General features: G+C 33.5%; 3 protein-coding genes and 1 pseudogene across 14 annotated transcripts; 2 read left to right on the forward strand and 2 right to left on the reverse strand.

Moving 5' to 3' along the window:
- Positions 1-481: 481 nt before the first annotated feature.
- On the forward strand, positions 482-20,286 carry LOC141459308 (beta-1,4-glucuronyltransferase 1). 5 transcript variants are annotated; one of them, XR_012461437.1, is made up of 9 exons: positions 482-763; positions 8,179-8,417; positions 10,105-10,298; positions 11,939-12,267; positions 13,234-13,406; positions 14,641-14,791; positions 16,223-16,458; positions 17,417-17,630; positions 18,363-20,286. XR_012461437.1 is itself a non-coding variant. In XM_074138218.1 (8 exons), the coding sequence occupies exons 1-8, from the start codon at positions 695-697 to the stop codon at positions 17,427-17,429; spliced, it is 1,404 nt and encodes a 467-aa protein (XP_073994319.1). In that variant the 5' UTR covers positions 482-694; the 3' UTR covers positions 17,430-20,286. The 5 variants fall into 5 exon arrangements, 3 of the variants coding, with proteins under 3 accessions (XP_073994319.1, XP_073994320.1, XP_073994321.1); XR_012461438.1 differs by having other exon boundaries at positions 17,417-17,537; XM_074138218.1 differs by having other exon boundaries at positions 17,417-20,286.
- Positions 6,305-6,423, reverse strand: LOC141459593 (5S ribosomal RNA; annotated as a pseudogene).
- A 6,012-nt stretch (positions 20,287-26,298) lies between the features above and the next one.
- On the reverse strand, positions 26,299-97,918 carry pnut (septin 7-like protein pnut). Of its 7 annotated transcripts, XR_012461435.1 has the most exons (12): positions 97,608-97,917; positions 67,477-67,609; positions 67,227-67,397; positions 63,031-63,271; positions 62,395-62,617; positions 62,035-62,230; positions 59,703-59,865; positions 57,592-57,633; positions 49,629-49,764; positions 48,782-48,936; positions 42,448-42,592; positions 26,299-33,706 (listed from the first exon to the last, which is right to left on the reverse strand). XR_012461435.1 is itself a non-coding variant. In XM_074138212.1 (11 exons), exons 1-11 carry the CDS (start codon positions 97,701-97,703, stop codon positions 33,658-33,660), a joined length of 1,605 nt encoding a protein of 534 aa, XP_073994313.1. In that variant the 5' UTR covers positions 97,704-97,827; the 3' UTR covers positions 26,299-33,657. The 7 variants fall into 7 exon arrangements, 5 of the variants coding, with proteins under 5 accessions (XP_073994313.1, XP_073994318.1, XP_073994312.1 ...); XR_012461436.1 differs by lacking the exon at positions 57,592-57,633 and having other exon boundaries at positions 97,608-97,911; XM_074138212.1 differs by lacking the exon at positions 42,448-42,592 and having other exon boundaries at positions 97,608-97,827.
- An 11,356-nt stretch (positions 97,919-109,274) lies between these two features.
- Positions 109,275-118,753, forward strand: LOC141459309 (uncharacterized). 2 transcript variants are annotated; one of them, XM_074138221.1, is made up of 8 exons: positions 109,275-110,710; positions 112,313-112,575; positions 112,960-113,133; positions 113,382-113,458; positions 114,388-114,811; positions 115,196-115,339; positions 116,625-116,932; positions 117,418-118,753. In XM_074138221.1, exons 2-8 carry the CDS (start codon positions 112,366-112,368, stop codon positions 117,644-117,646), a joined length of 1,566 nt encoding a protein of 521 aa, XP_073994322.1. In that variant the 5' UTR covers positions 109,275-110,710; positions 112,313-112,365; the 3' UTR covers positions 117,647-118,753. The 2 variants fall into 2 exon arrangements, with proteins under 2 accessions (XP_073994322.1, XP_073994323.1); XM_074138222.1 differs by lacking the exon at positions 115,196-115,339.
- Positions 118,754-144,179: the final 25,426 nt, after the last annotated feature.

Here is a 144,179-nt window from a genome sequence, read left to right on the forward strand (position 1 = left end):
TGGCGCATGCATAGTTTTTCTGTAGCAGCATCAGTCTCGTTATTTAATAGCCACACCTCCGTATCTCTATCTAAAAACATATTTCGAGAGAAAACTCAATAAATCGAAATTTTCTGTGTATGAAAAGACTTTTTACAACGGATAGCAGAAAGTAAAATATGTTGACTAGAGTGCTGTTTTCATTGTTCGAGATAAGGGCTAAAGGAAGGGAGAGATCGCGTTCAGAATAGGTTGGTCCAATAATTGTGTTGAACTACTTGCTATTGTTTTTTTTATATATTTATTGGTGGACATTTTTAATGCCGGAAGTATTAAGAAATTGTCGGAATCGGAATTAATTTCAACAAGAGGAAGTTGAATTCTATTTCTCTCTGTAGATGACTTATTTATTTATGTAGTTTTGGTGTTGTTGGGCAGGCGCGCTGACAGATCAATACGGATCAGCTGATGAACTGTGGATGGGGTGACCCCGCGCACAGCATAACACGATCTTACCATGCAGTTGTTAACCTGACACCAAAAGCAGCACGGTATTCTGTTTTATGCTGTAAATAACATACTTTTTTTTTTTCTTTACTTGGAAGAGTATGTAATACATGTGGGCTACATTCACCTAAAAAATAATAATATTAATAAAATAAACTAATCCATTTGTCGTCCAAGAATGTGCGAGTTCGGTCAGGCCGGCTGAGACATGGCCAGTCGACGGCCTAACAAGAAACGGTCGCCCCGTCATTCAATGCCGTTCGCAGCTATACTTCAGGTAAATATCAAATTCTATTGTGAAAAATCTCATGTTTAATTGTTTATAGAAGTCAAAGATTTTCTTTTTTTAAGACTTGGAATTTTTACTAATTTTTGAGCTTGCTTTGATAATTTACATTTGCTACACAACAAAGCAAACTGTGCTTGAGGGAGGATGGCCGGTAATTAAGTGAAAGAGATAAAAGTATTAAATTTGGTAGTCAATAATAAGACAATAAGCTTATCACTTTTTATTTAAAGTTCCCTAAACAATCAATTTACTAAAACGTAACAGTCAAGGGAAAATATTACAAATTTCAGTCCTATTCATCTTTTTGTCGAGCTTTCAACCCAGGAGGTCTTCAATACTTATAACAAATTACCTTTATTCTTACATGGTAGTTATTATGAAACCCTTGCTAACCACAAAGAATAACTCGAAATGTTTTTGCGGTTGAGTCTGGTTGGGTAATAAAAATACCTTTTAAATTCTCAAAAAAGTCACAACAAAGACAATAAGAAAACCTTTGAGATAAACATAAGTTTTATACTGACTAAACCATATGTTTAATTATTGTTTAAATAAAATGGGAGCAACGGATGAAGTAATAGAGAGGTACAATCACCAGTTTTAATTGAAAAGTTAGCATACTCTGATTTGAGTATAGATTATGAAAAGAATCTGAGAAAGATCACCGAACTGTTGTTACAAACTTAGGCTAAATGTAATGATTGCAGTACTGTGCTTATTTAAAAGCTACAAAACTATTCATGCTAACGCAATTATAACCAAAATTTAGTACCTTACTTTCGAGACTTCCTTGACATTGTTTAACATGCTAATCAAGCCTGTCTCTAAGTTAAAAGAACTAGCTGAGTTTGCACTATGGCATACCGAACATCTGTTTGAGTAAAACAAAAAAAAAGCTGTAATTTCTCAACTTGCTGGAACTGCCTTCCCCGTTTGAGCACAGAATGTGGAAATTGAATTGAACAGCCGAACCTTCGAATCATAACCACATTATTCCTGTCATATAACAACAATATTTAAAGCAAATTGATACTTAATTTATGTAAAAATTTTTTTTTTAAGATTTAAATTTAAATTAAATTTTATACCCAAATATTCATATTTTGCCCTCGAGAAAACTACTTTTCTATTCCAGAAATTTTACTAGCAATTGATTTAAATATCTTTTGAGCTACATTTTGTGAACATTATTTATTAAAAGTATACATTGTAAACTAACTAAAATTTTACTAATTAATCAATAAAAGAATTTCAACACTAGCATACGCTAACAGGTTCAGATTTTCACCTTAATACCAAATAATTCTAAAATAGGTCAAACAATAGCGGACTTTTATGTCATTCTTGCTTCATTTCTAACTCCCACACATCAGACCCACAGGGTTAGCCCACTATGGGTCAACAAAATCAAAAATGCAGGACGTGAAGACCACAAAGAAGGGCATACTCCTAATTCTTTAGCTCTGGACTGTGCTCCATTACAAGATGTGATTTTTATAGTGGAGTAACCATTCCGGGAAACTGCCTTAAACTCTTCCGGAGAATGTGCTCGAAGTTTCCGAACTAGTCTGCTTACCCGTGTATTATTTAGACATGGTGTTAATTAAAGAAATCCCCTAATAGTGCTATAGCCGAAACTGTAGGTTTCGTTTTTTATGTAGAGGAATTATTTAATGATTGGGTAAAACACATTGAAACAATCACGACTGGAAAAATTTGTTTACAAAATATTCTCCAATTTTATTTTATTGATTTTTTTCTTTAATATTATATATTTTAATTCATCCAGCCTTCGTAATTTATCCAGTTTAGAATTGCTCAAATATTCACCTTTTTTAACGGCTTCCTAACATTTTGATTTAATTTTCCCAGCTTGTAACCTATATTAGATTAGTCGCCTCTTTAGTAGCCAGTAAGTAACAAAGGTCTAACGTTTCATCATTATGACATCTGGTTTGCTTTTAAAAAACTTCTTTTTCTTTAATATACTCGTATAAGGCACGTCAACATCTGAGGTTATTGGCGCCCAGAGCTTTTTTTCAGTGCACTCTCGTTAAAGACAACACTGTCCATCACCGTACAGTGAGCTGTAAGAAGCTCCTAGGAAGAAAAAAAATCTAAGGGCCAGCAGCTGGATTCGAACCCGGGACTTCCGCGTGGGAATCAAATACGCTAACCCAGGGGTCGGCAACCCGCGGCTCGCGAGCCGCATGCGGCTCTTATATCCAAATTGAGTGGCTCTTCAGCCTGTCCAAAATAAATTGTATATTTCAATTTTATTGAAACAAATGAAAATTTCATTTATTAAAGTAAAGATATTTTTTCAAAAAGAATTTTAAATGTGATAGGTTTGAAATTGAATAGAATTATATTAAAATAAAGCACGTAATTATATAAGACTACCGCCATTTTCATTCAAACACTGGTTTAGTTATTATTTATTTGTTTATTTTCTTTGCAATATGCGAAAATAAATATGTAAAATAGTCAAAGTTGGGTGTTTTTCAACGTTACGCCTTTTTCGTGCAGTTTTTGACGATCAACCCTTTTACCACTGTCCTACCGGACAGTTTTAAAGCATTTAAATGTTATTGAATATCATAAAATAATAATTTGTGAATACAAATGATCTACAGAGTTTGTTTACACTATCATCCTTGCGGCTCTTGGTAAGATTTATTAAAATTATTTAAGGAGAAATGGCTCTCTACTTAAAATAGGTTGCCGACCCCTGCGCTAACCGCATAGCTAATCCTTTCACTCCCTTCCCTTATTGTTTTTGTTATTATTTTAGCTAGCAAAAAGCTTTTTTTTTCGCTGTGTGTTTATTATTGAATGTATTATTAATATATAACTGCGAAAGATAGCTCTCGAAGCAAAAATATTCATATACAAATTCTATTATAATTAAAAATAATATTACAATATAATTTTTACATAATTATAATAACATTATCCCCTCCCAACTTTTCTTATTATTCGCGAACAATAATTTAGTTAATTAGTTAGCGTGTAACTCACATTAACATGCTCACTTTATGATTTTTTTTGAACTTTAAACTTAATTCAAGAGGAATATGATCTGAATATAATTCTAAAACTGTTGACATAACCAGATAATCGGTTAGTAAACAGTAATAATCTATGTCTGAGTTGCCCTGCCAACAGACATACATGTACTGCCAACAGACATACATGTACTGGCCATAACAATCACGAAATACTGATCATCCATTCGATTTACATAATTCCGTTATCTTTGCATAACTTAAATTGTTTTTATTCTTCTTAATTCAAAACCCTGTCTTTAGAATTGAAATTTTTAACTGTAATTTCATTAGGTAATATTTTGTTATGGTTGTCCATTATAACCGGGCTAGACAATCTGGTTATTTTAAAGTACTTAAAGATTGTGTGTTGGGCGCCATTATCACTGGCTTAGAGAAATCACTAAGGGAGCCAAGTGTTTGTACAGAAAAATAGAATAAAAAAAGGGAGCCACATCTTTTGATAAGTTTAACTTCTTAAAGGAAATGAAGTAAAAGAAACATAGTGCCCCATTATATACTAAAAAAAAGCAGTACATATATAAAACTACAGAACGGACTAGGTAGTGCCTAACGTGCATTAAAGTATTCCATAACAGTTATATTCGCCAAAGAGCAAGAGTTACTGCCATCAACTCACAACTAAATAGAAACAGGAAAAATCTGCTTAAAACTTTTTTTGTGTTTAAGCCTGTTAGCGCTCTCTCGTAGCAGGGAGCTCAGTCTACTCCTCTCGTACCCTTCACCGTATAGGGCAGTGGTGGGCAAACTTTTTTAATGGGGGGGGGCCACAAAGTTTAAGAAATTCTAGAGGAGGGCCAGAATTATAGAAAAAATGCATTTTGTGTTAAAGCTTTTAATCATAATATTATAAAAACATTACAGCATTATACACTTGTGTAACTACGCGGCTAGTTTAGCTTCACCTATAGGTTATGCATCTATTATTCTACTAAGTAGAATCTACTTTATACTTCTCGACCGTCAAAACGTAATTATAGCGGGCCGTATACTATCCTTTTCGATGGACCCTCGGCGGGCCGGAGTTGGCCCGCGGGCCGTACTTTGCCCGTCACTGGTATAGGGGGACAGGTCTCATTCATTCACACCCACTTAGGCTCACTAGAGCCATCTAGCGGCTTTGGCGCATAGCTTAGTTACATTACATTTGCTTTAAATAAAACTTGATTACCAACTTTTTTAAACATAATTATTTCAGACAAATTTCTTCTATAACCTATAAAATTCTATCTGACTTACTCAATTCTTACTCCTCTTCAATACAGTTCTAAATAAAATTATTAAAGACACGTTCGAGTTTAGTTTTTTTTTGTTTTTTAATGTTTTAAAGCGCGTCAACATCTAAGGTTATTGGCGCCCGGTGCTTTTTTTCAGTGCACTGACAGCCTCCGGACAGTGTTCTCTTGTAACAGACAACTGTCCATCACCGGACATCAAGCTGTAAGAAGCTACTAGGAAGAGAAAATCTAAGGGCCAACAGCCGGGATCTCCGCGTGTGAATTCAATACGCTAACTACATAGCTAATCCCTTCCCTTTCAAACTTTGTTATATCTTTTTTTTCAAAACAAAATGTTCATTTGACAAAAATGGATACAAAAATGATAATAAATAAATAAGCCATTGATTGAGCGAAATGCAAACAATTAACAGTAAGCAACAAACTCAATAAAAAAAATCTCTATTATATCATTTGTAATTTAAACCCTTAATATTTTATGGTAAGTATTAATAAATAAGAACCTACTAATAATTGATTCATTAATTACGGAAGCCATTGCCCGTTGCCACGTTAGAGATGACCTTGTTAATGAGCAGTGTTCACTACTGGTGAATACTGACTTCACTCAGGATTTTCACTGCCATAAACACGACCTCCTTGGTTAGCAAGCTTTGAAAAAGTGTCCTGTGTGTCTCAAAATCATCTTTTCCTTCTTCTGGTATTAAGCCAACTTCATCATCCCGTTTGAACCTAAAAAGTTTGATAAAATTAACGGATAATATTAAATTATCAGTGCAAAATCTGATCTACAATCAGTTTTCAACTTGCGAAATTTTTATTCTCACCAATATAGTAGCTTAGTTCTGATTCTCGTCAATGCTGGCAAATCTTGATCTATCAATAAATCGGTACTTTTAGTTTTACAGATATTAGGCCATTATATCCTTGTAATTAGCAAATTCAATCACTACTATTCTTTTTCCCGATGTGTTTCGTCCTGCAAGAAAGGCTTGAAGTAAAATTAAAGTAATTCCCTATTTTTTCAGGCGAGCTTTACGTACAACTACCAATTAGGTGTCGTGGACGGAGGCGACTAGCAAACATACTTTACTGTAAATTTCTTTTATTAACCATTAAATAAAATCCAAGGCCTAAGACCGGGAATCGAACCCCGTACTACAACACATATTAGCTTTACAGATCTCACCTGTAACCGCTCGGCTATCTTTGGCGCCTTTAAATGCCAACTGCACGAGGTGTTCCCAGGCGGTCACCCATCCAGATACTAACCACGCACGATATTGCTTCACTTCGGTGATCGGACGAGAATCTCTGTATTCAACATGGTATGGCCGTTGGCTTGAAGTATATTTATTTTACCTCGGATGATCCAAAAATCTTCTACACCGCTTTTTAAAAAACATTATTTTTTAGGCTTAACTAAATTGACTTAGTGATTCTATTGACAGTAGTAGTTTTTCTAAATCTAAACAACATCCTTCGAAGGGGTTTGGGAGACTCAACCAACAGTACAATGTCGTCCACAGTTAATACAATTTTAATTTTTAAGCCACCCATCCAGATACGACTCCAAGAGAAGCAATTTTCATTTCATACTGCTGAAGCTCTTTAAATATGATTATCTTTTTTCTTTTTTTTTTTTACAAACCCAGAAAACTGAGCTTATGGAAAAGTGCATCTCTATTTATGAAATAGAGCCCGAAAATCCACAACCACATAAAAGCGTATAGTTTTATTTTTTTGTAGCACCATTTAAGTCGACAAGCCTTTGAAGTTTTTTCATCTATTGTGGACATAGTCTTCCTAAAGCCAGTCTGGCAATCAGAATTTTACTGCCCTTCACCCATTTGTCCAATATCAGCAAAAGAAATGAATAATTTAGTTAATGCATCATAAAATGAAATCTAGAACTAAATTCATTTCACCCATTTTATGGAGAGAATAAATAATCGAGTATTTTAAAGCTTTTGGAATAGTGCTAGTGTTATATATTTTGTTAAAGTATAATAAAATGTAATCCCACAAAATATTCGGAGCATTTTTATAAAATTCATAAGGAATTCTATCTTCCGGGCCGGATTTAGATGAAAAGAGGCCCTAGGCTATTCCACTTATGAGGCCCTTTCACCTCCCATTTTTAAGTTTGTAAAATACATGCAAGGTAATAAAATACATCACTACTGTGATATGTATCAATATGTTAGATGTTAAAATATAATATGTTATATTTTTAGAATATTCTAACTTTAATTTTGCTAACAATTTGAATGTAGGCTCCTTTTGATCTTGAGGCCCCAGGCTTAAGCTTAGTTAGCCTATAGGAAAATCCGGCCCTGACTGTGGTACTAGCTCAACAGGTTGTACAATAGTATAGTACAATAACTAAGGAAACTAAACAGTGAACTTGATGAATTCTTAAAGTAATCTTTAAAAGTACCACATCTTTAACTACATTATAGAACAAAATTACTTCTTCTTAACGTACCCCTAAAATCAGTAGATCTGTTTTTGCCTTATTTACACGGAATGTAATCATTTGTACAAACTTCAATTATTTTTCAATACAGATGTTTTAATAGTGAGTATTGGCTTCAAGCTAGTTCTTTGTCATTAGACCGGAATTCGTATTTTTAAATAAATTCCACAATTTAAATGATTCCTGACATTTAATAAGCTCATTGCCAAACCAACTGCTTATCATTCGATAGTAAAAATTATCATTAACCGTAAATATATACATAATTTGAGGCTGGTTCCCTCGTTACAGACAACACTGGCCAGCAGCTGGATTCGAACCCGGGATCTCCGCGTGAGAGTCCAATACGCTAACCCTGTAGCTAATCCTTTCCCTTTCTCGACATTATTAATAATTCTTCAATTTTCTCATTTTTTGATTAATGCACTTCATATTCCGTCTTGAGGTCAAAATTTACGGCTTGAAAACACTTTGAAAAATATTTTTTAATAAAAACCAAAAAATACGCGACAATAAAGATATACGTAGCAGTTCACTCAGCAAGAGTTTAAAGGTAACATCCATCCTATATACATGTTTGTGCTAGTAATTAACAGTTAATGAATTGTGCTGTGTTAGCTAGGAAGCCGGTTATGGAATGTAAGCGCCGTAAGTATCTTGGTGCTGACATCATGCAACGTGGTGCTGATGCTGCGACTGTTGCAAACCGAATGTTCTGGAGATCTGCCATCACGGCCACAACCACCTCCAATGCCACCGGCTATTCTTGACCTAGAACTTCGCCATACACTCACTGTGACCAACACGACACCCATCTTCAGTGCGGACCTTCAACTGGGCCGCTGGGACACCACAAGGTTCTACCATATATACTAAATATTGTTCTATAACTTTATATTTAAGGCGCATGAATGTCTATATTATTATTCTCGTCATAGTTTCAATATTTAACCCAGACCCATGGATCATCATGCTGGAATGGTATTTGCCTTGCTCCCTTCACCCAAGATTATTATCTTTAGGTAGAAGGAAAATAGAAACATTATTTTAGGTACCAAACACGCTTGCGCGGCGCGCAGTGCTGTAACTAATAATTTCTTAATAAAACATCTCAGTTCTTAGCAAATCATTCGTGGCCTAATAGTATAATGGCAAGCGACATGACAAGCACGGTCTAACTATAATGATCCTGCGCGAGCACGGCAAGTGCCATTCCTGCACAAATAGGATCCGTTCGTTCAATCGAATCGCAAAAGCTTACGACAGCCTAGATTAACCAGACCCGTCATAATGAATCTGTTTATTAGATTAGGAAACATGTGAGTCGGCCAGATCTGGCAATTCGCCATTGATTGGTTTCGTTAGGTCAGCAAATCGATGAATTCCAGTTTAAAGTGTAGCGCAACGTGCAGACCGGCAAGGGATCTTTCCCGAAATCAACTTTATTACTTTTTTTTTATTTCATTTCATTTATTCTTTCCAATCTGATAATCGCAGGAATTTTAGCATGTAACCTGCCTTAGTGAAGGTTATTGATGGTGTTCTTAAGGCTGTTGATTGGTGTATTCAGCTCTTTAATGTGGTTTTAATAATATTACTGAAGGTCGTCAGCACAAGTTGCAGACAGTTAGTTCTAGCTCAGTGCTGGTGCTAGAGTCTAATTAAAGTAAACTATTAAATAAATATCTAAAATATGATATACGTTTTATTAGGCGCCACGTTAGCCGAGCGGGTTAAGAGGCAAGACCTGCAAAGCTAATATGTATTGTGGTACTGGATTCGATTCCCGGTCTTGGCCTTGGATTTTATTTAATGGTTAAATGAGAAATAGTGCAGTACGCTTGCTAGTCGCCTCCGTCTACGACACCTAGTAAATGGTAGTTGGACGTTAAGCCCCGCCTGAAAAAAATAGGCGATTACTTTACTTTACTTTTTTTTTTTTGATATATTATTTTTGTGCAAGACCTGATAAATTTGATAAATGTCATCAATCCATCATTCTTATCTGGTTATTAGGATTTTTTTTTTTTTTTCGTAAAGGGGAAAATAACTAAGCGAAAGGTTGAGAAAGTGGTGCTCTCTTTGCTTATATACTAGTGAGATTAGTAAATGTAATCTACGGCTATTTTTGCTGGTTAAATTTACTAATATATAAATATGTTAATTTTAAACTGCATGTAAATAAAATTAATTACTCAGATCCAAGTGGCCTCCAAAAAAAAATACAGTATTAAATCCTAACAAATATAAGTTTAACCCAGATAAAAATTGTATAATTTGTAAATCATATGGTTATAATCTTGAAGATTTTTATCTGAACTGCATCCACTAGCATCTTGAAGTGAAAAGTGATTGTCTAAATATTTCACACATTCTCACAGATTTGAAAATATTTAATAAGTAAGCTACAGAGAATCAAATTCGTATATCTTAAGAGGCTGGTAGTTTCCTAATAGATAGGATCATTAGCATATATTTTTTATACTCTCATAATAGGTTTGTATCTAAACTATCTTTACTGTAAGTGCTTATTCACTTTTTTAGAACGATAAAGATGGTAGACCATGTTGTAGTGGGTGACGATTTCAGAACGCTATCGTCTAGGTATTCGGTCTGCCTGGCCACTCAGAGTTCCGTAGAGAGGCTACATTCCTTAGTTGAAGTAGCCCACCACTGGACCGGCCCAATCTCTGCAGCACTCTTTGCGGCCGGAGATGACGAATTCAGCATTTTGCAAGGTAAACCTTACACTGTGTTGTATTGAAAAAAAAATCTGAAATAAAAAATTCAACAACTTTCATTAGTGTACGTTTTTTAAATTTTAAATTTTTACAATCTCTCTAATATATCAATATTTGATATAAGGTGATAATTATTGAGAACTTTCAATATCCTTCATATTTCGAATGGCTGTATCTCCTATCCTGTTGGTGTAATCTACGCGCAAACATAGGCAATTATAATACTCCTCTATCTCCACAATTGTGCACAATTCAAGCTTTCTAGTTGTATGTCATTATTATATTACCTATGTTATTATTTATGAATAATAATAAAAACAACAATAATAATTAATTCTGCTTTGAATTTTTACTGCAAAAAGTTTTGTTGTGGATCCAATCTACATATAATTTTATAAGCGGCCCACAGGCTTATAATGAATTTTCCAATTGAACCCACAAGATCATTTTGGTGGTCCACCCTTCAACTAGAGCATTCTTTCTACCAAGCATTCGCTAAATAATCACTAGAAAACTCCTATTATGGTCTGCCTAGATGGTGCGAAAAAGTAAGATTTTAATGTTGAATAACCATTTACTAGACCAGGTCTGAATGTTGCAGACTGGGGCGCCCTTTCTGCATGATATTTGCTTAATAATCACTGGAAAAGTCCTAATTCCGGCTCAGATTGTCCCAAAAAGTAAGATTTTAATGTTGAATAACCATTTACTAGACCAGGTCTGAATGTTGCAGACTGGGGCGCCCTTTCTGCATGATATTTGCTTAATAATCACTGGAAAAGTCCTAATTCCGGCTCAGATTGTCCCAAAAAGTAAGATTTTAATGTTGAATAACCATTTACTAGACCAGGTCTGAATGTTGCAGACTGGGGCGCCCTTTCTGCATGATATTTGCTTAATAATCACTGGAAAAGTCCTAATTCCGGCCTAGATTGTCCCAAAAAGTAAGATTTTAATGTTGAATAACCATTTACTAGACCAGGTCTGAATGTTGCAGACTGGGGCGCCCTTTCTGCATGATATTTGCTTAATAATCACTGGAAAAGTCCTAATTCCGGCTCAGATTGTCCCAAAAAGTAAGATTTTAATGTTGAATAACCATTTACTAGACCAGGTCTGAATGTTGCAGACTGGGGCGCCCTTTCTGCATGATATTTGCTTAATAATCACTGGAAAAGTCCTAATTCCGGCTCAGATTGTCACCAAAAGTAAGATTTTAATCTTGAATATCCATTTGCTAGAGCAGGTCTGAATGTTACAGACTGGGGCGCCCTTTCTGCATGATATTTGCTTAATAATCACTGGAAAAGTCCTAATTCCGGCTCAGATTGTCCCAAAAAGTAAGATTTTAATCTTGAATAACCATTTACTAGAGCAGGTCTGAATGTTACAGACTGGGGCGCCCTTTCTGCATGATATTTGCTTAATAATCACTGGAAAAGTCCTAATTCCGGCTCAGATTGTCCCAAAAAGTAAGATTTTAATATTGAATAACCATTTTCTAAAGCAGGTCTGAATGTTACAGACTGGAGCGCCCTTTCTCCATAATATTAGCTTCTTAATTAAGCAGATAATTAGGAAGCGATCCATTCTAACTATTTGTAGAAAGATCCCTCACCAAATGTTTTGTTCTATAGGCTATGTTGAATTCTTAAGAAGATGTTACGCGCCAGTACGTGAGAGAGTTAGCTTTCATGTTGCTTTCCCGAAAGAAAGACTACCAACACAGTCATTTATGACAGAGAAGATAAGTGGATTTGATTGTGCACATCCAGAAGCGTCTTTACAGGAGTTACTGCACTTACGAACACCAGAGACTGTAAGATGGAGACTGAGGAATCCATATCCGCAAAATCACTTGCGCAATCTGGCCAGAAAGAATTGCCAAACTTCGCATGTATTTCTGACTGATGTCGATATTGTGCCTTCACTAGATCTCGCTCAAGGAGTGGATATATTTTTGAAGGTTTGTAAATTCAGTTTATTTTATTGTAGTGCTTATTGTACACAATCAAAACTTTCTCAAATATTTCATTGATCTAATCAGGGATGTCTTCCGGCACAGTTTTGGACCAAATTCAAAAACGCGACTTAATGGATGCTTAAATATCTTGTGCAGATAGCGTAGAGCATCATATCAGAGTTTTTTTGACGGCTGAAAGCAAGCGAAAACAGTAGGATTGTATGCAATATCAAGCGACCTTGTAGGAATTCAATGGAGACTGCCAAAGAAGCCTATGGCACCGCGATCCAGAGGTCTATTGTATTCTCAGTATGGTACGGCTCCAAGACATAAGTAGCTGTGTTACATAGGGCTAATCGAAGGTTTTATAACTCGAGAAGGCAACTAAATTAGTCACAGTTATCGAAAAAATCTGTGCTGCCATATCACAAAACGGTGAATAATCAGTTTCTAAGTTGTCCTTTGCTTGAAATGCCAGACCATTTTCTGCGGGCTGTTAAGTCTTACAAAGTTACCTTAGGAATTAAGCAACCTGGCGGGAATTGGTCGCAAAAAGATAATTGTATGGTCTGAGCGTGGGTCTTCCATGATTTAGGAGTAATGATTAATTAAGTTTACAATGGAAATATTCCTAAGTTCTTGTAGCCACTTAGATGGCGCCTTGGTGCCTACAGATTGGGAAAGCATATGTATTGCTCGGAATGGTGACTGATTGTTATAATTGTTTTCCCAAGAAGAGGAAGAAATAGCACTGCACTGCTATTAGTATGTCGGGCTTACTTGGCTTAGAAGGTAAACTAATGCCTTCAACCTTTGGGTCAGGTGGTATTGTGGCGCTATCTCTTGAGTGTCACAATGATAGTACCACATGACGCCTAACATTCCCGGTGAAAATTTCCAGTGGATAGATTTATGTGTTACAGCGTTGTTCATGATATTTTAAAATAATGTTCTTTGTTGGTTGAACAGGCTGAAACTTGCAAGAGATTGTGCGCTTACGTGGTGCCTACATATGAATTAGACCCTAGGGTCACCTTTCCTCCAAACAAGTCTGAGCTGGTGCGACTAACCACGAGAGGCCTGGCTCGTCCATTTCATCATAAAGTATTCATCTACAATCAGTTTGCTACAAACTTTTCAAGGTAATTCTTATGTTTTAGTTATTAATGCACTCAAGTTCATCCGAAATACTTTCTCTTATTACTTGCAAGAACTGCAACTGACGCATCTAATGTAAACATTCTGAGAACGTTGCAAGCTAATGAATGTATACCTACACAGTAATTCAATTGTGGTTCCCTTACTGAAGTTTTAGCTGACATTCAACTCTTTTTTTTTTTAATGCAATATTTTTGTGATTTTCTCAAAAATGGCAGCTATGATTTTCTTAACGTTTTGTGCAGTAGGTGCTGTCTTATTGGCCTACCATTTTTGTTGGAGGAAAGAACAGTTTTTCTGGCAATCTTAACCCTCCCTCTAATCTTCTTATCTTTATCTTTATCTTCCTTCAATGCACTCTAATCATTCCTTTAGCGTACCCTTCTTTTGAACTAATAATAATAATAATAATTATAATAATATTTATTCTTCATATGAAATATTTACAAATTACAAAATGAACATATTGTACGGCTTGGAAAATCCGTCAGCCGGAGCTTTTGAACAAACTAAACATGGTATTAGCGAAACGGTCTTAGGTAGCAATACATCATCATAAGTCCGGCACTCAGGCATCATACTTTGACCGTAAAAACTTTTAATTGTACTTAGTGATAACCTCCGTGTATCAGTAATTCTTTTACTCTCTGATTTTTGTTGTCTGCCACACGATTACTTCATAGATTTTTGAATTACTAATTGCATGTATCATAAATTATCTTTAGAAGAGAGGCTTTTTATAGCAATGACAAAAGAAATTACTTTTAAAAATAATTTCAGATTCCTCAGAAAATTATTAGGAGTAGTTTATATCACCAAACCGAATTAATGACATTCGTAGAAATTATGACAGATTCTCATCACTTCAGTAAATAGGGAGGGGATTAGCGGGTACTGGATTCTAGCGCAAAGATTTTCTCTTTTTATAAGCTTCTTATAGCTCACTGTCCGGTGATGGACAGTATTGTTTTTAAAGCGAGAACACTGTCCGGAAACCGATAGTGCACTGAAAAAACTTTGGGCGCCAATGATCTATGACGTTGACGCGCCTTAAATAATAAAAATTAATTAATTTGAAAAAAATCAGTAAATTTCAAGTATTGAATTTATCAATGAAAATCATTCAATAAGTAAGAGAAAGTCGTGCTATTGTTCTCTATTATTCTCTAATTCTTGAACGAATGGACTAATTTACTTAAAGAGAACTATGAGTTTCAGATGGGAACAAGATCTACACAATGCAGCTGTACATATTAGCCACAGTGTAACTAACTTTGAATTTCTGTACGAACCATTCTACATAGCACCGGACACTGTGCCTCCACATGATGAGAGGTTTATCGGCTATGGGTTCACTCGCAATACACAGGTATTTCTAACTCTTTCGCTCTGTCATACCTTTGCTACCGTAAGAACTGTTTTTATTTATTTATTTATTAAATCAACATCGCGTCAACATCTGAGGTCATTGGCGTCTGGAACTTTTTTCAGAGCACTACCGGCCTCCGGATAGCACTCTCTCGTTATAGAAAACACTGTCCATCCTAGGAAAAGTAAATCTAAGTGCCAGCAGTTGGATTCGAACCAAAGTAAGCGCTGACCACTGCACTATAAAACTATAATTCTATTTAGCAGCCAACAGTGACATACACACTTACGTGTTTGCTCCAAATATCCATTTCTAACTTTAAAGAAAGAATGCTTGTTTCCTCCTTGCCCAATCATCCAAGAAATAAAGCAGAAATTAAAGTTGAAAATTAGGAGCTACTTGCACTAGACTATTAGGTGTAGTTCAGTCTGGAATGACGCAGAAACAAGCAATACATTCAAGAATGTGACTGTAATCTGAAGAGCTTGAAATTTGGACTTCCTAAAAGCCGATCTGCAGTAGCAATAAGTCACCCGTATTGAACTTACCTATGTTCTAATTTTAACTGCTATTTTACAATCATATATTCCAATAACAAACTATTTAGTTTCTGAACCAAGACTATTTTGCAAAATATTACGATAGTCTTTTTGCTCTTAAATGAAAACCTTTGTATGATTTGATCTTAATATCTTAGTTTGTTTTTTATTTTAATTTTTTTGAAAGATATGTCTGTCATTTTTTAAACATTAATGATGAGTTCAACCCCTAAGAATGTTCCGAATCGGTACTGGTGATGTTATTGGAAGAAGACAGAACTTACCGATACATTGTGCAATATACGATAGTGCTAAGGATTGTGTGATGCAAAGAGAGACTCAGGGTCAGGCTAAAGAAAAATATAAAAAAAAGTTCAAGATCGTTTAGTAGTGCTGGCAGAGGCTTCGAGACCAAGCTTCTGTAAGATCCGTACCAACTCCTTCAGACAGATTCATGGTTTTTTGAAAGCAAATGGACCGTTAGAAGGTTGAGGACCAAAACTTGTTTGATCTCACGGAGATCTGGCAGTAACTGAACTTTATTCAGTACCGAACATCGTGATTTTAATTTGCTTTGGACAGGGCAACTGACTTTATTTTTTTCTCAGATGGCTTTTTTCTTTATTTTTTTGTACTGAGTAAGTGCATGGCAATGCTTCATGACCTTTTATGTCAGCACTTTTGGCAACACAGTTATTTTATCTTAGACTTTCATTCATTATCAGAGGTGATTAATAAGTTTGGTGTAGAGAATTCGAAACTATGTTTCCGTCTCACACTACACTTTGAGACACCAAGAGTTTAGTGTGAAATGGAAACCTAGTTGCAAATCGAATAAACATGAGTGCTATTACTGATAAACTTGTAATTTCTATCTTGTTTTGTTTTACAGGTATACGAAATGTTCGTGGTTGGCTATGAATTCCTAGTTCTCTCACCAGTGTTTACAATCCACTGGGGTCTGCAGAACAGGAAAGGTCGGCCTTCTTGGAGAGAACGACAGAATACAAATAATCGAAAGAATTTCGATCAATTCAAAAGAGAAGTATTTGCACGTTACAACAAGGATCCATTAAACATGGTAGTTGGTAGGACTAAAGAGCAAAATACAAACATTCGTAAAGCCATGTGAGTTTTTTCTTTCCTTTTCTTTAGGAACTAAACAGTAAATTAATAGAATAAATTCCGCGGATTAGATAGTTCTCCGTGTGCATTCGAAGAGACTTAAGAACCCTAGGTGTGGTGCTGTACCTCTCTATTGGTCAGACTGGAAGACATCACGATTTTAAACCTAGACTTCACCGATGGCATCAAACTCTTCAGTCTAATCTTCAGCAGCTGAACAATTGTCTTGCAACAAACGTAAACCTTATAGAAAATAGTTTAAATACCTTAAATATATATATATATATATTATAATAATAATAATAATAGATCTAGACCTAGTACTCATTAAGTATAAGAAAAGTGTAACCACAAAAAGTGCGTTTAGATAGGAAGTCCCTTAGAGCCGACGGATCTTAGAAGTTCAAAGGGATCATAAAAAGTGAGTTAGCTCTGTAAAGTGGCCTTTAGCATTGCCAACTATACTGATGTGTAGTTGAAAAATTAGTTGGCCTGAGGTAGCATCGGCAACATGTGATAACTGTAACTGCAATGATAAAGCGAGTATTATTTTTTTAGTGCTTAATTTTGAATTAGATTTTCAAAAAGCCGCAAAACTACGCTAGCAGCTGCACCAATAATTTGATACTACTTGTACATACTGCCTTACGGCTCTTTGCAGCTCTCAAGGTCTGGCTGAAACTTTGCTGCTCCATATTTTCCTTGGAGTATAAAAAGCTAATGCCTTAATTAAATAAAGGAATGTCTTTACGAACGTATGCTGAACAGACTTTACACAATATTAATTATAAAAAAACTCAAATGAGCAACATCATCAAAACTCATTTAAAAATACATTTTAACACATTCTCTTTAACGTCAGCTGAATATAACCACTAAACGTACACACAACCTTCACACCCTTGCTGAGGACTAAGTTCATTCTCCACTATTCTAAGTCTCATTTACTTTTTCTGTACAGAGATGGCGGCTAACGGCGTATCTTAAGACACTGCCAGTTCTGCAGCAAGTCCATTAATACTTGTGGATTTGATTCGACTGCTTCACATGATGGCTGCCCCTATTCTGTCTTTCTCACTAAGGTCATATCACTAGTATTAAGTTTTTGAAAGCAACACCGTATAGTACTTTGACATCCTTCTTTGATTTCACATTGAGCACGCATAGCTACAGTGGTACTACACTTTTTTTTTAGTGACATAAATTTACTAAAATATGTAGGACTGTGTCTTAGTTCAAAGCACACAGTTGAACCAGGCAACATAACTTTAACTGAATCATCGACAGAATTGCTTAATATAATGTCATTTTTTTAAATATCTGACTCATACAACTTAATTTTAAAAGTCAAAAAACATCTTTAGTAAAAATAACGATCATTTATTCGTTTTTACCCCATTAAAAAAGAACATTTTTTATAAAATACAACATAATTTAAATTATTCAAAGAATATTTATAAATAGCGAACAAGATGCTCAGAAGCAGTTAGAGATAATAAACTTTTTAGTTTAAAATGGTTGTATAGAATTAAATAAATTTATGAACCTAGAGATAGATAAATTGGGTTGTTTATAGCAAATAGTGCTCATATAAAATTATATTATACTGTGACTGAAAAAAACGGATTTTTGTTCATTTTAATTGTTTGTTATTATTTATTAAGACAAAAATTTCATAGAACAGATAAAAAATGAATTCTTATTCTTATTGTTTATATTAAATTGTTAATTTTTAAGGAAAAATGTGTTGTGAACACTCACATGACTTTCTCTTACTGCAATCATAATAACCAAGTCTCATTCATTCTGATTTTGTTCTAACTTTGAATTTTACTGAACGTGATAGTAATTCCTTATCTAAATATATTAGCCATTACATTGGTACAATAGTTTTTATGTCGTTTCAGATAAACTGGATGTGGCTGGTAACATTGCCCACCACGTGCAAGGCATTCATCAAACCTTGGAAGTAAAGTTACAATTTCGGAGCAAAAGCCCTTCAGAACCCACCTAAAATAAATGTTTCCTAAAGTGTAAAGCGATAGATCTGTATTAACTCAGTAGTCGTACATGAGCAGAATACCTATCTATGCTATCTTATCTGGGCCGATACAATTACTCCAAAGAAGTACAACAGCAATCTAAATCGAATCATGGACCAAAATCCATATCGTAATTTGAGACAACAAAGATTTACAGCCGTTCGAACAATAAATAAGTATTTAAGAATTACCAAGATTCTATTTTAATATGGGGTGGGTCCTGTTCCTAAGGCAAAGCAGCCAAAAGTGTACATTGTGCCAACTTTTTTTTGTAAATCTTGTAAGAGAAACCTCCCCTGTTCACACCTTTTGCTCTATCATCTACTCTAGGATTATATCGCATCTAACCATTATGACGAGATCTGACAGGATGTCAAGAGAGTGTTTCTACTCTTCTTGCCACAATCTTCGCAGGGATTATTAATCCCATCCAGTGGGGATGTTTTCTAGAGCCATTTAAAAAACGTAAAGCTAGATTGAGTCAGCTAGGACAGCCTGGTCCGAGTAGAGACCTGCATACAGTTATCTGCAGGATCACGCAGTGGTATGCTTTTTGCCTTGTCTAGCATAAAAAAGTGGGACTTTTATGACCTCTTGCTGGCCCTAAATAAGTATTCTGCTGCCTAAAATCAACAAAAGAAGATAGATGATTGCAGTATCTTTTGGACCAGCCTCCGGCCCTTCGCCACTGGTTCAGCTACCAGGAATTGCTAAGGTCATGTCAAACGGCTGCCAGAAAAGCCTCCACGGGGATAACTAGTAGACTAGAAACAAGTATCTACAACTTCTTGTGGCTTTACTATTTTCACGAACATAAAGGTGAGGTTTGAGCGTAGCCACAGCAGTTTCTTCTGCCAAAAATGAACTAAAACCAAGTAAATAAAAACTACGAGCTGTAATCGAAAGTAAGTAATAATCTTGCGAAGACACATTATATAATTTTAATGGGGACTTTGGCACATAATTGGCATGAATGGGAATCCCACATCTGTCAGCGGCATTTGTCTCCTTCTCTTACTAGAACTTGTATTGCCCAATTGAAGTGAATGTGAATTCTGAGAGTGAATGTGCTGTAAAAAAAAAAAAAAACACAGGATTGCAAAAGAACTTCCCCCACAATAAATCTTTTTCCCCGAAAAATATTTTAAATACAAACGGCATGCCTACATATAAAAAGTGAAATAAAAAATGACTATTTCTAAAATGATAGTATCAAAATGAAAACAAAAATACTAAAATTAGTAACTGTAATTTTGGTTAATGGATTTTATATCTGTTAAAATTCTATTTACAACCGTAATATTTCATCTTACTGTTTTAAGAGAAAGTAAGTTATGGGGATACCAGCTCTCCAGGATTATATTATTCACTAATTGTGGAGCAAATCAGTTGTCACAACACTAGGAATGATAAATAAAAATCAGGGTATGTCATTAAAATTAAGAATATTAACTTTAAAATATTAATTATGTTTGTAATTATTGTATGTTATCAAGAGTTAGACAAATCAAATCGTAAGAATAATTTTAACTTAGGCAAATATGTTAACTCTCTGTGACAGAGTTGGCAGAGTGGTTACGAGCGCGGAATAATTACTAGGAAGTACCTATTTCAAATTATTATTTAATGGAAAAATACACTCAGGTGCAAAAAAAAAAATGTAATAACATTATGATTAAAAGAGAAAAATATCTCTAAATTCATTCCCTTGTTAGAACGGTTTACTTAGACATGAGAAATGTGTACTGGGCATTTTATCTCTTTGTTTGTTTTCTCTTTAGACTAAAAGTCATTAGCTTAAACATTATCCTAAACTGAATACCCAAATCGTGTGTCAAACGAGAGGGGGACAACTACGCCATATTTTTACTTGCATAATCAGCGTACTTTAACAGTGTTGTTCTGACTAGTAGATTGAAGGCAGTATTGATGAGTGCTTTACAAGAATTCAAAGCAGGATTACAAGAAAATTGAAAGTAACCAACAAGAAAGCCAAAGCCAAGCTTATGATCAGTGCCAGATAAGCTTTAGGACAAGATCTGTGAATTTTACCAAATTTTCAAAGATTTAGTCCTTCAAATACGATTATTTAGGAGCAGTCATGATCGAGAAAACTAAATGAGGCGAAATTAATAACAGAATAATGGCAGCAACTAGTTGTTTTTGAGCGTCCTAATGTTCCGTACACCAGAGAGAATTGGTGTTCTAAAAAGAAGAACTTTACTTATTTTCTTCTTCTTTTTTTTTTTTTTTTGCACCTGAGTGTGAATGCAGTGAAGTATGTGCTTTTCAGCCCTGTCTGGGATACCTAATTTGGCAATGGACGTTAAACCCGCCTTCAAAAATAGGCATTATTATAATTGATTTAGTTTTCTAAATAATCATATTCAAGATAGTTATGCTTCAAATTCTTGAATTCACAAAGATTCCTTTTTAATACTTTGTTCTTTAAAGTAAAGAGGCCTAATTTATTATATATTTTTTTCTTATTGTTATATATATAAAAAAATCAGAATTAATTAAATGAAATATAGAGTAAATGTAAAAAAATAAATTAAAATACTAGGAAAAATCTGGTGTGAAACTCACGACTTTCTTTTGTTACATTTATCAAGATTCTAACACAATTTTATTCAATCTTAGAATCTAAAATTTAAGAATATAAACAATTTAAAAAACCAGAATATTTGTAGGAATATTTCCCAAAATTATTAAAACAATTTGAAATTCTTTCAAGAATGTTCACTACCACAAAACACTAATCTTTTTTTTCCAGAATTGTTCTCTTTTTAGGTATTAATAAAACGTTATAATACTATTAGTTGAAAAAGGCCTCCAAGAACCTCTGCGTACTATTTACATTCATGGTTTCCAAAGTAGGGTGCACACTCAATAGAGGAAAGTTTCATTCTTAAGGTTTCATTCTTCATTGAGGTTGAATTATCAATTACAAGAAATCTTTCTTGATACAAAGTGGAGTATTGGCTTTGGTTCTTTTTTTTTTTACTGTGGCCCCCGATTAGTGTCCTCTCGTTGTAGATAACACTGTCCATCACCGGACAGTGAGCTGAAAGAAGCTTCTAGTAAGAGGAAATCTAAGGGCCAGCAGCTGGATTCGAACCAGGAATCTCCACGTTGGAATCCAGTATTCGCTAACCACTCAGTTAATCCTTTCCCTCTCAATTGCATTTATTTTTATAGATTACAGACAAACATTTTTACCTTTCATTTCTAAAAATGAGGGCTGAATTTTCATTGTGGATCATCTAAAAATATTGGCCTCTGATTTGAAAACAATATTTTCTAGTTTAAAATAAATTGATTTTAAATGCAGCCAGTGCTAGTGGATTTTTAAAAGCAGTATCTGGATGAACACTGGGAAGAATTGAGTCAGTCAAAATTTCATCTAATATAAAAAGAGAGCAAAGGCAAGGTTTGTGACGATACATAATCTAAGTGCCCAAATTCAGTTGTTATAAAAATCCTTTCCATTTTCATATTTTTTGAGATTGAGGGCGACTAACTGGTGCCTAATATACAAACTCACTGAATCAGTCGAGAAGTACTAGGATGTCTTTAACTTTAGAATACTTGTCTTGAGACTGAAATTGTTTATTTTTTATATTTTTAGAGACTTCATTTTGATGTGAAATACCTGAAAGAATAAAAAGTATACTAGGAAGGATGAGCTTCCACTAAAATTAGCAAACAATTCTTTGGCAATATCTCCTTCAGCACTTCATCTGTCATTTCACTCGCATGGAAGAAAATTTTCTTTGAGGTTTTTTTATCCCCAAGTTAATGACCTTAGACTTTCTCCTCGTGAAAACGAGTCCAACATTCTGAATTATATATTATAGAGGGGCATCAAGATTTCACACATGCTTAGCTTGGCCAAAAAAAGGACTGTAGCTTTAATTTATTAATGAATTTTCATATATTATTTTCCATTTAGGATATCCTTGTTGAGACTATTTCCAAATTTCTGTCCCGAAGGTGTCATCTTGTAGAATTCTTAATGGATTTTCCAAGAATGAATGGTTAATTGAGCGTCAAAGTTGAGACCTTTTTTAAAAATAATAATAATAATAATAATAATGCGAGAGTGAAGTTTTGAACTGACACTGAATGTAACTGGCGTCTAGGAGGAAATTTGTCTGGTATCAATGAGGTTCTTGTTGGGTTCTACCTTACATAAATTAACACTAACATTAACAGCGTTAACTGCTGTGTGCTGTGTAAAATTAAAAATTTATAATTTTTTGCAACACATTTAATTTCAGATCATTTAATCAGATAATAATAAGATTTTTACACATATGGATATTACGTACTAAATATATATGTATAAAGTGCAATGCCATCTAATTAAAGCCCCTAAAAGTTATCATTTCAACTTCATGAAGACTAAGAAAGTGCATATTATTATTGTCTTATCAGAAATTGAATAATCAGAGATATTTTTGTATTTTAAGAAATTTTATTGACACATACTACTTAATCACATATGTTTAAACCTTTTTCTTCATCTTCGGTGGTCTCCATGAGAAAAGCTTCTCTTTTTTTTTGTACAGTTGTGATACTTGTAGTTACAGAAATTGCTGTGAGTGTTTTCACGCCAGAAAATTTCTTTTAATTTCAGTGTTACCAAATGAAATGCTCTTTATAGCCTATACTATAAGAAGCAAAGTCAGGCACTAGCCTGCATGCTAATAAAGTCTTCCTGATCAAATAGAACTTACTGAAATCATTGTGATGCATACGAGTATTTTACCTCTTTTGTAGTATTTTCTCATTTATATATTTTACCACCTTACATTTCATAGATTGTGTAATGTAAAAAAAAAAAAAAATGTGCTAAACTGTTGAAATTTTCTTTAAAGTTACTTACTACCTTTCTTACTTTTACTACTGTATTTATTTATTTTTGTTTTTTCTTTCTACGGCATTTGATGTAGAAAAGAACAGATTAAGGAATATGCTAGCGGACTGCAATGTACTGCGTAAGCTCCCTCGATATCCAGTGTCAGAGAATTCCTGTTCTTTGTTATCTTAAATTTTAGATTTAGTGGCGTGCAGACAGCTGGGTTAGAAGATGGGAAAATAAAAAAACTAGAAAAGAGAAGGGAGTAAGACATTAAAAGTGAAAGAGAGAGAACTGGCGCTTATAAGAATATAATAAAATAATTTAAACATGAAAACTGTGGTAGGCTGTGGTGCTATCTTTGGCGAATGTAAGAACTAATTATCCAACTTTTTCTGTCGAAAATCACTCATATTGATAATAAAATGTATTAAATTAGAAAACTAATCATAAAATACAAAAATGAAAATCAAAACAAAAAATATTCTTCTTTCCTAGCAACGAATCTTAAGTCAAAAACATAAAAAGACGAAAGCTAATAACTTAACTTTAATCAATTTTTCTTTAATATAGAAGAGTAAATCAGCTCAGTAACTATTTTAGAAATTAGAAAATATCCGCCAATTCAAGGTAAATAAATAATTTAAGAATATATACATAAAATAAAATAAAACTCGAAATCAATGAGTTCCCCTCTTCATATCACCACAAATTAAAATATTTTTATTTCTTCTACCTGATAATGAGAAAACACAAAGTTTTTCTCCTACCTACCTTCTATAGCCTGAGGCAGGCCCAGACTCCCACTCAAAGTTGGGGGGGGGGCGGAAAGCTATTTTAGTATTCCCACTTTTTCTCTCACTGTCTTAATCCATACCGCTAAATTCAGGAACACCATTTTTATGGTGAGAGAAACAGTACAGTAACAATGCTAATGTAACAGTATGCTAATGAAATAAAAAAACAACATTTATTTACAATCTCCATGCCTTGCCAGGCGACAACAGTGATAACTAACGGCCAGATTTAGCAGACTCTTATGTTTCCTAAGCCAAATCAAATGGTGCCAGCTCAGCAGACCGAGGACTTTAAGAGCACTGTTTAAAAAAGTCTGCCATTATGTAAGTGTCTCCTTGTGAATGCCTGAAGGCCTCAGAATAACTTCGAAATCAGAACTTGAAGACAGATTCGTCAAAGTTCTTGGTACTGTGCCGGAATAGTTCCGGATTCCTTTCTTATTAATTTGAATACCCTGGTACCCGAATGGGTAATGTGAACATGATGAACCTGCTCGAGCGTTCCATGTCACCAACAAGGCTACCAGAAGTCTTCGAATTCGACTTAACAGTCAATAGACTAGGTACAACGCAGTCAAGAAAAGAGGGCTCCTAATAAAGAGGGACACCGAAAATCCTGTGGGTGGGTTACCTGACCCATCTAAACGGAATCTAATCTAAGACAAAATAATCATTGCTTTTTTTAGAATTGTATATTTATCAATCGTTAGTACCGCCAACCTTTAAAATTTCAGCGTTTTTGCTGCTCAGTTCATAAAAATATTAACAAAAAACTTATTGTCTTTTCTTAATGGCCGCGTTGTAACAACATGGCCAGCGGATAGCGATTAAAAACTAACTGCTTCAATATAACATATATGTTAATGGCCGTTTTCACTGTAACAATAATTCTTTTTGAATTTAGAGAGTTTAGAGATAAGAATTACACTCGTTAAAACATGAACTTTATTTGATTTTTAAATTTATTTTCTATCCTTGCAGATTCATTGGTTTCACTATTCTACAAAATTTGAACGCTTATCTGCAATATTAATAAAGTTAAAGTCGCCTAAATATAGTGGCTACCTTATTTTTAGATCTTTTAAAATGTTTTCTTTAAAAACTTTGTGCCGTCGATTTGCTGAGCGTTTCAGCCTAACTTGACATTAAGTTAGGGTAGCCACTTTTTTTTTTACTTAATGACTTTCTTAATTTTGCAGCACAAAGAAAATTCCAGATTGACGCATTCATTTTCCCAAAGAATGTCATATCAAAAATTAGACATTTACTTTCATTAGAATGAGAGCGGTTTTTGGCTCAAATCCATATCAGGAGCAGGTGACCAAACAAAATCCGGAAAAACTGTTAAGGTGAGTAAGAATGAGAAATAATAAAGAATAATTACCAAACAGAATATTATTCATTATTGTTTACTAATTTATTTGTTACTATCTGTTGTAATTTGTGCTTCCGTTTCTTCTGTAAGACGAATTGAAGAGTCAAATTTTCTTTGGATTCCGAGATAGACATTTCAACAGTAAATGTTGAACACATTTTAATGTGCATGAGTATGAGATTACTACAGGATTAATGAAGGGCATCATAAAGATAAATCCGAAGAATAATTTGGAATAGAGTTAAAAATAAAGTGCCTTTTTATTTATGAAGATGTAATGTATATATTATCATTAGTATATCAAAAAAGTTATTTTGAATAAACTGGCCAGCATAAGGGACTATGACCTGTAAACTCTGTAAAACTTATTCCGATTTAGACAAAATTTGGCAGGATGATAGGGTTAGGGTTTTCCTACGTAACAGCCAAGTGACGTCCTCTTCTTACAACTACTAAAGGGAGTTATGGCAATCGTATCAAACTGTCAACGCCTGAACCTACTTTCATAAATGAAGTGCGCATCTTTAAGAGGGGAGTTCGCCCCACGTGAGTAAGGCCCCCTCTAAAACTATTAATACTAATAATTCTGTAAATCTTTGCCCAATTTTAGTCCAAGAGACAATGAAGTTCAATCAAGTTCGTTATACCACACTCGTCAACATTGCTTGAGCCCTTAAAGGACCGTCTGAGACTTATTTTTTTCAGTCAAAGATAGAGTTGTTGTTTGTAAGGAAAAGAGATAAATAAAAGGAATTAGAACACATATTAAATTAAATATTGATATATTCTTTATTATTGTAATAGACAGCTTTAGGTACTTCAGTAGTTGCTTTGTATTCTTTATTTAAGATCGTACACATCTGAACACATAGTACAGAGGGTGAATTTAAATGCTTTTTTTTTATTTCTCTAATTTACTGTTTTGTATATAAATTATAATCAAAAGAAAATCTCCGAAATATAAATTAATACATTTAGTAAATACAATATGCTTGTTTAAAAAGAATAGCTATAAAAGTTTTCAAAAATTATTGCAGAAAAATAAAACGTTTTGTTCTTAATGCAACGTTTTTTGATCAATTATTATAATATAGCTGGGAAGTCAATTAATCAAGGAAATTTTGTCAGGTTTTTAATTCACACTGAAAACTGCTTCAGTATCTTACATACGTTTCTGATTAAATTAAACCTACGTACAATATTGTAAAAAAGAAAAGAAAAAAAAAAAAAGTGAAACTCTTTCAAAATTTCGAATGTTTACTAAGTACATGATGGCTTCAAGTATAAGACGTAGGTTCATTACGTGAAACGAAAATGTTTTCACTTCCCCTCCCCCCAGAACCCTCTTTAAATCAAGAGCAAATCTAAATTTAATCCTCCACTAAGCTTTTTTCCGAAAAATGATTCACAGCTAAAGATCACAGATCTCCTTGTATTTAGGGTTTCACAAAGCTTAAAGAAAATCGTTTGGAACTGTTTCTGAAGCAAATTTGAGAATCCTGTAAAATCTATTCAGTGAACAAGCAATTTTCTGTTGCCAATTTTAACGAAAACCTTTTGCTTGTTGCATTCTCTGATGTCATTTAGAGGTATTAACAAATTTGAATTTTCTGCAATGTACCTTCTTTGAGTTGTGCTCAAATCAAACACATATATACACACAAAAGACAAATTTACAGGAATTACTTTTCCAGAATCAGGGATCACTGGCTTTACTGAATTTTTTTACTTTTTCCCGAATCACCTTTATCTTTATTTAAAATTTTCTTGTAAGCTTTGCTTCTTTCTATTTTGAAGTGTAGAGGTTCTTGTTTAGAATTTCTTTTGAAAGCTTTCAAATAACATTTCTAGAAGGCAAATTTGAGAAAATTCACCAGAAACTCTTATTTTACAACTTTTTTTTTTTAATTGTCCCTGAGCATAAATTTTCTCGTAACTACAACCATTTTCTAGCAAAAATTTCCAAGGAAAAGTATTTCAAAATCTTTGTTAAAAAATAACTTCTGCAAGAAACTGAAGTGTTCATTCAATTAAAACACTGACCAATATTCCTAAAATATACTCTCTGCAAAACAGAAAATAGATATAATATTCATACAATTTTCTTTTCGTAAATACCATCTTAATTTCTTTATTAAATAAAGCTAAGTGTACCAAAAAAATGTACAAAATTATAAAAGAATATAAACTAATGCGCCCTGAAAACAAATTCTAGAATCGAAATATTTTTTTGGAAATTTTACAAAAACAAATCAATTTGAGTAGGATTAAAAAATTATGACTTGAATTCGTTTGCTTACGGAACGCATTTATACAACTTTTTTTTTTAAACACAAAGTAAAAATTCATTAAAAAAAGACAGACTTTTGGGGAGACTTTTTGCGAAACCTTATTTGATACTGCCCCAAAAATCTGTCTGAAGGGCGCTGTAAACTGTTCAAGTCAGTCTGTAAAGGAATGTATTGTTTAATGATACAAGTCTCAGGTATTTCAATAAATTATATTATTGATTTTTGTTCAGTGTTGCCTAGCCTCATCCAATTTTCATTATTTAATAAGAAGATTGGATCCGTAATGGTGAATATATTTTGAGATTTTATTCCGTCACAAGTACATGCTTCTTTTCTTGAAATTGTAACAGATTTAAAATTTCTCTTAAGTACCCGTAAAGATGAAGTTTGTGCAATCTTGAACATTTTCTGGTTTGAGTTTTCACCGAAAACCTTTTTCTATTTTGACGTTTCATAATTATATTTAAAAAAAATGTTGTTTGGAATTGAGTCAGATGCCAGCAGGAAGAGTCAGATTCCTGACTAGCCACTTAGTTACTCATTTAATCCGTTTCCATTTCATCTCGGTTAATCACTTCATTTAATTATTTCTTGTAATTAGTCACGGCCTCAGAAGTAAAAAAAAAAAAAAAAAAAAAACTGCGTCCAAAGTAACCTCAAAACTGATACGCAGGCACTTGGGGAGTAGCAACCCCTCTCTCCATGCACTAACCAGAACAATGCGTAGCACATTCAAGCAGCAAACGCTTTTTAACATAAACGAAGGTTCTATCGAAGCACCCTAAGGATGCCTTACCTTTAAGACCACCCCAAACAGGAAGTTGTAATGTCAAGTTTGAGGTGACTTTGGAAGCAGATTTATTTTACTGCTTAGGCCGAGACTAATTACAAGAAATAATGAAATGATGAGCTGGGTCTAAGGTCTAAGACTTAATACAAACGGATTAAACGGCTTATCAGGAATAAATGGATAAAAAGAGGTTGCGACGAAGCAGGCCAGAACTCGTAGAGTTAACTTGAAAAGCGGAAGGCATGAGGAACTTTCGGAACAGGATGTACATCACAGTTTCCAAAAGAAAGTATGGGATTGAGAAAAGACATCTCAGGCTAGGCACAATTGGAGAAAAAGATACTAGTTATCTGTAGTTCAGTAATTCTCGAAAACAGAAAATGACAGAAAATTCAAATTTGATATTTTGATTCAGGAGCCACCTGATATTATAACTGAACTAAATATTAAATTTAAACTTTCTGCTATTCTCAGTTTTTTATTTATGCTGCTGTCCACCCTCATACACGCACATGACAATTTGTACTCCATTTTGTTTGTAATCACGGGCCATCATGACGAGAATTTTCAGGTGAATACTCAAAATAAAAAATCATCACGGTTTAAAAATTAGTTTTTCAAAACAGTAAAAGATGTAAAAATCTCTAATTAGCCCTTACATTATTTAACCCTCCAGACCACAATTTATCACTCGAAATTATGAATAACTTCATTATGAATTCTGTATTAATGAAGAGATAATAGGTATCATTGATAGATATATTATAGAAATCTCGTCTTATATTTTTAATTACATTGTTGAATTGGCAGGCTGCAATTAAAATCTGTTATTTTTCGTAACTGAATATCACAATTCCACCCTACATTCTTCATTGCGGTATGTTTTGATCTTCGATAGTGACAGAAATATTTCTTTTTCTCAGGGCTCATCCTGATGCCAAACAGTGCCCTTAAGACCTCCATACGGAGGTATACCTACACACCAATTGAATTAAAAGTTACAATTGAATCTTGAAAGGTTAACTATTAATCCCTTTATTTCCCATTATTAAGTAACATAATAATAAGAGAATTACAAAATTTTGCATCATTTTCAACTTGAAGCCTTATAAGACTAAAGCAAACATTGTAATAAATTACAAAAAGGAATTTACAGCTTGCAAAATATTAATAATAACAGAAGCCACCTTAAAAGTTTCTTAATAAAAAATTCAAAATTATTTTGTGGGCATACATGTAACATATGCTTTCCAAAAGGTTGACCAGTATTAATAAATCTCCTTTGGTAATTTAAATATTTTAGAGAATGGAATTAGTTTAAAATAACGAAGTATTTACAATATTCCTAAATTAATAGAAGATAAGGCTAAATCCTGGAGTTCTCTGTTTCTTAAACGGCACCTAAAAGAAACCTGGAATGAGGGTCCCGAACCTCTAGTTTAATTAAGGATTAAGTTTTTTTTTTTTTACACTTTTTCGAAATAACATTTTAATCTATTATATTGTTATTTGTTAAGTAGAAGTTGCAACAGTTCGTTCTAACTACAACTAACATTAAGTACTACTAAGATTATATTAGAATTGTTTCGTTTATTTATCCTCCTTCTTTTAAAATGAAAAAATACGCAAACAAGATGATCAACCTCTTGAAATTTCTCCTTCATTGTGTTGTACATATGGCAACAAAAAAGTACATTGAGTTATTAATAAAAAGTAGTCACACTTTCCTTCAACATCTCCTAGAATGTTTAAATAAGCAAAAAGTTAAAATTTTGCTAATGTATTTTTTTTCACTTAAGAGCTAGTAATTCTTGTTTAAAACATGTGAGATATAGTAAAACTGAAATCGCCACAAATTGCTTTAAGAAAGTAGTGAGTGCCTGCTTTGGCGTTGAAAAATAAAATAAAACAAATAAATAACAAAGTTTCGGGTCACTAAGCATTAATTTCGCACTAGCTGCCCATCGCCCATCTTCTGCGTAAAAATTTCATAAAATTATCCTAAATAAAAGATTACTAAAACTTATTTAAACGAATCTGCACCAACTTGTATAATGCAGTTTTTAATTTTTTTTTTTTTGTTCTAGTTTTTAAATCACGGAAGTGGCGGCCTTTATGGAGATACACACGAGTCCCTAACGGAGATTTCGCATGACCCTGCGGTTATTTATGGCGGGTTGGCAGCAATTTCCTGGGTCATCCCTATAAGAGCTTCCACATTTTCAAGAAGCCTGACTTTATTGTATTTGAGCTTTAAGGTAGGCCAAGAAAAAATTAATCCAGCATCTATCCGACGATACCACTCATGACGACAACATGCCCAGGAATTATTTCTCCGATAATACCCAGCAAACGAATAGCTGAATTAGCATTACCATATCCTAAAGGAAAGAACTTTTTTAAAATAACTGCCGAAATTTCGGCTCACATGCCTTCTTCAAGAGAGCTCTGTTTGTGTAATGTGTTGTTTAGTACTAATGTGTGAGGTGTGATGTACTAGGCTGTATTATGTTTCCATTATTCTAGTATTTAAAAAAGCCACTATTTCCCCACCATCGTTACAGACACCAAACAAGCAAAAAAAAAAAAAAAAAAAGAAAGAAAGAAAGAAATAAAGGAAAAGGCCGACAAGAAATTGGACATTCATATTTCAGATATTAGTTCCATTTCGACACACAAAAAATCGATACTTTGATACTTTTTAAATATTATTTTTTCCTTTTTTTTATAACTAGTTTAGAGGATAAATTTTAACTTAAAATAACCATATATGAACTGAGAAATGCACTTATCACACATGCTTTAAATGCTTTAAACGAAGAAAGGAAAATAATAAGGCTGGACACTTTTTATTTCCACTCTGTATACATTTCAATCTAAAAACGTTTGCCTCGCAAATTTAATATAAGTATATTTAATTTTTACAGCGGTGATAGCAATTTTTATGAATTATTGAGTCCCTCAAAATTTTAAAATAAAAATGAAATATTACAACGAAAACCCAAATCTTAGAATGCTTAAATATTAATATTTAAAGACAATTGAGCTTAATGGTGAGGGGCATGCAGCTGCATTTTAGAATTTAATAATTGAAATTAAAATTCGTCTTTTCCATTTTATACTTTTTTCCACTAAGTACAGGCGTCTCGCATACATCCTAATAGATTTCAACGTCGCTGTTGCGCGATATTTGCTTGTTTCTCGTAAGATCAAATGGACTGGCCACTTTTTCATCTGACATTCACACTATTACAGCCTTATACACTTACACTGACGCCATCAACATTCTGCAAAGGGCTGCGCAGGTTGAGATACAATCAATTACTTGAATTAAGCGTGCTCTGAGGAAACTTTAGCTCAAACCTCATACAAAATCTTATTTATATGTTATACTCTACATTTAAAGAGGCCTCGTACAAAGAAATGCTTGAAGCAAACTGATGCCCCTAGCGAGTTTATATGCATAAACGTCTTGAACTTACTGTCAGAAGACATTGAGGGCCCAAGCGAATGGCATTAAATAGTTCCATTAGTGGCTTGAGTGTGAAGATGATATTCAACTCAGTGGTAGGTAACTCATTTTATCCGAGAGGCGTTCCTTAAGCTAAAGGGAACAATTGGCAGAAATAGCTTTAAGATGAACTTGCAGGCAGAACGTGTGTACTGGGTAAGCAGTATTCTCCTATAAGAGAACATGTTATGAGGAGTTATGCACTTGCGATGTAAAAATAAGAATTTATTATTTAGGTACCTAAGTAAACAATGATAACATTTGACTTCGTGAAATTCAGAAAGAAACCCTTCTTGAAATCAAAATATGTTGGTATTGCAACCTTCAAAAAATCTTAAAAGCCAGTATCTTTTACGTTCTGAGAAGCTCTGGATATTTTGAACTTCGCAGAACTTAAAAGATACTGGCTTTCTTACAGGCTGCAATGACAATATATTTTTATTACAAGAAGGGTTCTTTTCTGAATTTCGCGAAGTTAAATGTTTGATAACATTTTACTATACACCGATACCATATCTTTAACACCTATCGATATTACATGATCTGTTTTCCCACTCAACGGATCCGCCAAACTTGACTTTGTAAGATTAAGACGCTAGCGTAATGTACTAACCATTCCTTCAGGGATCTTGGCGTCATTGCTGATCCCATATTTCACCTTACACTAGCAAAATTTACATCGTCACCTCTAACATTCACTCAGTACAACTAAAATCTGCAATGATTTGTTCTACATACAAACCAACTTTAGCTCACAACCACATACTGTTATACTGAGGTAGCTATATACTCCCTCTGATGGCATCCTACCGGTTCGCGCGAACCGTTTTAATGAATTACTCTGACTTCACTTTTGAAGCCATGCCCTGAAGTATAGCAACTGAAGACTGCCTAAGTCTAGAGCACTACAAAATTGCAACCGCGCCGTAATTTGTGTCGCAATAGTGTACACGATAGTGAAAACAGTGGTATTTTTAATGCAAAGTGGGGCTAGGTAAGTGATTTGTTTTCACTCTTAGAAAATAAAGAATAGGTTCCTAGATATCACTTCGACTTTATGGAACTGGTTTCTAAAAATTTAGGAAGCCATCATTGGCTAGGTCCCTCCATAAAGACGAATAATAGTTAAATATGAAATGCATAAGAGACGCCTGTAAGCAAGAAGACTTTTTAAAAACACTTAGCCAGAGAATTTATGGTACAATTACATCAAATTTTTTCTTTGAACTATAATACAATGGTTGAGAAAGAAACAAAATATATATTATATATCAAAAATAAAATAAGAAATCCCTAAGACTAAATACAATTAAATATTTATTTATTTTCAATAAATAATGATGTATGGTGCCTCTTGTTAATGCAGGTATATAAACACACATCCAATTTTATTATTATTTTTATAGTTTCCTTTTTTTTCTTTTTCTTTTTTTTAATATATACAAATTGATGAAGACTAGTGGTAGTTCAATGAAGATCCTTTACGAAATGTTTATCTTTTTAATTGGCACATTCATTAAGTTCCAGCACACTTAAAAAAGTCCCTTCTTTTTATTCTTTTTCTCCTTGCCATCAACCGACCTGCAAACCAAATTAATCATTTAAATACAGTCTATGCAATAAAATCTGTAGTGAAACTTTGTTACAATACTTTCTGTTAGCATGGTTTTCAAAACATTACTAAATGTTAGTTGGCTTCAATTATAAAAAAAAAAAAAAACTTGTGGGAAATAGCCTTCTTCTTGACCTTCTTTCTAAAATAAAATCTTATAACGTGGTTGCTTTATATATGTGTAATACGTATGAAATGAGGTAATGTCAAAAGCGTAAATACCGTGGCCTTTTGGCCTACAGAATATCAGTGCAGCGCTGCAATTACCGCTGATTGACTTTTCTTTTTTTTGTAAATTCCTTTAACTCAAATCATAAAAGGAAATAAAAGAAAGAGAAAATCTCGAAAAGAGAAAACTAACGTAAAAAAGTCCTAAATAGCAGATTATAAAATGAGTTCCAGAGATGCTACCTCCGGTTGGTTAAAATGGAGTTTTTTTAACCTGTTATCAGGGAATGAATGCAATAATAAAAAAAAATGGAAAATTTTTCCACCTTCGGTCACCTGATTTTCTTGAAAATTTTTGCAACGAACTTGATTCTTATAATACTACACAGATGTTAGATCCATATAATACACTGAAATGGTACTTTGAGGAAAATGTATCTTCGCCTCCTTCGAGAATTGCCTAATATAAATTTTCTCAAAAAATTACAACTTAACTGTAGGTGAGCTCAGTTAGCCTAAGTAATGCTCATTACATACATTATTATAGTAATCCACAAAGGATGGCATTTCAGACACCTCGTCGGTTATTAGAATTTCGAGTTTAAAGCAAATTTAGAATTATTTTAATTTTATTAAATAATTTTTCAAGAACGATTTTAACTATAGTACGAGAATCTTCTGTGAATTATTTCCTTTGTTAAAAAAAAAAAGTTTTATTCTAGCGGCATAACGTAAGAATCAAATTCTGCAGCTGCTGTGTGGAAAATCGCCGATCCAAGGAGCATGCGTCAAGACGATCTAAAAGGGTCATGCGTATTTTAATCCTCTCAATCACGCGAATTCAGCTTTTCCTAGCCTATCATTAAATCCAGATCTCCATGAATGCATAAAGTAAATTGGCTGAAGTCTACTAAGAGCACAAAAGCTTTGTACCTATTGGTTCCATTTAGTTTGTAGTTTGCTCAGGTAATGTAATTATTGCACTTGCATTATAGTATTTGTATCAACCACATTTTTTACGAATAAATTTGGTTTCTTAAGACGATCAGTTATTTTTTAAGCAATATTTTGAAGGAATTATTGTGAATCAAACACAATTTAATATTGCCCAAAAACCTTAAGATGTTAGTTTAATTCAACAGTTATTACTTGGAATGCCTTAAGAGCGTGGGGTTCTTTATCCCCCCTCGATAACCAATGAAAACCGTTTTTGAGGGTCTTCTCTCAAAAGTAGAAGTTAGATATCCTAAGCATTCCCACACCTACACCCAATCTGACGAATAAGGGACAATAAAATAGTAACGCACTGATTCCCCAACTCCTTTATCACCATCACCATCTGTATTTTGTTTTAATGGTTGGTGACCCTAGCGGTCCCGCGCCCAACTTACACATCAGTCTTAACTGTACACTACCCAGCGAAAACTTTTCTCTAAACTAATTCTTTTTAACCAGTATGTCCCTTCATAGCATCTACAATTGATTGTTCCCTTATACTCTCATTTTTAATTTCTTAGTCAAAAAATGCTTCATAAGACAATGGCTAACTCTGAAGCACAAAATGGTGTAGATGATCCATATAAATTTAGACGTAATTGTTTTCAGGCGTTATCGTATATGACGTATACAAGCTTATCAACACATGCACTTTTTAGTGTTTGTTACTTTGGTGTTACTCCACTAATTCTAAAAATTATAAGCAAAAATTCTACCACCACTTAGCCAACTCCTCCGTTCTTTTGTTGCCTTGTCCTTCTCTAATCGAGTGTGACCAGGACACAAGTGGAGAAGCTTCAGGTTACTTCTCTGAAAAGAAGCAATAAGTATTCTCCTACATTCTCCCATCAATTTTGAGCAACATTACGGCATACTCTAAGACTGAACAGAGCCCCTGACACACGAAAACATCCTTACTTCTTTAGAAGTTCCTGCTACTACTCCAAATATGGCAGTATTTAGTGACACCAAATAACTCAGCTTGGAAAAGCGTGGTCATAAACCTAACTTACCTCCCGTCTAGAATCTTTAGAATATCAGCTATGTCATTACTATAATTCTACAGCTAAATTTAAAACCATCACCCCCTTGAACCTGCCACTCATTTTTGCGATAAAAATGTTTCTCACAAGTATTTTTAGATCTTTTATAAAGAAAGCAGTAAAACCCGCACAATTACAGAAAAATTACAATAAATTTCATTACATTTTCCTAAAATTATATTTCTTTTTTACCCCAAATCAATTTTTCGTGGAAAACGTTTTCAGTGTAATGCTTTAAATGTGTATTGGATAAACTAAGTTTAATAAAAATTTTCGGAACCATATTTCAGCAAATATATATATATATATATATGTGTGTGTGTGTGTGTGTGTGTGTAAAAAATATTTATAAAATAACAAAACAACTCTAATGTTTCGCCAAATTTATATTTTTCTTTTTGGCCTAGACTACTCCAACATATTACATTATTATATCAATATTATTAGATTAATCATTAAAAATAAAGGTTAACATAACCATAATATAATTTGGCTTACGAAGATACTTTAAGGATAATAAAAATAAGCATAAAGTAATAATATAATTATTTTATGTTTACCTTAAATATTGTAATTAATATTGTATTAATTTAATAAACATGTACAATCCAGACCCTTCCTGCAGAAGATAAAAAATTTGTCAAAACGTTGACAAATAATTAAATATGATTTATTGGGCGAATCCTAGCAAATATAAGTTCACAATATTCAATATTTTATGATCACAAAAAAGTAAAAATTGATTCTAATTATCTCATTTAATTATTTAGTGCACTAAACTCAATCCACAATTATTTGTCGCTAAGGAAGAATTCTAAAACGTGTGCATTTAAAACTTAGAACAGGAGAGACTGAAAATCCAATAAAGTTTTTTAAGATTTATTTTTGTAATAATATTAATGATGATATACATTTTTTAAATTTTGCCTATACATCACTAATTTGTTACATAGGTTGGAAGCTTCATCCAAAGTGAGTTAAACCTAGATTTATGCCATTAAGTCATTTCATTACCATAAAATGAAAAAACTGAACGTCATATGACTCGCAGGGTAGGATTATGATCGATAACCAATTACGTTACGTTGCACTCCATCGAAGTTTGGGTAGGATTAGCTAATTACCAGAATCAGTTCATCCAAACACGATTTACGTTATTGAAAACAAATTATTGAACTTTGCATCAACATTGTCTAGACCTCGTTTGCAAGAACTTTCGTAAAAACATGCCTTATTGCATGAAATTGAATTGAATTAAATTTTATAGTAATAGGAGTTATTTACTCATACTTTAAATTGTGAATATCAAGTCAAGTGTTTTAGTGGCAACACTTGAATACATTATTACTTTTTCTAACTCTAATATAGTGAGAAAAGGTATTGTAATAGTGCACATTTTGAGTTTTTATCGAAAATGTTGGTTAGGAAGTTCCCAGAGTCCGAAAAAGTGTTTTTTACAAATTGGTCTGGTGTATATTTGTATGTACCCACTCTAACACAAAAAAGCTCAGAAAGTTCAAATATGATATTTACTCGTAGCTTAGGTATCAACAGAATATGCGACAATGCCGTTTCGGTTAAAATCGGCCAACCAAAGTATCACTTTACAAAATCAATTTTTAATTGTTTAAGATTTTCTCAAAAACTGTTCTTTAAGATGCTCTTAAAACTTGGGTACTAATTACATACCTAATAGAACTTAACTTTTATTTGAAAGGAAAATTCAAATAGGGTTACTTCTGGGAAAGAGGGATAATTACTTTCCTCTAAAGTGCTATTAGTGTTGCTGTAATGGCTTTCCATCTGTATGATACTAATAAGAATCAAATTTTAGACTGATTTTCTAAATTTTATGGAAATGGTTGACTGGAAGTGCCACTTTATTGAATAGAGTTTTCCGTCTTTCAAGATATTCTCACAAACGAAATCAACTGACCAAAACTTCCACTTTATTGAAAAGTGTTAGTATTTACAGATTTCCTCAAAAATGTCTCCTGTGAGGGTTCTAGACATTAAGTTATGAAAGTTAAGACAAAACGTCCTACATTTATAGTACCGTACTATTCGCTTCACAACTCATCCAATGTTCATTGAATAGCAATTATTAATGTGACTTTATGTCAGTGCGAGTGCTTACTGCAACATACATTAAAGTAACGCTTTAACAAATCTCATAGAACACATTAGTTCTTCTTTTTCCATCAACTTCAAATTAACATCCACAGAAGTAGCAGTACGTATTCATCCTATAATGATTTAATCGCTTTTCATTGTAGTGTTTTCGATCAATAACCAAAATTTCTACATAAATATTTACTTCAATATTCAATCAAATACATTTTTCAGCTCTACCTAAATCTTCAATATTGTATTTATTTATTCAATAGAGAATTTACAAAGCTTACATGCTTTCATTGTACAAAATCATAAAATCATCTACATGCGAGGTCACACACAACAGAAATTTCTGTTCCCTTAAAATTCATACAGAGAAGATTTAATTGTCTCAAACCTCTAGACATTTCAGTTTGTACCATTTATGCTGTTTTCTTAAACTTTCTTTTAATAAGGGCAGTTTTACGCCCTTAAAATTCTTTTGGGCTCAAATCAAATAACAGTTCCAAGCTCTCCTTTTTCAGGACAGGAGAAAATATTTCCAATCCGCTTCGCTGGGAAAAGCTTTTTGCACAGATTCTAGCCTTGTGTTTGACAGATATACTTTTCGGTTTGAAAAACCACCCGCATTTAGTTCTCAATTAATCAACTGGTCTATGCCAACCAGGGCCTATGTTTGATTTTTTTTCAAAACATTAATTTCTTCATTAATAACTTGGAACTATATAATGCAATTATCTCTGGTAAGACTTCAGTTACAGTTTACCAACATATTCAATTTCATACACGGAAATCTTCATGCCGTTTAGAAAGTCTGCGAATTCTACCAGTGCGTACGTTCTGCTCCGATGTCTAAGATATAGTATTTCCTAGATAGCAAGGTTTACTGACTCAGCCAAAAACTTATAAGTAGATTATTTATGCACATCATAAGAAGCCTTTTTGTGAGTCCAAGTTTATAGAAAATTGTTGGAACCACTTTTAAGAAAACGTACAAAACTTTATTATTAAAAGATTTTTTCAATTCATTCATTTTTTTTTTGTTCAGGGAATCATAATTCAAGTACAGAGTGGGGCAAAAGGTATGAACCGGTTTTAAAGGGATGTAAAACAAAAACAATTCACCTTACAGAAATTATGTTTATATTGTTTAATTCAGTACAAAATCTAGTTTTTTACATTAAATTTGAAAGATGATATCACGTAGGTGGCGGCCGTCAGCCGCGATGCACTCTTGAAGGCGAATTCTGAAGTTCTCAACCGCTCTTCTGCACATTTCGATGGGTATTGCCGTAACTTCCTCTCTGATTCTATCCTTACGTTCTTCCTGGGTATGTGGACGATGTTTAAAAACTTTTTCCTTTATGTAGCCCCAAAGAAAAAAATCACAAATGCTCAAATCTAAGCGAGGAAGAAGTGTGGCGATCGTCACTGTCACCGCTGAGCGCTACGTGACAATGTTGGAAGAGTTTTTTGAACCTGAGCTGGAAGAATTGAGTGAAGCAACTAATCTGGGAGACATCTGGTTCCAACAGGACGGGGCTACATCCCATACTGCTAGGATTTCAATGGCGAGATTGAGGCAAGTGTTCCCCCAGCACCTCGTCTCTTTGAAGGGTGACGTGGAGTGGCCTGCGCGCTCACCAGATTTGAGCATTTGTGATTTTTTTCTTTGGGGGTACAAAAGGAAAAAGTTTTTAAACATCGTCCACATACCCAGGAAGAACTTAAGGACAGAATCAGAGAGGAAGTTACGGCAATACCCATCGAAATGTGCAGAAGAGCGGTTGAAAACTTTAGAATTCGCCTTCAAGAGTGCATCGCGGCTGACGGCCGCCACCTACGTGATATCCATCTTTCAAATTTAATGTAAAATACTAGATTCTGTACTGAATTAAACAATATAAACATGATTTCTGTAAGTTGAATTGATTTTGTTTTACATCCCTTTAAAACAGGTTCATACCTTTTGCCCCACCCTGTACTTCCGAAAGCTAACAAAACCTTGCAATTGGATGAAAGTAAAAAGAGTATTAAGTAGTGGCACATTAATCAAGCCTGCAAATTAATTCCCACGCTTCCCAAGTAAACAAAGCATGAAAATTCATAAGCATTATACGCGCTGAGCAGCAGAGATTCCTTTAATTTGAAAATTTATTTACTTACCTTCTTTTTCCATTATTTTGAATTAAATTTTCTAAAATCTGAGTTATAATAATCACTCTTACCTTATTATAAGTTTATTATTTTTGCATTACATATTTAACTTTTAGAGGGATATCTTCAAACTCAACCTTTTCAGCCAAAATAAAATGTTCTTTGCTTGCGTCCGTGATAACATTGTTTCTTTGTTTTAATTCTAACCGGTTTCATATCTAACTCTATCGTCAGAAAACTTCGGTTATGTAAATAAGTTTGATAGTTTATTCCCTCAGCCACGCACTGTATGTCAAATGACATTTATTGCTAGACTGAATTTTGTCACCAAATTACCACCAAATTTTAGTTGGAGACAAAATACCGATCAGCATGTTTATATACCTTGACTATAAGCTAAATATAATATATATATACTATATAAATCAGCTTGAAAAAATATTTGTAAAAAACACTAGTAAAAGTAGAATCAGGCACTGCGAAGGCTGTAGAAAAACCATTCCAGAGAGCTCATTTGCTAAGTTGTCAGTCAAAAATGTGAAAACCTTTTAAACAAATCTTTAAAATCAAGCTGAAACCTAGGTCAACCAAGTAGATAATTGCATGCAATTTACTCGGCCTATTTGCGTCAAACATCAAACACGACTCTTTGGTGTGCTCCCAAATATCAAATATTATTTTAAACAGCGGACTTTATCACATATAAAAAGAACTTTCTTATATCACGCAGTGTTAAAAGTAAAATTTGCTACGTGCATTCCATCATTCAAGCATTTGAATGGTGTATGAAGTTCTTTGTCAAGAAATTAAATCTAACAGAAAACATACTTTGATTTACAAATAAAAAAAACAATGTTTTTTTTTTTTTAAATACGGAAGTTTTATTAATTTACAAAAATTAACAAAAACATTACAGTTTTTTATTAGAACAACAACGCCTCAAAACACCATCACAAACACAAACAAAGCCTTAATAAGCTTCCCTTTAAGCCAAAGTGATACGAGGCGCATTTTTATGTCTTTTATGTTAGCTTTTTTTTTAGTGGAGCAATGAAAAAGTCTTAGCGAAAAGTTTCTCTTGATGAATGTGATGTAATTAATAGTTTCTATAGGTGGACAAACGGTTATTAAATTAATAGGTCAGTAACCAGTTTACTCCAGGTTAAAGGTTGAGTATGAGAATTCTTAAAGAATTTGGAGCTCGAGGATGGCATAATAATGTTAGCGTATCAACAGGTTGCTTCAAGAGAGGCCATTAGCAAGGTCATTTTTTGAAAAGATTGAAGTTAGGAACGAAGAGGTCAAAAACTAGCCGTCTTCATGCGGGCTTTCACCCCAAGCAATAAAATTCGTGCGAGCAACAATTCCTAGTCTCAATCTGCAGAATCATAAAGAGGTTCTCCTCACTTTGTTTAGGCTTTTCAGGAATTAGGAAGAGGAATTATGAATTAATGTGTATTAACTGTCCCAATTAATTCATGGCACTAGGGCAGAGTTTTGTTTGGCTCTGGATAAGGAAACCCCAAGACTTGTACCAGAAATAAAGTGAAAGACTCACATACAGAGAACGGTAGACAAATTTCCCAACCATACGGCGTAGAGTTTAACTTGCATTGGAAAGCCGGAGAACTCATTAGCAGAATAAAGCAACTTGTCTGTTCTTCAAGAAGAACTCAGAACACTTAGAACTTTTCGAAAAGAAAATGAGGGCAAGCGCATTCTTTTCCAGAAATAAAACAGCTAAGAAGGTTTACATTAACCTGGGTACCTAAGAAAAAAGCTCACTCAAAAAGTACTGTAGGTAGATTCCCGAATTATTTTAAATATCACCCCTAATTTTCCAATCTCAATTTCTTAATTTACGAAATTAAAAATAAAATGCGCCTCGTCTTAAATTTAAAAAAAATACACCTCTTAACAAAAATACTGTCTCAAGGCCAATGCACATGGCGTACTAGGTGTTTTAAAAAGAAAGGCCTAATTATGAACCTGACGCACACTATACGCTAATGAATAAAACGCAATACTCGATCGTCCGCGGTCTTGAATTTTATAAGAATCCTTTAAACACTTGCGGACTATAGCGTACGAGAAGATTCGAGTAAGTGAAAGTTTTATTCATTGCGCTCTGCACTGATATAAGTTCCATAATGGTCATTGTTTTTTAAACACTCGGTATAATATAGACATAAAATATATCTACGTAAGCAGTTCCAAATAATTAAACTTACAAAATTTCTAAGCAGAAAAAGGAAAAAAAAAGTCCATACAATAAAAGCAGGGTTGTTATGTTTTTATTGTTGCTTGCACTCGCTACGGTGTTGAAATGAATGTCTTCGCGTGACTGTGGTTGGGTGAGCTCGTATCACCGGGCACCTGAATATATAACACACTCATGCACAACTTATATAATAACATGCTAATACAATAAAACAATTAATATTAATAGTGCTATTTGAAAAAATAAAGACAATAAAGTGCTATCCACAGAAAATTAAAGACTAAAGCTCTAATAAAAACTAAATATATACGGTTTAATTCAAAAAAATAAACAAAGGCCTAATCTGTCATAAAAGTGCAATAAATGTTTACAACGGTTGAATTAGAAAAGCATTAAATGGCAGTAGAACGATTTTTTTTTTTTACGCTAACGTGCGCACAGAATGGAGAAACAAAAAATCCGTACGGCCAAAATACGAGTATTACTATGCTAAAATACAAAATGTATAAGGTTCTCTAAAGGTGCCCAAATTAACTCATCCGACTTTTGGTAATAATCTTCTTCTCGAGTTTATCAACACCTTGTATTTATAATGTTCACCACAAACATTCATGTACGCTTATCAAGATTATTTGCCACAGTGAGCAAATCTTTTAGAAACTACAGCTTCACATACACAGATACCCAGCCCAAATAAAAATGTTATACACTGAAATAAAATATAACATTGGAACAACTAAAGTAAAATTTAATATATACAAATGTTAAAACAACAATTTAAAACCGAATGAAACAACACGAAGGGTCAATAAATATATGTCAATAAAACATAACCTTCGCTCTTTTTACACCACAACACTCAACCATTATTCGAACTTCAGCAACAAGATAGCTGGAGCAGATACTGCAGTCATCCAAAGCTGATTGTAAACACAGCTAAATGTAGCACACTTTTACACTAAATTAGAGCCACTAAGTCAGCTGAGGAAAAACATTTAAAAAAAAAAAACTACTCCCATACCTACACAGAGCAGTTCAAGAAATAAAAATTCTATTGCGTCCTTCTTGTAAAGTTCATTCATAAATCCGTCATTAAAACTGACAATCCGGATTAGAGGAAACCTCTTAAGAAACAAACAAAAAAATGTCTTGCGAAATAGGTACCTCAGAAAAATATTTTTGGGGATGATGGGTGCTTAATAAAAAACCGTAAGGAAGACAAACTTTGAACACCAAAACGAAAGGACGTTTGAACAAAGCTTTAGAAAAGTACAGGAAATGACTCGCAATGTTGAAACAGGGCATCATCTGAGTTTTTTTGCCTTTTTCCAAACACTAATTGGATGTTTGAGCAAGTACTGAAGGCGAGGCATCTTTCCTTTCTTTCGGTGGCTAAAACTGGATACTGCTTATTGAGGCTGTTAGTGCTAAAAATTGGCCCTCAAGAAGTCCAAACCACAATCCTAACTGGAATAGAATATATATAGTCATAACTTATTTAGTAAGAACGGCTGGCTGTCACAGAGAAAAACCTCTAAAGAATCTTTTACAGCTTGGTATCAGTACTTTTCTGAGGGAATTCTGTGTAGTTCGACATTGGTCATTGGACTGACTAGGGAAACCTAGATTTTTTGCTCACCATTTCGACCATAATGAACAGAGAAAGCATCACACAAAAATACTGTTAAATATGACATTCAAGGAGATATAGAATTGCAAAACGAAAAAACTCTTATGAAATCAAATAGATGAATAGGAGAAGAAATTATCTGGTTGCAGCCTGTCCTTAAATATTCTCTTCTATGTGAATCTGTAGTCTTGACGAAGGAACGCGTCCACAGGCCGACACTACACTGAGAAGAATCCGGCCATCAATGATTTCATATCAAGACACACCTTAATTTAAGAAAAATATTGACGGCATTCTATAATTTAAACGAATAAAATTTGAGTTCGAAGAGAAAAAAGATTAGTAAGGTCGCAAGGAGGAAGTGAATAGCACGTTCTTCAGGAATCTTGGCGTCCGCGCGGGTGTCCCGCCCGAACAACACAAAGAACCTTATCCTTACCCCCCCTAATATTTGAACAGTATACATTATATTTTGTTGATGGCGCGATTTCTTGAGTTAAGCGAACCCACAGGACAATTCTACACAAGCCCATTCACACATACACAGTAAAGTTTACGATCTATACTCTTACTTCTGGTCCGCCAATATTCTTCCAAGAATTGAGGTTACATTAATATGGATCAATGTTAAATAGGTTTAGAACCTACTACGTTCTGAAATGGCACATTGGACGGGGTCTAGCTTGGTCCCATCTCCAGGTCCCTTTGAAATTGTAACGGAAAAATGTTACAAATAAAATTAGCAGATATATTAATATCTGTACATTACATTTAAATTTGTACTTGTCAAATCTGAAGTATTACCAAATGTAACTCGCTTCATTTTTACGTAGGCTCACTATAATAAAAGAGATGCTTTTTTGAAATAGACTACCCAGGAATCCTCAAAAATTAACTTTTTCTGAAAAGGAGAAACCTTAACCATCTCTCATGCTCCACAATAGAGGATTAAAACCAATTTTCGTTGAAAACTTTAATTACGCTTGGTAGGTGCACTTATATACATTACCTCCAAGCTTAAATGTTTCAATCTATAGATAATTAGTGTGTTTACAATCATTAAAACTTTTACGTTTTTGTAATATGGTGACCATTCAGATACACATTCACACCCAGACCTATTTCTAAAAATTCATTTTTTTTCATTCACACGATATCTCAAAATATGTATGTACTCAAGTGAGAACTAAAAATCGTAAAATTTATACCAGCAGTAAAAGAAGAAATAAAGCTGAAATAGAAATATTAGTAGTCCTAAATAGGGAATTAATAAATAATATAGGCCAAGTTTGTTAGGTAAGGTTCAGATTTAACTTGGGAAGCATGCAGTTACATAGAGCAAATCGTTAGAATCAACTTTTAATTAACATTAATTAACACACAATTTTCTTTGTACTAAACAAGCTAAATTTTTAAACACAAAATTCTTAATATTAATTAAAAAGCAACCTAAACATCAAATTTTAAAGCATGCATACAAAATTAGACCTAAAAATAGAACTGGAAGCTTGTTAAACGTCGAGAAACAACCTTCCAGCTTCACTAACTTTAAAATAATTTGATTAAACTAGCAATTACAATTTATTATAAATTATGACGAAAAGTTACAAAGAAAATCTTATTTTCATGAAAAAAATCTGGCGTGAAACTCTTAATAAAATCATAACAAATTTAATAGTATATGACAAATTTTCTTATGAGTGCATTTAAATTGTATGCCTCAATATGCTGTAAGGGTGAGTAATTTCAATTAAGACAAATTTCTATTTTCTTTCTTCACCTGAATTTGAGCGGTAATCAAACTTAAACCGACTTCTCAGATTCCATGGAATTATTTAAAAAAAAAAAATTCCGTAAAAATATTTAAATGATTTAATACAAAAAACAGAAATACTCAACTTTTCATGGAGAAAATTCAGTAATATTCAACTCTTAAGTTATACCGAAGACTTTGAGCTCCTATCACTCGATCAAATGTTTCGACATCTATATATGTATACATATCGACAATTAATATCCCTTAGTACTAGAGTATCCTTATTTATTTATTTTTAATGGGAAACTAGTAACTTGCTGGGATTTGTTAATAAACAGAAATGTACGTATTTATTATTGGGATATATACGTACATATATATACTCGTATATTTAACAAAACCTGACTAAACGTGAAATTAGCTAACACTTTGAAATTCTTATATCTCAATGTGAAATAACTTTATTTCATCTATTTGACTGAACGTACAAATCTAAAAAATAAAAATAAAATAAAGAACGTATAATCTTTTCAACCTCGAAATGCTGCAAAATTTTGACCTATTTTGACTAATTTTGAATCTAAAAATGAACACACTCCCTACGTATGTGTTCGTGTTTTAATGCCTTCACATCGTCTTGAAACTGTTTCCATGGTTTCCATAAAAATATTTCTATGGCAAATCCCCCGGGGTCACTCAATCAAATGTAAAGATTATTTTCGTTTTTGACCTAGAGTGTTCACATACATTGGTCATTTTTTAAAACCCATTTTTTAGGACACAGGACCTCAAAACAATATTTCCGGTGAAAACGAAAAATCGCAATGGTACGGCTTCAATACTTTCTAACTAGTGTGGCAGTAAAAATAAAATGGTCGTGTAATGGATTGAATTGGGGGGGGGCAATATCTAATCTCAACCTGCTTTTGGTGCCCCCGAATAACTGCATCTGGAGCAGGTCAACGAAGACGACACTGTGTGGACTTGTCCTGAGATCAGGGCAAACTTCAATCCCACATTTTTTCATCTTATGGGTGAGCAGAGTGCAAGGAGGCGACATCTTCAGGTAATGTTTTGAAGAGAGGAGAGGAGGAAAATGTCCCTCGTGAGTGAGATATTCCTACAGCTGCTCCCTTCTCTCCCTTTGCGTAATCCAATGTGTCATGCGGTCCCGCGCTGGATAATCGGTAGATGAATATTTCATAGTCGGAGTTTCGAGGTCATTGGTGCCTCCTCGGCATAATTAGCTTATTCTGACTAAAGCGAGCTTGGGAGGGCACTTCAGCAGAAAGCTTTACTAATCACTAAATTTAGCGCAGTACTGACAAAGTAAAAATAAAAAGAAGCATAAGCTAATTAATATGTCACTAGGTAGAAAAGTAATAATGTGGAGCAGTAATTTGATGCCAACTTTAAGAGAGAGCTATTTTAAATCACTGCAGACTTCATCACCATGTGTCTCTGAACGCAAATGAAAGTATAAATTAGTTATTTGAAAAATTATAAATAAATTATAAATTCAAATTTCTAAAATAAATTTAAAAAAAGTTAAACTGATGGTTCTTTCTTCGCCATTAGTGAGTCGAAGGAACTCATTTTTAAAAAACGTTATTGCTGCCCTAAGTTTCGGTTACCATAGCCTTTTTTTCAAGCTTCCAAAAATTAATATTTTTATATTTTGGCATAAAAAAAAAGAAAAGCTAATAACGAATAGAAGAGAAAGGGGTTAGCTCAACGGTGATGCACTAGACTTTGATGATCATCGATATCAACTGGCTGCCTGAGAAACGATTCAGTACGGAGCCAATAAAACACTAAATTTTCAGATTAATTCAAATCACCTTAAACATCTTAATTAAGAAAATAATTTACGTAGGCCACTTGACAAACACTTAGCAAAATTGTGTTAATGGTGACTAAACTAGAAATCATTTTAATTATTATTACAACTAAATTATTTTTGTATATAACAAAAGACCTTCAAGTTCCAAGTTCTGTCAAAAATGAATCTGCGCCTTCATTTAATTCCTCACTCTCCTAATTTGGTATTTGCTCAGTTAGTCACAGTTTAAAAATAAGAATAACTTTACTAAATTATTTCTTTTTACTTTAACCTTCTAAGACTAGACTATTATCGATTAGATCTTTACAAATCCACGCAGAACATTTATAGTCAGCCCTAATAAATACGCAATATCACAAACAGAATAGAACTGCCAATGATTGTTTATTATTTACTTTGTTTCAATAACCTGATCTCACTTGTCCTTTAAAAGACAGTTTAAACCCTATTTTATAGTGCTATAACCTTGAGTAATCTGGTTATGAAGCGTATCATTGCGGAAGTGCAAAGAAAATCGGTCCCGCTAATACCAGAATCACTTGCAACTCACCCCTCCTTACATCAAAAACAAAAATTTATAATAGGTGCTGAACTCCGTGAGTTTTACCTATTTATAGGGAATTCTTTAATGATAGCTGAACAAGTAAAAAATATTCTTGCAATGGATGTAAATCTACCGTAAAAAGAGCGTTTGAATAATTGATAACAATTAAAATTCTGTTTTCTGAAAAATCTCTTTTGATGCACTATACTAGTTTCCTTCTGGACGTTTCTAAATTGTACTATTACCAACTAAAAAAAAACCGCGCAGGATTAGCAAATGGAGGTCCTGAGTTTGCTTCAGGTAGTAGATACCGCTAAACCCTTTTAGTAGCAGTAACTAACTGTGTGGTGATGGGCAATGTTGTCTGAGATAATTTCGAAAGTCAGCAATACACTAGACAGGATTCAAGCACTATTGACCGCGATATTGGTGCTTCTTAATTTTATAAAAATTAAAACAAAGGATCACAATATATTGTGGATAGCTATTTTTCCTTAGTAACGTTTGGTAGCAGTAACTAAAACCAAGTTTAATTGTTTAGATAGTAAAAAAATTAAAAAAATATGCTTACTCTCTTTCTAAGCTTCTTCTTCTAAGTTCTTCGATGCTAACTCCAATTGCTTGCTCCCAACTAGCTTTCTCTGCTTCTAAGGCTTTTCTCTTTTCTTCAAGTTCTTTTATTTGGGTTTCTAATGTTTTCCGCATGGTTTCATGGCGCCTTTGAAGCTAAAAAAAAAAATGAATAGTAAGAAAAAATGGGGTCTTTATTGGAGAATATTTCATTCGCTATTTCTTTGGGTCCTACTATTACAATTTTGTTTCTGTTTTATTAATCTGCAGAATTTATTTTGTATAATTTACTAATCGTTTAAAATTTCTTCTGATAGTATTTCCTATCAGAGTCCGCTTCTACAGTCTAGCAGTCAGTACGCTGTAGATGGAGCAAATGAAAGCAACAAAATGTAATTACATTAAGTCGCCCTAGAAAGCGAACTATCCTTTCACCTGTTAACAACAACAGCGTTGCAATCCAAACATTCAAACAAACTTCAAAAAAAAACTTTTCTCCAGAGTAATCGATTGGAACTTGCACGAAGATTCTACTTCGCAGTGTCATGTTACTGAAACCTAATTGGGCAAACAACACGGAACTTGGGGGCTCTACTTACGTATATATCAGCAAAATCCAATCCCAAAAAAACTTTTGGCAAATCGCTAACTCTCTTTAATTTGTATCCAATAATACCCACCATTGTGACCTCTGTGTTCCTTATAACTTAGAAGCTGTAAGATCCTATAATGTAATTAAAATTCTAACCTCAGCTTCCTCTCATCGCAACTCGATTGCTAATGACCTCAAATGCTGGCGTATCTTTATTTTATAAAAGAATAAATAAAATTACAATAATAAGACTTACATCAGCTTCTGAATCTTTAAGTTTCTGTTTCTTTTCTTTAACTTTCATTTCAAACACTTGTTCCATTTCAGTTTCCATCTTTTTCATTTTTAAAACATGTTCACGCTTCTCTTCTTCCATTTGTGCCAATGGATTCCTTAAAAATGCATATATTCATTTATTATCAAGAAATAAGAGAAAATAATAATACATTTTTAATTTCTTCACAAACTCTAAGAGCATGCAAAGAATCTAAAGTCTAACAACAACTCAATATTTGTCTAATAAACTAATGTATATGTCTAAAAATTACTGTACGGTCTAATATATCCTCTCTCACAGTATATGTAAACTCCCCTCAATGATTGTAACGTATAATTGCGAGAAATCAATAAATTTTTCGAAATTATGTTTCGAAATACAAAAAAAAAACTTGAATTTCATATTTTGAGCGTTACTTCTGAGAGAAGCGTGATATACAAACTGTACCAGAAGCTTTTAAAATGAACGTTTTTATTAAAAAAGTAAACGAAAATGTGGTTTACAGACGTTTAATAATTTTACAACTTTTAAAACAGAATTCGTTGGAGCGATTTTTGCAATAAATCGCAAAAAAAGGTAGTAAACCTTCTGGTGCAACAGATTTGCTTTAAATTCAGAATGTGGGCAATGATCCTATTGATTTTTATTAATACTATACTGGAGTTTAATGCGGCACAATGCACTGAAATGACAAGGGGAGCCTTAGGTTACTCATCCAAGGTTAGGGCTGTTTTCTAGAAAATCGTAAAAGGCAGGAATATCTACAATAAAGTGGCACATCCTATTGTCTGACTCTTCAATTTCCTCAAACTCAGAATTTTGGCCACAAATACATTTAAACACAAATACACATGTTAGTACTTTACAGGAGTTAGCAAAGACTGTTCTGTGGTCAGTGGTGAAGTTGCACTTCCGGTAATTTTCTTCAAGTTAGGAATCTTGTTAGAAATAAAAGTGATTTTTTTAAAAAAATATATATTTTATACGAGTTTAACATTTATATTATAAGCAATGGTCATTTAAAGGAGCCTAATGCTACCTCTTATTAGAATTCTTTATCACTTTTCCCGAAAAATGTTTACAATAAAAGTGATAGATCTACTCGTGGGTTGTGTGTAAATGAAAAAGTTAAAAGTTAATTGGTAATTGTAAAGAACTAAAAAATAAACTCAGTCTCTTTTCTGGTTATCAGACTTTGACCAAATTTGTAATTGTTGCTGAATGTTCTGGTGAAACATTTAAACCAATAATATAATTTGAACTTTCAGAGACTTTCTGATATTCAATTAAATTGTTTAAAACAATCATGCTTTCTCCTAACAATAATAATAAAAAAAAAGAAATTCTGAAAAGTTAGCCGCTACGTTATGCCACCCACCAACCAATTTACTACACTATTAGGTGCCATAAAGTACGAGGTAGGTCTGTTCAAATTCGACCGACCCTAGTACTTTCATAAACTAAAGGGAAAAACGAAATAATTAATTCTAAATTTTATATATAAATATAAAAAATCAAATCTATCAAATCAAATGCTACTAAAACGTCCAGTATCAAATATCAAAAGGAAATAAACTAAAAACACTGAACCAAAATCCCAGACACTCGTACTAATTTCCTTATTTATTTCGCCTGAGTTTAAAGTTAAAACTATCTTATTGCAAAAATAGTAAGAGGTATTTTGCGGGCGTGTCAAATTTTCAAGACAGGATTTTTAACATAGTTTTAAAATACAAAACATCTAAGTACCAGACCGGACAAAATCCTTGCTCTGCTTAGACATCTACCTTTTCTAGTCCCGCTTTTAATTTAATTTGTTTATTTATTTATCAATTCAAATACTAAAAATCAAGTTTAGAGACAAAACCAGAGTCCCAGCGGTTCCAAAACCACACACAATATATATTAGGACCTGCAAAGACAGTTGGAAGTGTGTAAATATTTGGGTTACGCAAACTCAAAGATTAACTTTAACTTGCCACTACAAACACTTAAATATATAGTTACACTTCGTGGCTTTAATAAAAGAAGTATTCATTTGTTTTTTCCGATTATTACTACAAACTATTATTTTAGTATCTGAAAAGGTGTTCACAGGATATTTCCTGTTCAGCATACAGTAATTAACCAGGCTTGTAAAAATAACTCCTCTGATCGATGGCACTCAGAGATTCTGTAGCAACCATCACATTCTAGGCCCCAACTGGTTTAAATGTCGCCCATTCGACTAAACGTTAAGAAAAACCTTTTAGCAGCAGAAAAGTCCTATTTTGCTCCAATTTTTATTTTTAGGAATTTTCTTGAGAATAAATGAAAAAAAAATTAATAGAGAATTAAAATTATTTGAAAAGTTACTTTTGAAAATTTTGACACCAACACAATACTTCTTCTAATAACATATGAGTATTAAAGTTCTCAAAAACGAATGTCCAAGGTTTTATTTTTTGATTGGAGTGCAAAACAACATAAAATCCAAATGAAAGAAATAATAAAAAAGTAATAGATAAGAAAGGAAAAAAATCTATACCATAATCAAGGGTAAAATCTTCAATCAATAAAAAATAAAATGAATAAAAAATTCTTCATTAGGTGCCATGCTTCATTTCGCAAAAAATAAGTGAGAATCAGGAAGTTTCAGCACATAATTTAGATGGCAATACTTAAAAACTCACTGCCAAGACATAATATGAAGACTAAGAAAATATAGGCAGATGCATTGTCATACACTATTCTTAAAAAAAAAATATTTATTTATTATTTATTAATTTTTTCTAAAATTAATAAGAAATGGTTTTGAATTGATTGTTTTAAAAATAATAAAAAAGCTTGCTGGGCCCCAAAATTTCATTAGGATTAAAGTTTTATGACATTAAAAATAATCCTAAAATTGAAACTAAATAAATAAAATACAAAAATTTAAAATATATTGAATATTTGTTGGTAAAACTAACACTGCCTGTATCACTCATTACTGCATTTTAAAAAGCCTAATTTTTATTTAAATATGTTTTGTTTGAATAAAACATAAAAACGGGAAGTGCGATGTGCATAATATCGCGAAGTTTTTCCGCAATAATATGTTCTGAACCAGTTAAAACAAACTATTAATGCAACGAAAATTGTTTATACTGTGTGCTGAGTTTCTTATTAAACGTTTTGTTTCTTTTGGTTATAGGAAATCTCTTTAAACAGAACATATAATTGCCAAACTTTTTGGCTCAATAAGTATGTGCCTTCTTTAGAGATCTGATATGATGTACAGGGTGATGAACAATCCACATTCGCAGGGACAAACATATCGTAAATAGCATTTGGGAAAATCAAATTCGGCATGAAACACTCACACTCCTTTCACAAGAATTATCATGTTAAATTAAAATTTTTCCCATGAAAATCTTAAAGAGGCGTTTTCAAAAAACTTATAAAGTTAACTGAGAAATCTGTTTAAAACACTAGTACTTTTCGGCTACCAATTTTCTTTCACTTCGAAATATAGGCTACGAATTGAGGTCTTTCTAATTATACAGAATTTAAAAACATAAAAGAGCTGAAATCGCACATTAGAAGAAATCCTAGCAATTTTCCACCCCTAGAAATATTGAAATGATTTATCTATAAAAGGTTTTCAATCAATCATTATTATCTACTCATGTGAGTACATATATGAAGATGAAAGAAAATCGGTGTTCTTTACGAGAAAATCCCTCAGAAACTGAACTTTTTATCTGATTCCCTGCTGACACAACTATGCGAATATCAAATTTGTATTTCTGTTATATCCCTTTTTGAAGTAAGATGACAGAAGACACATTCATACATATTTATACACATGCATAAATGCATCCATACATACATGTGCATACATATGCACAGACGGCTACTAGTCTGCTGAATGTAACCCTGGCGTAACTTCTACACCCGGCACATAACCACTTCAAAATAATGCCCCTGAAGAGAGCACGGCACTGTAATTATACGAAAAAAAAACGTTCATAAAAAATCTAAAGCCAACAAAACAAAATTCAATATATACTAATAATTTTTACGTGAAAAAAAAAATAAATTCTTATCGCTCAAAATGTAGTAAACTAAATCATAAGGCTAGTACTCAATAAAACACATTGCTCGGTGGCCTTAGAACCTGGGTTGAAACTAAATTCGTTTAGGTACTAATACCCCACAGTAATTAATAATTTTCTTAGAAAGCCAGTCTAGTTGTGCTACGATTGCTTGGAAATTCTGACAAAAAATATTACCAAAATAATATATCAAGGTGCCTTAAAAATGCAGGCATTTGAGCATGAATGCCGGTGAGTCACAGGAATGGTGGGTGGAAGGATCGGTCAGAAGCAAGCGAAAAAAGTTGGTTAGTTGGTCGTATACCACAGCCAAGTTATTACTAGAAAACCGTACCACTCGAATGAGTAGAGGACTCCCAAAGAACAATTTTAAACTGAAGAAGCACACACATAACATAGGCCTGGCAAGGATAGCCTGTGTTCCTTGAATGAGGAAGTGGCAAATATTGCCATTGTGAAAAGCATGAAGTCATAAAATTTAGCTTGTAGGGTTTCTCAAATTTCTTTGAAATTGTTTAATAGACAATTTGATTTTCTTTAATATCAGGATTTTAGCAACACATACATTAAGTTTAATTTAATGTACAGGCTAAGACGATCTTTTATGTTGTCCAGCACTGTGGTCCCACCAACATTAAACGTATTTAATTTTACTTTCCCTTACCACACTAGTGATGAAGTGTAGCTACCATATCATCCGTTTTAAGGATTCCTGAATCCAAAAAGTGATTTTTTGAAAACAGAATGTGTGTGAAGACAAAATGTGTCATAAAAAATAAAAATTGAGTTGATAAATTTCAATACAGTCCCATCATGAAACCTGACTAACTAAACGATCAAAATCCTACAAATGGAAGTAGCACTTCACTGAATGAATTTTTCACACTCTAAGATAATCTCAAAAATTAAACATTTTTTCAGGAAAATTCGATAAAAAACATTTTCCAGAGAGGGCTTCCCTTTGAAGCATCATTTCAATATAATGTACAGTCCCACCACTAATATATGAGTTATGATATAAGATGAGTTATATAAGTTTCTAAAATTTCAAGTTCGAAATGCCTAAACCGGAAATATTATACAACTAAACGCATTTTTCACTTATTTGAGATTTACTTGAAAATGGCTTCTACAATTTTCTTTAAATTTCGTATTTACAATTGTGATCCGTAGATTTGCAACTTTTATTTGTAACATTTTTTCAGGAAAATTCGATTTAGTACTGTTCTGAGGAGAGAATGAGGGTGGCTTTCCTCTAAAGTGTAATTTCAGGTAATATGTACGGTTTTACAACCTATGTTAGTAAAAACTGAATATGTTTTTGAAATGTACAGTTTAAAGGGATTTTATTAGAAAGTTGGGAATTGAAGTAAGAGAAACTCGAGTGAGTGTTCATACGAGATTTTTAGTAACCTTATGTATCCAAAGAATAAAATGTATTAAATCTCAACTAGTTAAGTACTAGCTAACCACGTCTGTCCACGTCACCTAATTTAGTGCATAGTTTCGCCTGAAAAAATAAACATAAATACACTTTTTTTACACATCCAAGGATTGGATTAGGGTAAGTGCACTGTCCTAGGCGGAGATCATGCCTGCCCTCAAATAATTTTCTCTTGCCAGAAGCATCTTTACTCTTTCTGGTGTTGGAAACTGTTCCTTTAACGAGGAAGCACAGTCCGATAGCCGGTAATTCATCGAAGCGTCAAAGACATCAGAAGACGCGCCTAAATTAAAAAATAAAATAAAAAACTTACTAGGATTTTAACAATGCACTGTGACAATCGTAGATCTATTGTTTCCCCACTTTTTAGAGCCAGCTAAGACTTACAAAGCCTCCTGTAAGATAAAATTCTGAAAAGTAAAAAAGAAAGATCATGCCTATTTTTCAGGCTGGTTTTAAGTTCCAACTACCAAATTAAGAAGCTTTAAGTACGGCTACCAGCAAACGTAACTATAAATTTTTCATATCAACCAGCAAATAAAATCCAAGGCTTAGACTAGTATTCGAACCAGGTATAATGGAACTGGCTAAGATGACTTCACTCAAGGTAGATCTAGGTGGCTAGGAAGTTACCAGTGTTGGAGAAAGACCTACCCTATCTAAACTGCCGGAGTTTCGCAGTCAGATGAAGTTTCCTCCAACTCTCCATAGAATTTAGAGGTACTACCACATTCCAGACTTCTTTATCTGAGTTAAAATGCTCCGAAAGAACACCCGTCAGCATTCGAAACTTTTTTTTAACTTAGAACAAGGCACATCTCAGATCTCTTCCGATTTCGATGTCCACATAGATCTCAGCTTGCCTCAATCCTAGGAAGTTGGTCCTGCAAAATTCATCTTCCTTTTAAGCTAATCTTGGAAACAAATGTCGTCTAATTTGCAAAAATATAACCATTAAAAGAGGACTCTTGATGCCTTGCCTTAATAGGCCATCGCCATTTTTGTCCACGTCAATGTACCCAAGGCACCCCTTTAAAAATCAGAATGTAATGATTTCTTTTCTCCTAGGTTTTAGAAATGTATAATCGTTAAAATGGCATATCTAGTATAGCCTAAGGTCTTTCCGCCACTACTAGCTTACTGATATGAATTTCCTATAAAAAATGTTTCAAGTAATGCTGGCCACAATACTCCAAATAGAGCCACAAACACACACACACACACTCACCAAGGCTAATTTTCTAAAAGTAACAATTTCTCAATCAAGGTACCTCATTTCCAATGAAAACTCCAATAGAAAATCAGCACGAAACCAAACTACTTCTTACTCCTGAAATAAGAGGATGTATTGGGCGGTAATGATTGATTTTGCGAAATTGGGTCACACCAAAAATGTTTTGAGGACCTCAGAAATCGAAAAAAGCTTTGAGGGGGTGCACTGGTAATCAGAATATCTCGTAAAAGAAAAAAAACGCAGAATGTTTAAACTTGGTATTTCGTTTTGACATCACTGAGCTTCCGATACTAAGCTCTCGCTTGAGACCGGTCAATTAAGAAATAAAAGTTCATGAACAGATTTTGAGACATGATTAAAAATAAAATCTAAAAAAAATAAAAATCCGAATTTCCTTTAACCAAGTATTTATTCAATAAGCGGACCCAACTGAATGCCAATTCAATCTTTTTTGAATATTTTCCAAGAAAACTGTTTCTTTGTACGAGACATTCTCAAGAAACTGCTACCCATTTTTGCTCTGTTTAAAGCCCGTTCAAATCAATTCTTGGTTACGTAACCTGTACACCAAGTTTAATTAGAAGATTGCGAGACTTCTGGAAAGAGATACTAATTAACAGGAAGTATACTTTTCAGAATGAACTTTTAGGTTTCTTAAGAATTTTCTCGTAAACCACTGCACCGATTTTCTTTAGCCTTATTGCAAACCCCAAATTGAAAAGTCAGAAGCTGCCAATCGTTTACAGTGTGACATAATGAAGTAGTAGCCTTGTTATTGTAATACTAGCTTTTAATTTTTATTAAGACTTTATTTTATGCAACCAAGTTAACTTTTGATCTAAGTTTCATAACAATATATGTTTAACCCGATTACTCACTAGCATGGCCTTCAACAAACAAAACAAAAATATGCAATATAAACCTAATTCTGATTTAAAAAACAAAAAACAAAACAAAAATTCTTCAAAAGTAAAATGAAATAATAAAATTAATTTAATAAAAATTAGTGATAAACAAACAAAGAACTACAGCAAAAACTGAATGCACACATCAGGTTGATTATTTTGTACCATTTTTTGTTCAATATACTGTGAGAGAAATACTGAACTTATATTTCTTTCCAATTCTGTTATTTTTTTTATTTTTAGCTCATACAGAGAGAGTTTTACAGGCAGGCGTACTTACCACACTGTCATGAACGTGTTGTTGATCATGGTTTGGGAAACACTAGTGATGAACAGACATCAGACAAACAATATGAGAAACCAGCAAGCTTAAAGATCTACAAATTAGATCTTTCGATTTCTCTCTCTCGCTAACGTTAAAAACAGTGTAAACCCATTAAAAGTTTCTAGTCTTTTTTAGGAAAAAATCATGAAATTATACATGATAATAAAGCATTTTCGTCCATTTTAAAGATCCATCGGTTATTCCAGAAATTATTTATTTCCTGCCATCTTCGACCCTTGGAGATTTCGCATAGGAGAGGCATAAAAGTCCATTCCACTAGTTTCTTTTGTTGGTCAAGGCAAATGGCAGATCTCCGAGTAATCCCGAAGGAAACCAGCCGCGGTCCTCCATCAAGTCCAGTTTGAATGTCTACGCCGACCACCGAAAGTAGCATTGTGCCTTTTTACTGGGCACGGTAGTTTCAGGAATCACTACTTCAAAGTGGTAAACTCAGATCTTCTGAGAGCAGATTGTGACAGGAGAAGGTGGAAAAGACCGTTTATGTCGTCTTTGATTGCGCTTTAACGGTTCTAAGAAGAGGGTTTGGGTCTACTTCTTGAAGTATGATGTGTACTTTATCTTCGAGGATGTGGTAGCCAAGGATTTAAGATAAAAAGCCACAGAACTGAAAAATGAGTGATAAGAAAACATATTTCCTTAAAATAGCATTTTATTTACTTCTTTTCCTATTCGGAAAAGTATTATACGGAATTAAAAACGGTCAGAAAATTACACAGATACACAAAAGAGTCTTAATAGATGTTTTACAATAGATTCTTACTAAAAGAAGCAACCCGAAGGCGCGAGGGAGGAGGAAATGGTTGGGAGGTCTTCACGACGGACGGGAACTGCTATGACAGAGAGCTTACGTGAGACGAACCCAAGTAAGGGAGACCTTTTGGATTACCTAATCTCAAACACGCTCAAATATGAAGCCATCACTTCTTAAGCTATCGCTTTGCGTACTATCATTTTCTCCATTAGGATTGAAATGTAATTTCTTACTGATAAAATTTTTAATGTTTAGAAACTTTTATTGGGAAATACCACTAAAAGATATATTTGCTTTAAAAAAGAAAATTAAAATTAAAGAAGTTACTTGCCAGCAAAAAGCTTGAGACCATCCAAATAATTATTAAAAAAAAATCTGTAAAAAATTCTCATTTCTTTCTCTTAATAATTGAAATAGCAAAGTTGTCGCCTATTTATCCAAACAGTACTTAACACCCACCCAGCTACCAAATTTTCTTGGACGGGGACGGAAGCACTTACTTATCATTAACATTTTTTCTAACAAATAAAAAAGTTACAGAATTCGAACTGGGGAAATCTCAATTAAAAATCCACACTCGGAACCACTACACCAAACACACGCCCCAGAGTTCTTCTTAGTTCAGATATTAGCTCAGATCCTTGCCCTTTAAATACCTCATTAATAATAAAATTCGTGTGTATGACGAAGTTTAAATAAAATCGTTAGGGAACCTTTTTTTATTACCTGCAAAAAATTGAAAAATTTATTTGATTTAATCACTCTTCTGGTTAATGAAAGTTTTATCTGGCTACAACTTCTGTTGCAATCTATTTTGTCCGACTTTACCAATACGCTTAAAAAATCGAATATGCTCTAATGACGTTAAGAAGCGGTGGTCTCAAACTTTTAGCAGGCAGCATTAGCTAACAATGAAACAAAACAGAAATTTACATCAATTTTTGGCCTGTTTTAATTTTTTCTTACTGTTTTTACTTATTTTTATTCTGTTACATTTTATAATTTAGGCAACATTCTCAGTGGCACAGTTTTAACGTTAGCTAGCAGTGAAAAATATTTAATTAATAAATAATTAAATTAAAATGAATATCAATTGCAATGAAATAAAAAAAAAGAAGTAAATAAATACTTTAAGCTAGTTATATATAATTAACTGGAATATAATTTTATTATAGCAAAAAATTGATCTAAAATACAATTTATATCGAAAAATCTAGCCTATTAAATAAATGAGTGAAATAATTTAAAAAATTAAAATAAATAAAAATTGGATGTGTGTCTAGGGTATACGTACTTATTTGACTTAGCTTGCTTCGGATCCTGCCCTAAGCCGGCTAACTTTCTGCACCGATAGTTCTCATAATGTACGTTGTTTGTAACATCTTTCAAATCTTGCAGATGCGTTCGGATAAGCATGTTTCTTAACGCAATGAAATCACAATGTTCCAGATTCTCCACTAAAATAAAATTAAATAAAAAATAAATATGCAGTAATTACAAAGCCTTCTTTTACTACAATTGTTAAAAATTTTAATTCTAAATTCTTCCAACTCAGAATTTTTACCTAACGTTTCAAATTTAAAAAAATAATGAATTCTTATGCTCAGAAAGAGGTGAATGAAGAACTAAATATACTAAAAGACATTAAACTACGTTCCAACTTGAGTAAAAAAAAAACAGCAGTAAAAATAATTATGACGGTACCCCTTCTTTTTTTCAGAGTTTAAAATAGTCAAAACGAAATAAGACCCCGCCAAGAGGATAACCACATTTTTTGAGCTTGAGGTAGTTAGAATCATAGTATGCTGATACCTGTCGTTGGAATGCGGGGTGATTACAAAGAAGCTTAGAGCAAGTTGTGCTCCATGAGAAGACTTACAACCAAAAAACGTTTTGTGAGCTCTTCTGAGAAACGGACATGCCAGAATAGAAGGCAATGAAAGGCTGGATGAGTTGGCGAAGGTGGGAACCTCTGTAATCTTTGTAATCTCTTTGTAGTCTTTAAGAGAATATTGTTACGAATAAATTTTGTGATGGAGAATGAAAAATTAGAGAAAAACTGATAGGTTATGCAAGGTTGTATGAGGATAGGAATTTTTTAAAAGAAATTATCAGATATAAACGAACTATTTTCTCCACCTAAATAGGATTCAGTGAGCGTTTTTGACAGCCTCGTCAATGAAAGTAATAATTAAAATAAAAAAGTCCTCCAATGGCAAAATGGCAATACTTCCTCCTGCTAGGTGTAAGAGAAAGTAAAAAGATGAATCAACTCGAACAATACGTAAATAACAAGAATCAAACATCCTCAGAACTGCACGCCATTATACTCAAAACACTAAAACTACATTTCTAGACTACTCTAAAATAAAATTCACAAATAAATCATAACACTATACACAATAATAAAATAATAATAATAATAAGGAAGGAATTAGCGGAACGGTTAGCGAATACTGGATTCCAACGCGGAGATCCCGGGCACGAATCCAGCTGCAGGCCCATAAATTTTTGTTTCTTCCTAGGAGTTTCTTACAGTTCACTGTCCGAAGGCCGGCAGTGCACTGGAAAAAGCTCCAGGCGCCAATAACTTCAGATGTTGACGCGCCTTTAAAAACATCTAATGAAACGTCAATTATAAACCAAATTTGAAACATAAAGCACAATGGCAAGCCTTCGCAGTCACGTAGAAAAGACAGCTTCTGACCAACTCGTTAAGGGCGCGGAGCTGAGTAGTTAGAAATACGACGTGAGGTGGAGTTTTTGTCTTAAGCGACCAAAAGAAGTTAATTGTAAATTCCATAACCTCCCCAACACACACACACCCTTTTACCATCCGGCTTATCACTAAGTGAGAGAATCGCTATGTCCTCTTATCTAAATAGAACTTAACCATTCTAGCTAATTAATGTAGGAAATCATATGTAGAAAATTAAATTCATTTATTCCTCAATCTTTATATGTTGGTTATTCGTAGCATAGCTAAAAATGGGTAGTTTAACAGAATTAAAAAAACAGAAAAGTGATTAGAAAAGCTAATTACGATAACAATCTAGTATTTCTGCCAGAAATATAATATATAAAACAGAAACAGAACTATTTCAGAACAGCTAAATTTTCGTGGGAAGAGAATGTGTTAGAATTACAATTAAGTTCATTTTTATTCTTGAATAACTTGAAATGAATTTTAGCATAAACTGAAATTTATTAACCGTAAATTATTGAAAAAAAAAAAAACATCTAATTGTGAATCTCTGTACTAACATTAAAATTATAATATTGTAAAAAAGAAGTAGATTAAACATACTGCGTAATGTGGGGGAAAAAATGTATAATTTACACACAAATAAGGAGGGAAAAGCGTATGAACACTATTATGTGAAAAATCGATACTTATACCCGAAAGGCAGTCTTTGGATATTTCTGTATAGAAGGAGTATGTTTGCCACGGATGTTTGCTGGGGATGTTATAGCCAGTTCACAGAATCTATTATAAATAAAATATTTAGCAATCCAATCACAGTCAAATTTTACGCTATTCGAGAATCTTAACTACCTACCTCATAACTTAATGTCACTACTATAAAACCATCGAAGAAGAAAATAAAAAAAATTTAACAGAATACCTTCTGCTATACCCCACGGATACTTCCTTCCGCGTATCTTCTTGCCGTCGACCTCTACTATAGTATTGCTACCTACTACAGCCATAGGAACTCTGTCTCTTAATTTCTTCCCACTGGGTTTGCCATCATCATTACTATCCTCCACATCGGGGAATTCATAAATTTTTATTTTATGCTGGGCCACTTCGTTTAAAATCTATAAGAAAAAAAAAGACTTCATCAATAATTTCTTGCTTGTTCAAGTTTTTGCTTTTATTAGCTAAAAACGTTTTAAGTGAAAGTCCCTTGCAAAGAATTAATAGATAAATGCAGTTGTAATACTTATTTTCTTCAAGAAAACTAAATAACCCCTTGGTTTACCTGCTTTTTAAAATGCGCACATTCTTCTGGCGTCATTGTATCGGCTTTGGCAATAACTGGTATTATGTTAACTTTGTCATGTAAGCGTTGCATAAATTCTACATCCAATGGTTTTAGGCCATGACCAGAAGGTGCTATAAAATAAAGGCAACAATGGACCCTTGTATCTGGACTTTGACTCCGACGGTTAACTCGCGATTCTGCATTTAAAAATTCTTCGTACCTAAAATAAAAGAACATTAAATAATTTTTGTAATAAACTCTTAAAAGTTAAGTAAAATACATTCTATTAGTTAAAAAATTTAATTAAATCAGGCAGACTTTAGCACTTTTTTTAGTTGCACTAAGTCCGAAACTCATTTTTTAAATTTTTCTATCTTATTATGATACAATAATACATGCAATTCTTGAATAATTATTAGAGATCAAATTCTGAAAAATACCTAAATTTCCCTTAAATTGAACTGAAACAAATGTTTTTCCCCTGACTTTAAGTACACCGTATTTCATACCTCCATTTATGAAACCTCGATTTGACGATAGAATTAAGAGAAACTTTCAAAAAAGAGTTCTTTCACAATCTCAAATTTTCAATTATTTCTTAGAATTAAATAATATATTATAAATTTAAGCAACCTTGATTCAATGTAATCAATAACTGGTTGCCAGCAGTTAGAATTGTCTACAGCATCACCAAATCCAGGTGTGTCTACAATAGTTAAGGTAAGATTGACTCCATTCTCTCTAAGCAAGGTTCTACTGGTTTCAACTTGTACAGTTTTTTTAACTCTTTCACTTGGTCCTGGATAATCAGCAGAATAGACTTCAGCTAGAAACATGGAATTAATTAGTGTAGACTTTCCTAGACCTGATTCACCTAAAACATAAGAAAATAAAAACATGTTAGATAGACATGAAACAGATAATTTTAAAAAGTAAACAAATCTTAAAATATCGTTGAGTTATGAAAATATTGCAGTTTTTACTTTACTTTTTTTGGAAACAATTGTTTTGGGGGTCCAATAGTGCGAAAATGATGTTTTTATAAAAAAAATTAAAAATAAAATTACACAGCTCAAACTTAGTATTCCATTTAGGCGTACCACTTGTCTCATCTGATTCTAGATATTCGACTAAAACAGTTGCGCAGATTTTTTTTAATCGGAATGATAATTTAATCGGAAGATACATGTATCTTTAGCATTAATTTCTAATATTATTTCCAAGAAAAAATTATCATAAGCACGTTCGAATCGTGCGGAATGAATGACCTTGGTTTCAAGTTTAGTTTAACTAAACTAGTGGGATGGTGGAAGTAACATAGGGCTGCAGCTAAAATGGATTAAAATATGTATTTTTTTTGCCCTGCAGTTAGTCAAAGAATGCCATACTCATAAGTTCTTGTACTCGTCCTAGATTTCCGAGAATCCCAAATTATAATTCTCAATCACAAAATCGTTTTTTATAAAGACTGTAACAAATATACACAAACTATTGCTAAATAAATAATATTAAATAAATATGATATTGATATTTATAGAAGGTAGGACTATAACTAGTCTAAAAGAAGCCTTTTGAAGGGTTCTTAAAGTTGTAATTCCCTTATAGGTCCTTAAGAAATTTTCTGGCAAAATGATGCTAATAAAAGTGATTAAAATTGCTAAATAGTAAATGAAGTTTAATTAAAAATGTTAAAGCCGTTTTCGAGGAAAACTGAACAATTGCATTAGTTTGGACAGATGAACCAAAATAGAGAGCCAAGATTTGAGCTTTCTTTCGTTTTGGAGATATTCTGTTCAATTACACACTCAGAGAGACACTCCTTGAAAAATATCATACGCAGTGGGCACCAAAACCCAAATTTCCGATAAATACTTAATTTTGAAAATGTTTACTTGATCTTATCACATGCACTTACTAAGACAAATTGAAGGAAAAACGTGACAGGTATTTATTCCGAAATTCAAGAGAAATCGTTATGAGCAACTTTCAGGGAAGAGCGAACAAATGAAAAAACTTAACAGTAAAGCTGCAGATTTGGCTGAACGATTTACTCATGCACACATATATTACAAACCATTTTCTAAACTGTTTTTGAAGTTTACACAAAAATAATAAAACATTTCATTTCGACACAACTCGAAAATAGAACCTGATAAAGCCCCATAAAAAACTTTTGTTGGATTATTTTATTATAGCGTCAATCAAGTCAGGAAACTCGCGATGGTTATGCACAAAAAAGACACGGACCGCAGCAAAGTCAATATGTTTATGAACTGTTGGACGACTACACGAGGAATTTAGTGGGAGGAGATTCCTCCTACCCAACTTGACGTAGTTCCAGCTAAAGTAATTCTATGGTGTTGATCCGCATAAACAGCTGCGCACCTAAAGGGCAATGGCTCACTACTAAACTGTACAAAACATGTCATATTTTCAATTCGATAAAAATAAAGGAAAAAAACTTTTATATTGTATATTAGGTAATTTAAAATGCTTCTTGGCTTTGTTTTTGAGATTAATATCGGGCCGATAATAACGTACGCAGCAACAAGTAACAGATTAAACAAAATCAACATTTTCCTTATGTAGGTGGTTATCCAAGATGGATTCCAATAGACCAATTACCATTAAAATGTTTTTACTTAAATGATAAAATTTACAAGCATAAAAGAATCAATACTGACTTAGTATAGTCAGTCAGTAAATGCATTAGCGAATATTTAGTGAATTCCATCATTACATAAATCAGCCATTTTTATATGATACATAAATATATAATGTAGATCTGTTTACTGCATTAAAGAGATACTTCACAGAGATATCTGTTACCGTTCCCCGAGACACGCCCCTCCTACTGGAAAAAAAAAAAATAATAATAAGAGCCAATCCAGAACTATTATTCTCACTAAATATACCACTAATTTCTTTTGTACAGTAAAATCTGCATTAACAGTCAAATTGAAAGATAACTTAATTTTCTAGGTTCCATTAAACCGTAATTAGAGTGCAAAAGTTAAATTACAGCCTAAAATGACAGAGTGACCTTCTTTTGTTTTCTAACCTTTACACAACCTTCATTGTGATTTCAATCAAATGTAAGCAAAGTTTAACAAGATTAATAAATGTGATATTTAATTAATTTATTTTAAAATTTAGCTGGATGCAGGGTTGGATAATATACTGTTGATTTTATCCTTCTTAGTCCTATGTTCTATTTCTGGGCAGTTTCAGATTTTCATTTATCGTCAGAGGTATTTTATTCATCAGTTAGGTGTGAAAAATTGCACTTCCACACACTCTATGACTACTTTATTACTGTATGCTATCAGGCACAAAAAAAAAGAAGAAAATATTGAAATTTGACAATTACTTACCACGGGACACGTAAAGAAGCTTGTTGACAAAATCAGCCAACCGAAAGAGCCATCTAACTGAATCGATTTTTTTTAATTTGTGAATTGTTTCGAATAATGTTTAACGATTTTCTTACCTCGTTATTTTAAGTAAATACATATAGATAGAACTTTGCTACAGCTTAAAACTTAATCCAGAAAAATCCATTTAAGGGCATTTTTGGGTTAGGAGCAAGGGCATGCTTCTTCCCTCATGCTATTTCTTATTAAATAGGATTTCAAGGGTAAAAAGTTTATGCCTCCATAATTCCTACAATTCATCACTTTTCTTGTACAAAAGGCCTATAATAGCATATTTCCTCTCCCGGACCTTTACCTTGATCTATTCTCACAACAGCAGTTTGTAGGATTCTTTTAACAGGTCAGCTGAATGAATATTAAGGAAGGGCAAGGCAAGAGATCGGCTCATATTCCCTTCCTAAAGTTTGTTCACTAGAATTAAACGATTATTACTTAATTAAACATTGCCTAATATCAAAGATTACGCTTACATTAAACTAATCCAGATTGAAATCTACTAAAATTAAACATAGGTCTAGCATCAATTATCATAACATCTCTAAAACAGTAAATTTACTTAATCTGCCAACAAAAAAATAAAAATAGTACAAACATTAACCTTTCAAAAAAAATATTTGATAACAACTATACATGATAAAAGGTCAACAAAACCCCTAATATAAATTACCGACCCAGTAACATTTCTTATAATGTCAATAAAAACCTCAGAATTCTGTCCAAAATAATAAATTTAAACATAATATAATTAAAAAAACGAAGTCTTGGCATGGCTAACGGAGACATATTAATTGCCCTTTTATTCATAAGGTTAATAAAACAAAACAAAAACAAAAATATAAAATTGTGGCAGTCGAAGTTTTGAATTGTGACTAGTTTTTTAATGTTCCTTTATCATCAGAGTTTTAATTCATTAACTTCATTTGACTAAATTCCCCACCCCCACATTCATTATAACTGTTTTATATTGATAATTTTTTAATTATAAAATTAAATGCTGCTTTGATCGACATTTTACTCCACCTACAAAGATACAACTCCTCCACTAAAGATTCTCTCTTGATCCTGTAGGCGAGTTTATTCCATGTTTTCTGTTTTATAACTGATTACTTTCCAATTTGAAAGTCTGTAGGTTCCAGAAAATGCCTTGTGTTCTACACGTGGTCCGCTACAGTTATGTCGCGTACGTTGATGATGGAAATACTATAGTAAAATGTCAAGTTTGTATTGTCAAGAATTGTATGTACATTGTAGTCTTCAGTCGAAGAAGACGTATTAATAGAGTGTATTTTGTGGTTCAGTCCTTGTCTTTTTAGTCGGGCATGTGTGGTTTAAAAGTAGTTTACACAATAAATAGATAAATAAATAAAAGTACAGCATATTAAACAGGAAACTTACCAACTACCATCAGGGTAAAATCAAATCCTTTTTTCACCGCTTTACGGTAAACTTGATTAGGAAGATTAGCGAATCCCACATAGCCATCTAATTCTTTAGCCTTTTTTTCTGACAATCTGTCTTTATCTGCTTTGCTAAATCTTTCAGAATTTTCCACCGAGATTTCACCAGCTAAAAGGAAAAAAAAACATGTAGTCAACAATTTTGTGATCAGATTTAATTAAATAGAAACAATATAGAATATCTTTACCTCTCTCCGAGTGTTTCTTGCTGAGGGTATCCCTTAAAACGGCTGAAGGAGGAGTACCGCCACCTCCGGGACTCTCGTTCACCGCAGCAGCCGGTAGTTCGTTTTTAAAAAACAGCTCTCGCTTCGACTGTAACTATAAGATTTAAAATTTATTACTGTATTGGTTACATACTAGTGATTTAGTGAAGATTTAGTGAAGACCATCAACTGAAAGTACTACTTTACTGATTTTCTCCAAAACGGCTCCTACGAATTTCTTTAAACTTAAAAAACAAATTTCAGGAAATTTTTATAAAGGTCCTTTCTAGGAGAGGATGTGGTTAGGCTCCATTTTCTGTAAGGTGTTTTCTTACTCTTGTCTTATATTAAAAGGGCTAAATTTGTAGCTAAAAATCGATGTTAAAGAAAATTTTTCAACCGTAAGTATAGTGATATTTTTTTGAAGAGATAGGCCATATATATGCGATCAAGCGCCACTTGAAAGTAAAGAGATAGGCCATAATGTGCGGTTGAACAGCTCTAAACGACTTTAAATCTTTGTACAGTGATATGGAACCTTCACTTGTACGTTCAATTCTACATCTTTTATTGCATAAACGAGTCTTTATGCAGACTCATTTATTATTACTTATTCTCAAACCTAGGTTAGATTTGGAGCAAAAATAAGTTTTCTACTGCAGATAACTTTCTTTTGCTCCAAACAGAAAAGATGACGCCATCAATCAAACAAAAAATTTTTTATTAGGTTTATTTAATGTTTATATTAGGTAGATATTATTATTTTTCTTTTTGACAGGCATAATAATATATCTAACATTCGCTTCGACAAGGCCCAAAATGCCCACTTAAAAGCTCAAAAACAAGAAATCTGTTGACTAAAGTACTTAATATGTACTCAAGTTTAACTGAAAATTATGATATTGGTGCAAAAAAGAGTTAGCTGCAAAATAACTTTGGCTTATAGCAAGCTTAAAAAATGCCCTAGAAAGTTCAAATTGAGCCCCAAATGACCCCATCACAACATATTAACTAATCCTTACAGCAGACACAACATAAGGAATACATCTTAAAGCATATTTAGTTTTTTGTCCCAACTAAAAAAATTTAAAAAACTGCAGATAACTCCTTTTTGCACCAAGCTCTTCAATTTCTCCGGAGGTCTTCCCATTAAAGGTGTCCTTTCTGAATAATGTACTGTCTTATGAACTATGTAATGTCGGTAAAGAAATTTGGCGTATTAATTCAAGTGTTTCAATCTTGAGAATAGTAGTAAGAGAAAGTGGTGCGAGTTCTCTTAGAAACATATGGAACTGAGATAGTGAGAGATAAAGGTGCCACGGTAGCCGAGCGGTTAAAGACGAGGCTTGCAAAGTCCAAGGTGTGTTGCGGTTACTGGGTTCGATTCCCGGTCTAGGTCTCTTGAATTTTATTTAATTGTTAATACAAGAAATTATAAGAGTAAAGTATGTTTTCTAGTCTCCTCCGTCCACGAAACCTAAATTCAGTAGGTGGACGTAAAACCAGCCTGTAAAAATAGGCATTACTTTACTTAGTAAGAGATGTAGTTTACTTAGTGTAGATGTAGTTAATTTAACAACTTTTTGATTATTCTCTATCTTTGTAGAAATTGTTATACAAACTTGAGTTATATGAAACTCGATCGCAACACTTCCTCTTAAGAGCAGAAACAAGAAGAAACAAAACTATCTACCTTGCATGACTATTATGTCGTAAGACAGAAATTAAGTAGATTTAGATTGAGTAGCAGACAGAGGGCCAAGGGGAGTCTGTGCCACATGTGGTGACCAGATGCGGCAGATCTTACCAAGAGAAGTAATGGGGTTATCAAACAAGAAGATTCCTTATTTACACACAGATCTCGACTTGTATGTGCTACCAACAATTAGAAACACCAGCCTGTACAAATCAACCTCAAAAATTTACAAAACTGTCCCTTTAGTGAAATCATTAAAATTCAATATAATTAACAAATTTTCACAGCCTGATCTGTGTGTTTAACCCCAAAAAAAACAATTTCGGCAAGTTTAACTTAAATTTATCTTTCGTTTAGAGATTCGTACCGTAAAATCGACAGAAGCAAAAAATCAGTCGACAAGAAAATTAAACTTTTACAGACACCAAATAACAAAAAAAAAAAATATATACGAGGGTCGTTTGAAAAGTCCGTGCAAAAATAAAAACTACTTAATTTTTTGGGGTAAACCTTTTTTATTTTTCAACATAGTCTCCTTTTAGGCTTATACACTTCGTCCAACGCTGCTCTAGTTTGTTGATCCCTTCCGAATAATAGGATTTGTCCAAGTCTGAAAAATAGCCATTCGTTTCTACAATCACCTCCTCGTTTGAATAAAATCTTTTTCCCGCCAGCCATTTCTTCATATTGGGGAACAAATAGTAATCCGAGGGAGCCAAGTCTGGAGAATAGGGGGAATGTGAAACGAGTTGGAACCTTATTTCCATTAATTTTCCGACCACAACTGCTGAGGTGTGAGCTGGTGCGTTGTCGTGAAGGAAAAGGACTTTTTTGTGGGCCAATCGTGGGCGTTTTTCTTGCATCTCGGTTTTCAAACGGTCCAATAACAATGAATAATATGCACCTGTAATAGTTTTACCCTTTTCCAGATAGTCGATGAGGATTATTCCTTGCGAATCCCAAAAGACAGTCGCCATAATCTTTCCGGCCGAAGGAACGGTCTTCGCCTATTTTGGCGCAGATTCCCCCTTGGTAACCCATTGTTTAGATTGTTCTTTGATCTCAGGAGTGTAGTGATGTATCCATGTTTCATCCACAGTGACGAAACGACGCTTAAAGTCCTGCGGATTCTTCTGGAACAGCTGCAAACCGTCCTTGCAACACTTCACACGATTTCGTTTTTGGTCAAGCGTGAGCAATCGCGGCACCCATCTTGCGGATAGCTTTGTCATGTCCAAATGTTGATGCAAAATATTATGTACCCGTTCATTCGAGATGCCCACAGCACTAGCAATCTCACGCACCTTCACTCTTCTGTCATCCATCACCATATCATGGATTTTAACAATGATTTCTGGAGTAGTAACCTGAACAGGGCGTCCAGAACGTTCAGCGTCACTTGTGCCCATATGGCCACTCCGAAAATTTTGAAACCACTTATAAACTGTTCTAATCGAAGATGCAGAGTCACCATAATGTTTATCAAACTTCTCTTTAGTCTCCTGAGGCGTTTTGCCTTTCATAAAGTAGTGTTTAATCAACACACGAAATTCTTTTTCGTCCATTTTTTGAAAATCACTCGACTTCCTCGATTCAAACGAATGCCAAACACAAAGAAATAAACCGATCTGGCTGAAACTTGGTGTGTGTTCTTCCAAGAGATGCTACTAACCAAACATAACCTCGATACGCGCCAGTGGTGCTATCTCTCTGACTTTGCACGGACTTTTCAAACGACCCTCGTATATATATATATATAATAATCTTTACTTCAATTTATGTACATTTAATAACAAAACGAGAAAAAACATTAACATGTAAATTAGTAATTCAGAAACTAAAAAAAATTGACAGTTCTAAAGTATTTGCACAACCTAGAATGAATATGTTCGAATTGACTAATTTTAATTATATTCACTTGAAAAGTCAAGTTTAAAGTTGTCATTTGTCATTTGTTTATATTATGTACCAGTCTTAACAGAGCATGGCATCCAAAATAGCCGAATTATACCCCGCGAACCGAGAAAAAATTGTTTTTTTAAAGAAATATGGGGAAAACCTATTAGGAAATCGGAAAAATTTTGAATTTGTGTTTTTCTACTGTGCGATACGTAATTAAAGGATACGAGGAAATGGGGAAATGCTTAAATAAACCAAGAAAATTTCGACCAAATATTTTAACGGCAAGAGAATGTCGGAACATTGTCCATGAGGCAACAATAAATCCATCATCGAGTGCTTGGCAATTGGTTGAAAAGATGGAAAAGACTTCTCAAAAGAGTGTAAGCCTTGCTACTGTAAAAAGAGTGCTTAATCAAGCTGATTTACATGGAAGAGTTCCAAAGGGCAAACCATTCATAACAGAACTCAACCGGAGGAAGGAGGCTCGAATTCGCCAAAACCTATTAAACATACCTATAGAATCTTGGCATATGTACTATTTAGTGATGAAAGCGAAGGTAAGAAATACACTTGGTGAAAACCAAATCAAGAATTAAAAAGATTGCATGCTAGACCAACTGTCAAACATGGTAGAGGTGCATGTTATGGTACTGGGATTTGTGGCGTGCAGCGGAGTCGGCAAAGTGGTTCAGATTCATGGCAATATGACAGCAGATGGCTAAGTGAGCATATTAGGCGACAACTTAAAGAGCGATGCTGAGAATTTGGGCATTCAAAACTCCTACATCTTTTAATAGGATAATGATCCTAAACATACAGCTAAGAAAAAAAAGACTGCTCTTTAAGTTGTCGCGCAATATACTCACAGACATCTGCTGTCATATTGCCATGAATGTGAACCACTTTGCCAACTCCGCTGCACGCCACAAATCCCAATACCATAACATGCACTCTACCATGTCTGACAGTTGGTCTAACATGCAATCTTTTTAATTCTTGATTTGGTTTTCGCCGTGTATTTCTTATCTTCGCTTCCGAAAACATTAAACTTGCTTTTCATCATTAAATAGTACATTTGCCAAGATTCTATAGGCATGTTTAATAGGTTTTTGCGAATTCGAGCCTCTCCCTCCGGTTGAGTTCTGTTATGAATTGTTTGCTCCTAGGAACTCTTCCATGTAAATCAGCTTGATTAAGCACTCTTTTTACAGTAGCAACGCTCCCCGAGGACTGCATACACCCCCACAATCCCCTGACTTAAACCTAATTAAAAATGTGTGGAGTATTCTGGAGCAGACGGTGGGCAAACACACCATTACGAACAAGGGACCGTCTGGTTTAAGTTTTACTCGAAGAGTGGGAAAAAATTGATTCCAATTTTAAAAAAGCTTGGTTAATTCAATCCCTAGAAAACTTCAGAACGTAATTGAAGCCAAGGAACTTTTTTAGTTTCTGAATTACTAATTTACATGTTAATGTTTTGTTCATTAAATGAACATAAGTTGAACTAAAGATTATAATGATAACAGTTTTGGGATCCTATTTCGTATATGTACTCATTTAGAAACAAGAAATAATTCACTTGTGCAAATACTTTTGGGCGCCATTGTATCTATAAACAATTAGTATGTTCATTTCGAGAAAATTTAAAAAATCTGATGCGGACGTTTACACGAAATTCTCTAACAAAAATTAAAGAAAACAAAATTAAAAAACAAAAAAACAAAAAATTAAACCAAGACAATTTTTTTTGTAAAAATTCTGTGTTTAAAGCAAATTTTGATAAGTTAGTGTTTTTGAAATTCTGAAAGAGAAAATAGTGAGAGTATTTCCATTCACATCCGTTTTTTTTAAATTCTGTGGGTACTAGGTTCGTTTCCCGGTCTAGGCCTTGGATTTTATTTTATTTAATGGTTAACATAAGAAATTTAGTGCGTTTGTATGTAAGTCGCCTCCGTCCACGACACTTAAATTGCTATTTTGTCCGCCAGAAAATATAGGCATTTTTTTGTTTTTTACTTTAAAAGAAATACCGTTTCGTTTTCCCCACAAGAACCTTGCAGGAATTCAATTTCTTAGACTGTGTCAAAAAGTTGAAAATTTGATTAAAAAATAAGGCTTTAAAAAAAAAATAGCAATAATTTACAAAATTTATTTTTTGTTAATCAATAAATTTAATACATTTATTCCTTAAAAAAAAAAAAAACACAGGAACCCTACAAAATCTTACAGGCGAACCTTTATTCTGTTAGATCATTTATAACTAGGGAACGGATTCGTATGTATTTACATATATTTTTCTAGGCAATTTACAGACGTTTTTCAACTAGTATTCATACTGACACTTTTTAAGCCGTTTGAGTCTACTTTTATTTCACATATTTCCACATATTTGGATGTTATCGCATATTTATACAAATTTGATTAAAATAAATAAATATTTCTACATATTTAATCAAAATATGTACATCTTTTTTCATATTTTTCATTTTGGGCATATTTTCATAATTGGGAGGTGGTTGATAGGAACTGTGAACCACAGACTGTAGGGCTGTGAATCACAGTGGGTACAATGGTTATTGTAATTTACACAGAATGCTGCTAAACAGTGACGGGCACTTGTTAGTTCTTTGAAGTTGTCTGACGTTGTCTGTTCTTTCAGCTCGTTCGTTGAAGTGTCCAATTTCTTTCGTTCGGTCACTTAGTGTATTCTTTTTTTTGGGTGAAATGCCACGAACATCGGCCTCAAACAAACAACTGGTTGCTAAATATCTTCGCGAGTTTCCAGCAGAACTTTTTCGAAGTGATGGAGACATTTTGTACTGCACAGCTTGTGACAAGGGCGTTTCTTGCTCTCAACGTTCCCAAGTCACCCAACATATTGCCACCGGATCGCACATAGAGAATAAAAACAGAAAGAAAGAGAGGACGTCCTATCAAGCCTTCCTTACATCTCCATCATCAAGTAAGTCTACTCTGAGTACAGATCTGTGTCGGGCTTTGGTTAGAGCAGATATCCCTTTCCACAAACTTAAAAACTGGTAGAAGTACTGAGCAAGAACAAAGAGTGAAGTTTTCAAAATTGAAAATTTAACACATCTTTTTATAAATAGTAAAAATGTTCTTTGTTGTATAAATCATTATAACTTGTAAAAACAAATTATTTTGTTCCTAATAAATTATTATAAATTGTAAAAATGTTCTTTTCTTGTATAAATAATTATAACTCCCCCCCCAAAAAAAAATCCATTTTCATAAAAAAAATGTCCATTTTACTTAAATATTCCAGAAAATATTTTAAGAAAATCACATATTTTCCACATAATTGACGAAAATAAATGCATATTTTAATTAAATATTTGGCATTTTTAAATACATAAAAATCCGTTCCTAAATAAAGTTATCAATAAAATAAATGAATTGTTAAAAATAACCAAATAATTCATTAATTTCTTGAAGCAAAAGTCTTGCCGGAAGTGCCAAATGTCTTAATCTTAATTATTTTTCAAGATGCTAACGGTGCACTAAAGATCTTACACAAACGGAACCATTAATACTAAAGATTGTATGAGTCATGTGACTTCATCGCCAACTACTAACTTGGATTCTGTAGTTATTTACTTCTCTTTGTAATCTGAAGTAGTTCATAATCTAATCATATAGTTGTTATAACTTGATCTCTTATTAATCTATTCAGACACTTTCGGTCAGTAAATTTTCTTCGAATTTAGAAATTTAGTTTTATATTTAATTTTTAAGAATATCATACAAGTGGCAAGTTAGTACAATAAAAGTATTGGTACTTTAGAGAAAGACTAAACCCCCTCATTAAGTGCCCCATAATGGAATCTTTCTAGAAAAACGTTTTAAATAGAAATTATTAATCTAGATATGTGCAATTTGTTAGGGTAATTAGTTAGTAACATTAAATTAGAAGAAAATTTTGAAAAACAACTTTTTTTGACTCAGATGACCTCAAAACCTCATTTTCTGGTGAAAATCAAAAATGGGCAAGAAAACAATATATTCTTTTAAACAGTAGAATAAGAGAAAGTACACACACCGATATCAAGTGTATAATTGCAAAAGCAGCACTATAAAAATGGCCAGACAGATTACAGTAATGGTAATAAAGGGAGATTCTAAAAAACTATGGCAGATCAGTTACCTAGACAACCATCGGTTTAAGGGAACTGTCACTAATAAATGGGTTGTTACGACAATAAGCAGGCTGAGAGCGAACCACGCGGTGTGCGGATCCGTATCCTTCACAGGATCAACAAAAGGTCCTCTCCTCTTTGCGTAGATTGCAATGAGGAGGAGGATTTCAAAAACATATAATAGTGATATGTCCACGTTTATGTGGTAGAAAGGAAACGAATGTTTGACGACATATACAGGTATTTAGATGCACCATTTCGCTAAGAAGAGATAATTTTCTCCACCAACATCTATGTGCTTAAATCTGTAGCAGAGCTAGCAAAGAAATATGAATGTATTTAAAAGTTATAGTCGATTAGAATGAATGCAAGAAAATGATTACAGAAGGATTACGGTGATTTTAATTTTGGTTAAGCTATAAGGATGGCAGGAATATAGAGTACTGATCCATCTATTAGTTGTAAGGTTTATGCAGATAGGTGTATATCACGGTTCGCCTAGAACGATTTTAATTGAAAAGTTCACCAACATGAAACATTTTTCTTTCTCCTTATTATTTGGGTCAAAACTAACCAAAATCCACTGAAAACCAAATCGGTTTACGTTGCGGATTTTTTTTTTTTTTTAATTTTTCAGGTCAAAAAACGGGAAAAACGTTTTTTTTTTTTTGCATTGTTAAGCCTAATGAATGGAAAAACAATACAGTTTTTTGCAAAACCAATGCATGCATTTTGAAGCTGAGGGAATTTCTGACAGAAAAATTATTTGGGCTCTTTTAATCCAAAAAGTTTCATTAAATGAATTTGAATTGGAAAATTTCCCTTTTTCCAGTGTATAAATATTGTATTTTGCAGGAATTTTTCTCATTTTTGAAAAGTCCCATTACCATCCACAAATAAACGATGATTTATTTGTTAAGTAAGCTTTGAAATGCGAGAAACACCTTGTTTTTGCCTTATTTTGCTCAAAAATGTCTTTTTTTATTGATTTTGAATGTCGAAATTACATTTTTATCATTTATAAAATAAATCAATCTGTCGGAAATTCCCTCAGCTTCAAAATGCATGCATTGGTTTTGCAAAAAACTGTATTGTTTTTCCATTCATTAGGCTTAACAATGCAAAAAAAAAGCCGTTTTTCCCGTTTTTTGACCTGAAAAATTTAAAAAAAAAAATCCGCAACGTAAACCGATTTGGTTTTCAGTGGATTTTGGTTAGTTTTGACCCAAATAATAAGGAGAAAGAAAATTTTTTCATGTTGGTGAACTTTTCAATTAAAATCGTTCTAGGCGAACCGTGATATAGTAGAGGGATGAATGTGTGAAGCGAATGTATTTATAAGGAAGAATGGAGAGTGAGTGATATTCTAGTGACAAGCACCTAGACGATGCTGGCTGTATGGCGAAAGCCAATGCCAAAAAGAAGAAGAAAAAAAAAAGTAAATAAATTTAAAGAATCAATTAATTAATCAATTTAAGAGTCTACTAAGGTTAACTCCGATGTTTTTATAATTAAACTATTCCCATGCGTTTTTGGAATTGCATTGCAACTAAAATAGCACATTAATGGTAGAGTGAACGCCCCATGAACCTATTTCAAACCCTTTTTTAAGGAAATCAAATAAACAAGCTGTAGTTTTTTCTCTGAATGGAACGCACACCAAGTTGAAAAAAAGATGGAAAAATTTTTTTTTTTCTTTTTAAAAATCAAAACCAACAGTTATGCGATTTTTCATTATTGAATTTCTCTTTCTCCTGCAAAAACCTACACACACCCCAAAGTGGCGCACCAAGTGGGGGGGTTGAATATCCCTCTTATTCGATAAAATCGGTTCACCCGTTTAGACGCTATTTGTTTATAAAAAAAAAAAAAATAAGTTAAATTAGTTAAAAAAGCTAAATAAAACAAGAACAATTTCTGAAAAATGCTGTTTTCAGAAATGCCTATTTTCTGCAACGCTTTTTTTTTCACAAAATCTAGGAGGAAAGAACTAGGAGGAAAGGGATTAGCTATGAGGTTAGCATACTGGACTCCCACGCGGAGGTCCCAGGTTTGAATCCAGCTGCTGACCCTTAGATTTTCTTTTCCTAGGAGCTTCTTACAGCTCACTGTCCAGTCATGGAAAGTGTTGTCTGTAACGAGAGAACACTGTCTGGAGGCCGGCAGTGCACTGTAAAAAGCTCTGGGCGCCAATAACCTTAGATGTTGACGCGCCTTAAATCATAAAAAAAAAAAAAAAAATTACTGTGCTAGGGAGAAAGTTAGTATTTATATCTATTATCACTTTATAAATTTGCTTAGACCAAAAATTGAAAATAATTTGTGTTGCACATGTGCAACATTATGTTATGAGATAATACGTCTTCTAACTTTGTACACAGATGTCTGGATGATATCAATTCCGTAATTTTTCTTGAAGTTAGTACTAAATTAGTACATCTTCTGACCAATAAAATTAGACAATTTGACAGGCAAAGCAAGGAAGTTGATTGCCCGAAAATTCTTGAAAGCCCACGATAAACATATGGGAGCGGTGGATATGGATAGCGCCAAATTGGCAGATATAAAATAAAAATGAATACTAGAAGAAGGTGGTACATGCGTTTATTTTACCACTTGTTAGATGTAACCATAATAGACAGTTGGATAATATATTGCAGAGTTCAGCAATTGATTGGAACGCCAAAAAAAGAGTACAGAAAGGTACTGAGTGAGACCTTGTGTAAAATAGGCAGATCCATGACGCCTAAAAGAGAAAGGTCATCTCCTTCACAGGACGACACTTTGAGGATGAAAAAAAAAAATCTGCATCAGCGAGACCACCAGCGTCAGAAAAGATGGATTAGATCATTGGCTCTTATGGGATGTGAAACGAAATAGGTGTAAATTCATTGGTTGCACGGGTTATTCTTATATAAAGTGCAAGAAATTTAAATTTAAAATTTTTGTTCCAACAATGACAAAAACTGTTTTTATAATTATCATAACCAATTAAGTTTTTGTTCCATAAATTGTACATTTGATCACGTATCAGTAGTGACAAAAGGCATTGTATCGCTTTTTCGCTTACGCTTGGATATTCCTTTTGACAGCGCAACCAAAAATTAATCAGTGGTACAGTTTCAAACACTTTTTTAAGATCGGTGTCGCATGAAATTTCAATTAAATTATCAACTTCTTGTTCACTTAGATTAAGCATTTCTTCCTTTTCAATATCGACAGAAGGCACTGAATGACGAATCGAAATCAGCCAATCAGAGCATCCGAATTTAAACGGTCCGGTAGGAAACGGTGGTAAAGGGTTGCCACCTGCAGTACTTGAAAAAGGTTCGGAAAATATTTAATTTAGAGCTAAATGTTATAGATTTTTTGTGTTTTTACAATTTTTGCCTGCTGAATTTTTCCGCGACCCGGTGCCGGGTCACGACCCACACTTTGGGAAACGCTGAATTAGAAGATTAAAGAACATTTGGATGTTTTATCTTTTATAGAAATTGAGGGGACAATTTTCAATTTTTGGGTCGCTTTTTTGTGCAGTTTTTGACTATCAACCCGGACAGTTTAAATATTTGAAAACAATAAATGTTTTTCCAGTAATATGCTAAAAAAAATTTAATTGCAAAGTACCCTACGTACTTTTTTTTTCAAAAATTTCACAACTCAATGAACCGGGCAGAGATAAAACACCCTAATAAATGCCCTACACTATGGGTGCCGTGGTTTATTGGCGTAAAAGAAAATGAGTTAGTCGACGCCCTGGCAAGGTAAGTCACTAAAACCTCTCTTCATGGAGCCTGAACTCTTTCATGGTAATCCCTTTACTGTAGGCGATGATTCACTATGTTAAGAGTTGAAGAGGAAGGAAGAGGTCTGCAGAGGTACATTTTTGACCAGCATCTAAGGGCAGGACAAAGTCCGCAGGCCGCAGTATATTAAAAAAAAAAAAGCTCCAGCGCTGATGACCTCCATGTTGACGGGCCTTAAAATTAAAATAATAATAATAATAATTTTTGTTAAAGCGACAGAATTTTATCAAATATATTAATTTGTACAGAGTTAGTGCCAAGTGAAAAACAAACTAACTTGATCATATCTAGACAGCTGAACCGCACCGATACCCTACACCTTCGCCGTATCAAAGTGATGGAATTATTTCTAAAACAAACTTAGTAATTAGAATGTAAACACAAAAAAAAAATATATTTAAACAAATTAAAAGGAACAAAATGAAAAGTCTAAATGAAAAAGAATAACGTACCGCGTACATACCCAAGTTAGGTTGGCAAGTCTCTACATGTCTAGAATGTAAAATACTGTCGCCTCTACTCAACTCTAAATAAATTATCGCTAAACAACGTTCAATCACCTGTACGCATCATTCCAGTTAAAAAAAATAAAATATAAAATTAAAATTGAATAAATAAAAACCTTTTATTGCTTTTGCAAGTCTGTATTAATCTAATAAATGGGAGTAGAACAATCACTTACTGATTGGGAGCCGTTTTCACCCCAGTATGAACTGAATAACCCAAAAAAGTTGAAAAACATTTGTTTTAAACAATCACTCGCCTTTTTCTAATTAATAGTTCGATATTCTAACATATTAAATAATTCAAAACTCATTTTTATTTACCTTAATTAAGGTGCGTCAACATCTGTGGTCTTTGGCGACCAGAGATTTTTTTTTTTCAGTGCACTACTGACCTCCAGACAGTGTTCTCTCTCGTTACAGAGAACACTGTCCATCACCGAGCAGTAAGATGTAAGTAGCTCCTAAGAAGAGAAAATCTAAGGGGCCAGCAATTGGATTCGAACCCGGGATCTCCGCGTTGGAATCTAGTATACGCTAACCACTGAGCTAAAACCACTTCCATTAACTAAAGTAAGTAAAGTAAAGTAATCGCCTATTTTTTTCAGGCGGGGCTTAACGTCCAAACTACCAATTAGTTGTCAGCAAACATACTTTACAGTAAATTTCTTTTATTAACCATTAAATAAAATCCAAGGCCTATAGACCGGGAATCGAACCCAGTACCACAATGCATATTAGCTTCGCAGGTCTCGCCTCTAACCGCTCGGCTACCGTGGCGCACTTCCATTAGCTATCAGAAATAATATCTGAGAATACACAGAAATGACCATTTACACTACTAAAAACGATTTTGTTAGACAAAATAATAATTTTTTTTTTTTTTTTTTTTTTTTTTGGGGGTAGGTGAAATGCTTCTAACGCACATACGTGCCGGACTCCCGCCAAGGCAGCCTACCGGCTAAAACACCTACCCCGGCACCAGGCCTAGCCTGGATTCGCTTATGCAGCACTACATCAGGCTAGGCCCCTATTCTATCCCCAATCAAGGGGTCCTTCCGCCAAACTCAACCAGCTCCCTTTGTTTGGCACTTAGCACCTCCCTAATGAAGCGTGCCACACATGCCCACTGCCGCCTACTAGTGAGCATAGTCGGTATTATCCCCGCTGGGGTAATATGCCCGACATATTGCTCCAAGTCTCTCCTGAGGCAACCCCACCTCTTACACACAAAAAAGGTGTGGTGGGCATCGTCTAGCATTCCCGGACAATAGCCGCACTCACCACTGGTCCTCTTCCCTATCTTCCTTAGGAACTCACAGAAATACCCGTGACCACTAAGGAATTGGGTAACGAAGTAATCCACTTCGCCAAAGGACCTCCCTATCCATGAACCAACATCTGAGATAAGGCTGGCCGTCCATCTACCTCTTGACTCCTCCTCCCAAGAAGACTGCCATTCCAACACCGTGTATGCACGCTCCTCCCTGGAGACCGCTACTTTATCCATTTCGAGCCTTCTAGCGTAAACTCTCCTTCTTTCATCGGCCAGAAGTGCAATTGGGATAACTCCCGCTATGACCAGGACCGCTGGCTCCGAAACAGTCCGGTATGCCGAGGCTATCCGTAGGGCACCCAGCCTCTGCACCCGTGCCAGTCTCTTTCTATAAACTTCTTTTCTGAGTGCCTCTGACCATATTTCAGCCCCATACAACAGGACTGAGTGGGCGACACTCATAAGCACCCTGCGCGTACTGGCTTTGGGACCTCCTACATTGCTCATAAGCCTTGTAAGTCTGGCGACATTCTCTCCTGCCTTATCCGCCGCCTCCTGTAAATGTCTCCCGAAGCTCAACTTCGCATCAATTGTGATGCCCAAGTATTTCACGGCTTCCACCGAAACAACTTCTTCTTCGCCAACGTTCCACGGGATATGCCGGTTTATTCGTTTTTTTGTCAACATGACAACCTCTGTTTTGGGGAGAGCTAGCGATAATCCGTGTACGGTCATCCACTGGTTAACCTTCCGCATCACTTGATTAAGCTTCAACTGCGCCTTCTTCACGTCCCGCGCAGCAATAAGCGCCGCTACGTCATCAGCATAGCCAATCAACATTGCTTCTTCTGGTAGTTCCAGTCGCAAAAGGCTATCATAGGTCACATTCCAAAGATCTGGGCCTAATATTGATCCTTGTGCCACTCCAGCAGTAATCGATCGTGTCCTTGGTCCCTCCTCCGTGCAATAGCTGAGCACCCTATTGTTGAAGTAGTCGCTAATTACTCTCAACAAATAGTGTGGGATCTGAAAGTTCGCCTCCAGCGCCTGCAGCGCGTCTGACCACCTCAGTGAGTTAAACGCATTCTTAACGTCTAGAGTGACCAAAAGCACAATCCTTCTTGAATGCTGGTTATGTTCTTCCGCCCTTGTTACTGCTTTTATGACTTCTTCCACTGCGTTTATCACAGACCGTCCGGTCCTAAACCCGAACTGCCTAGTCGACAGATCGCCTGCAGCCCTAATTCCGTCCAACACTCTCTTCCGAAGAAGTTTTTCATATAACTTCCCGACTGTGTCAAGCATGCAAAGGGGGCGAAAAGATGACGGAAGCAAGTCCCCTTTTCCCTTACTAATAAGCACTAAGCGAGCCACTTTCCATCTATTGCTAAAGACACCGGCTTTCAAGCAGGCGTTGTACATCCTCAGCAACAATTGTGGCTTTTGAACAGCTATCCTTTGGAGAACCTCGTTCGGAATCCCATCTGGTCCCGGAGCCTTCCTACGCTTTAACGTGGATACTGCCTCTTCCATTTCTTCGCTCGTAAATAGGGCGAAATTCTCTATTTGGTCAAAAGCTCTAGCTGCTCTAGGTGGATGCAGCGGAAAGAGAGCCGACACTATGTTGTCCATAGTCCTTACATTCATAACGACTTGTTTCTTAAAACCTGTTATCTTCTGCATGACTATTTTGTATCCCAGGCCCCATGGATCCCGGTCTACGTCATCTTTAAGAGCTTCCCAACAACGCGTCTTGCTCTGAAAAATTGCCTTACGTAATTTCCGCTTTGCCGCCTTATATTCTAGGGAGCGGTTGGCTGCCTCAGGTCTTCGCCCCGCCCGCTGGGCTCTTCTCCTCTTTCTTATACACTCCCTTCGCAGGTCAGCAATGTGGGACGTCCACCAATATACTGGTCGCCTGCCCTGCCAGACCGCCCTCCGCGGCATGGATTGTTGGCATGCCTCCGTGATGAGCGTCATCGTAGCTGTAACTACCGCCTCAGCACCTACTTTCCCCTCAGTCACCACATTTCCGACTTGCGCAGCTCCGCATTTAATAACCTCCTTGAAAACATCCTCGTTTAACTTATCCAAGTTCCAACTTTTATGGATCATGTTGTTTCTTGCCCTATCCAAATTTGTATTCTCCACTATCTCGAATGTTATATATTGGTGATCACTTCCAGTGAACTCCTCTATTACTCTCCATCCTTCAATTCGCGGCGCAAGACCTTCAGATGCTAAGGAAATATCTGGGATCGTTTCGCCATACCCCGGTCTCCGGAAGGTAGAAACTTCCCCCTCGTTTAGAACAGTAAGCCCTGTTCTAGCTGCCATCTCTAGAATGTGCCTGCCTCTCATGTCTGTCACAGGCATGCCCCATTCCACTGCCTTCGCATTAACATCTCCTACAACTAGGATCCTACCTGTCATCCTCAGGATATCATCCTCCAATGCATTAAGCTTGGATCTAAACTCTTGGATACCTTCGTTGGGGGTGAAATAGCAGCTAATATAATTAACACCCTTGCTTCTAATCCAAACATAGCCATTTTTCCGCTCGTAGAAATCCACAGGAACCTTAACCAGATCCGGAATCCAGACTGCTGATGTCCCCAGTAGATCACTGAACCAGTTGCGGGGGTGCCGCTCACGATATTGCTCACACAAAAGCATCAGATCGGACCTCTTCTCAACTACTAGCTGGTCCAGCAGAGAATCTGCTAGCCTGCTCCTATGTAGATTCCCCTGAAGAATCCTCATCAGGCCTTTAACCTCTTCCTAGCCTGCTCTAGCGCTTCCCGAAACACCACACATCCTCCTGCTCCCGGGAGGTGCCGACATGCATCCAAGGCGATTTCCCTATCACGGCATAACATGCAGCAACCTTCCGCTGTACAGGTTACAGCTAAATGCCCCTGCTCACCGCACTTATAGCAAAGCTTGCTGCGGTCTGGGCCTTTGCACACTCCTGACATATGTCCATATGCCAGGCACTTGAAACACTTTGGAACTGCGACTCTCAGTCTGACTCGATATGTAATAATACAATAATAATAATATGTAATAATACAATAATAATAATATGTAATAATACAATAATAATAATATGTAATAATACAATAATAATAATATGTAATAATACAATAATAATAATATGTAATAATACAATAATAATAATATGTAATAATACAATAATAATAATATGTAATAATACAATAATAATAATATGTAATAATACAATAATAATAATATGTAATAATACAATAATAATAATATGTAATAATAATAATAAATACATAATATCTAAATCAGCCGAAGCTGTGGCCACAGATAAAATAATAATTATGATTATAATTGAACTCCTTTATGTAATGTAATCCGGAGCTTTAGGACTAATCTAGGAGCCACTTCTATAAAACATTCATTCAGTGATGAGGTTGTTCCGTTGTAATATTTTCGTTTAACTCGGAATTTAGCAACACATCATACATAATACAAACAGGGAACGCAAATTATACCGAAATTGTAGATTAATAGGAAGCCCTGGTTAGCGGTATACTGGATTCCATCGCGGCGATTCCCAGGTTCGAATCCAGTTACAGTTAAGCAACAAGTTTAGTAGAATCAATTCTCTTACAAATTACTACATTGTGGCATAAATTCTGCCAACAGAAAGTTAAAATAAAAATGAATATATCTAACCGTTTTAGTGGTAAGGCGGAAGAAATACTTTCATCAAACGAATATTAAATTTGTAAAGTATCAATAATAATCGTTTGTGGGTATGGCGGTAACTTTTGTGTAATCTTTTTGAAAAAGTTATTAGAGAGAATTTTTTCTTTTCTTGCATTTCTTTGTGAGTAGAAATATTAGGGTTTTTTTGAGAATTGTTAATGCAGAAAATTTTATTTTATTGTGGTCTGTCTGAATTAAAGTTTTATTTTATTTATTTATTTATTTTGTTGGTATGAATTATTTTCGGAATAACTGTGGAATGAAATAAACAAACATTGCTTTAATGCAAAACAGTGTTCATTTCAAATCGAAGTTCTTTTTTATTTTGAGTTGCCGACAAAATGTAGACAATATTAATTATTTTAGATTGAAATTAACTATTAACTATTAAGTTAAGTACTATTAATTCTCAACGATTTTCGTTTAACGATTTGCCAAAAAAACCTCATCAATATTATTGAAAATAATTTATATTAAAAAAAATAAACTAAGATTTTTGGATTACAATCTTCACCGTCTTGACTACCACTTTAGAAAGGTTAGGGAGGCTACGGTATTTTACCCTTTTATTAATAAACATCATTTCAATGTACAGCACAACCTCGATTAACCGGGCTGACCTCCCGGCTATACCCACCCCGGAAAACTGAAATCCCGGTTAAACCGAATACACAGTATTACATAGTACGAGGGTCGTTTGAAAAGTCCGTGCAAAGTCGAGAGAGATAGCACCACTGGCGCGTATCGAGGTTATGTTTAGTTAGTACCATCCCTTGGAAGAACACACACCAAGTTTCAGCCAGATCGGTCTATTTCTTTGTGTTTGGCATTCGTTTGAATCGAGGAAGTCGAGTGATTTTCAAAAAATGGACGAAAAAGAATTTCGTGCGTTGATTAAACACTACTTTATGAAAGGCAAAACGCCTCAGGAGACTAAAGAGAAGCTTGATAAACATTATGGTGACTCTGCACCTTCGATTAGAACAGTTTATAAGTGGTTACAAAATTTTCGGAGTGGCCATATGGGCACAAGTGACGCTGAACGTTCTGGACGCCCTGTTGAGGTTACTACTCCAGAAATCATTGATAAAATCCATGATATGGTGATGGATGACAGAAGAGTGAAGGTGCGTGAGATTGCTAGTGCTGTGGGCATCTCGAATGAACGGGTACATAATATTTTGCATCAACATTTGGACATGACAAAGCTATCCGCAAGATGGGTGCCGCGATTGCTCACGCTTGACCAAAAACGAAATCGTGTGAAGTGTTGCAAGGACGGTTTGCAGCTGTTCCAGAAGAATCCGCAGGACTTTAAGCGTCGTTTCGTCACTGTGGATGAAACATGGATACATCACTACACTCCTGAGACCAAAGAACAATCTAAACAATGGGTTACCAAAGGGGAATCTGCGCCAAATAGGCGAAGACCGTTCCTTCGGCCGGAAAGATTATGGCGACTGTCTTTTGGGATTCGCAAGGAATAATCCTCATCGACTATCTGGAAAAGGGTAAAACTATTACAGGTGCATATTATTCATCGTTATTGGACCGTTTGAAAACCGAGCTGCAAGAAAAACGCCCACGATTGGCCCACAAAAAAGTCCTTTTCCATCACGACAACGCACCAGCTCACACCTCAGCAGTTGTGGTCGCAAAATTAATGGAAATAGGGTTCCAACTCGTTTCACATCCCCCCTATTCTCCAGACTTGGCTCCCTCGGACTACTATTTCTTCCCCAATATGAAGAAATGGCTGGCGGGAAAAAGATTTTATTCAAACGAGGAGGTGATTGCAGAAACGAATGGCTATTTTTCAGACTTGGACAAATCCTATTATTCGGAAGGGATCAACAAACTAGAGCAGCGTTGGACGAAGTGTATAAGCCTAACAGGAGACTATGTTGAAAAATAAAAAAGGTTTACCCCCAAAAATTAAGTAGTTTTTATTTTTGCACGGACTTTTCAAACGACCCTCGTACATTTGTACCTATGAATGTACAGATGTATATAAGTATGTATGTATTATACGGGTGCATAGGTAGACTCATCAGTAAGATGCCTATGTGTAAATATGTAAATTAAAAAGCCGTTTAGCAAGAAATCCCAAGAAATTCAGTATTAATTGCACCATATTTTGGGTTTTTACATACATAATGACCCTTCAAGAAAATCAGGTATAAAAGAGTTGCTGCCACGCCTACAATTATGTTACATCAGAAGACAAAAAAATTTTTCAGTCGTCACTGAAAGTTATCTTTTGTTTCGGCGCCGATCCAGGTGTTCTTATGATGACTCAACATGATCCCGGTTAATCCGAATCCCGGTTAACCGCGGGGCCGGTTAATCGAGGTTGTACTGTATTTTATTAAGAGATTCAAAACCAACACAGTTTATTCGTCAACAGCTGAGCTCATTGGCAGCTGAAGTTTTTTTATACTTCAACACTATCCATCTGCGGACAGATTAGATATAATAAAGGTAATAAATTATATGCATTTTTCGTTGATCTGAGATCCGCATGTATATTCTGGATCTGTCTCTTCTATCTGGGACACCTGGCGGAAAATCCGAGTCTTTTAGAGTGAAAACTGGCGTGAGGCAAGGATTGTCCTAAATCCACTACTGTTTTCATTATATATTAACGATATTGTAGATGAATTTCGAGATTGGTGTAAATGTGGGAAATGAATTAATCAAAGCCTTACTTTACGCAGACGATTTGCTCTTGATAGCTAGAAATTCCCAGGTCCTTCGGCGTAATAATATGGAATTTGGAACAGTACTGTGAGAAATGGAGTCTTGAGATTAGTTTAGAAAAATTCAAAATCATGATATTCCGAAATGGCGGTCGCCTTAGATCAAATGGAAGGTGGTTTTACAGATCACGGAAAATATATCGCTACAACCTCACTTCCAGAATAAAGTAGCCTCTTCTAAACTGGCTTCGAAAGTTGTGTGGAAAAGATTGATCAGTATTCTGATCAATCAGAACCCCCTAGTAAATTTAAGCTCAAAGTTTCAGATTTTTTAATGCTGTCTCGCGGTCCATTCTTTGTTATGGCGCACAGGTATGGGATTCAGACGAATTTGAGAGCGTTGAAAGGGTTCTTTGTTAGGAAGTTGTTCCAGCTTCCTAATTATACTCCTTCGTATATTTTACACTTGGAGACGTGACTAAATTTTTTTTTTTGTACATACCTTTGAGCTTCATATAGGAAAAGTTCTGAGTATAGATCTTCATAGATATCCCCGGATAGTTGCTGAGGAAGTTATAAAAGAAGGTATCTCCTGGGCTGGTAGATGGAGGGATTTGGCTGGTAAATATGGGGTGTCTATCAATTTTAGCACAACTGATCGCTCCACCCTCAGTTCTCAGATTGGGAGCTTGGTAGACCAAGTGAGGTTGAACGCAAACAATAAATTTATAGAAAGAGCAAGCTCTACTCATAGATTTACAATATACAAATTGTTAGATCATGACGTGGAGATGTGCTAATTTAATCGGTGAGGTGGTAGACACTTTCAATGGTTTATCCTCTGTACGTTGGGCTCTGAAGCTGAGAGGAGAACTGGTGAATCCTAATTATAAGCCCCATGACCAACAACAGTCTGGTGTAGAAGGTCCTCTATGTGATCTTGAGAAGGAAGATACTGTCCACTTTGTTGCTCTACCTGCCCTGCCCTGTCGCCTATTCGTATGGCAGTTTTTGGTGAATGATATCTCTCTCTAGAAAGATTTGTAAATCTGATGAATGGTATAGATTGGCCTCGAACTGATTCATTATGCAACTGAATCTTCGAAGTTTAGAGAAAAATGCCTCAATGAGCCGGTTTCTTGATTTTGTAGACATCTGAGAGGAGCCTTTTTATTTATATAATTTATCATTGATGATTAATTACCAAAAAATCTTAGCGAATAAAATAATTAATGTATCCTCTCATATTTTTCCTCATTTTTCATAGTCCTTTCTGAATTTAAAATGTTTCTATTTATAAACATCTATTATTCATAACTTTGTCTTCCTAATTGTGCTGATAATACTATATGTTTCAAACTCTAGCAGACGGTAGGAAACCATGCCGATTAAAGTATTTTTGTTCACTTAAAAAAAATCTTGTATCTTGAATTTGTTTTTTCATTTAAATAAACTTTATTACTACTAACATCTGCGTACAGTGAGCGGCAAGTGGCTCCTAGGAAGAAACACTCTACGGAGATGAAGAACTGAAAGCCACAGTGATCTTTACGTGGGAATTCAGTACACTATTCAATCAACATTAGTAATGAATATTCAACTAAAACTCAAAATTTGAGTAAAAATAGTTGAACGAAAGTAAGTTTTTCTAAATTTTCCTGTTCACTTTTAACCGACACTTCTGAGGTCAAGAACTATTAATTTTTAATTTATGTTTATAGAGATTTAATTTATGTTTATGGAGATTTAATTTATGTTTATGGAGATTAATTTATGTTTATGGAGATTAATTTGTTTATGGAGATTTAATTTATGTTTATGGAGATTAATTTATGTTTATGGTGATTAATTTATGTTTATGGAGATTTAATTTATGTTTATGGAGATTAATTTATGTTTATAGAGATTTAATTTATGTTTATGGAGATTAATTTATGTTTATGGAGATTAATTTGTTTATGGAGATTAATTTGTTTATGGAGATTTAATTTATGTTTATGGAGATTAATTTATGTTTATGGTGATTAATTTATGTTTATGGAGATTTAATTTATGTTTATGGAGATTAATTTATGTTTATGGTGATTAATTTATGTTTATGGAGATTTAATTTATGTTTATGGAGATTAATTTATGTTTATGGTGATTAATTTATGTTTATGGAGATTTAATTTATGTTTATGGAGATTAATTTATGTTTATAGAGATTTAATTTATGTTTATGGAGATTTAATTTATGTTTATGGAGATTAATTTATGTTTATGGTGATTAATTTATGTTTATGGAGATTAATTTGTTTATGGAGATTAATTTGTTTATGGAGATTTAATTTATGTTTATGGAGATTTAATTTATGTTTATGGAGATTAATTTATGTTTATGGAGATTAATTTGTTTATGGAGATTTAATTTATGTTTATGGAGATTTAATTTATGTTTATGGTGATTAATTTATGTTTATGGAGATTAATTTATGTTTATGGAGATTCATTTATGTTTATGGAGATCATGTTTTAAAAAAAAGCGGTTATATGTAACAAAAGCCAGTTATCACGTTATTTTAATCATTATCATTCACTAGAAACCCCGCCACTCTAACCACTATTTCAGTGGGTTTCTGGTATAACATGAGCGTTAGGATTTTCCTGTAAAATGTTGCAGTTAAACTCTCAATTGACGTTAACATAATATAATCGCATTCTTAGAAGCAGACAAGTAAGGTTTAAACTAATAAAATAATCCCCAAAATCAGATTTTGTTTTTAATTAAATTAAGGAGGTTAGGTAACCAAACGCTTTCAAACGAATTTAAACGGTTGTGGCCGAAGTTTTTTTAACTATACTGGGCGCTTAAACTTGGCTTCTTCGGTGGTGTATTTTTTTCGCGTTAAGCTGTAAACTCGAAGAGTGGCACAGTAATATTCTCCAAACTCGGGATCTGGTGTGAACACTCACACGACTTTCTCTTACTACTATTCTCGAGGTTCTAACACATTAATATTCTCCAAACTCGGAATCTGGTGTGAACACTCACTCGACTTTCTCTTACTACTATTCTCGAGGTTCTAACTCATTAATATTCTCCAAACTCGGAATCTGGAGTGAACACTCAATCGACTTTCTCTTACTATTATTCTCAAGGTTCTAACTCATTAATATTCTCCAAACTCGGAATCTGGTGTGAACACTCACTCGACTTTCTCTTACTACTATTCTCAAGGTTCTAAAAACTCAAAATTGATAAACTGCATTGATTACTGCGGCTTCTCTTAGTAAAGAAAGAAAAATTAAACTTGTCTAAAAACTAGAAAATCTAGAGTTTCTTCAAATTTGAAAAAATTTAGTTGGGCGTTAATTCTTATCGTAAGTGATCTGTCAAGATAGTACACTTGAAACTGGATCTAAGAGGGAAACCCAACTAACTCTCTCTTCCTGAAGGGCTCTTTTTGAATTACTTCGTAAATTTAATAAAAAATTCTGCTTTCTACATACTCAGATTAGCCTTAATTACTGTACTAGAAGATTGGTTGCTTAAATTAAAAGAATGAGAATTTGATTAATTTAGTATGTGTTTTTATTATTTTTGCTTCTACTATTTCTGCACTGGGTTCTGTAATCATTATCTGTATGTTTTTAGCACTACCAGGTGCTTCTTTTTTTTTAGATTCCCTAAGAAGAGCAGGACTTTCATTCCTAAAGCAAAAATTAAATGGTCTGAATCCGTTTCTGTCTCCTACCAAGTACACTGTTTATCGTGCAGAACACCAATGAGTAACAAGTGGCTTAGAATACGGTTGTGGTGGTTCAATCGTAAAACGAACTAAGAGGTATAGGACAGTGATCTGTTTGTCTTTAAACTAGCATACTAACGTTTGATTGGAAAAGAGGGGTTTGAACATGCTTGCGGTAGTTTAAATCTGTTTTATTCCCGTTACTAAAAAGTAAAAAGTAAAGAAAGTGCCTATTTTTTTAAGGCGGGCTTTACGCCCAACTACCAATTAGGGTGTCGTGGACGGAGGCGACTAGCAAACATACTTAACTGTAAATTTCTTTCATTAACCTTTAAATAAAATCCAAGGCCTAAGACTGGGAATCGAACCCAGTACCACAATGCATATTAGCTTTGCAGGTCTCGCCGCTAACCGCTCGGCTACTAAGGCGCCTTAATATTCCCGTTACTATATAGTACAGTTGGTCCAGATAGACTTGAATAAAAGATTTAAAACTACTGATAAGGGAAAAGAATTAGGAGGAGGAACCGTGTAAACAAGAGAAATCTATTCAGTTATATGAAACATGTGTGGGCTATTTTGTCGGTAAGTTTATTGTAGGTGCCGATGATGGCACGTAAACCTAACAACAAATTTGAACTTCTCAAAATTTACTATTTTTAGATAATGTGGTCACACATTGTGTTGATCACCACAAACTCGGTGACACAATCAGACTACCGCATATACAGTTTACTTTTTCTTTTTTTAACTCAAGGGATCTCAAATATTTAATAATATATTAAATATATATATTTAACACTAGGCGCCACGTTAGCCGAGCGGTTAGAGGCGAGACCTGTAAAGCTAATATGCATTGTGGTACTGGGTTCGATTCCCGGTCTTACGCCTTGGATTTTATTTGATGGTTAATAAAAAAAATTTACAGTAAAGTATGTTTGCTAGTCGCCTCCGTCCACGACACCTAATTGGTAGCCCGCCTGAAAAAATAGGCAATTACTTTTTATATATTTAACATATTTAAAGTATTTAATTAAAATAAATTAATATTTTGAAGACTAGACTGGCTGGGGCATATAGAGCGCTTGGATAGGGACAGGATAGGTAGTAAGTAACATGGAAATAATCCCGAAGGAAGAAGGAAAGTAGACCATGAAGAAGATGAACTGATGAAGTTGATAATATTGCAAAGCTGGGTATAACCTGAGGAGGTACAGGATTAAAGAGAGAGGCAAATGGAGAAAACTTGCTAAGCAAGCCCAGGGGCTGTAGAACTCTAAAAACCAAAAAAAAAAAAAAAAAAAAAAACTTCAAGTTTTGAGTTGGAAGAAAAATAACTTACGATAATTGTAGCAAGAGACCTAGATGTACACCAAAGGAATTTATCACTATGTGGTCACCTTAAACCGAAAAATGGATAATCGCTAAAAAAATGAAAATAATATTTCTCGAATAAATTATAAACCTTTATTCAGTCTCAAAAATTCTGTTTACTATTTATATTAGAAACGTTACGGGGCACCTTCAGTTTAAAAAAAAATCTCAGATTAATATCTGCATCCATATATGAGCTGTTATTTTTGAAAGTGGTATAAGTCCAATTTAAAAAAAAAAAAATGAGTTAATGGTAATTTCAGTAAGATATAGACACATTATTTCCATATTTATAATCATGCATTCAATGGAGTACGATTTCTATTATAAAGTCAACAAAAGAATTTTGACTATAAAATATGATCACAATAATATTTTTTTTGAAAGTGGAATAAGTCCATTTCTAATAATTATAATTAAAACAACTTTCTTATTGCAATTATTTTTGATTATTGCTACTTCAGTGTACGCTGCTCGTTAGCAGATATTATGCTAACTATAAAAGAAAAAGTAAGTTAAAATATCTTTTTTTGCTTTAAAGATCTTAACGAAGTAATTTTCATTTTTATATTATTAATATATCTGAAATTAAAAAAAAATAAACTTGGTTATTCGTGTATGTCTTCATTTTAATTATTACTTTTTACATAAAAACCCATTTCAGTAAAGCTATAAATGTCTATAAAAATATGGACTTAAATTTACTCCTATTTTTATTTTTTGTAATATGTTATTTTTGAAAGCGGTATAAGTCCATTTGGAGCTAAAAAAAAATCGTTTATTTTTTTAAGAATTGTAATAATTATTATTTCATAATAAAAATTATAAGGTGTATAGTGTTAATAACATCACTTGAATAGATTAAGGTTTACGAATATTTTTTAAATTAATTCAAAGGCAAAACCTTAAATATCTCGATACATGGAAAAAATGGACTTATACCACTTTCAAAAATTAATAACAGCTCATATGTTAAAAACAAATTAAAATAAAATAAACCGCATGAATAATGAAAACTGTTGAGATAATCGTAAAATTTTGAAAAAAGCTATAAATTTGGTTTAATAATATTTTTACTTTACTAGTTAACCCTTCGTGAAATTTCATTTTAGTAATATTGACACAATTAATTCGTACAGAATATGTAAATTCCTGCGTTTCCATTAGTTCTCTAAGATTTGAATTTTCTTAATGCAACATAATCAGTTTTACTTTGTAGAGCTCAAAATGTTTTAATTTAAACAGATAACAGAATTTAGAGACTGAAATAACTTACAATATAATCAACATTTAAATTGCCATCAAAATATCTCCTTTGATTATTTACAGGCGCTACAAAACAAGTTCGAAAAAGTTTATTTTCTTTAAGCTTTGAATCCTTACTCAGTGCTCGCATACGTTTTTATAGCAGTTCCGAGCAAAGTGTGAGTTAATATATTTCACTCTAGAGACCCAGTTATGGGTCTCTTTACAATTTTATTGTTTTTTAATTCTATTCAAGTATAAACTTTTGTCATAAATTCCAAAAATTTGATGAAAATTAGTTAACCAGATTTGTACAGACTTGACTGAATTTATCCTCTCTACCCCGGGGAATAGTAGAAAGTTTTATAATTCTGCACATTTTTCAATTTTATATTTTGCTCCAGGAAATGCAAGTATCTCGTAGACAATTAAAAAAAAAAAAAAATTTGGTTTATTTGTAAGAACTAGAGAGAGGGAAAAATTGCATTTTGATTTTTGGTTTTTAGTGTAAGAGATAACCAACAATTCATTTGTAAACAAACCTCGCTAACCTGTAGTACTGTTTAATTACAATAAATTTTCACCTGATTTTTTTCTATACGCTGAATTTACATTTTAATTATATTAGGAAGGTTTTGCTGATGCCAGATTCAAGGCTGCCTAAAATTTTGGCAAAGCAAATTATTGAGAAAAGAATATTGTGGCACAAAGATAATTTAGACTTGTGTAATAAAATGGGTTTGCAGTTGGATTATCTGTCCGGGGATATGTATGAAAATATGTTAGAAGCTTTAAAAAAAGATTTTAGAAAAGAAATGATATGTAAAGGGCAAAAATTCAGTTTTCATGCCTTGTATAAAGATCTGAAGTTGTTCTCCTCAGAAGATCATTATATCTCGGATCACAATAGCTTAAGGTTTATAAGAGATATATTTAAACTGCGTGGACAGCTAATTAAGCTCAATTTCAGTATTTGTAGATCCGAGGAACAAAGAAGGTGTTCCCTTTGTAATAGTAATGAAACGGAGGATGTTTATCACTATTTGGGTGTATGCACTACCTTACAGGAATGGCGAGTGAGCTGGTTTGGTAAGAAGTGTCTAACACTGAATGAAGTGATAAACCAATTGAATGGTGATAATTGGAGAAACTTAATAAATTTACATACATATGCTTATAAATATAGAAGCCTACTTGTGCAGGAGTTCAACTACTGAGCACAAAGAGAATCTCACTGTTACTATTGTATATATATCATAATTTTTTTTTTTTTTGTGATTTAAGGCGCGTCATCATCTAAGGTTATTGGCGCCCAGAGCTTTTTTCAGTGCACTGCCGGCCTCCGGACAGTGTTCTCTCGTTACAAACAACACTGTCCATCACCGGACAGTGAGCTGTAAGAAGCTCCTAGGAAGAAAAAATCTAAGGTCAGCAGCTGGATTCGAACCTGGGACTTCCGCGTGGGAGTCCAGTATGCTAACCTCATAGCTAATCCCTTCCCTCATCATATATCATTATTTTTTTTTTTCTTTTTTTTTTTTTGCGCATCAACAGCTGAGGTTATTAGCGCCCGGAGCTTTTTCCAGTGCACTGCCGGCCTCCGGACAGTGTTCTCTCGTTACAGACAACACTGTCCATCACCGGACAGTAAGCTGTAAGAAGCTCCTAGGAAGAGAAAATCTAAGGGTCAGCAGCTGGACTCGAACCCGGGACCTCCGCGTGGGAGTCCAGTATGCTAACCTCATAGCTAATCCCTTCCCTCATCATATATCATTATTTTTTTTTTCTTTTTTTTTTTTGCGCATCAACAGCTGAGGTTATTAGCGCCCGGTGCTTTTTCCAGTGCACTGCCGGCCTCCGGACAGTGTTCTCTCGTTACAGACAACACTGTCCATCACCGGACAGTAAGCTGTAAGAAGCTCCTAGGAAGAGAAAATCTAAGGGTCAGCAGCTGGACTCGAACCCGGGACCTCCGCGTGGGAGTCCAGTATGCTAACCTCATAGCTAATCCCTTCCCTCATCATATATCATTATTTTTTTTTTCTTTTTTTTTTTGCGCATCAACAGCTGAGGTTATTAGCGCCCGGAGCTTTTTCCAGTGCACTGCCGGCCTCCGGACAGTGTTCTCTCGTTACAAACAACACTGTCCATCACCGGACAGTGAGCTGTAAGAAGCTCCTAGGAAGAAAAAATCTAAGGTCAGCAGCTGGATTCGAACCCGGGACTTCCGCGTGGGAGTCCAGTATGCTAACCTCATAGCTAATCCCTTCCCTCATCATATATCATTATTTTTTTTTTCTTTTTTTTTTGCGCATCAACAGCTGAGGTTATTAGCGCCCGGAGCTTTTTCCAGTGCACTGCCGGCCTCCGGACAGTGTTCTCTCGTTACAGACAACACTGTCCATCACCGGACAGTAAGCTGTAAGAAGCTCCTAGGAAGAGAAAATCTAAGGGTCAGCAGCTGGACTCGAACCCGGGACCTCCGCGTGGGAGTCCAGTATGCTAACCTCATAGCTAATCCCTTCCCTCATCATATATCATTATTTTTTTTTTCTTTTTTTTTTTGCGCATCAACAGCTGAGGTTATTAGCGCCCGGAGCTTTTTCCAGTGCACTGCCGGCCTCCGGACAGTGTTCTCTCGTTACAAACAACACTGTCCATCACCGGACAGTGAGCTGTAAGAAGCTCCTAGGAAGAAAAAATCTAAGGTCAGCAGCTGGATTCGAACCCGGGACTTCCGCGTGGGAGTCCAGTATGCTAACCTCATAGCTAATCCCTTCCCTCATCATATATCATTATTTTTTTTTTTCTTTTTTTTTTGCGCATCAACAGCTGAGGTTATTAGCGCCCGGAGCTTTTTCCAGTGCACTGCCGGCCTCCGGACAGTGTTCTCTCGTTACAGACAACACTGTCCATCACCGGACAGTGAGCTGTAAGAAGCTCCTAGGAAGAAAAAATCTAAGGTCAGCAGCTGGACTCGAACCCGGGACCTCCGCGTGGGAGTCCAGTATGCTAACCTCATAGCTAATCCCTTCCCTCATATATCATTATTATTACTATTATTATTATACATAAATATTTTTTTTTTGCTTTATTTCACAGGTATTTATTTTATAAAAGATTTGTTTGATTATTTAATTATTGAAGTTTCATTTACTTTGTTTAGTTTTTTGTAAATACCACAGTTCATAACAGATGACAGCTCTGGCTGACGGTGTTAAGCACCACGCCAAATAGCTTTGAAGTTTATTTTTGTTTATTTATGTTATATTTTTGTTAATAAAGCATTTCTATTCTATTCTATTCTACAATAAATTTTTCAAATTTTAGGGGCTTTTATCGAAAAGGTTCGAAAGATTTTTCATCAAATTTCTGATTCTCATCTATGTCGGGATTATCACATTAAAAACTTGCTTTTTTTCAGTGGGTTTTGGGGAAAATTAGTGAATAGGATCAGATTTACTCTGTTAATGAGTATTTTCAGTTTAGTGTATTATTTGTGACAAATGTAAATAAATTGCAGTTAAGAAAACACAGTAAACATTATTTAAAAGGTTTTTAGCGATTTTCTTGCTCAATCGATTAAACCACTTTAATGTTGGTAAACATGATTAATCATTTATGCCTATCTAATTAAAATTTTAAAGAGCATAGAGCAAAAAATTATTTAAACATTTATAGGGATACCAATAAACATACAGGCTGCAATGAATAAAATCAAAGATAAACATTATTAGTTTAAAAACAGTAAATATATAGTTACAATTCTAACAATGCAAATAAGTCGTGTGAATTTCTAACAAGTTTTCTCTTTAAGTTTTTCTCAAAACCTTGTTTATAAATTAAAAATAATGTGGAATATATCACTTATATTTTATAGCTTTTTGAAATGATTCGAGTAAAGAAGTTTAGTCTAATGAGACTAGCTTAAGATATAATAAATAAAAATATAAAATAATTAATGAATATTAAAGCATAATTACAGATTGTGGCTGTGCAGTTTCATATATACGTGAGCGGCTAAGGCGAAAAGACGCAGAGGTGGTCTTTGGTAGTGTCAACGGTGGAGTTTTAGCCATGCTGAACACAAACACAACAACCTCACAACTGTCCAAAGGTGCCACATGTCATCTAGGCACTCCCCTCTACAAAAACGTTTTTCAATCCCCTCCATACCACTTGGAAGCTTCATTTAAAAAAAAATATTATCTAGGGGAGCCGTTCACAGCACTTTCTCTTACTAACAACTATTTACACTTCTAATTTTAAGTTTTAAGGTTAAGGTTAAAAGCATATACCACATGGCGAGGATGAAGTTTTAAACTCATATCTTCTTAGCATCAACCATAAAGGCAATCAAATTTTAACAGAATACTCAAGACTGCCTGAAACTCAAGACTATATTAAAAAACAAAAAAATTCAAATAATTATGTAAAGTACCCATAACTTGCAATTAGAGTGAAATATATTAACTTACAGTTACTAGAAAAATATTTTTTTTAAAAAAAAAAAGTGATGGACGAATGCGAGCACTGAGTAAGGATTCAAATCTTAAAGAAAATAAGCTTTTTTTATTAATCTTAATTGAGCCGTTTATTTTGAAAGTGGCATAAGTCACTTTGTTTTTAAGTCGAGATATTTAAGGGTTTGCGTTTTAACACGTTTAAAAATATGGATGCTAACTTTCGAGAAGATTTACTTGTATTTGTTATACATGATACTGATATTTTTCTCAGTATAAATAATTTCGTATAAACATTAAAAAAAAATCACCATTTTTCATTACGGTAAAGTGACTTAAGCCACTTTCAAAATAAATAGTTTAGAAAAATGACTGACATATATTAATTTTGTCCGACGTATTTTACTGAAGTGATGTTTTGAAAGGGCTAAAATTGTTGAATAAATTACATATACAGCGACTCCCATTAATATTGGGACACCTTTTACAAAATGATTTAAAAGGAAAATGAAAACAACATACAAAAGTTTGGATTTTTTTTTTTTAATTACATTAGCAACATCTGTGGAAATTATATATAAGTATAAATCAATGAAATTCCAAACTGTTAGGTAGTACTTTTTGGAAAAGTGTAAAATAAGGCTCTCAAAAATATTGGGACACCAGAAGTGCTAGAGTTTAAATGTTCAATATTTAAAATCTCCTACTATTTAATATTTGGTTGGTAATAATTTAATAATTGCTTTTTGACTTACAATAGCCCTCTAACGATCAGGCATAGGTGAAACAAGTTTTTGGTTAATTCAGGTGGTGTTTTTTTCCCATTCTTCCAGGAAACATCGTTTTAATTCATTTTTGTTAGATATTACTCGTTTACTTAAAGCACTGGCTAAATATTGCCATAAATCTTCAATGGGATTAAGACCTGGAGACTGCGGAGAGGTTTGGAATACTTTTGGGCAATTATATAACAGTCACTGGCGTATCACCCAAGCCGTAGGTTTGGGGTCGTTCTCTTGGTAGAATTTAAAAGACCCTAAAATACACAATTTTTGGGCATTTTTTTTCAAATTATTTTTTAATATATTACTATAAACCATTTTGTGCATCATTCCATCAATAAACACTAATTCTCCAAATCCTGATGCGGACATCCAGCCCCAAACCAGAACTGACCCACCTCCACCCGGTGGTGCAGCTTTAAAACCCTTTAAAGTTGGCTGTAAATTCTTCTTTTCGAGTTCAGCATTCGCTTTCCTCCAGACCATAACCCTTCCATCTGACTGGAAAACATTAAATTTTGATTCATCGCTAGAGTATATCATTCCAAAAGTCACTATTTCCATTAAAACATTTTTCGGCAAATTTGACTCTCTTAGCACGATTTATCTTACTGACAAAAGGATTCTTCCAGGCTACTCTACCATGATAGTCGAGTTTTCTTAGACCTCTCCGAACTGTTTCTGCCCCTTTTTTGCTTTCTAAACATGTCAAAAATTTCACATTGAAGTTTTGGAGCACTAAGTCGGTGATCTTTTCTAATTCTTTTAATATATAACGCTGCTCTCTCTCAGAGAGCAGTTGAGGACGGCCTTTTTGTGGGATTGAAACAATTCTTTTACTTTTTGGTAACGCTGAATGATGTTCCACGCAGTAGATGTTTTAGGGCCGATCAGTTTTTCCGTCTCTCTAACACTTTTTATTGTCTTTGTGCAAAGAAATTACAATTTTTCTTTGTTCAATCGTTGTATTTGTATTTTTGCGCGACATGTTACACCTGGCTTGATTTATATAAACTAATTTAATTATTAATTTCATATTGAATATATGCTTAAGGTATATATTTACAAATTGTATAAATATTCGGGCAAAACCTTGGGCAAACTATAAATTATAATAGTGTCCCAATATTTATGAGAGGTAGAATTTGCTCTTATTATTGTATATATTTTTTTTAATCTACCAAAACATTTTTATGTACTTATTTAAATAGTTTTTATTTAATTAATAGTAATTATAAAATGAAATGAATTTATAAAAATTTGAATAAATGGGTGCCACTTTTAATTTTCGTCAATTTTTAACTTCTGTATGTACTATCCCAATATTAATGGGAGTCACTGTATAATAATAATTCATACCATCAACATATTTAATATAAAGGTTTGATTTAGGTATTTTTTATTTTAATATTCATAAAATACAAAAATAATTGGTTCATTTTGAAACATTATGTAAGTATAAGTAATTTATATGAAAATACATCAGTTCAATTTAATTTTCGTCATCGATAGGAGTGATTAAGTCCTCGGAAATCGTGTTTTGTTTCAAATTTTTAAAATAACTGTGGTATTTTGGGGGTATATAATTAAGCAAGTCCATCATGTCTTTGTATTTTGCTGAAGAACCAGGACGAGATCCAGCGTATAACGGATCCATCTCTATTTGTGAATAACGCCTAGGTCTTCCTCTTTTTGGTGACAAATTCAAAGTTAGAAATTCATCTTTTTCATCTAAAGTTAGTTTATAAAACATTTTATAGGGAATATCATGGTAAAATCGTATCCATTGAATTTTTAGCCTTTGTTTTGGACTGTATTTACTTTTTTTATAAAAATAAGTCCAATGATCACAACTTTTTTAAAAATACTAAAAATAATTAAAAACAATACTTCACACACACTTATCACATGTTTCTATTTCTTTCACACTAAGCCCCGTAATTAATTTCCTGAGTACAGCGACTTACGCCACTTTCAAAATAAACATGTTTGTAATACCGTTAATTACCAACACTTCTCTCGAACAAATCTCAATAGTTCTCAACTTATTGGTTGCAAATTTTTTAAAAATGAAAAGATACCGTTCAATTGTATTTAGTGTTGCCATTAACTCGATTTTTTTGAAAAAGTGACTTATGCCACTTTCAAAATAAACGGCTCAATTATCGAACTTGTTTTGTAGCGCCTGTAAATAATCAAAGGAGATATTTTGATGGCAATTTAAATGTTGATTATATTGTAAGTTATTTCAGTCTCTAAATTCTGTTATCTGTTTAAATTAAAACATTTTGAGCTCTACAAATGTTACTAAAATAATCAAATATTAAATGTGTCAATATTACTAAAATGAAATTTCATGTGGGGCTTACCTGGTAGAGTAAAAAAATATTATTAAGCCAAATTTATAGGTGTGTTCTTAAGAAGTTAGTGGTTCGAGTTTAGACACAATCCCCCCCCTTCCAAAATAAAATTAAAAATGGGCATTCTGTCGATGCGTCAAGTATACCTTACTAATTATCATAAAGATCAGTACATCTCTGTATCGCTTTAGAAAGATACAATAACTACCCTTAGGCATAGTCAAAACGTTCGGTTTTTAGCCGCACATGCACTGTGTGGTACCGCAATTACGGTTTCGTGTTACACTAGTTTGGTTGGTGCAAGGCAAAGTTGCGGTTTTAAATTCGATTAAGATCCACTTTTGGAGAATGGAGGTAATTAGACGTCCAATTAGGTGTAAACAGATTTTCTTTTCTGCGGCGCGTTTCATAGTCAACAGAGCTCAGCTGAAAAAGCTGGGTCAAGAATATGATGGCTTCAACAGATTCTGAGTAAGGTTGACAGGCACATTTGCATTATTCAGAGAAGCTATAAAACTTAAGTACCAGATTTAAGTAATTTCTTCAAAACATGAAGTTCACTGCCCAATTGCAAGTTTTATTTCCCTACAGTGACGCATTGGCACAACGGTCTCTCAATACCTTTTTGGCTATTTGAACAGTGCAGAAGATCATGTAACTTTTTTTTCTTTTTTAATGGTTCAGTGAAATCAATCTGAATCAAATATTGCTAGCTTTCGCATTAAGGTTCGTTTAAAACAAAGCGAACGAACACATGTTCTAATCCTACCAAAAGCAAAAGCTCCCAATATTTTCTCCACTCCGAGCATTCATGAAAATTTATTGCGCTCGGTTGTTATACAAAAGAAGTCAAAAAAACGGCATCACTATACTTTTTTTTTTTTACCTCCAAGTGTAGTTATAAACATATATTATATATTTAAGGCGCGTCAACATCTGAGGTCATTAGCGCCCTGAGCTTTTTTTCAGAGCACTGCCGGCCTCCGGACAGAAAGTGACCTCTAAGAACCTCCTAGAAGAGAAAATCTAAGGGCCAGCATCTGGATTCAAACCCAATATGCTAACCACATAGCTAATCTCTGCCGTTTCCAAGTGTAGTGTATGTCAGAAATATAGTTCAAGTCGAACGAAAGTGATTAAACAACCGCTAATAATGGATGAAAGACCGAAGCCAGTCTGGGATACGATAAACAACATGCTACTTCGGTCAAAATCAACGATAGAGAGTAAAAATGTAGACCTGTCACAGAAAATAGTATGCAACTTTTTTTTTCCGTGGGGAAAAAACACAATTCTGCACGCAAAACCCAGTTTGGAATTACTAAAGCCTTTCATCCATTTGTTGCATGTGGTGTGTCACCGTATTACACCTTTTCAGATTGTCTTAATTTGCCCGATTTGTCTTACTATCATGAACTATTTTGACGTCCTTACAGTAAAGTAAAGTAATCGCTTATTTTTTCAGGCGGGGTTTAACGTCCAACTACTATTTACTAGGTGTCGTGGACGGAGGCGACTAGTAAACATACTTTACTGTAAATTTCTTTTATTAACCATTAAATAAAATCCAAGGCCAAGACCGGGAATCGAACCCAGTACCACAATGCATATTAGCTTTGCAGGTCTCGCCTCTTAACCGCTCGGCTACCGCGTCGCCTACGTCCTTTCAGTAGGTGATACGCTAGATCCTGTTCAATACCAAATGGCCACAGCACATCTTACAAATTAGCTGCCCAGCTGCCTTTGTATTTATTCCTTAGTCACAGAAAAATAATATTGGTTGACGACCATGTTATATTTAAAAACAGAACAGTACAGTAGCATAAAAGTTGCAAGCAGACTTAGTTTCAACCTGTTAGTGGACAACACGAAAAATGTATAAGAATGTAAATGAAAATTAGAGCGCAACTTTCTAAACTGAAAGTCCTGCAAAGAACAAGTGGCTCTAATCTTATACTGATTTAAGGTGTCTCAACATCTCAAGAAGATTCGAAGCCTTCTAGACAGCGTTTTCTCAGACGAGTGTCGTTTGGATGGACAGTGTGTCCATCAGTGATCAGTGATCAGCACTGATCTAAATCCTCCACTTAAACATTGGCGGAAGGTTAATTCGTTAACTTGGACCATTAGCGCTGCCCTATTGTTTAAAGATTACTCCAAAAATTAAGATGTTTTTTTTCAGCGACGTCCTACGTTAAGAAGTATACGGATCCGATATTATTGTAATATTTCTGTCTTATCCTTTTCACGTTAAAATTTTAGACCAGGCGACGAACTTTAATCTATTACTTTAAATACCAAAACTTTACTTACAGCTATTGTGGCCATCCAGATGTCCGAAAAGCAAACATGCAACAGAAAACAATATTTACATTACTTATTAGGTTAATATAAACAAAATAGACATTTCTGTATTTTCTATTACTGGAATGTTACCACTCTAGAAAATTTATAATATAAGAGTGATTTTGAATACTTGTTATAATTAGAGTGCAAGCTTTTAAACAGGATATAAGAGGCACTTATAGTACTGTAGCAATGCTTTCATTTTTATTTTTCTTAGTTTGCAGCTGTTCCAGAAGAATCCGCATGACTTTAAGCGTCGTTTCGTCACTGTGGATGAAACATGGATACATCACTACACTCCTGAGACCAAAGAACAATCTAAACAATGGGTTACCAAGGGGGAATCTGCGCCAAAAATGGCGAAGACCGTTCCTTCGGCCGGAAAGATTATGGCGACTGTCTTTTGGGATTCGCAAGGAATAATCCTCATCGACTATCTGGAAAAGGGTAAGGTGCATATTATTCATCGTTATTGGACCGTTTGAAAACCGAGCTGCAAGAAAAACGCCCACGATTGGCCCACAAAAAAGTCCTTTTCCATCACGACAACGCACCAGCTCACACCTCAGCAGTTGTGGTCGCAAAATTAATGGAAATAGGGTTCCAACTCGTTTCACATTCCCCCTATTCTCCAGACTTGGCTCCCTCGGACTACTATTTGTTCCCCAATATGAAGAAATGGCTGGCGGGAAAAAGATTTTATTCAAACGAGGAGGTGATTGCAGAAACGAATGGCTATTTTTCAGACTTGGACAAATCCTATTATTCGGAAGGGATCAACAAACTAGAGCAGCGTTGGACGAAGTGTATAAGCCTAAAAGGAGACTATGTTGAAAAATAAAAAAGGTTTACCCCAAAAAATTAAGTAGTTTTTATTTTTGCACGGACTTTTCAAACGACCCTCGTATTTATAATAAATTTCCCAAATAATAAAGGTGACCATCATTAAACGTCAATTTTTACCATTTGCCACTAAATAATAAATAATTTATTTCAGAAGTAATTTTGTTTAACTCCGTGCTCTAATGTAGAGAAGTAAGATTTATAATAAAATAGTACTTTTCTTCTTATTCAATCAAAAAACCGTTATAATATTGTCATTTTGAAATTTCTTATAAGAATCATGTTTTCATTCATAACTTCTAAAATATCGCTCACAGAAAAAAACCGTTCAAGTAAATTTTTCTTTAAAAAAATAGAGGAATCTATTTCTGGAATAAAAACCACACCTCCCCATTTGATAAAATGAAGTTGATGCCTGTATCTCGCTTCTGAAAGCACTGAAAAATTTTTGCAACTTAAATTTGGATTTCTAATAAAAAACTAAGGGAACACGTATTTTTTAGTTTTTTTCTAGCTATCTTAGTTTCCGAGAAAAAGTCGTTATCCATATAGCTTGGGACACCCTGTATAGATTCAATATAATCGACACTAAAAAAGGAAACTGACTTCCCTTATCCCCATGCCTCCTTAAAATCAATGTGCAATAAATAAATGTTGGAAAGAAAAGTGATAGGACATGAAAGGTGGGACAATACGCCTCAATTCTAAAATCTAGTTTTGAGAAAGGTTTTCCCCAAGGCCTTGCCCAAACTCTCTGCGTGAAAACGTCGCTGTTCTTGAAATAAGTTGGACTAGATGGCAGTAATTACGACTGTTTAGTCACAGATATATGTATTTCCAGCAGCACGACAAAATCAAGATCATCTAAACCACTAGAAAATGCTAAAATAGTACGAATCTTTCGTCTTTACTTCAACTGTCAGCACTTGCAGATGAGATTACATCAATTTCAAGATTAGTCAAAATAAATAACTGCCTAGAAATATCTTAAATGGAATTATAAGTGGATGTAATTTTTATTGCCCTTCAAGCAGCTATCTGAGTCCTGTCCGTACATAGCGATACTACCGCAGTCAGTAAACTGGTATATTCAGTTGACGAAAAACTCGCAGATTTTAAATTTTCCTGGAAAAGTGTTTGAAGTACAAAGTTGTTGATCTAACGGAGTATTGAAATTTAAAGAAAAATCGTAGGAGCTATTCCAAGGAAAATCTGAAAGAAAAATAATTCGTTAAGTGGGAACTCCTGTTGAGATCGAACTCCTGGTCGCATATAGAGGTCTGTTCAGAAAATAACCGAACTTTTTGAATTACGCGCTAAAAGAAACCTATAAATTGTATTTATATATGTTGGAAGCATTGCATTGCACATAACCTAAGCTGTAACTTAGTAATGTACAAAACTTTTTTGGATCGTTAATATAAAGTTGTTTTCGGGTTAATGTCATTTGCGTGCAACGTGTTTAAGTGATAGTGGAAATTTTTTAATTGTCTATTTTATTTTAACCTAACATATAGCGTGAAACTGGAATAAACATTCACAGAAACTTTTAAATTTTTGAAACAAGCAGATGCTTGATGTTTTCGGTTTCTAGGCAATGATATATACGGTTACATTTTTTATTTAAAAGTGGTCGTTAATCAATTGGAGATGATCCTCGACCAAGAAGGCCTTCAGCTTCAACTGATGACTCCCTGGTTCAACAAATTGTGCGATCTGGTGAAAAAGCGAATCGTGTGTACTTCCAAGGCGTTTCACAACGGTTACGTGCAAAAATACGCAAAAAAGTGACCAGAGTTATGGTTTTTGCACTATGACAATGCGCCGGGAAATTCAATTTGTCAAATCGTCCCGTTTTGTGCAAAAAAAAAAAAAAGCAGATGTCTGTATTCCCTCAGTCTCCTCACTCGCCGGACCTGGCTCCATGTGATTATTTCTTATTTCTCAAATTAGTCAGTACTGTCAGAACATCGATTCGAGCCATTAAAGAACAATCGGAGTAGACCCTAAAGAACATCTCAAATAAAGCTATCTACGCTTGCTTTGGTATGTGCAAACACAGCTGGGAAAACTGGCCGAGTATTTTGAAGGGGAGACAACGACCTATTGGTCGTTTTACAGATTATTATCTGTAAAATTCATGATAAAGTTTAAAAAAAAATCGGTAATTTTTTGAACAGACCCCGTACAACCGACTGTTAATAGCCGTTTTTTCGGACTAGTGAGACCTTGAAATGTGTCTTTTCAGTGAAAATGTACACTATTTAACACAATACTTCCTCTTGCTGATAATGTAAACATATTAAGAACAATGACTCATCAATAGATACTGTACAAACCAACTCGTGATAGACGCGCCAATAAATCCGGTGACTCAACTGTAGGTACATAGTACAAATTAAGCAATGGCACGCCTTAATTTCATAACAACTGAATATTATAACCTTTTTTCATTTTTTCAACGATTTATTAGCGAAAAGTACCACAATGTAAATTCTATTTAAGGCAATTCTTGGGGCAGTGGGGTTTAGCTTTTCTTAAACACTAAATTTTTTAGCCATTTCTTACCAAAATTTCATAATTGGAAAAACTGTTCATTACTTGAAATTTACCTGACAGAGAAACCTACCCTAACACCTCCCTGAGAACTACCCAAAAACTAATTTTTTTTAGGAAGGTTATAAAAGTAAAAGCTATGAATAAATCTTTGATACGTAATGAATAATTTACAAAAATCCTAGGAGCTAATTTCGAGAAAATCTCAAAAATGTATAGTGGTACCTTATGTTGAAACATTTTCTTCAACCTAGGAATTTTAGAAACATATTCAACTCATCGAAGCAGTAAACAAGAGATAGGATCGTGCATTTTACAAAAATCGAACAGAGGGCATCTACCCCCCAGAAATACCTGTTATCGCATTTTCTGATTTTGTATTATTTTTATACAATGTAAACTTGATAAGTTTTTTTTAACTTGTATTCGTTTTACATAAAAAAATGAATTAGGTTGTTAAGAAATCACACTTCTATTCAGTAATATTTTGCTCGTCGCTGTATCAAAATGTATATATATGGTGGTCCCTATATTGAAAAAGATATAGAACCCCTGATTTTGACTCAAATGTAACCAAATTTTAAAATTACACTATGAATTTACATTTACACAGAAGACTAATACAGAACAAACTTTTACACAATTAGGTTAGTCAAGAGAAATTTTTACTAAAAATAATGACTGTTAATAGGGTTGTTTTTTTAGTAAATTTAATTAATTCCTTCATCACGCATTGCCTGTTTTTTTTTGTGTGATATAGTTAGCTTAGTTTAGCAAATTATTCGAAAACGCCACATAATTGCCTCAAATATACCATGGTGCCCTGAATTTCTTTTATTTCCAAACTGAATAAGTATTCATGCTTTAATATACTCATTTTATTCCTATTATCCATTTACCTGCATGCGTTATACGAACTAGCCTTCTCTAAAAAAAATACCTGTACACTAAACCTTTCTTTTTTTAAAGAAATTACTAATTACGATTTAAAATTCGTTGAATCGGTCAAAAATTGTCAGGGTAATGTTAAGATTCATGTTGATCTATACCTACCGGTAGTAAGCATATAAGAATTCATTGGATCCTTGGAAACTTTTAATATTTTTCATTTACTGTATAAATAAATTTTAATTGTAAATTACTCATATTATTTACTTAACAAAGATAGATAATTTTTGCTTGAAAATCGCAAGAACAGACAAAAGAGAAATCTCCACTCTTCAGTTACATATAAAATACTATCAATTGAAACTAAATTGAAAGCATTAGTTTATATAGCTACTGCCGGACTCAAATAGATATAAACGTTAGATTAATTTAAATAATTAATATCAAGAGAACAATTAATGGAACCAATTTGAAATTAACCTGTCTTGTAATGTATTTTGCGGGATAGATTTCACTAATTCAGGCTTCCATTAAATTTCAATTATTTTTTTAGATTAATGAGAACAGATTTTATTTTAAATTCTATACAATGCTACTGAGTACCATCTGCCAATATTTCAACTTACCGCTTCTTTGCATATTTAAATAACACCTTTATTAAATTCATATAACACGGAAACTCAACAAATATACACCAGACAAGCCGCCATTACCCCTCCGAAAATCAACACTGGTGAACCTCCACAACAGAGTTAGTACCACTCTTTATTGATCCTAAAACTTCTTAACCGCTTCTAAATAAATATTTTAAAATTTCATTAAAATAAAAAATACTCTCTCCTATTATTTCAAGTCTCTCAAAATACAACAATAACCACACATTTATTTGAATTCCAGGTTTTTAGAAAAAATTATATTTTATACATTGGATTTTCAAAAACCTCTAATTTAATTAAGTATCGCAAGATTAACTATTTACAGAAATATTGACCATTCTGAATATTCCTTCTAAATTTAATGCAAGTAATATGTGGACAATGACATCTATTGCATTAAATCAATTCAACAAGTTCAGCACAAATTTTAAAGGAGGGAGCCTCTTGTTAATAAAAAATCAAGCCTGAAACACACACGTTTCTTACCAAAATTCTTAAATTTTTATTATCTTCTCTTCCTTATTAATGGTTATTGAACCATAGAAGTTGCAATTTTTGTTCGAGCGTTCCAGTTCTGAATCTTTCATATAAAGAGTAATCTACATTTCGGAAACGTAGTCCCAATAGTAAAGAAAGTAAGAATCATACCTTGCACACAAAATCACAATTTTTTTACTTCGCTCGGGATTTTCAACAGTTGAACAAAAACATTAAGCTCTTACATTGCAGAGTGTTTGAATAATAAAGAAAATAATTTCAGAGCGTGGTGTAACAATAAAAGTAAGAATGCTCCGAGCTAATCTATAAAATTGTATTTTTATCACTGTCTACCAATCTGTGAATCCAAGGGTCTGCCTACTAAGAATGAAAGGGAAGAACTTCACTTTTAGCCTCATAAACTGATATGACCTTACGAAGTATCTGAAGGTAAGGAATACGATGTATTCTACAACCAGGGCCGGATTTAGATGAAAAGAGGCCCTAGGCTATTCCACTTATGAGGCCCTTTCACCTCCCATTTTTAAGTTTGTAAATTATATGAGTGATAATAAAATACATCACTACTGTGATATCAATATGTTAAATGAAACATGTTGTTATTGGTACTGTTTTTAGAATAGTGTAATTTTAATTTTGCTAACAATTTTAATGTAGGCCCCTCTTGATCTTGAGGCCCTAGGCTGAAGCCTAGTTAGCCTATAGGAAAATTCGGCCCTGTCTACGACCTCTTAGACAGAAGAGCAGTTAAGAGATCAAACCACCTAAGACGACACTAGGTGACTTAAACGTGAAAGTTAGTGTTGAATATATCAATGCCCCTCCGGTTAAAGCCCATAGCCTACATACCGAATCAAATGATGAACAGAAGAAGATAAACTTGTCTGTCTCAAGAAGTAGGGTAGTCGTAGGTACTCTCTTCCTACAAAAAGGGTTTCTTAAGGCTCTACGAATTTATTGTGCATTGATAAATGACAGAATTGCTAGTTGGCAAGCCTGATGAATGTTTAGAAGAGAAACATAGATTCGGATCACTATTTTGGTATTTTGCATTCGCTAGAATTAGAGAGAGGGTTTGTAGTATGAAATTATTACGTATATTGGAGCGAGGAGATCCGGTTAAATTCGGGCTCAACAAATGAGTACTCGCGAGAAAAACTGTCCACTGAAGATAACTGATGACGTGATGACAGTAATTGTAAGGCTGCGAGGACCGTAGCTGGACAAGGGGGAAATACTACAAGGAACTGTGATTGGACAATTTATGTAGACAGGCGACAGACAAAAAAAAGTTTACCAGCAATAAATGCTTCAATGAAAGTTAACCAACGTCTTAAGAGAGAATTATGAAAATAATTCCCTAGGAAATAGAAAAGGAGTAATATGACTAAAACGAGAGCAAAAAAATAAGTAAAGAATGAACAGCATTCTAACCGTAGATAAGCTCCCGTCGCCTGTTTCTCTTTACTATAGGTGTTTATTTGATCTGCAAATATAATAATAAGTGTACCTTCTCGACTGTTATCTGAACTGTACGTTACCTGGTTGATGTGTTTAGTGTGGAAAATAAAGTTTTTTTTTTACTTTCTATTTGTTTAATTGTTGGAAATAAGTTTGGTAAATACTGTAATTCGAGTAAAAGTAATGAATTGACTGTCTTTTACCATAACTCAAATGAAATACTGTGAAACTAGGTATGTTCATTACTTTGATTTCTCTGTACCCCTACTTGAACTTTATTCATAAAGCCAGTTGGTTTTTTACAATTTTATTCATTTTCACTTTTACTTTTTCAATATTCATAAATCTAATTATTATAATTTTAATAAGGAAAAAGTTTGTTAAAAAACTTAAGGTTATTCTAAACTTTCCGGCAAACTCTCAAGATTTTGACAAAATTGCATGAACTTACAGAAACTTACATAATTATGGTGCTGACAATTTGTTAATTCCTATACCCGCCATAAATACTGAAACAAAAAAAAGTAAGATGTGGATTAAAAAATCGTCCCCTGTGGGACGTCTTGAAATGTTTTCAGATTTATCGTTCCCGATTAAAAGGCATGAGCAAGATTTGGTGGTCTAACCCAAACCAGTTAATGGCGAGCCCTCAAAGTGTTGAATTCTTTGCCTTGGTCAACAGATTGCCCTCAAAGTGGGAGAGAGGGATCGCCCTTTTGTTGGATGTTCAGCGACCCCTCTAAAGTCCGCCCACATCGGATCAAACTTAGGTTGCAGATATCCCTAACTAAAAACCTAACACTAAAATCTAGTTCTAGATATTTTTTGTATCATCACCGCAATCACATAATGAAAGGAGTATGTTGGGCTTTGTGAGGGTAGCTACTTCCCGCCCAGTATAAGTCCATTGAAGGATTACTAAGGTTTTATTATATGTAACGTATCTCTAAATGCTTGTCAGCAAACACTTAAGAGAAAAAACATATCTATTTGGCTATAAATTATCTTTAATATCATTAGACTTCTTCTTTCATGGCGCTACAACCCAGTGATATGGGTCTCGGCCTCCTCAATATGTTTCCGCCAGTCGTCCCTAAATATCATTTGACTAATGATCATTTACATAGATAAAATAAACGCCAATTTAGATTAAACGTAATTCAACGAGCAAATAAACTGATATCCTCTGAATTACCTTTAAGTCGGTTTAATTTCGTTCTGAATTACTCTTAGCACTTATAAGAATTCTTTCTGAAGAAATGATTGGTTTTCTAAAAGACTTTTTTTTGAATATGCATCTTGTTTCACTTATCTTTAGGATACGGACATGTGGTTGGGTCTGCATCGGAAAAAATAAATAAGAAACTTAAAACGCTAATCTGCAAGATAGTGTTTTAAAAATGTTACCTTTTTTAGCGTTGGCTGATTTGATTTTAATAAAATTGTCTTCCATCAATTTATTCGTCAAGTATTCAGATTATAACCTAATCGAGTCTTTTAAAAAACATAATTTATCTTTGGCTACTAAGCTTCAGAGTTGTTCAAAAACTATTTAATTCGTATACTTCTGTTAGGTGCAAGGAAATATTATTATGGCAATCAGAATTAGTCAAAATTTTGTCAATGGAGGTGAAAAAAATATTGTCACGCGGGGTTGGTTTTCAAAGTTTGGCAAAGTGCAACCCCATCTTAAAACTAATTTCTTACGTCACAAACCAACTTAACTAACAAGTCCATCTAGAATAGGATGAATTCCAAAAATAATAATTATGCACGTATTAAAAATTTGAGTTCTATGTTTAAAACATCTATAATAAAGATTTTTTCCCCAACAGGTCCAACTAGTATGAAAACCAGTCGAGTCTAAAATTATATCATTAGTACCTAAATGTTGATGGAGACAGAATCTGTGCCACATTATACCGAAGTTGGCCAAGTTACAGAATCTACTGAAGAAATTCTATGGCCAAGAGACACTTCACCAGAACTACTTTGTCGAATTTGTGCTGTTCATTCAGATTATCTTGTTCCTATATTTAGAGACGAAGGACTAGATCATCAATTACATTTTAAAATTATCAAATATCTACCTATTAAGGTAATTTATTTATTTAAAGGAATAATAAAAAAAAAAGAAGTTTTTTCTTACTGAAGCCATTCCAGAAGTTTCGCGTGCTCTAAGGGAAAATGACCGTAATCAGAGTACTGTCCAGAGTTGAATTAAAAAAATATAGTAGTAGAGATAAGACCTTAGAAAGAAAGACAGCTTCAGGGAAGCTATCCTGTCATGTTGATGATATTTGACGGAAAGCTGTTGAGTAAAATCTAGCATAAGTGTAGAGTATTTGCTGCAAAACTTGATGTGTCTAAATATAAATCAGCCGCCAGATCCATAGTTTGAAATATATATAAAATATACAACTGTCTTTTTTCATACACCCCTTTTTATATTGTGTTATTTATATTGTGATTAATGTTTAAGGTTGCAGAAGATGACAAACTCCCAACAAAAATATGCTATCATTGTGCGTCTACACTTTTAGCATGGCACGAGCTCGTAGAAAATTGTATAGAGAGTGAAAAGAAGCTTAATTCGTTTTTTATGAATCAATCTAAAGGAGAAGAAACAGAGTTAAATTCGTTGAACAATAATGTGGTTAGTATAGCAAAGTTTTTATATTTTGTTTAGTTGAGAGAATAATTCATGAGAATATTTTACATTCGTGTAAACAAAACAAAAAATCTAGCGAGTCTCTCTTTCATCCTTCAACCAATACTGAAGGTTCTATTTTATTAAAGGCAAGATTTTGAAAAAAACTTGTGAAACTTTACATTTCCTACCTTTCAATTTCGCTAATTTCTGAATTTTAACAATCCTCGTTATTTAGATTTTTTTTTTTTTAGTTAGAAGTGGTCACGCTAAATAATGTCTGCCAAATTGAAAATTATCCTCAGAAGACTGATGTTATTCTAAAAGAAAGGTAAATATTTTCAATGTGTAAGTTCAAGGATGCATGATGAGTTAGGATGGATGATGGATGGATGGTTAGCTACCAGCTGTACTCCTTTTGGGATTTTGGTACTCTTTTGTCGTGAACCGTATTTCTTTCAAAAAAGTTACTCCATTGCAGTCTTTTTTGCCTAGCAATAAATACAAAAACTTTACCACCATAATTGTAATTGTTAGTCACTTTTTTAATCGCGTCTGTGCATGAAGTTGTCCATGATGATGTTAACTTGTGTATTGGGGGATTAACATCCTACCAAGGAGTGAAGAAAGCCATACCCGGTGATCGACGTGCTAGTTGTGACTTGCATACCGTTCTGAGGATAAATACTTTAGTAATAGTATTTATTAAATAATTTTTATGTGTATATGTGTTGATTTTCGATTTTTATTGTATTAATTTTAAATCCGTACTACTATTGCTCATTTAAATACATCCGTAATACTTGCCCATTTAATAACTGAAATTACTTGTGCCAGTAACAAAAATACAGATAATAGCAAAAAAAAAAATAGTTTTCCTTAAAACTGAAAAAAGGAATTTCCTTATTATACAATATAAATTTTCAACTGTTGTTTAAATTGTTTAGTTTTCTGAACTACCAATAAATACCCGATTTTACGAAATAAAATTTAAATGCAATTTTATATCTGCTTTTATTTTACTTTCTTTTGCTAATTGAAAAAAATTAATGAATCAAAATTAAAAAAAGTTAATTATACTTAATAATTTCTTCTTATTTTTTACCTTTTTAAATTGATGTTTGCATCACGTTTTCGATAAAAAAAAAAGTGATTTATTTGCCCTTTTTATGTTGCTAACAAGCCGTAGAAAGAAAGCTTTAGAATGGCTATTTTAATGTGTTCCCTGAATTTAAGCAATGAAATAATTTTTTATTACAGAGAAATCAGTCTAAATGAAGGAGTAGGAACCCCAGTAAAAAATATTGCCAAATATTCTCCGAAGAAGAAAAAACGAAAACATGAGATCTCAAAATGTTTAATTTGTGGGAAAGTATTTCATCATGCGGAATATCTAAAAACACATCTACTTTCACATTCCAACGAACGTCCTCATCTTTGCCATATATGTGGTGCATCATTTAAACGAAAGGATCATGCAAATCAACACAGGAAAACTGTACATTCTGATCATCCAGATGTGGTGAGAGAATTAAAAGATATGGGTGAGGAACCAGTGTCCTGTGATCTTTGCGGAGAAGTAAAGCCAACAAGGCAGGCGCTGGCTGTTCACAAAAGGAGGCATGGTACTAATTTTAACTGTGACATCTGTGGAGCAGTTTTCTCTCTATCATCCTTACTTAAAGTAAGTATCAGTGAATAATTCATATTTCTTTTCTTTAAAAAATGTACTCGTAAGAGGAAGTTTTGCGTGCAAAATGTTATATTTTAAGTTTTTTTAAGATGAATATATTGGTTTCGTGACCGTAAATTGTTAAACTTAGGATGGATGATTTGCGAGGAATCGGTCAAATAAAACAGTTTCTGTAACTCAACCAACCCGCATAGCCACGCCCTGAAGAGGACAATATATTTGTCGAAACGTTGGCAAAGAGACGAGTTGTTTTATTTGACCGATTCCTCGCAAATCATCCATCCTAAGTTTTTTTAAGATATTTTCTTCCTCAATCTTTCAATCGAAAGTTGTATCTCGCCAATAATTTTCTTTATTTTTTCATTTATTATTTAGCTTTCTAAGCTTGACGCCTTTAGGCCAAACATTTTCCCAGGAAAAGTGATTTTTTGGGAGTTTCTCCAAAAAGTGAAAGTGAATGCAACCCTCGTAACGTATCACGTCGCAACATTGTACGGTTTTGACAACTATAATGTTTCGGTATGTCTTAAACGTATGATTAGAATATTACGATGAAAATGCGAATTTTCAATGAATCCTGTGGTTTTTGAAAGATTATGAAAAATAGCTTTACCTTTTTTTTGAAACATAAGACAAATTATCGTTATTAATTAACATTATGAAATTATCTTTTTTATTTGTGTTTTTCTGAAGAAACAAAAAATAATTGGGTGAGCTTAGGGAACTGAGGGCCTTGTTTCGTTTTAGCTTATTTTTTTTTTTCCGGCGCATCGACGTCTGTGGCCATTAGCGTTTAGCTTATTAATATAATAATATAATGCGAGAGTTAGAATTGTACAGAATAATGAAATGCCTTTTTAGAACGTCGTCGAAAGTCGCCCCACAACAACCAAAATTGACATTTCCTGCGAAATTGTTACGCACACACACACACACACACAAATAGATACATATATTTGTAATTAGTACAAGATATTGCTTTCATTTTATAACTATTTTCATGTCAAGTCTTTTAAATATACAGTGCTAATTCCTGAATAATATTGATAAGAAAGAGAGCGCTAATGACCTTGGCAATCGATGCGCTAAACAAAAAAAAATTGATAAGAATTAATCTGGTTTGCCGAAATACTTAATTAAAAAAAGTCGCAAGTGCAACTTAACTGCTTATTTATTGTTTATTTTCCAAAAGTGGGTAGATTGTCTTTTTTTAACTGTTCATACAAATTAAATAAATATTGGACTATTACTACTGGAAAATTTTGCCTAGGACGCCACTTAAGAATGATTCTGTGAAAGGAGTTGGTATTTGACTCTCTTATAGAGTTTCAATATATTTAATTACTTTTTTCTTGAAAATATATATTTGCGGCATATTTTCTTATTTAGAGAATAAAATCAGCCTCAGTGAAGGGATTAGTAAAGGGGATTGCGCACTGGATTACCATGCGGAAATCCCAGTTTCGAATCTAATTGCTGGAGCTTCTTACAGCTCACTGTCCGGTGATGGGCAGTGTTGTCTGTAATGAGAGAACACTGTACGAGGACCGACGGTGTGCTGAAAAAAGTTCAGGGAGCCCAACCTCAGATGTTGACGCGCCTTAAATTAAAAAAAAATGCACCTCAGTGAAATGCATTAAGCATTAAAAATATTATAAGAATAATTAAAAGAAATATTTAAAGAGAGTTTTATTATTAACTAGCTGTTATTAATGACAGAGTTAGGTTTTAGTGAGTTGTTTATTCAATTTTTGGAGATTTTTCGAAAATGAACACATTCCAAGTGTATAATTTTGTTTTTTAGTCACATCTGGTTGGGAACCACGCGGCTGATAATTGCGTGTGTGACATATGTGGAGAAATGCATAAATCCGGCCACGCACTGTATCTGCATAAAAGAAAACATTCCACAGCGTACATATGCTACGTTTGTGGCAAGAATTTCATACATCCATCCTCCTTAAGAACGCATATGGTTGTCCATTCAGAAGAGAGGCCGTGGACTTGTGAAGTTTGTAATAAATCTTTCAAATTGAAAACAAGACTTCAGGTACATAAAGCATCACACACAGATTGTAGGCCGTACGCTTGTAAACTGTGTGATGGTAAAAGGTAAGCTAATTTTGGTTTTCCTAATTTTCTGATATATTTTTATTGGTGCGTATGCAATTTTAGTTTATATAATTCAAAAAAATATCCATCATTTTGAGAGGGTCACAGGAAAGTGCAATAAAATATTCCAGGTGCTATAAAAGACCAATATGTATTTGATGAGTATTCAAAAATTAATGAAATTCATTGAACTTTTTTTGGGGGAAAGAATGCTTTTATTTAACATGAAAAAGGTGTGTCGTAAAAAGTAGAAATCTGGTTTTAAATTGGTTTTTATAAAAATATAAGGCTTCAGGTTTTCTGAATAGCGATTGAAAAACTCGGGAAATTCTAAAAGTTTCTGAAAAAATTGTTAAGAACAAGAAAATAGACATTAGAATATACAGGAAGCAGAAGTTAATTCTTTGGATATTTTTATTTACTTGAAGATTCTAACCACAGTTTACCAATGTCATATTGTTTTGTTTTTCTTTATTTTATTACAGTTTTAAGACGAAGTCTGCATTAATTGTGCACAACAACATGCACAACAATACCCGTCCATATCCATGTCCACACTGTTCATTTAGAGCTAGGAAGAATTCTGATCTTGTGTGCCATGTAAGGACACATACCGGCGAGAAACCGTACAAGTGTGATATATGTGGCAGAGGTTTTGCCCAGGCTGGTGATATGCGCAAACATCGAACTACACATGATAGGCAGAAAATTTAAAAAGAAGATAATGTAATATGTCCAATTTAAATTTATTCCTATTAAAAAATAATTGGTTCCTTTTTTTTTTTGTAGAAATGATATCTCAAATAAATTTCTGATACATTTGGTAAACTTCTTATTCTCTCTTACTGCTAATGCTCAAATCTTATAAATTTTCGTTTTGGTGGTTACACGGGAAGTTCACGGGTACCAAAAGTATAAAAAAAGTAATCATCAACTGGTTTCCGTTTCTACGCTCTGCTCCAGCAGGGCTGTTTCGTCTGCAAGATTATTTATCCCCCGTGGCATCGAAGAACACCTTCGCCTGCAGTTGTACGCCTCACAGGGTGCCTCTGTGTAACGGTTCCAGTACTCACAGTTCCTTCCTTCCTTCTATCCCGGGTTCCACCGCAACCCTAAACCTCTTTCGATCTATATCAACCCTAATCCTGCTCTCCGAGAGGATGGCGAGTGCGGAGGCATTGCTGGAGATCCAGGCCCCGGACATGGCCGCGTTTTTGGTCTTCGCCCTAATGAAGCGCCACGTCGATGGGGAGACTCTCTGCCGCTTTGAGAGTGCCCACGTGGATGTGGGATTTCCCACGGTAGTCCACCTTAAGGTGTTCCCTACGAAGGTGTTCTCAAGTAAGACTTTTTCGTCGTATATGATCCTATTACTTTATATTCATGGTAGATTACATAAAATCGTATGGTGAGGTGGACTAATCCAAATATCAAAGTCGCTATCAAAGTCTACCGTAAAAATGCTTAACAATTAGTGTTTGGTAATTCTATTTAATTTTAACGGTTTTTTGTTTTGTTTTCTGCATACAATTAACACCATAAGCACGTATATGGCCATAATGGACACCTTGTTGAATCAAGTAGTTATAATGTATTGCAGTTCTGCAGCTAAATCACAAGAAACCAAATTATTGTAGAAAATGTGTATTATAATAATTAATAATAATCAATAATTAATTATAGATAATTATAATCGTTGCAGTAAGAGAAAGTTGTGTGAATGTAACATTTCATATTTTTACAAAAAAGAAAATTATGCTATTTTTATGTCTTTGTTATTTAAAATTGTTAAAAATAAAAAGAGCGAAATATTGAAAGTTCCATGTTACTATTTTCTTTAAAATACAGGGTTTCTTTCGCAAAAAGAATGTTTTATTGTAATTTTTAGCCGGAAGAACCCAGGATCTCAGTGCCTCATCCTATAACAGAGTGGCTGACTGGAAAACTATATACATTTCCTGTTCTAATCATCATTCCTCTTCCCGTTTAATGAAACATATCAGTAGCAATCTATTCTTTGTGATTGTGAGTAATGCTGCCGCTCCCCCACCCCACTCAAGTATTAATAAATCAGTTTACTTATATCATTCCTAGATCCTTCGAATGTCTAGTTTTCTTCAAGCTTATCGTTCTTAACTATGTCTTTTTAAGTAAAGTTTGTAAATCAAATACAATTACCCTTAGATTTCCAAAAAATAATAAATGTGCAATCCTGCTTTATTTTAAAAATAGTATCAGTGACGAGAACTCTTCATCTCCTTTAGAATTATGTATAAAGATTAAATTCTAAATATTTCATAAACTTAAGTTGCAATTAATTATTCACTTTCGTGTGTAGCAGTTTTATACATTGACAGCCGCGACTTGCACTACCACTTCATGCACTGAGTAGGTATCTGACTTTCAAAGAGCATTGATGGATTTAAGGAGGTACTGCGACTTCGCTTCCCTTAGTCCAGAGTTGGGCAAAAATTTAATCAATTAAAAAACAATTGAATTAAACCGAAATTTAATTTTAATCATGATTAAAATTAAAAAATTTAATCGGCCAAAATTAGTTGATTAAAATTAAATTCACTTTTAATTTAATCGGAATTTAATCAATTAAAATTTGTAATCATAACTAAAAATTAAGATTAAAATTAAAATTAAATAATCATAATTTTAATTGATTGAATTAAATTCCAAATTTAGTTTTAATCACTTTGGACGATTAAATTTTTTAATTTAATCAAAATTTGAGAGATTAAATTTTTAAAACCAAACATTGCCAATGGTTAAACCAGAATCGGACCAATGCATCTTTATTCCGCCTGGCTGGTGCCTCTTCCCTATCGGTATTATCACCTTTCCCAAACTTGGCACCTTCATTCTACCAGTCTGGTGTCTCACCTGTACTATGTTGGTGACCCTCCAGACTTATATAGAACCACCTTACACTCACATTTCACCATGTTTACCACTCACTAGACTTAGATAGGACCGCCTTACACTCACATTTCACCATATTTACCACTCACTAGACTTAGATAGGACCACCTTACACTCACATTTAACTATGTTTACCACTCACTAGACTTAGATAGGACCACCTTTCACTCACATTTCACCATGTTTACCACTCACTAGACTTTATATCTTCTAAAATTATAGATCTGTGCAGAAAATAACTGTAGTTAGCAATTGAGAAAAACAAAGTGTATAAGAGAAAAAAAATCCATATCAATACGTGCTGAAGCACTGTGAACAGTGGGAGATATAAAAGGCCATAATTTTACAGAATTTCATGACCAAAAAAATTTTCAACCCTTTATATCTTCTACATTTATAGATCTGTGTACAAAGTAACTATAGTTTTTAATTGAGAAAAACAAAGTGTATAAGAGAAAAAAATTCCATACCAATACGTGATTCACAGTGGGAGATATAGAACGGCCATAATTTTACAGAATTTCATGACCCAAAAAATTGTCAACCCTTTATATCTTCTACATTTATAGATCTGTGCACAAAATAACTATAGTTTATAATTGAGAAAAACAAAGTATCGTCGCCTAAGAAGTGATACCTCGTAACTAGAAAATATCAACTTTACAGGAGAAGGAAAAAACAGAATATAAAATTCATTTTAAGGCATACAGTAATTCTTCTTTCAATATTAACTATTAGTGTGACTGTCGTCTTGAAAGTGCATGATTGAAGAGAAATTAAGTTTCTGTTAATAACAAAATACATATACGAGGTCTCACTTTTTCCGTTTTCAAAATCTTATTTAGTTACAAGGTAGCACTTCAAGGAATTGAGTTAAATAAGACGTGTTCCTTTTCTTCTGGACTCTGTGGCAACTGTGGTTCTTTTAGTAAAAGTTCTGGTAACTAAAGATGAAACGTATATTTTTCTTAGGTCCCAACTCATTTCGTTCCAAAAACGTGTAAACAACTCCTTTCTAACTTCCTCTGTTAAATTTTGACAATTTCTAGCACTTACCTTCTGGCAGTGCTTAGATGTACATGGACGACCTATTTTTCTTTCTTCTCTTTCTTACCCTCTTTCTCCACGCTTTCCCATAGGTTTAGTCCAACCGATGTATTTTTTCCCTTCCTCTCTTAAGCGTTTGTTCCTGTGATCACTCCATTCACTTGGTTGAGCAGTTATTCTTCTTTTACCTTTGAAAGCGGTGTGTCTTTGGCGGGCGGTCCCTTTTTGCCCGTGCACTGACCGCGGCACTTGACCTAAGTATTAGCGTCTGACTGGCACCACTAGTTATAATTTTTATAATTCAAAATTATATATTTTTCTTCTGTTATCACTCCTTCTTGTTATCACATCACAGATACGTGGTCACTCTGCAACTATGCGCTCACCAGCTATTACTTGTTCTCACAGCCAGCTCAATCTTGTACTTACAAGTTCACACAAGCAAAGTAATTTACTTTCTAGATACCAGGTGTCACTCAAAGCCACTTTTAGACGACTTTCATTCAATCTACAGTTACAAGTTCTCACCAGCAGATGCAGCGATTTTTTTTCAACATTTATATATAAAAATGTAATTTTCGTTGAAATTGTAGTTACGAGGTATCACTTCTTAGGCGACGGTATATAAGAGAACAAAATTCCATATCAATAGGTGGTTTACGTTGGGAGATATAGAACGGCCACAATTTTACAGAATTTCATGACCCAAAAAATTGTCAACCCTTTATATCTTCTACATTTATAGATCTGTGCACAAAATAACTATAGTTTATAATTGAGAAAAACAAAGTATATAAGAGAACAAAATTCCATATCAATACGTGGTTCACGGTGGGAGATATATAACGCCCATAATTTTACAGAATTTCATAACCCAAAAAATTTGCAACCCTTTATATCTTCTACATTTATATATCTGTGCACAAAATAACTATAGTTTTTAATTGAGAAAAACAAAATGTATAAGAGAAAAAAATTCCATATCAATACGTGGTTCACAGTGGGAGATATAGAACGGCCATAATTTTATAGAATTTCATGACCCAAACAATTTTCAACCCTTTATATCTTCTCCATTTATAGATCTGTGCACAAAATAACTATAGTTTATACTTGAGAAAAACAAAGTGTATAAGAGAACAAAATTCCATACCAATACGTGGTTCACAGTGGGAGATATAGAACGGTCATAATTTTACAGAATTTCATGACCCAAAAAATTTTCCGCCCTTTATATCTATTACATTTATAGATCTGTGCACAAAATAACTACAGTTTTTAATTGAGAAAAACAAAATGTATAAGAGAAAACAAATTCCATATCAATACGTGGTTCACAGTGGGAGATATAGAACGGCCATAATTTTACAGAATTTCATGACCCAAAAAATTTTCAACCCTTTATATCTTCTACATTTATAGATCTGGACACAAAATAACTATAGTTTATAATTAAAAAAAACAAAGTATATAAGAGAAAAAAATTTCATATCAATACGTGGTTCACGGTGGGAGATATACAACGGCCATAATTTTACAGAATTTCATGACCCAAAAATTTTTCGACCCTTTATATCTTTTACATTTATAGATCTGTGCACAAAATAACTATAGTTTATAATAGAGAGTGTATAAGAGAAAAAAAATTCCATACCAATACGTGGTTCACAGTGGGAAATATAGAACGGTCATAATTTTACAGAATTTCATGACACAAAAAATTTTCGACCCTTTATATCTTTTACATTTATAGATCTGTGCACAAAATAACTATAGTTTATAATAGAGAGTGTATAAGAGAAAAAAAATTCCATACCAATACGTGGTTCACAGTGGGAAATATAGAACGGTCATAATTTTACAGAATTTCATGACACAAAAAATTTTCGACCCTTTATATCTTTTACATTTATAGATCTGTGCACAAAATAACTATAGTTTATAATAGAGAGTGTATAAGAGAAAAAAAATTCCATACCAATACGTGGTTCACAGTGGGAAATATAGAACGGTCATAATTTTACAGAATTTCATGACACAAAAAATTGTCGACCCTTTATATCTTTTACATTTATAGATCTGTGCACAAAATAACTATAGTTTTTAACTGAGAAAAACAAAATGTATAAGAGAAAAAAAATTCCATATCAATACGTGGTTCACAGTGGGAGATATAGAACGGCCATAATTTTACAGAATTTCATGACCCAAAAAATTTTCAACCCTTTATATCTTCTACATTTATAGATCTGTGCACAAAATAACTATAGTTTATAATTGAGAAAAACAAAGTATATAAGAGAACAAAATTCCATATCAATACGTGGTTCACGGTGGGAGATATATAACGGCCGTAATTTTACAGAATTTCATGACCCAAAAAATTTTCAACCCTTTATATCTTCTACATTTATAGATCTGTGCACAAAACAACTATAGATTATAATTGAGAAAAACAAAGTGTATAAGAGAAAAAAATTCCATACCAATACGTGGTTCACAGTGGGAGATATATAACGGCCATAATTTTACAGAATTTCATAACCCAAAAAATTTGCAACCCTTTATATCTTCTACATTTATAGATCTGTGCACAAAATAACTATAGATTATAATTGAGAAAAACAAAGTGTATAAGAGAAAAAAAATCCATACAAATACGTGGTTCACAGTGGGAGATATAGAACGGTCATAATTTTACAGAATTTCATGACCCAAAAAATTTTCGACCCTTTATATCTTCTACATTTATAGATCTGTGCACAAAATAACTATAGTTTTTAATTGAGAAAAACAAAATGTATAAGAGAAAAAAAATTCCATATCAATACGTGGTTCACAGTGGGAGATATAGAACGGCCATGATTTTACAGAATTTCATGACCCAAACAATTTTCAACCCTTTATATCTTCTACATTTATAGATCTGTGCACAAAATAACTATAGTTTATACTTGAGAAAAACAAAGTGTATAAGAGAACAAAATTCCATACCAATACGTGGTTCACAGTGGGAGATATAGAACGGTCATAATTTTACAGAATTTCATGACCCAAAAAATTTTCCACCCCTTATATCTATTACATTTATAGATCTGTGCACAAAATAACTACAGTTTTTAATTGAGAAAAACAAAATGTATAAGAGAAAACAAATTCCATATCAATACGTGGTTCACAGTGGGAGATATAGAACGGCCATAATTTTACAGAATTTCATGACCCAAAAAATTTTCAACCCTTTATATCTTCTACATTTATAGACCTGGACACAAAATAACTATAGTTTATAATTAAGAAAAACAAAGTATATAAGAGAAAAAAATTTCATATCAATACGTGGTTCACGGTTGGAGATATACAACGGCCATAATTTTACAGAATTTCATGACCCAAAAATTATTCGACCCTTTATATCTTTTACATTTATAGATCTGTGCACAAAATAACTATAGTTTTTAACTGAGAAAAACAAAATGTATAATAGAAAAAAAATTCCATATCAATACGTGGTTCACAGTGGGAGATATAGAACGGCCATAATTTTACAGAATTTCATGACCCAAAAAATTTTCAACCCTTTATATTTTCTACATTTATAGATCTGTGCACAAAATAACTATAGTTTATAATTGAGAAAAACAAAGTATATAAGAGAACAAAATTCCATATCAATACGTGGTTCACGGTGGGAGATATAGAACGGCCGTAATTTTACAGAATTTCATGACCCAAAAAATTTTCAACCCTTTATATCTTCTACATTTATAGATCTGTGCACAAAATAACAATAGATTATAATTGAGAAAAACAAAGTGTATAAGAGAAAAAAATTCCATACCAATACGTGGTTCACATTGGGAGATATAGAACGGTCATAATTTTACAGAATTTCATGACCCAAAAAATTTTCAACCCTTTGTATCTTCTACATTTATAGATCTGTGCACAAAATAACTATAGTTTTTAATTGAGAAAAAGAAAGTGTATAAGAGAAAAAAATTCCATACCAATACGTGGTTCACAGTGGGAGACATAGAACGGTCATAATTTTACAGAATTTCATGACCCAAAAGATTTTTGCCCCTTTATATCTTTTACATTTATAGATCTGTGCACAAAATAACTATAGTTTTTAATTGAGAAAAACAAAATGTATAAGAGAAAACGAATTCCATATCAATACGTGGTTCACAGTGGGAGATATAGAACGGCCATAATTTTACAGAATTTCATGACCCAAAAAATTTTCAACCCTTTATATCTTCTACATTTATAGATCTGGACACAAAATAACTATAATTTATAATTGAGAAAAACAAAGTATATAAGAGAAAAAAATTTCATACCAATACGTGGTTCACGGTGCGAGATATAGAACGGCCATAATTTTACAGAATTTCATGACCCAAAAAATTTTCAACCCTTTATATCTTCTACATTTATAGATCTGTGCACAAAATAACTATAGATTATAATTGAGAAAAACAAAGTGTATAAGTGAAAAAAAATCCATACAAATACGTGGTTCACAGTGGGAGATATAGAACGGTCATAATTTTACAGAATTTCATGACCCAAAAAATTTTCGACCCTTTATATCTTCTACATTTATAGATCTGTGCACAAAATAACTATAGTTTTTAATTGAGAAAAACAAAATGTATAAGAGAAAAAAAATTCCATATCAATACGTGGTTCACAGTGGGAGATATAGAACGGCCATGATTTTACAGAATTTCATGACCCAAACAATTTTCAACCCTTTATATCTTCTACATTTATAGATCTGTGCACAAAATAACTATAGTTTATACTTGAGAAAAACAAAGTGTATAAGAGAACAAAATTCCATACCAATACGTGGTTCACAGTGGGAGATATAGAACGGTCATAATTTTACAGAATTTCATGACCCAAAAAATTTTCCACCCCTTATATCTATTACATTTATAGATCGGTGCACAAAATAACTACAGTTTTTAATTGAGAAAAACAAAATGTATAAGAGAAAACAAATTCCATATCAATACGTGGTTCACAGTGGGAGATATAGAACGGCCATAATTTTACAGAATTTCATGACCCAAAAAATTTTCAACCCTTTATATCTTCTACATTTATAGATCTGGACACAAAATAACTATAGTTTATAATTAAGAAAAACAAAGTATATAAGAGAAAAAAATTTCATATCAATACGTGGTTCACGGTTGGAGATATACAACGGCCATAATTTTACAGAATTTCATGACCCAAAAATTATTCGACCCTTTATATCTTTTACATTTATAGATCTGTGCACAAAATAACTATAGTTTTTAACTGAGAAAAACAAAATGTATAATAGAAAAAAAATTCCATATCAATACGTGGTTCACAGTGGGAGATATAGAACGGCCATAATTTTACAGAATTTCATGACCCAAAAAATTTTCAACCCTTTATATTTTCTACATTTATAGATCTGTGCACAAAATAACTATAGTTTATAATTGAGAAAAACAAAGTATATAAGAGAACAAAATTCCATATCAATACGTGGTTCACATTGGGAGATATAGAACGGTCATAATTTTACAAAATTTCATGACCCAAAAAATTTTCAACCCTTTATATCGTCTACATTTATAGATCTGTGCACAAAATAACTATAGATTATAATTGAGAAAAACAAAGTGTATAAGAGAAAAAAAATCCATACAAATACGTGGTTCACAGTGGGAGATATAGAACGGTCATAATTTTACAGAATTTCATGACCCAAAAAATTTTCGACCCTTTATATCTTCTACATTTATAGATCTGTGCACAAAATAACTATAGTTTTTAATTGAGAAAAACAAAATGTATAAGAGAAAAAAAATTCCATATCAATACGTGGTTCACAGTGGGAGATATAGAACGGCCATGATTTTACAGAATTTCATGACCCAAACAATTTTCAACCCTTTATATCTTCTACATTTATAGATCTGTGCACAAAATAACTATAGTTTATACTTGAGAAAAACAAAGTGTATAAGAGAACAAAATTCCATACCAATACGTGGTTCACAGTGGGAGATATAGAACGGTCATAATTTTACAGAATTTCATGACCCAAAAAATTTTCCACCCCTTATATCTATTACATTTATAGATCTGTGCACAAAATAACTACAGTTTTTAATTGAGAAAAACAAAATGTATAAGAGAAAACAAATTCCATATCAATACGTGGTTCACAGTGGGAGATATAGAACGGCCATAATTTTACAGAATTTCATGACCCAAAAAATTTTCAACCCTTTATATCTTCTACATTTATAGATCTGGACACAAAATAACTATAGTTTATAATTAAGAAAAACAAAGTATATAAGAGAAAAAAATTTCATATCAATACGTGGTTCACGGTTGGAGATATACAACGGCCATAATTTTACAGAATTTCATGACCCAAAAATTATTCGACCCTTTATATCTTTTACATTTATAGCTCTGTGCACAAAATAACTATAGTTTTTAACTGAGAAAAACAAAATGTATAATAGAAAAAAAATTCCATATCAATACGTGGTTCACAGTGGGAGATATAGAACGGCCATAATTTTACAGAATTTCATGACCCAAAAAATTTTCAACCCTTTATATTTTCTACATTTATAGATCTGTGCACAAAATAACTATAGTTTATAATTGAGAAAAACAAAGTATATAAGAGAACAAAATTCCATATCAATACGTGGTTCACGGTGGGAGATATAGAACGGCCGTAATTTTACAGAATTTCATGACCCAAAAAATTTTCAACCCTTTATATCTTTTACATTTATAGATCTGTGCACAAAATAACTATAGTTTTTAATTGAGAAAAACAAAATGTATAAGAGAAAACGAATTCCATATCAATACGTGGTTCACAGTGGGAGATATAGAACGGCCATAATTTTACAGAATTTCATGACCCAAAAAATTTTCAACCCTTTATATCTTCTACATTTATAGCTCTGTGCACAAAATAACTATAGTTTTTAACTGAGAAAAACAAAATGTATAATAGAAAAAAAATTCCATATCAATACGTGGTTCACAGTGGGAGATATAGAACGGCCATAATTTTACAGAATTTCATGACCCAAAAAATTTTCAACCCTTTATATTTTCTACATTTATAGATCTGTGCACAAAATAACTATAGTTTATAATTGAGAAAAACAAAGTATATAAGAGAACAAAATTCCATATCAATACGTGGTTCACGGTGGGAGATATAGAACGGCCGTAATTTTACAGAATTTCATGACCCAAAAAATTTTCAACCCTTTATATCTTTTACATTTATAGATCTGTGCACAAAATAACTATAGTTTTTAATTGAGAAAAACAAAATGTATAAGAGAAAACGAATTCCATATCAATACGTGGTTCACAGTGGGAGATATAGAACGGCCATAATTTTACAGAATTTCATGACCCAAAAAATTTTCAACCCTTTATATCTTCTACATTTATAGATCTGGACACAAAATAACTATAATTTATAATTGAGAAAAACAAAGTATATAAGAGAAAAAAATTTCATACCAATACGTGGTTCACGGTGCGAGATATAGAACGGCCATAATTTTACAGAATTTCATGACCCAAAAAATTTTCAACCCTTTATATCTTCTACATTTATAGATCTGTGCACAAAATAACTATAGATTATAATTGAGAAAAACAAAGTGTATAAGAGAAAAAAAATCCATACAAATACGTGGTTCACAGTGGGAGATATAGAACGGTCATAATTTTACAGAATTTCATGACCCAAAAAATTTTCGACCCTTTATATCTTCTACATTTATAGATCTGTGCACAAAATAACTATAGTTTTTAATTGAGAAAAACAAAATGTATAAGAGAAAAAAAATTCCATATCAATACGTGGTTCACAGTGGGAGATATAGAACGGCCATGATTTTACAGAATTTCATGACCCAAACAATTTTCAACCCTTTATATCTTCTACATTTATAGATCTGTGCACAAAATAACTATAGTTTATACTTGAGAAAAACAAAGTGTATAAGAGAACAAAATTCCATACCAATACGTGGTTCACAGTGGGAGATATAGAACGGTCATAATTTTACAGAATTTCATGACCCAAAAAATTTTCCACCCCTTATATCTATTACATTTATAGATCTGTGCACAAAATAACTACAGTTTTTAATTGAGAAAAACAAAATGTATAAGAGAAAACAAATTCCATATCAATACGTGGTTCACAGTGGGAGATATAGAACGGCCATAATTTTACAGAATTTCATGACCCAAAAAATTTTCAACCCTTTATATCTTCTACATTTATAGATCTGGACACAAAATAACTATAGTTTATAATTAAGAAAAACAAAGTATATAAGAGAAAAAAATTTCATATCAATACGTGGTTCACGGTTGGAGATATACAACGGCCATAATTTTACAGAATTTCATGACCCAAAAATTATTCGACCCTTTATATATTTTACATTTATAGCTCTGTGCACAAAATAACTATAGTTTTTAACTGAGAAAAACAAAATGTATAATAGAAAAAAAATTCTATATCAATACGTGGTTCACAGTGGGAGATATAGAACGGCCATAATTTTACAGAATTTCATGACCCAAAAAATTTTCAACCCTTTATATTTTCTACATTTATAGATCTGTGCACAAAATAACTATAGTTTATAATTGAGAAAAACAAAGTATATAAGAGAACAAAATTCCATATCAATACGTGGTTCACGGTGGGAGATATAGAACGGCCGTAATTTTACAGAATTTCATGACCCAAAAAATTTTCAACCCTTTATATCTTCTACATTTATAGATCTGTGCACAAAATAACAATAGATTATAATTGAGAAAAACAAAGTGTATAAGAGAAAAAAATTCCATACCAATACGTGGTTCACATTGGGAGATATAGAACGGTCATAATTTTACAGAATTTCATGACCCAAAAAATTTTCAACCCTTTGTATCTTCTACATTTATAGATCTGTGCACAAAATAACTATAGTTTTTAATTGAGAAAAAGAAAGTGTATAAGAGAAAAAAATTCCATACCAATACGTGGTTCACAGTGGGAGACATAGAACGGTCATAATTTTACAGAATTTCATGACCCAAAAGATTTTTGCCCCTTTATATCTTTTACATTTATAGATCTGTGCACAAAATAACTATAGTTTTTAATTGAGAAAAACAAAATGTATAAGAGAAAACGAATTCCATATCAATACGTGGTTCACAGTGGGAGATATAGAACGGCCATAATTTTACAGAATTTCATGACCCAAAAAATTTTCAACCCTTTATATCTTCTACATTTATAGATCTGGACACAAAATAACTATAATTTATAATTGAGAAAAACAAAGTATATAAGAGAAAAAAATTTCATACCAATACGTGGTTCACGGTGCGAGATATAGAACGGCCATAATTTTACAGAATTTCATGACCCAAAAAATTTTCAACCCTTTATATCTTCTACATTTATAGATCTGTGCACAAAATAACTATCTATCTATCTATCTATCTATCTCCCTGGCTCAACAACCCTTAGTGGGTCCTGGCCTCCTCTATTAATTTATGAAAGTCGTGACGGTTTTGTGCTGCCGCTCTCCAATTAGAAACCCCCAGTAGGCTTCTTGCATCGTTGGCTACTCCATCTTGCCATCTTAATTTGGGTCTACCAACCTTCCTGCTGTGGCCCATCTCTCCGTTCAATATTTTTGGGATGGGGGCTGCCTCTCCCATTCGGACTACATGCCCCGCCCAGCTAAGCCTACTAAGTTTTATTATCCGCCCAACATCCGCTTCCCTAAACAGCTCATATACCTCCTGTTTCTTTCTTATTCTCCATCTGCCCTCCTCCCTCACGGGTCCAAGGATTCTTCTAAGAATTTTCCTTTCGAAGGCAAGAAGGTTGCGCTCACTTGCTTTTGGAAGGGTCCATGTTTGGGATGCGTACGTGAGAACTGGGCGGATTAATGTTTTGTACAGCATGAACTTCGACTTTCTAGATACTAGGCTGCTTTTAAAAAATTTTACCAGGCCGAAATAGCATCTATTGGCAGTCATGATTCTCCTTTTTATTTCTTGATTAATTTCATTAGAGGAATTTACTTGAGAACCAAGGTAGATGAACTCATTCACTCTTTTGAAAGAGGATGCTCCTATCTGGATACTTTCTCCCCCGGGGCCTCCACCACCCCCAACGTATAGATATTTCGTTTTTTGTTCATTTACCTCTAGGCCCATAGCGGATGCCGCATTTTTCAGGGCAAGGAAGGCATTCTTCATGGCAGGGAGAGACCGTGCTATAATATCCAGGTCATCCGCGTAGGCCAGCAATTGGACGGTTTTGTTGCAAATAGTGCCCGTGGTCTGAATTTGGGAACCTCTTATAACTTTTTCTAGAGCAAAGTTGAAAAGGAGACACGCGAGAGCATCTCCTTGCCTAAGTCCTTTACTCGTTCCAAACTCAGGGGATACATCTGATTGCACTCGTACCACGCAAGAAGCTGCTGACATTGTCATTCTAATCATTCTGATAAGCTTAGATGGTATGCCCATTTCCTCCATAGCTTGGTAAAGTTTTGGGCGGAGAACACTATCATATGCACTCTTAAAATCAATGAATAGATGGTGTGTTGGGACTCTGTATTCAAGCCCTTTTTCCATGATAATACGGAGAGAGAAAATCTGATCCACAGTGGACATTCCTTTTTTGAAACCTGTCTGATAACGTCCAATCTCCTTATTCGCAAAAGGGGTCAGCTTATCGAAGAGGATATTGGAGAGGATTTTATAAGCGCAGGATAAGAGAGATATGCCTCTGTAGTTTGAACACTCCAATTGGTCGCCTTTCTTATGTACTGGGCATATGATTGCGCTGCCCCACTGGTGGGGCATTTTCTCACTGGTCCAGATACTCATGATGAGATTGTGGATGACCTCGTGGAATTTATCCCCTCCTTGTTTAAACAATTCCGCTGGTAAACCATCGATTCCAGGAGCTTTATTGTTTTTCATTTTATTGATTGCGTTAATCACATCGTCAAGGTCAGGGGGTTCAATGTCGTCCTCCTGCGGTCCAGCTGAGAGGTCCTCCGATTCCTCTTGCCTCCCATTCTGACTGTTCAACAGCTCATCGAAGTAGCGCGCCCATCTTTTTAAGATATCCTCTCTATTACTCACCAACTCTCCATCTTCTTTCTTACATGCCGTTACTCGAGGTTTGAAGGGAGCTCGACCCTTATTAACCTTCTGGTAGAATAGCCTATTTGCGTTTATATTTCTAAGGTTCTCTATCTCCTCCAACTCCTTATTTGCCCATAACCTCTTTTTATTTCTATGAATTTTTTTCTCCTCCTTTCTTCTCAGCCTGTACTCCTCTGTAGCTCTTCTAGTGTATTTTTTATTTACCATGTTGGTGTAAGCCTGATTTTTTAAGTCAGTGGTTATCCTGCATTGATCATCAAACCACGGTGACCTAACCATACGTTCCACTAACCCCAGCGACTCCTCCGCCGTTTTTTTTACCGCTCGCTGGCAGCTGTCCCACGTACTTTCTACGGTATTATCGGTCCCTCTCATGTTCTCAGCCAGGTTAGCCTCTAATTGATTTCGATATGCAGTTAATACATCTTCACTTTTTAGCCTACTCACATTAAATCGAGTTACTTTACTTGTTTGTGTTCTTTTAGCTCGAGATATCCTTGCTCTTATGTTGGCTATGGAGAGATAATGATCCGAATCCACGTTGGCTCCCCTAAAGGTTCTTGTACTCATCAAGTTAGATCTATGACGTGCGCTTATCAGAATATGATCAATTTGGTTGCACGTACTCCCATCTGGTGATTTCCAAGTTGCCTTATGAATTCTTTTTCCAGGAAACAGAGTGCTTCCAACAACTAGGCCACGAGACGTTGCAAGACTGATCAGTCTGAGCCCATTATCATTGCTTTCTTCATGGAGACTATGCATCCCGATGGTGGGCTTATGGCATTCCTCTCTCCCAATTTGGGCATTAAAATCGCCAAGAATAATTTTTATATCACTTTTTGGGCAGTTATCAAATGATCTTTCTAACTTGTCAAAGAACTCATCCTTTTCATCGTCGCTAGCAGCTTCAGTTGGGGCATGACAGCTTATCAGGCTGAAATTATAGAACTTTCCTTTGATGCGTAATCTACAAATGCGAGGGTTTACAGGGTGGAATCCAATAACCAGGTCTCTCAATTTTCCCTTCACGACAAACCCCGTTCCAAAAATATGCTTCTTTTCATGGCAGCTATAATAGATGGTGTGATGCCTTTTTTCAAGGACTCCTTCACCAGTCCAGCGAATTTCTTGGATCGCAGCTAAGTCTATATTGTACTTGTCTATCTGGTCAAGAAGAGCTTGAAGCCCTCCTAGTCGGTATAGTGATAAAACATTCCAGAATCCTATCTTGATGTCCATTTGACGTTTCCTGGGTCTATTTCCGTTAATCTGTCCGGCATTATTATTGTATCTTAGAGGTTTCGTAATCCGTTTTTTTTAAGGAGTGTGGGGGATTAGCCCACGACTCCCGAGTCTGGTGGGGGGGCTGCCCCCTCGGAGCCTCCAGACTTGCTCCCCGAACCTGGGAGGTATCCTAGGGAAGGTAGCCCTAGGTTATGTACTGAATTTGCCTTTGTGTTCTATGTGGGTACATGTAGTGTAAGTGCAGTCTGTATTATGAGTGTCTGTGGCTGTTGTAGGAATAGGATAGTATAGGGATAGGGAATTAGGACATGGAAATGATGGAAATGGGAGAACAAAGGAATTCAGGGTAAGGTCAACGGACAGTTGCCCCTTTAGTCGCCTCTTACGACAAGCGGTAGACACTGTGGCCAACTCCAACCCCGGAACCACAGGGGGTACAAAATAACTATAGTTTTTAATTGAGAAAAACAAAGTATATAAGAGAACAAAATTCCATATCAATACGTGGTTCACAGTGGGAGATATAGAACGGCCATAATTTTACAGAATTTCATGACCCAAAAAATTTTCGCCCCTTTATATCTTTTACATTTATAGATCTGGACACAAAATAACTATAGTTTTTAATTGAGAAAAACAAAATGTACAAGAGAAAACAAATTCCATAACAATACGTGGTTCACAGTGGGAGATATAGAACGGCCATAATTTTACAGAATTTCATGACCCAAAAAATTTTCAACCCTTTATATCTTCTACATTTATAGATCTGGACACAAAATAACTATAGTTTATAATTAAGAAAAACAAAGTATATAAGAGAAAAAAATTTCATATCAATAGGTGGTTCACGGTGCGAGATATAGAACGGCCATAATTTTACAGAATTTCATGACCCAAAAAATTTTCAACCCTTTATATCTTCTACATTTATAGATCTGTGCACAAAATAACTACAGATTATAATTGAGAAAAACAAAGTGTACAAGAGAAAAAAATTCCATACCAATACGTGGTTCACAGTGGGAGATATAGAACGGTCATAATTTTATAGAATTTTATGACCCAAAACTTTTTCGACCCTTTATATCTTTTACATTTATAGATCTGTGCACAAAATAACTATAGTTTTTAATAGAGAAAAACAAAATGTATAAGAGAAAACAAATTCCATATCAATACGTGGTTCACAGTGGGAGATATAGAACGGTCATAATTTTATAGAATTTTATGACCCAAAACTTTTTCGACCCTTTATATCTTTTACATTTATAGATCTGTGCACAAAATAACTATAGTTTTTAATAGAGAAAAACAAAGTGTATAAGAGAAAAAAAATTCCATACCAATACGTGGTTCACAGTGGGAAATATAGAACGGTCATAATTTTACAGAATTTCATGACACAAAAAATTTTCCACCCCTTATATCTATTACATTTATAGATCTGTGCACAAAATAACTACAGTTTTTAATTGAGAAAAACAAAATGTATAAGAGAAAACAAATTCCATATCAATACGTGGTTCACAGTGGGAGATATAGAACAGCCATAATTTTACAGAATTTCATGACCCAAAAAATTTTCAACCCTTTATATCTTCTACAATTATAGATCTGGACACAAAATAACTATAGCTTATAATTAAGAAAAACAAAGTATATAAGAGAAAAAAATTTCATATCAATACGTGGTTCATGGTGGGAGATATACAACGGCCATAATTTTACAGAATTTCATGACCCAAAAATTATTCGACCCTTTATATCTTTTACATTTATAGATCTGTGCACAAAATAACTATAGTTTATAATAGAGAGTGTATAAGAGAAAAAAAATTCCATACCAATACGTGGTTCACAGTGGGAAATATAGAACGGCTATAATTTTACAGAATTTCATGACCCAAAAAATTTTCAACCCTTTATATCTTCTACATTTATAGATCTGGACACAAAATAACTATAGTTTATAATTAAGAAAAACAAAGTATATAAGAGAAAAAAATTTCATATCAATACGTGGTTCACGGTGGGAGATATACAACGGCTATAATTTTACAGAATTTCATGACACAAAAAATTATCGACCCTTTATAACTTCTACATTTATAGATCTGTGCACAAAATAACTATAGTTTTTAACTGAGAAAAACAAAATGTATAAGAGAAAAAAAATTCCATATCAATACGTGGTTCACAGTGGGAGATATAGAACGGCCATAATTTTACAGAATTTCATGACCCAAAAAATTTTCAACCCTTTATATCTTCTACATTTATAGATCTGTGCACAAAATAACTATAGTTTATAATTGAGAAAAACAAAGTAAATAAGAGAACAAAATTCCATATCAATACGTGGTTCACGGTGGAAGATATAGAACGGCCGTAATTTTACAGAATTTCATGACCCAAAAAATTTTCAACCCTTTATATCTTCTACATTTATAGATCTGTGCACAAAATAACAATAGATTATAATTGAGAAAAACAAAGTGTATAAGAGAACAAAATTCCATATCAATACGTGGTTCACGGTGGGAGATATAGAACGGCCGTAATTTTACAGAATTTTTTAGGACCCAAAAAATTTTCAACCCTTTATATCTTCTACATTTATAGATCTGTGCACAAAATAACTATAGTTTTTAATTGAGAAAAACAAAGTATATAAGAGAACAAAATTCCATATCAATACGTGGTTCACAGTGGGAGATATAGAACGGCCATAATTTTACAGAATTTCATGACCCAAAAAATTTTCGCTCCTTTATATCTTTTACATTTATAGATCTGGACACAAAATAACTATAGTTTTTAATTGAGAAAAACAAAATGTACAAGAGAAAACAAATTCCATATCAATACGTGGTTCACAGTGGGAGATATAGAACGGCCATAATTTTACAGAATTTCATGACCCAAAAAATTTTCAACCCTTTATATCTTCTACATTTATAGATCTGGACACAAAATAACTATAGTTTATAATTGAGAAAAACAAAGTATATAAGAGAAAAAAATTTCATATCAATACGTGGTTCACGGTGCGAGATATAGAACGGCTATAATTTTACAGAATTTCATGACCCAAAAAATTTTCAACCCTTTATATCTTCTACATTTATAGATCTGTGCACAAAATAACTACAGATTATAATTGAAAAAAACAAAGTGTACAAGAGAAAAAAATTCCATACCAATACGTGGTTCACAGTGGGAGATATAGAACGGTCATAATTTTATAGAATTTTATGACCCAAAAATTTTTCGACCCTTTATATCTTTTACATTTATAGATCTGTGCACAAAATAACTATAGTTTTTAATAGAGAAAGACAAAGTGTATAAGAGAAAAAAAATTCCATACCAATACGTGGTTCATAGTGGGAAATATAGAACGGTCATAATTTTACAGAATTTCATGACACAAAAAATTTTCCACCCCTTATATCTATTACATTTATAGATCTGTGCACAAAATAACTACAGTTTTTAATTGAGAAAAACAAAATGTATAAGAGAAAACAAATTCCATATCAATACGTGGTTCACAGTGGGAGATATAGAACGGCCATAATTTTACAGAATTTCATGACCCAAAAAATTTTCAACCCTTTATATCTTCTACAATTATAGATCTGGACACAAAATAACTATAGTTTATAATTGAGAAAAACAAAGTAAATAAGAGAACAAAATTCCATATCAATAAGTGGTTCACGGTGGGAGATATAGAACGGCCGTAATTTTACAGAATTTCATGACCCAAAAAATTTTCAACCCTTTATATCTTCTACATTTATAGATCTGTGCACAAAATAACAATAGATTATAATTGAGAAAAACAAAGTGTATAAGAGAAAAAAATTCCATACCAATACGTGGTTCACAGTGGGAGACATAGAACGGTCATAATTTTACAGAATTTCATGACCCAAAAGATTTTCGCCCCTTTATATCTTTTACATTTATAGATCTGTGCACAAAATAACTATAGTTTTTAATTGAGAAAAACAAAATGTATAAGAGAAAACGAATTCCATATCAATACGTGGTTCACAGTGGGAGATATAGAACGGCCATAATTTTACAGAATTTCATGACCCAAAAAATTTTCAACCCTTTATATCTTCTACATTTATAGATCTGTGCACAAAATAACTATAGTGTATAATTGAGAAAAACAAACTATATAAGAGAACAAAATTCCATATCAATACGTGGTTCACGGTGGGAGATATAGAACGGCCGTAATTTTACAGATTTTTTTATGACCCAAAAAATTTTCAACCCTTTATATCTTCTACATTTATAGATCTGTGCACAAAATAACTATAGTTTTTAATTGAGAAAAACAAAGTATATAAGAGAACAAAATTCCATATCAATACGTGGTTCACAGTGGGAGATATAGAACGGCCATAATTTTACAGAATTTCATGACCCAAAAAATTTTCGCCCCTTTATATCTTTTACATTTATAGATCTGTGCACAAAATAACTATAGTTTTTAATTGAGAAAAACAAAATGTATAAGAGAAAACGAATTCCATATCAATACGTGGTTCACAGTGGGAGATATAGAACGGCCATAATTTTACAGAATTTCATGACCCAAAAAATTTTCAACCCTTTATATCTTCTACATTTATAGATCTGTGCACAAAATAACTATAGTGTATAATTGAGAAAAACAAACTATATAAGAGAACAAAATTCCATATCAATACGTGGTTCACGGTGGGAGATATAGAACGGCCGTAATTTTACAGAATTTTTTATGACCCAAAAAATTTTCAACCCTTTATATCTTCTACATTTATAGATCTGTGCACAAAATAACTATAGTTTTTAATTGAGAAAGACAAAGTATATAAGAGAACAAAATTCCATATCAATACGTGGTTCACAGTGGGAGATATAGAACGGCCATAATTTTACAGAATTTCATGACCCAAAAAATTTTCGCCCCTTTATATCTTTTACATTTATAGATCTGGACACAAAATAACTATAGTTTTTAATTGAGAAAAACAAAATGTATAAGAGAAAACAAATTCCATATCAATACGTGGTTCACAGTGGGAGATATAGAACGGCCATAATTTTACAGAATTTCATGACCCAAAAAATGTTCAACCCTTTATATCTTCTACATTTATAGATCTGGACACAAAATAACTATAGTTTATAATTGAGAAAAACAAAGTATATAAGAGAAAAAAATTTCATATCAATACGTGGTTCACGGTGCGAGATATAGAACGGCCATAATTTTACAGAATTTCATGACCCAAAAAACTTTCAACCCTTTATATCTTCTACATTTATAGATCTGTGCACAACATAACTATAGTTTTTAATTGAGAAAAACAAAGTATATAAGAGAACAAAATTCCATATCAATACGTGGTTCACAGTGGGAGATATAGAACGGCCATAATTTTACAGAATTTCATGACCCAAAAAATTTTCGCCCCTTTATATCTTTTACATTTATAGATCTGGACACAAAATAACTATAGTTTTTAATTGAGAAAAACAAAATGTATAAGAGAAAACAAATTCCATATCAATACGTGGTTCACAGTGGGAGATATAGAACGGCCATAATTTTACAGAATTTCATGACCCAAAAAATTTTCAACCCTTTATATCATCTACATTTATAGATCTGTGCACAAAATAACTACAAATTATAATTGAGAAAAACAAAGTGTACAAGAGAAAAAAATTTCATATCAATACGTGGTTCACGGTGGGAGATATACAACGGCCATAATTTTACAGAATTTCATGACCCAAAAATTATTCGACCCTTTATATCTTTTACATTTATAGATCTGTGCACAAAATAACTATAGTTTATAATAGAGAGTGTATAAGAGAAAAAAAATTCCATACCAATACGTGGTTCACAGTGGGAAATATAGAACGGCTATAATTTTACAGAATTTCATGACCCAAAAAATTTTCAACCCTTTATATCTTCTACATTTATAGATCTGGACACAAAATAACTATAGTTTATAATTAAGAAAAACAAAGTATATAAGAGAAAAAAATTTCATATCAATACGTGGTTCACGGTGGGAGATATACAACGGCTATAATTTTACAGAATTTCATGACACAAAAAATTTTCGACCCTTTATATCTTCTACATTTATAGATCTGTGCACAAAATAACTATAGTTTTTAACTGAGAAAAACAAAATGTATAAGAGAAAAAAAATTCTATATCAATACGTGGTTCACAGTGGGAGATATAGAACGGCCATAATTTTACAGAATTTCATGACCCAAAAAATTTTCAACCCTTTATATCTTCTACATTTATAGATCTGTGCACAAAATAACAATAGATTATAATTGAGAAAAACAAAGTGTATAAGAGAAAAAAATTCCATACCAATACGTGGTTCACAGTGGGAGATATAGAACGGTCATAATTTTACAGAATTTCATGACCCAAAAAATTTTCAACCCTTTATATCTTCTACATTTATAGATCTGTGCACAAAATAACTACAGTTTTTAATTGAGAAAAAGAAAGTGTATAAGAGAAAAAACTTCCATACCAATACGTGGTTCACAGTGGGAGACATAGAACGGTCATAATTTTACAGAATTTCATGACCCAAAAGATTTTCGCCCCTTTATATCTTTTACATTTATAGATCTGTGTACAAAATAACTATAGTTTTTAATTGAGAAAAACAAAATGTATAAGAGAAAACGAATTCCATATCAATACGTGGTTCACAGTGGGAGATATAGAACGGCCATAATTTTACAGAATTTCATGACCCAAAAAATTTTCAACCCTTTATATCTTCTACATTTATAGATCTGTGCACAAAATAACTATAGTTTTTAATTGAGAAAAACAAAGTATATAAGAGAACAAAATTCCATATCAATACGTGGTTCACAGTGGGAGATATAGAACGGCCATAATTTTACAGAATTTCATGACGCAAAAAATTTTCGCCCCTTTATATCTTTTACATTTATAGATCTGGACACAAAATAACTATAGTTTTTAATTGAGAAAAACAAAATGTATAAGAGAAAACAAATTCCATATCAATACGTGGTTCACAGTGGGAGATATAGAACGGCCATAATTTTACAGAATTTCATGACCCAAAAAATTTTCAACCCTTTATATCTTCTACATTTATAGATCTGTGCACAAAATAACTACAGATTATAATTGAGAAAAACAAAGTGTACAAGAGAAAAAAATTCCATACCAATACGTGGTTCACAGTGGGAGATATAGAACGGTCATAATTTTATAGAATTTTATGACCCAAAAATTTTTCGACCCTTTATATCTTTTACATTTATAGATCTGTGCACAAAATAACTATAGTTTTTAATTGAGAAAAACAAAGTGTATAAGAGAAAAAAAATTCCATACCAATACGTGGTTCACAGTGGGAAATATAGAACGGTCATAATTTTACAGAATTTCATGACACAAAAAATTTTCCACCCCTTATATCTATTACATTTATAGATCTGTGCACAAAATAACTACAGTTTTTAATTGAGAAAAACAAAATGTATAAGAGAAAACAAATTCCATATCAATACGTGGTTCACAGTGGGAGATATAGAACGGCCATAATTTTACAGAATTTCATGACCCAAAAAATTTTCAACCCTTTATATCTTCTACATTTATAGATCTGGACACAAAATAACTATAGTTTATAATTAAGAAAAACAAAGTATATAAGAGAAAAAAATTTCATATCAATACGTGGTTCACGGTGGGAGATATACAACGGCCATAATTTTACAGAATTTCATGACCCAAAAATTATTCGACCCTTTATATCTTCTACATTTATAGATCTGTGCACAAAATAACTATAGTTTTTAATTGAAAAAAAGAAAGTGTATAAGAGAAAAAAATTCCATACCAATACGTGGTTCACAGTGGGAGACATAGAACGGTCATAATTTTACAGAATTTCATGACCCAAAAGATTTTCGCCCCTTTATATCTTTTACATTTATAGATCTGTGCACAAAATAACTATAGTTTTTAATTGAGAAAAACAAAATGTATAAGTGAAAACGAATTCCATATCAATACGTGGTTCACAGTGGGAGATATAGAACGGCCATAATTTTACAGAATTTCATGACCCAAAAAATTTTCAACCCTTTATATCTTCTACATTTATAGATCTGGACACAAAATAACTATAATTTATAATTGAGAAAAACAAAGTATATAAGAGAAAAAAATTTCATATCAATACGTGGTTCACGGTGCGAGATATAGAACGGCCATAATTTTACAGAATTTCATGACCCAAAAAATTTTCAACCCTTTATATCTTCTACATTTATAGATCTGTGCACAAAATAACTACAGATTATAATTGAGAAAAACAAAGTGTACAAGAGAAAAAAATTCCATACCAATACGTGGTTCACAGTGGGAGATATAGAACGGTCATAATTTTGAAGAATTTTATGACCCAAAAATTTTTCGACCCTTTATATCTTTTACATTTATAGATCTGTGCACAAAATAACTATAGTTTTTAATTGAGAAAAACAAAGTGTATAAGAGAAAAAAAATTCCATACCAATACGTGGTTCACAGTGGGAAATATAGAACGGTCATATTTTACAGAATTTCATGACACAAAAAATTTTCGACCCTTTATATCTTTTATATTTATAGATCTGTGCACAAAATAACTATAGTTTTTAACTGAGAAAAACAAAATGTATAAGAGAAAAAAAATTCCATATCAATACGTGGTTCACAGTGGGAGATATAGAACGGCCATAATTTTACAGAATTTCATGACCCAAAAAATTTTCAACCCTTTATATCTTCTACATTTATAGATCTGTGCACAAACTATCTATAGTTTTTAATTGAGAAAAACAAAGTATATAAGAGAACCAAATTCCATATCAATACGTGGTTCACGGTGGGAGATATAGAACGGCCGTAATTTTACAGAATTTCATGACCCAAAAAATTTTCAACCCTTTATATCTTCTACATTTATAGATCTGTGTACAAAGTAACTATAGTTTTTAATTGAGAAAAACAAAGTGTATAAGAGAAAAAAATTCCATACCAATACGTGATTCACTGTGGAAGATATAGTACGGTCATAATTTTACAGAATTTCATGACCCAAAAAATTGTCAACCCTTTATATCTTCTACATTTATAGATCTGTGCACAAAATAACTATAGTTTATAATTGAGAAAAACAAAGTATCGTCGCCTAAGAAGTGATACCTCGTAACTAGAAAATATCAACTTTACAGGAGAAGGAAAAAACAGAATATAAAATTCATTTTAAGGCATACAGTAATTCTTCTTTCAATATTAACTATTAGTGTGACTGTCGTCTTGAAAGTGCATGATTGAAGAGAAATTAAGTTTCTGTTAATAACAAAATACATATACGAGGTCTCACTTTTTCCGTTTTCAAAATCTTATTTAGTTACAAGGTAGCAAGCACTTCAAGGAATTGAGTTAAATAAGACGTGTTCCTTTTCTTCTGGACTCTGTGGCAACTGTGGTTCTTTTAGTAAAAGTTCTGGTAACTAAAGATGAAACATATATTTTTCTTTGGTCCCAACTCATTTCGTTCCAAAAACGTGTAAACAACTCCTTTCTAACTTCCTCTGTTAAATTTTGACAATTTCTAGCACTTACCTTCTGGCAGTGCTTAGATGTACATGGACGACCCATTTTTCTTTCTTCTCTTTCTTACCCTCTTTCTCCACGCTTTCCCATAGGTTTAGTCCAACCGATGTATTTTTTCCCTTCCTCTCTTAAGCGTTTGTTCCTGTGATCACTCCATTCACTTGGTTGAGCAGTTATTCTTCTTTTACTTTTGAAAGCGGTGTGTCTTTGGCGGGCGGTCCCTTTTTGCTTGTGCACTGACCGCGGCACTTGACCTAAGTATTAGCGTCTGACTGGCACCACTAGTTATAATTTTTATAATTAAAAATTATATATTTTTCTTCTGTTATCACTCCTTCTTGTTATCACATCACAGATACGTGGTCACTCTGCAACTATGCGCTCAACAGCTATTACTTATTCTCACAGCCAGCTCAATCTTGTACTTACAAGTTCACACAAGCAAAGTAATTTACTTTCTAGATACCAGGTGTCACTCAAAGCCACTTTTAGACGACTTTCATTCAATCTACAGTTACAAGTTTTCACCAGCAGATGCAGCGATTTTTTTTCAACATTTATATATAAAAATGTAATTTTCGTTGAAATTGTAGTTACGAGGTATCACTTCTTAGGCGACGGTATATAAAAGAACAAAATTCCATATCAATAGGTGGTTTACGGTGGGAGATATAGAACGGCCATAATTTTACAGAATTTCATGACCCAAACAATTTTCAACCCTTTATATCTTCTACATTTATAGATCTGTGCCCAAAATAACTATAGTTTATACTTGAGAAAAACAAAGTGTATAAGAGAACAAAATTCCATATCAATACGTGGTTCACGGTGGGAGATATAGAACGGCCGTAATTTTACAGAATTTCATGACCCAAAAAATTATCAACCCTTTATATCTTCTACATTTATAGATTTGTGCACAAAATAACTATAGATTATAATTGAGAAAAACAAAATTTATTAGAGAAAAAAATTCCATACCAATACGTGGTTCACACTGGGAGATATATAACGGCCATAATTTTACAGAATTTCATAACCCAAAAAATTTGC

Source organism: Rhodnius prolixus, unplaced genomic scaffold, assembly GCF_049639745.1.
Source record: "Rhodnius prolixus isolate KJV_2025 unplaced genomic scaffold, Rpr scaffold_11, whole genome shotgun sequence".
NCBI classification, from domain to species: Eukaryota; Metazoa; Arthropoda; class Insecta; order Hemiptera; family Reduviidae; genus Rhodnius; species Rhodnius prolixus.

What these genes read in the sequence shown, in the direction of transcription:
- LOC141459308 (XM_074138218.1), top strand. Translation starts at nt 695, where the DNA reads ATGGCCAGTCGACGGCCTAACAAGAAACGGTCGCCCCGTCATTCAATG. An exon ending in CGTTCGCAGCTATACTTCAG is followed by an intron (nt 764 to 8,178) that starts GTAAATATCAAA and finishes GTGCTGTGTTAG; the next exon opens with CTAGGAAGCCGGTTATGGAA. An exon ending in GAGTGGATATATTTTTGAAG is followed by an intron (nt 12,268 to 13,233) that starts GTTTGTAAATTC and finishes TTGGTTGAACAG; the next exon opens with GCTGAAACTTGCAAGAGATT.
- pnut (XM_074138211.1), bottom strand. Translation starts at nt 97,703, where the DNA reads ATGGCTAAAACTCCACCGTTGACACTACCAAAGACCACCTCTGCGTCT. An exon ending in AAGCAAGCTAAGTCAAATAA is followed by an intron (nt 57,634 to 59,702) that starts GTACGTATACCC and finishes GTTCATCACTAG; the next exon opens with TGTTTCCCAAACCATGATCA. An exon ending in AGAAGAAGCTTAGAAAGAGA is followed by an intron (nt 42,593 to 48,781) that starts GTAAGCATATTT and finishes TTATATATTCAG; the next exon opens with GTGCCCGGTGATACGAGCTC.
- LOC141459309 (XM_074138221.1), top strand. Translation starts at nt 112,366, where the DNA reads ATGTTGATGGAGACAGAATCTGTGCCACATTATACCGAAGTTGGCCAA. An exon ending in ATTCGTTGAACAATAATGTG is followed by an intron (nt 113,134 to 113,381) that starts GTTAGTATAGCA and finishes TTTTTTTTTTAG; the next exon opens with TTAGAAGTGGTCACGCTAAA. An exon ending in AAACTGTGTGATGGTAAAAG is followed by an intron (nt 116,933 to 117,417) that starts GTAAGCTAATTT and finishes ATTTTATTACAG; the next exon opens with TTTTAAGACGAAGTCTGCAT.